Source organism: Botryllus schlosseri, unplaced genomic scaffold (assembly GCF_051294905.1).
Source record: "Botryllus schlosseri isolate E-star unplaced genomic scaffold, Bs_hap1 Bs17a, whole genome shotgun sequence".
NCBI classification, from domain to species: Eukaryota; Metazoa; Chordata; class Ascidiacea; order Stolidobranchia; family Styelidae; genus Botryllus; species Botryllus schlosseri.
The window spans coordinates 2,030,392-2,174,570 of record NW_027648626.1 but is presented as its reverse complement, the minus strand read 5'-3'; the positions used below and the strand labels follow the sequence as shown (position 1 = coordinate 2,174,570).

General features: G+C 40.8%; 2 protein-coding genes and 10 long non-coding RNA genes across 22 annotated transcripts in view; 7 read left to right on the top strand and 5 right to left on the bottom strand.

Annotated features, from left to right (window-relative positions):
• The window catches only part of LOC145459604 (uncharacterized), a 3,269-nt gene extending 2,264 nt beyond the window's left edge, over nt 1-1,005 (bottom strand). Inside the window, exon 1 of the long non-coding RNA XR_013921477.1 lies at nt 356-1,005. This is a non-coding gene — a long non-coding RNA (uncharacterized LOC145459604). The remainder of the gene's footprint in view (nt 1-355) is intronic.
• Nucleotides 1,006-1,893: 888 nt separating this feature from the next.
• Nucleotides 1,894-2,470, bottom strand: LOC145459606 (uncharacterized). The gene is made up of 2 exons (XR_013921478.1): nt 2,188-2,470; nt 1,894-1,925 (listed from the first exon to the last, which is right to left on the bottom strand). It is a non-coding gene; the product is annotated as an uncharacterized LOC145459606 (long non-coding RNA).
• Nucleotides 2,471-32,635: 30,165 nt separating this feature from the next.
• LOC145459751 (uncharacterized) lies at nt 32,636-36,962 on the top strand. The gene is made up of 4 exons (XM_080338301.1): nt 32,636-32,664; nt 32,986-33,161; nt 33,577-33,742; nt 36,837-36,962. Exons 1-3 carry the CDS (start codon nt 32,636-32,638, stop codon nt 33,729-33,731), a joined length of 360 nt encoding a protein of 119 aa, XP_080194427.1. The 3' UTR covers nt 33,732-33,742; nt 36,837-36,962.
• A 438-nt stretch (nt 36,963-37,400) lies between these two features.
• On the top strand, nt 37,401-40,071 carry LOC145459750 (dynein axonemal heavy chain gamma-like). Its single transcript, XM_080338299.1, has 4 exons — nt 37,401-37,494; nt 38,052-38,212; nt 38,781-38,965; nt 39,927-40,071. Exons 1-4 carry the CDS (start codon nt 37,401-37,403, stop codon nt 40,069-40,071), a joined length of 585 nt encoding a protein of 194 aa, XP_080194425.1.
• Nucleotides 40,072-50,889: 10,818 nt separating this feature from the next.
• Nucleotides 50,890-55,158, top strand: LOC145459596 (uncharacterized). The gene is made up of 3 exons (XR_013921473.1): nt 50,890-52,108; nt 52,322-52,428; nt 54,843-55,158. It is a non-coding gene; the product is annotated as an uncharacterized LOC145459596 (long non-coding RNA).
• A 78-nt stretch (nt 55,159-55,236) lies between these two features.
• On the top strand, nt 55,237-55,720 carry LOC145459652 (uncharacterized). 4 transcript variants are annotated; one of them, XR_013921510.1, is made up of 3 exons: nt 55,237-55,392; nt 55,446-55,545; nt 55,614-55,720. It is a non-coding gene; the product is annotated as an uncharacterized LOC145459652 (long non-coding RNA). The 4 variants fall into 4 exon arrangements; XR_013921508.1 differs by having other exon boundaries at nt 55,446-55,554; XR_013921509.1 differs by having other exon boundaries at nt 55,237-55,545.
• Nucleotides 55,721-59,056: 3,336 nt separating this feature from the next.
• Nucleotides 59,057-66,033, bottom strand: LOC145459651 (uncharacterized). Of its 4 annotated transcripts, XR_013921505.1 has the most exons (6): nt 65,229-65,344; nt 63,862-63,959; nt 63,053-63,169; nt 62,873-62,985; nt 61,418-61,577; nt 59,057-59,241 (listed from the first exon to the last, which is right to left on the bottom strand). It is a non-coding gene; the product is annotated as an uncharacterized LOC145459651 (long non-coding RNA). The 4 variants fall into 4 exon arrangements; XR_013921504.1 differs by lacking the exon at nt 63,862-63,959 and having other exon boundaries at nt 65,229-65,369; XR_013921506.1 differs by lacking the exons at nt 62,873-62,985; nt 63,862-63,959 and having other exon boundaries at nt 65,229-65,369.
• A 7,474-nt stretch (nt 66,034-73,507) lies between these two features.
• Nucleotides 73,508-77,781, top strand: LOC145459597 (uncharacterized). Its single transcript, XR_013921474.1, has 3 exons — nt 73,508-74,727; nt 74,941-75,047; nt 77,462-77,781. It is a non-coding gene; the product is annotated as an uncharacterized LOC145459597 (long non-coding RNA).
• Nucleotides 77,782-77,857: 76 nt separating this feature from the next.
• On the top strand, nt 77,858-78,341 carry LOC145459775 (uncharacterized). Of its 2 annotated transcripts, none has more exons than XR_013921555.1 (3): nt 77,858-78,013; nt 78,067-78,166; nt 78,235-78,341. It is a non-coding gene; the product is annotated as an uncharacterized LOC145459775 (long non-coding RNA). The 2 variants fall into 2 exon arrangements; XR_013921554.1 differs by having other exon boundaries at nt 78,067-78,175.
• A 3,336-nt stretch (nt 78,342-81,677) lies between these two features.
• On the bottom strand, nt 81,678-92,791 carry LOC145459653 (uncharacterized). 4 transcript variants are annotated; one of them, XR_013921513.1, is made up of 6 exons: nt 91,987-92,102; nt 86,483-86,580; nt 85,674-85,790; nt 85,494-85,606; nt 84,039-84,198; nt 81,678-81,862 (listed from the first exon to the last, which is right to left on the bottom strand). It is a non-coding gene; the product is annotated as an uncharacterized LOC145459653 (long non-coding RNA). The 4 variants fall into 4 exon arrangements; XR_013921512.1 differs by lacking the exon at nt 86,483-86,580 and having other exon boundaries at nt 91,987-92,127; XR_013921514.1 differs by lacking the exons at nt 85,494-85,606; nt 86,483-86,580 and having other exon boundaries at nt 91,987-92,127.
• LOC145459654 (uncharacterized) lies at nt 86,634-87,550 on the top strand. The gene is made up of 2 exons (XR_013921515.1): nt 86,634-87,066; nt 87,460-87,550. It is a non-coding gene; the product is annotated as an uncharacterized LOC145459654 (long non-coding RNA).
• A 25,039-nt stretch (nt 92,792-117,830) lies between the features above and the next one.
• On the bottom strand, nt 117,831-118,620 carry LOC145459677 (uncharacterized). The gene is made up of 3 exons (XR_013921531.1): nt 118,394-118,620; nt 118,058-118,163; nt 117,831-117,996 (listed from the first exon to the last, which is right to left on the bottom strand). It is a non-coding gene; the product is annotated as an uncharacterized LOC145459677 (long non-coding RNA).
• Between the last annotated feature and the right edge of the window lie 25,559 nt (nt 118,621-144,179).

Here is a 144,179-nt window from a genome sequence, read left to right as displayed (position 1 = left end):
TGACGACTCCCATTCCGGCACAGATTGAGAAGGGCGCTGCTGCATTAAAATCGAAAATTAAGTCTTGTTGAATTGCCCAGAGAGCGAAGAAAATTTCAAGATCATAATTGAAATCTCTCGAAAATTCGGAAGTGAATTCGTAATTCCAATTTGCATGTCAACGGCAGCCAACACATACTAATCAAATTAGGCGTCGATGGCCGCACAAATTCCCTTCTACGTCCGCATGAGGCCGTACTGACGCAGGTTGCCCACCTCTGATCTAATAGTATACATAAGGTATTTCTTACGCCCCAAAGGTTGAGAACCCTTGGTTTAATAGATATCCCAATTAGTTATGTATCGTTCAACTCACAGTAAATCATTTTATACATGGACCGCTCGATCCATGCCTTCTTTTTACGGTTGAATCCCTTGCCACACAGTGTCGATACCCACTCGGTAATATATTCTTACAACTGTTTGATTCAAGTTTCTCCATCGAATTGAAGTCATTGCCGATACCTAGAAAATTGAAGTAATCAGCATGTTTGAAGCGAAGTCACACTGTCAACAGTCGAGGTTAGGAAGCTACAACAGTTTGCAAAACAAAATTAAGGGACTAGAAGCTCATCAACTAGAGAGTCGGTCAAGAAGCTCAGAGTGGAATAAATTTGGCAACGTTCATAAATGGACCAAAGCTTGATAGCACCAACTTCTGCACGGATTTGCGAGTAGAGTTTCAAGGTGTTCCCTGTTCAGCTCCGGTCATATTGGCTCATTTTGTTTCATGAGCTGTTGCAGCTTCAACGCTAACACCAGTATGAGGTTAACCAAGTTTGAAATATAGTAAGAATTTAGTCATTGTGACGTAGTAATGACAAGTACAAGGAGTCGCAAGCGGCAGTAAACAACGCATGGTTACGGTACACACATACAAAATCAGCTGTAAAACAACCGAATGATAGAACACTAATGAAAGATTCCCGGCCTGAAGAAATGTTCCTTCATGCACGTATTGTTCTCTGCAATATATAAGTTCTGCAATCCGAAAAGCCCATTTGCAAAAGGTATCATATATGCCGTGTTGTCAATAATGCGTACTTGGATTAAGAGAAATAATGCGTCATAGTGTTGCAATTCCAATCCTTTCAAGTACGTAGGGATTGTTAAATATTATCCTAGTGTGTCCCAAGCTGTAAAACTTCTTGAGAACTACTGGTATACATTCCCTTACCATTTCAGACCTCATTTTCTCCGTGTTCAATCGCTCATTCATGAATGATTCCAGATCCTTGCTATCTTGAAAGGGTTCGGAAAGAATCTCATTGATCCTTATTCGAGTTTGGTTATACGAACCAGGACTTCTGCGATCGTAATTTTCTACTTTCTGCATGCATTGTAGCAGAAGTGTTTCATCACTCTTTATTTGTCGACGTAGACTATCGACGTCTCCACGTAAGCCATCAATGTTTCGAGAAACACCATGGATGTCTTCACGAATGAAATCCTGTTGCTCGAATCGATTTTCTGTCTTGGTGGCATCACGACTCAAGCTTAGACCCATATCGTAATCTGGAAAAAATCAAATTGTGTCATACGCTATACAATCAGTCTTATGCATATCAACTTGGTGAATCAAAACAACTTACCACTTAACCTACTCTACTACTTTCAGATACATCACTTAGACACACATGTGACTGGTTTGCTCTATTGGGATAGCCAAGAAGACATATCACTTGCGTTCATTTGGAACATAAAATCAATATGAACAACTGCAATAATCAGAAAAGACGGATCCCAACCTCCACCAGAGCTTTTCTCTTCGTGTCTAGCTTGACATGAAGTTTTCTGCGCTCTAATCTTTTTCACACGAGGAGATGGCACAAAGTTCCGCAAATTTTCACCAGCTGAGCGTTTCGGTACTTTGTTCGCATCTTATTCTGCAATGAATTGAAATACCTCAATTGCGTTGAATCATAATGAAATCCTTAAAATACAATTTGGAAGTAGTAGGAATATGATCATGGTCATTGTTTTGCAGCAGTGTAGTAATTACAGCTAATGTCCACGCCAATTTGTGATTATACTCTTCCCCGCATAGAGTTGCGAAGGTACGATTTGACAAGTGATTGAACTAATAGAAGATTGACATCTACTTCAACAACATCCAAACAACTGTAATAGTTAGAGAAAGATGCCAACCTTCACCAGAACTTATTGGTTTTCAAACTGTGACCCCACGATTAGGCTTCTCTCTGCTGGTCTGTTTCCGACGAGGTGCAACAAGGTGATCTAAATCTTTACCAGCATAGCATTTTCGTACTGTGTTGGTATCTACATCTGTAATAACACCAGAGAGTTAGTTGAACAGTTGTACGAAATTTCAGATCACAAATTTTCATAATACTTAAATGAAGTCTGACTAGTAACACTAATTGACACGAATTCGGATCATTTTGTTCTATTCACCAGAATCAGAACTCTGTTCCACAAATCGTGCAGGCGCTCCAACTCTTTGTTTTGTGCCGATATCCGAGTCTGTGTCCACATTACTTGAATACAGAGCTTCTTGCACTTTTGAATCGGCCTTTTCCACGAGTCTGGAAAATACTGCGACTACCAATCCATTCCTAGCACTTTAATAGTAGAACATACCTGTTCTATATAGTAGCCTATTCTTATATAATGTTTTGTCCAATTTTCTGGTGGCTGATTAGGCTGAACTCCATTTCGAGCTTTTGATCGGGAATGGCTTGGCGGCTAAAAACATTGCTGTTCTCCCTTAATTGTCATTAAGAGATGCAATGACTAATGACATAATTCATCACAGCAACTTACATGATCTGACAGTATTATCCACGAATGATGAACGATGGCCGCAGCTCTCTCGGAAGTGAAAACTACTACAAAATATTTTTTTTTGTACTATCCATATTTAGACTCCTAAAAAAAAACATAATTTACACAGGTATGGCCCTCCCCTGTTCACGGAAAATAGGCAGTCAAATAGTGATATAAATATTCACAACCGAATTGCAACCAATCTTTAGGCACAGATTGAACACAAATTCAATAGAAAAATTCATGCGCAATGCTTAAAAACACAATCTTACTATTTCCAAGTTCGAGCAAAATAGCCCTGGACGCTAAAAGACTCCGAACTGACGACAGCGGCCTCGCACAATCTACGACGCAAACGTTTCCTTCTAATCCATTCCCTCTGATATTCCAGTCGATCCGCCATTACCATTACCGTAAACACTTTTGTTCAAGATCAACCATGAACCGCGTGCGATCGATTACGTCACCGGACAGAAGAAAGATTGTGTTGCAATACGGCCGGTAAGGTGAGGAGCCATTGATGCATGACGCCCTTGGAAACTGAGGAGATTGCTTGCCTAGTAACCGCTGCGCACATCGTTTTGCACTTGCCCATTGCAGTACAGCGCATCCCTCATGCGTCAAAGGTACCAAGAGAAAGCTTATTCCTGTCCAAAAAGCTCCTAAGGAAAATATTCCAGTTTCTAATTCTACCGAGCCATCGCCCACATCCCAGAAACTAGCTCTGTTATTCAAGATCTCGTTGATTCAATTCTCATTTAGTTCTCTTGCTGCTGGTTTAAACTCCAGTAATAAATACCATGTTTCAAGTTGTTTGCGTTGCTAAACTTTATTACAGACATACATAATAAGAAGTACTCCAACAACAAATCGACTATTTGAAAAAAGTATATGATGCTATGCGAAGACAACATGCACTACGTGAGGACAGCTGCGGTTCGGTCATCCGGTTACGATGACCGTGATCACACTGCTATGTCGATCTGCCGAGTCGTATCAATATCAATCAGATTATATTATACCTGAACAAAACACACAATGTACAATGCGATATGTAATGAACAGATAGGAGGATGCCGAACGACCAGTTGCGGTTGCATTTGCGGTCTCTTGAGGTGACATCCGCTTTAACCATGTCGCCCGATGTCACAATTCTTTCTCCGATCGTCGTACACAAATAATAATTATAATAAGACATTGATGTAAAAACCCTTCAACTTTAGGAATGTTTGATCTTGCGCAGCTGGCGTCTTTCTCCACTGGAATCATTCGGAAACTCTTGCATGTCTAGAACACAAAATAAGCAACGCGTGTAGTACAGTGCCTGCATCTGATGCCAGTACTCAGCAGTGATCTGTTTTACTGATATTCTGATGTCAGATCCCTTTTTGCTGTGCTTTCCTGAAAGTTATTTTCTGCCCATTTCCTCAATTGTGAAATTCTCATAACTCCATCGACGCGTTACTTCCACGACAACGTCAACACGGCCATTTTCGGCCAGACCCACTCCGTCAGTAGGACTACCGGTACTTCATCCGATTTTCCAGCGGCCATGTTTCAACAGTACTCGAACTTTTTAATTACATGTTAGATATATCCTGGCGATAAAAAATGTTCCTGTTCGGTTATATAGATATCGTTGAATTCATCGCAAATAGAAAATAAGCTATAGCATACTTGAACGTGGACAGTGGACATTGGACAAGCACAAAATGATGGCAATAGCGAAGCCGTTTCCTCAATCTCCAAGGGCGTCATGCATCAATGGCTCGTCACCTTACCGGCCGTATAGCGTTTTGGTTGATTGAATTTCTCTATAGATAACTAACCTACGGATGGATACATAACGCCCGTCGTCACGCTTGCTTGCCCGGAGGAAATTACTGCTCTGCAATCTGAACGCAGCGTAATTGCTAATCCCATAGCTGATGACCTGAGCGCTCAAATTAAATAAAGTTCATCTTATTTGAAAGCTACTGTCGCACTGATTTCGAAAATATACAGTAAAATCTGATCAGGGCAGCGGAACCCACTCAAAATACACCTCAAAGTCTGAAAATCTGCATCGTTGTAAACAATCGCAACTATGCAAGGGCCATTGTTATGGTCATTGTGCTGCGTCGCTGCCATTGTTAGCAACAATGCCGATTTTCAGACTTTGAAGGCTGATTCGAGCTGGTTTCATTCCCTTAATGAACTTTTAACGTATATTTTCAGAATCAACGCGACAGTAGCTTTCAAATAAGATGGACTCTATTTAATTTGAGCGCTCAGGTCGTCAGCTATGGGATTAGCAATTATGCTGCGTTCAGATTGCTGAGCAGTAATTTCCTCCGGGCAAGAGAGCGTGACGACCGGTGTTGCGTATCTATCCGTAGGTTAGTTATCTATAATTTCTCAAGATCGTACCGATCGCACAGAAGATTCGCATCATCATTAAATTATAGAGGAAGAGATACTCTATAATAAAGACATCGTACATTATTATATCAGACCGCTTTAACAGATGGCGGCCACGAAGATCGATAACCGGGCTTGTGAAGTTCTGTGCTATGGAAAAAGTCATTTCCATATTGACATTGCTATCACGGTTCCATTCCAGGGGATTTCACATGTATCATGAGCTAGTGCATTCAGAAAACTTTAATTTCGCATTGATTCCACATTAGAAAAAAATCAATCAAACGATATCCTAATAGGGATGTCCTGAGCAACTCCTATGTGCATGGCATCCAGATACCCCATCATCATGACATCCGCTGGAGTGGTCATTGGTGACAGGCGTAGGAACATTCTTAAAGTTACTTCCTCTGGTAGTCACCTGGAGTTACATAATTTGACGTCAATTTGCGACTTACTGAGCAAGTCCTCAGTCACTAAAAATAGGACGTGGGACGATTTGGAATAAATATGGACGTACCCGTGAGTCCGTGGGAGATCGGGTGTTTGCTGGGTGATTAATAACAACTCACAGATTCATCACCATTACATATGTGCCCAAAACCGTCGATGAGAACCCCTGTTGGTGCAGGGCGGACCAACAAATTCTCTGGTCCGACATCGATCACACGGTTACTTGGTCATATACTCGAAGCTGGCGAGGTAGCGTAGTGGTATGATCCCCAGCTGCAACCACAATGGGCTGCGGTTGCGAGTGCGACCGAGGTCGACTCTAGAATTCCTACCTATATAAGTTTTGAAGGTGTATCTAGACTCTTCCTCGCCATCTGATCCGGTCAGGTCATGTTGTGCGGACGTGATGTGATTTTAGATTTTGCCAGAACGTTAAGAAAAGCATTTTGAAACAGTGAAATTGATTTCAGTTGCAAAAAAATCGCGAAAATTGCGCTAATCACAGCACGGGTTTTGTGGCCTCAAGAGCTTGTCTACGAGTAGGCTACATATTGGACGATATAAGCATCATTATGATATGTAATAATGGCGGTGTGTGACAATTTCTGAGTGCAGTTAAGTTGTATTTTCCTGTTTTTAGAGAAACCGATAGAAAGCAAAATAGTAGCTACTACAGTTGAACTTGAAGGGGTTTCGACAGTTACCACCGCAGGCGACAATACTACAAGTGAGTGCGGTCATATACCTATCGCCGTAGCCTGTGCGTAATAACGGGAATCAGATATCATCTATCGACCACACCAGGTTCAATACCATACTATTGTTTATCAATCCTTTGGACCAGTAATTATTAACCTTTTTAGCGGTGGTGTCCCTTGAACTTCCATGAAATTTTTCTCGTATCCCCTATCCACGATTGAAAAGCAGTTTTTGAAGCAGTCCCAAAAACGTGGGTTTTTGGCCTCAGTATAGGGTTTCAACACGACTTCTGTGGATTTTTGGAACAGAAAGAGTAGCAGCGACTGAAGATATTAATGTCGAAGGTTTCGCCTACGTGCAGTGTTTTAGGGTCCTAAAGTTTATCACAGCCGATCTCTTTGGCAATGCGGTCTACGTGGTCGCAGGTGCACCGAAACGTCATGGGTCTTGGTCTTTCTGGTGCGTAAGTTACGGCCAGAGCCGAAATGCCGGAATGTGATACTCCCGCACCAGTAGGTTTCCCACCCCTGGACTAAAGCACCCCAACGGCTTGAAGTTCCCATTCTCTTGTAATTTCGAAAAAAGCTAGACTCGTTTCCCTAACCTAAGTTTTATTTTTATTAGTAGTCTACTCTTATCTTGTTGTAGGGGATGGCATGCCCAAGGCCCTCGATGAAAATCTTCGAGTTGAAGAAATTCAGTGAATAATATTCCACTGATATTTTGATTTGCAAAATAATTGATATCATTAAATAGCATAGGATTTCACATTGCATCCCGTACCCCTACCTTGGTGCCTCGTCCCCCCATGTGGTCCATGGACCCCTGGTTGAGATCCGCTGCGTTATGCCGTGTGTCAATGGGGCAGGTATAGGTAAGTTTAGGTTCCTCCCACAATGGAAAGTTTGGGAATTTGAATTGAGTGCTATAATAATCTATTAAAGTACTCACAGATGGCATACTGGACCTGCGGAATAAATCGAAAGAATTGGTTAAGTATATATTATCCGTATTGAACGAGTTTTGGGTTGAATGCAATAATCGATGGTAACCATATTCTTCACCAAGTGTTGATAAAGACGCTTCCTTCGACTGGCTTATACGAAATACGTGTTCGTCATTCAAATGTAATGATTATATAATAATATACAAAACACTTACTGAAAGACCGTTTTAAATTTGAGCAAACATCATCATAAAACATGGCATCTCCATTTCAGCTTGCAACGAATCAGTCTTCACATTTTCCGAGGAGAACCACCTTGATTACGTGTTGTACAATGGTACTTTACCTGAGATGTCATCGTTCACAGTTTGTGCCTGGGTTAAGCCTGACAAGGACAAGGAGTTTGTGAAAGGATCGCTCATCAGTTACTGCGAACGGCACGGAAGCGATTGCAACACATTTTTTGTGCTGCTGCACTCAAATGGATCACGCCTCTTGCTCGTTTATGTCAACTCACAATCCTATCGGTTCTCGGGGGCTCCGTTCATAACGACTCCTTCGCATTTGTGCGTGGTGGTGCACCCATACGAAGTGGGCTACTACATTAACGGTACTGAGCCAATGGATAGAATTGACCGTGAAAACTATACGAATATACCGGCTGGCGGAGTGCTGATCTTAGGACAGGATCAGGACGGCAAATAAACGGAGGATCGCCAGGACAACCTAAAACTTCCCATCAGGGATTCCGAGGCGAAATTAAAGGATTGCGTCTGTGGAGAAGAGCTTTAAGTACAGCTGAGATTGTGGATTTGCACCGAGCGGGATGTAACTGCGCTACCTTTAACGAGTCCAATTCGATCTTGCATGGACACGTGACTTCTCACTACGATATTTGCAAAGGTTGAGACGATGGCTTCTATTTTGCGATTTGAATTCATCTTTGTTATTGACAGACAAAAGAGTATTGAAAATTTTAAATTTTGATAGCGTCCAAGCTTCAATATAGCTTTTGATGCGTCAAATAATTCACTGTAAATAATTTCCAATGAGTATGGGTACCACCATACCAAGATATTTGGGAACATTACACATAGAAAGGATTTCGATGTCTTTCTTATCCAATAATTATACTTCCAATCGTTTTGATCTGCCTCATAAATCGCTATAAGTCCCTTCGAGTCGTGAAATTAGTTTATCTTTATTTACTTTAACCTGAAACTCTGAGTCGGTATTAAGTCTGTAACAAAGCTGAGCAATGTGTGGCCCGCGACGAGATTTTGAGAGGCCTGCGAAAAGTTACCTGAAATTTGCAACCTATAACCTACTTTTGAATTTTATTCCGTGGATTAATATCATATGCTGTGTAAGCTAAACAGAATACTCGCTCATTATGAAGACTGTTTATTCATGTGCTGGAATAGCGTAGCCTGCGTTCGTCATACGAGAAATTAAGATTCAAAATGAGCCAATGTGCTGTAACAATTAAAGTCTCAAAAAACACTGTTTCTATTTAGTTTAGTTCAAACCTTATTTGTTGGCATTGTCACATTTACAATACTCTCTGTGGTTCCAAATCTCTTATTCGAAAAACAGGTCAATCAGTGCTCGTGATTAAACGATTAACGGCCGGGCATGCATGCCAACAAGAATGGTGAAAATTCCAAGAACATTCGAAGCACAAATATTTGTTTACTTGAGTCAGGGGTGAACCAGTCCTTTCATTTGTGGCGAGCAGGTTGTCGCGGAGTAGAATTTGAGTCGGTAGAATGACAATAAATATGAAGACAGACACTCAGCTAAGGGAAGGTGAATTCCGGAAACACTGCTAGTTTCCATCGACAACAAAGCGATTTCAGCAAGCTGCACACTGCTCGGGAGGCAGCGACCACGGCAAGCTTTGTAGTATCCTGAATACATTTTTGTGTCTTGATAAAGAAAAACGTGTTTGGAGGTTCAAGTAGAGTTTCAAATGTATCATGTGTACCATCGTTTTGAATTATGACGCCGAAGTTTTTTTTTGTAAATTAATCGTGATTTTCTCATTACCTAATATCAGTGCATCCATGAGCGGCATGTATAAACAATGTATTTCCCTGCTCTAAATGTAGAAATACAATTATTAAGCCGCAGAATATAGTCAAAACTTTTGACTTGGCCTACAATCTAATATCTGCTTTTAATATGGCCCCATGATTGAAGATAATTGCCCACCCTTGGTCTCTAAGGAAGTTTCGAATAAGTGGCTGTCTTCGACGGGATTAAGCTATGGCTACGCGACGTTGCTCCATCTCGTTGCCTCTGGTAGTGTGAATCACAGTAATTCTATCATTCCAATAAAAGCGTAAGTAATCGATACAGTAGCTAAACTACTACGCAAGTGATCGTGCCTGAACCGTTCTTATAATAGCTTTCATCATGGATAATATCATGGATAATGGACATGCGCTATCAGAGGCGCTCAGTAACATAGTACTTCTACTTTTTCAGAGTAGACAGGTAGTTTCTCACTACTTGCAGTAATTCATAATGTAAATGTAATTTTCCGCTATTTCTAATTCGTAATAATTTGTTATTTACTTAATTTCCTCGAGTTAAAGTGCTATATTCCTCGAATTAGAGATAAAGACTGAGGAATTATAGAGATGGTTTCATGTTGTACCAAGAATTTAATTCACACAACAGCAACTAAGCCCAGATTTTTTTCGCACCTCGCGCAAAGTTGATATGCAGTAACGATCATGTTTTCACGTGATATTTGGTAAATATTAATTTACGTAGCGGGTTGCGTGGTTCCGTTCACAGCCCATTGTCACCCATATGACATGATTCAACGCATCAAATATGGCTCATCACAACGTTTGAAACTGCCGTTTCGCAATCTAGCATCTACTTATCGTAACATATTCTAGCAGCACTAAGCGCTTCCTGATCTGGAATAGTGGTATCTGACTTTTTTAAGCGCTAAGTCCCAACATTGGGCTGTTTTAGCTTTGAAACTTTCTGGAAAAAAAGACATGAAATATGGTGGTGATCCGCAATTAGGCAATAATTTCTTCAATCTGATTAGTTCCGTTGTACAGTATATTGTCTCGTTATCGCTACCTTGTCATTCCATTCTCTTCTGCTCTGCTGCCAGATATCTTGCTTAAAGTCACATTGGTTACCTCAAGCCATGTTACGACAACGCAGTAGTCAGTTTTCGACACTAACTGTGGTGCCTGTTTCAAGTTGGAACATTCAACACAATACATCAGTTACGTAGGCCTATCTATGAAATGCGCAATGCAACTATCTCGAATATGCACTGTAGAAAAACAGTAGCTGGTTGTGTGTCAGCAGAAATCCGCAATTTACAATCTTCTTGTAATACTGCGATACATGATTAATAATGATTAATGACTTACCCTCAACATTGCTTTGTCAATTTGGTTTATATGCAGACGACTGTGTTATCTGGGAGACGTCGCTAAAGATACAGGATCTCAAGAACCGAATACAGGATGACCTCAACAAGATTCAAAGATGGTGCGAAAAATGGGGATTTATCATATCTGCCCAGCAAACACCCGATCTCCCACGGACTTACGGGTACGTCCACAATTGTGCCCAATCGTCCCACGTCCCACGTTTAGTGACTGAGGACTTGCACAGCAAGTCACAAATTGACGTCCTATTATATAACTCCAAGTGACCCCCAAAGGAAGTAACTTTTGGAGTGCTCCTATGCCAGTCACCAACAGACATGGGGTGATTACTTCATGAATGTAATCGATTGCGATTACGATTACTTCTGAATCACGCGATTACGATTACGATTACGATTACAGCAAAATCAGGAAGTAGTCGATTACGATTACGATTACATTGGAAAAGTAATCACGATTACTCACGATTACATTTATTTTGCATCGTAGTAGTTAATTGGAAGACTATACATGGATAGCGCTATAAAGGCCTAATGATATAGCAAATGTATTTACAAAAGATGGGACATTTCCTTGTTACGTCATAATGTACCATTGCCCATTTTATAGAGGAAGGTTTATCGCACACAACGTTTTGCATCCTTGCGCCAAGTCCATAACAGCCGCACCCCAAATTCCCCAGTAGGGTGGGGAGCGTGGTTGGAGGGTACTTAAAAGTATTTCGTCAATCAAAATAACTAATAGAGTATTTTCGAGAGATTTCATTAACTTGGATATTCTCTTTAAGCTTTGCGATTTAAATGTTTTCATATAGCTTGATTTCGAAATGCATACGTCTCCCCTCAACTAATAAAGCATGTATCATTCATAGTAATGGGCATTTAGGTGCCAGTCAATACCGCTCCTCGACAAATCAAAATACATATGCAGTTTTGGCGAACATGAGACTCTACGAAGTGTGCTACTAAAGAAAGACATTGGCCGAAACTTAGGGTATGTGTCCATTGTCAATAGCCGCGCCGGGTGGGCGTGACTAACAGTCGATTCCTTTCAATCTGAGCCCACGATGCAAATGCCACCCGGGCACTCACAGAGCATTAGACATGACAATTTGTGTGTGAGTCTCACGCAAGTTTTTCTTTTAGTCTGCTATGTTTGGGCCACTACAATCAATATCTTTTGGCTATATAACAGACCGGAGGTCACAAATTAACAACACACACTCAAGTAATTATTGCAAGATACCAGATGTTATAATTATGAACTACGCGCCCTGCTCTTCAGGTGAATCTGGCCATCGGGCGCTGAATTATAATGCAATTACCAATATTATTGATTAAATTAAATCTTCAACTTCACAATTGACTACTCTATGGGGGCCCAAGACCAATGTTTGTGTGGAGGAAACTTTTGCTGTTTTGATCCTGATTCTAGCTACAACCCACGCTAACATGGTATATATAATCCGATGGCTATGGCGGCAGGTCCAAATGTTCAGTAAAGAATTGTGAAATAGCGATTGGCGCCCGTCTTGAGTAGTATAATATGATATGAGAATAAGAGAAAGTGAACATAAAATTTAGCCTTCGACTTAATGCAGATAATTTAATGCAAGCTGCCATTGCGAAAACGGCAAAACAACGGCTCAGTTATGATATATATCAGCAGCTGTTGATTTGAATGCTTCGTTGTGGAAACCGTAATGTTTTATTTGACGAGTACAAGATTTCAAACCTTTGTGTGGTGTACGTTAGTACCATATAGGCCTACTGCTCGCCAAGCAGCAACGGTGAAACTGCATTCAACTATAGAATTAGAACTATTACATTCTATAGTTTAACTAAGCAGAACCAAACATCAATACAAAAGTTGCCATTTTAACTCAGGCAGAGATGTGATTAATTATCCTGTTGCCAGGTAGTGGTGTCTGAAATGTATTATTAACCCGATAAACAGCACGGTGGGTTTTCTTGCAATCACACTAATGTACATAAAATATCTATTTACTATGCGTGGACACTTCTTACGCAAAGACGAGAAAAGCTAATAGGCTACCTCTGACGTAATAATGAGCAGTGACATTTGAAAATCAGACGTTTGTGCTCTCAATAACTGGTTTTAATACCTCTTCCTAGTTCACGAGTGATCAGTTTATGTCATAGTCCCTGTACAAATAAAAAGTAATCGTTCTTTCACAAAGAAATCGATTAAATATGGGAAATAGTCGATTACGATTACGATTACTTCGGGATTTTTTCGAATGTAATCGATTGCGATTACGATTACTTGAAAATGCTGTAATCGTCGTAATCGATTACGATTACTAATCGCGATTACCCCATGTCTGGTCACCAATGACCATTCCAGTGGATGTCATAATAGTTTGATGCCTGGATGCCACCTACACAGGAGTTGATTTGGATGTCCCTACTGGGATATCGTTTCTATGAAATCACATCTGCATTATTCTGCAGTCAATGTTGAATAAGTTGTCTGAATACACTCATGATACATGTGAAATCTAGTGGAGTGAAGCCGTGAATGTTGATATGGTGATGACTTTCTCATCTCGTGGAACTTCACATGCCCGGCTATCAATCATTGCGGTCGCACAGTGCTAAAGAGGCTCGATATAATGTGCGATACAGAGACACAGCAGCCTATTTTATTGTGACATTACTGGGTCGAAAATGCCCACACCAGGGGCAAATACTCGTAATGCATGTGAAATCTTCCAACATCATAACTTGATAATCGTCATAATGGGATTGTGATGACCAGCACCGTAACTGCCGCACCCCAAACCCCCCAATTGGGGGGGGCCCGAGCTCGAAGGGGGCCCAAAATTATTTCGTGAATTAGCATAAATCAGAGAGTATTTTTTGAAAATTTGTGCAATTTTTTCAAAATTTTTTCGCGCTGCGCGCGAATTCAAGCAGCCGTTCATCTATATTATTGGGTATTGGCCCATTACCGCGCCACGACACACCAAGACATACAATCAAGCTTTAGGCCATATAACATGCGACTCCAAGAAGTGTGCCAGAACGATCGGCAGCGAGAAAAGCTTGGCCGAAAAGGTCTATATGCTCTTATGCAGACCGAAGACTTCGTTATATAGGCTATACAAAATAGATATAGGTTTAATTGTCCATATAGGCGCCTAAATTACTGGCGCCGAATGTTCCTGTCGTTGCAATCTGAACCTCACATGATAATTACCATCCTGCTGGGAAAAATTTTATGCCAGTGAAGAAATACCAATTTGAAATCGTTTGAGCGATTCTATATTATTTGATATAGCAGACCGGAAGTCACGAAATAACATCATAACGAAGTCATATCAACGAGTCCGCCCGCCCGAAGATATTTAATCATTATTTACGGGCCCTCCCATTTTCAAGACATTTCACTCAGCTCTACCGGTAAATCTCATTACGTGAGTAGATAGGTCAATAAATTGATAGCATAATATATATATGCAATCGCCGGTCTGATTGACCAATTCTATCATAAATTATCGAAAATTTTCGCGCTTCGCGCTGGCTCACAATACAGTACAGAACGCGAACAACGTGATGGAGGGGTCGTTTTATCATTCTATGGGAGCCCAAGATCCACGTTCTTGGAGGCCTGACGAGATGCTGTTTCGTTCCTGCCAACGGGTATACGCCCGAAGATGTTTAATTATTATTGAGTGGTCCTACCTTTTCAAACACACCTCACTTAGCTCTACCGGCAAATTTGATTATGTGAGCAGAGAGGAGATAAAAATTGATAACAATATACATGCAATTCCTGATCATACTGACCGAAGAAATCATGAATTCTAGAAATTTTTCGCGCTTCGCGCGCTTAGGCGACAACAGTTGACTCGCTAAATAAAGTCCCAATAAATATGATGAACAGCGGTAAACAGCGTATCGGCGGAGGGTGGTCTGGAGGGCGAAGCCCCCCAGAAGTTCGGTCTATAACCCTATGGGGGGCCCAAGACCAAAGTTTTGGGGGGGGGGGGCTGACGAAGTGCTGTTACGGCCCTGGTGATGACTATTCCGATCACTAAACAACGAAGTACGGAATCCTACCGGCTATTCCGTTAATGGAGTCGAACACGCCTGTTGCTTCAATTCATTCAACCATAAAACCAGACGCTTGCCTTCTTCTATTTGGCGAGAATCGCGCATGCGCGTGTAATTTGATCCGGGTAGTAATGGCGGAAGGACGAATTTATCACAGTAATCAGTTTAGTTCATAATTGGAAACGTTAAACAGCGTGGATTGTGAGATGTCTCTATCATTAGTACCGGAAGGGCAGGAAGCTTGGTATTTGAGTGCTATATTTATTAAACAGCAACAGTCTCGATCATCATGAATTGCTGATGCGATGTAATGAATTTGACTATAGGATTAGTATCGCTGCTGCAGAGTTGAACATTCACGCTATGGTACATCAGACGGCCACACAACATAATGACAGTGTCGCACGTCAAAAACTTCCCAGCATAGAACGCCCTGTAGTCTCTCGAGATACGACTGCTGAGGATTGGCATGTATTCCTTCGCAAATGGGAATTATTTAAAGGGGGCACGAATATGCCGGCAGATCAAATCACTAATCAGCTCTGGCAATGCTGCGAATCTGCGTTACAAACAGACCTTTTCAAACAAGTTGATGATGTGTCTCGGATAAGTGAGGACGAACTTCTGGCTACCATCAAGGCCTTGGCTGTTATGAATATAGCAGCAAGTGTTCGCAAGGCCAATCTATTCTGTTGTCGCCAGGATCGTGATCAACCTATTCGGTCGTTTGCTGCTCAGGTCCACGGAATAGCTCGTACCTGCACATTTGCTATGAAGTGCACGCGACAAGACTGTGATCAGATAGTCAACTATTCTGATGACATCGTCAAACATGTTGTGATATCAGGCATAGCAGATGAAGATATTAGGCGAGATATCCTCAGTTTACCTGACCTGGACGACAGGACTCTGCCAGAGACTATTAAAGTGATTGAAACGAAAGAAATGGCGTCTCGTGCTATCTCTGTTAGTAGCCAGAGTTTCGGATCATTTGATAACACCGGAACTGTCGCGTCTAATGTGCAAAAAGCCCAAGATGCACCGCCATCGGCCAACCTTGATGTCATGATACCATGCCGTTCTTGTGGCAAGAAAATTAAGAAATTCAAGTACATTAAGGGACGTTTCGGGAAGAAATTTTTGAAAGAATTCGTACAATGCTCAGAATGCTGGAAAACAGAGAGAAAAGTATCATCTGCATCTAGCCCGTCTGGACATATGGCATCTCTTTCAACACTTGACCGCCATAATGACCATACATCGACAACGCGTAATGTTACTCCGCGTGGACATCAGTCGTCGTTCAAGCACTACATCTTCGATGGAACAAAGGGGTGGTTAGCAAAGGAATCGAAACCGCAACCGACTGTGGAATTGCAGGTATGGACTGATACTCGAGATTATGATCAATTCAATATCCCATGTCCACAAATGTCGTCTAGCGCAGTAAAAGGTGTTGCGGACAGTGGTGCCCAATCGTCTTTGATGGGCCTAACAATGTTATTAGCTTGTGGGCTTACTGAGAACTGTCTATTACCCGTAACTAAACGTATGCTTGCTGCTAACGAAGAGGGCATAAATATTCTGGGTGCAGTATTCCTTCGAATGTCTGGTAAAATGCGCAACGGACATCGCATGGCAACAGCCGAGATGGTTTATGTAACAGACTCGACTGATTTGTTCTACATGAGCAGAGGTGCGATGGAGCAATTGCATATTATTGGCCCGGATTTTCCTACAGTTGGCGCTGCCGCAATAACTGCTCCGGCCTCCACAAAGGAATATTCAAACACCAATAGTAATCAACGCTCGTGTGAATGCCTAAAACGCTCGTTGCCTCCTAGTTCGCCCACTGAGCTCCCATTCACGCCATGTGTGGAAAATAACGAAAAGATGAAACAATGGCTTCTACTGCGATTTAGTTCGTCAACATTCAACAAGTGCAAACATCAAACGTTGCCTTCTATGTCTGGAACACCCATATCCATTCATGTTGATCCAGATGCAAAGCCAGCAGCAGTCCACACACCTTCTCAAGTGCCAATTCACTGGCGTGATGCAGTTAAGAAACAATTGGATGATGACGTGCGTCTTGGTGTCATTGAAAAAGTTGAACCTAATACGCCGACAAAGTGGTGTCATCGAGCAATATGGGTTCGTAAAAGCGATGGAAGTCCTCGCAGAGTAATCGACTTCCAATCCCTCAACCGTCATTGCTCCCGGGACACGCACCACATCGTTCCACCATTTCATCAGGCCCGTTCCATCCCACCCGATACTTTCAGATCGGTTACTGACGCCTGGAATGGCTACCATTCGGTACCTGTCAGAGAAGATGATCGCCACTTACTCACGTTCATCACTGAATTTGGCAGATATAGATATCGAGTGGCCCCACAAGGTTTCATAGCAAGCGGGGATGGATACACTCATCGATATGATCGGATAATCGCTGATGTGCCTAGAAAGACAAAGTGCGTCGACGACACAGTGTTATGGGATGACAGTCTGTCTGAACATTGGTGGAGAATGATTCATTATCTCGAACTGATGGGACGCAATGGCATCATTCTTAACCCTTCAAAATTTCAATTTGCATGTAAGCATATTGAATTTGCAGGATTCGAGATTACGGCAGACGACGTACGTCCACTTCCAAAATATTTGGAATCCATCGCCTGTTTCCCAAGGCAACAGAAGCTGTCAGACATACGGTCGTGGTTTGGACTTGTGAACCAAGTCTCCCATTATGGCAAACTTACCGACATGATGGCACCTTTCAAGAGCTTACTTAGCCCGAAATCTTCTTTCATGTGGGCCAATGAACTCGATAAGGCGTTTGCAGAATCAAAAGCTGAGATTATTCGAGCAATCCAAAATGGGGTGCGCATTTTTGACCCGAAGCGAAAAACTTGCTTGAATCCCGACTGGTCGAAAACAGGCATTGGGTACTGGCTGCGTCAAAAATACTGCGAGTGCGAATCTACGACGCCTGATTGCTGTCCCAATGGCTGGAAAATTACTCTGGCAGGTTCCCGATTCTTACGTGATTCAGAAAGACGATACGCTCCGATTGAAGGTGAAGCCCTTGCTGTGGCATGGTCACTGGAGGATACCAAGTTTTTTACCCTTGGATGTGATGACCTTGTTATCGATACCGATCACAAACCGCTGATCAAAATCTTCGGGGACAAATCGTTGGACGATATTACAAACACTAGAATATTCCGCCTGAAGCAGCGTACAATGTCCTGGCGCTTTCGTATTTTTCATGTTCCAGGTAAATCCATACCGGCATCGGATGCGTTCTCGAGGCACCCCGCATCACTGGACACGACTCACTGGTCCTCCCTGGACCCAGTCGATTGTGTGGCGGCAGGTTACGATGAAAACAACCAACTAGAGACGTCTATTATTGCAGCTACAAGGGCATCCCTGAACGCCATTAAAGTCATTTCATGGGAGGATGTGCGAAAAGCTACCCTATGCGATGATACTCTCAGTAAGCTGAAGGAATACATTGTCTCAGGATTCTCACGTGGATCGGAACAGTTACCGTTTCAGGTCCAAGCATATTGGCGCTATCGTGGTAAGCTTTCTATTGTTGATGATGTCGTCAGGTATGATGATCGAGTTGTTATACCTTCAATTCTGAGGAAACCAATATGTGACACCCTTCATTCTGCTCACCAAGGTATCAGTGCCATGTCGCAGAGAGCTCAAGCTATTGTTTTCTGGCCCGGTATGTCGGCTTGCATTGCAAGAACGCGGGCACAATGTGATGCGTGTAGCAGGTCCGCACCGAGCCAGCCGCATTTGCCCCCTTGTGATCCTTACGTACCGACATACCCCTTTCAGGCTATTGCCGCAGATTACTGCACTGTTGCAGGTCACCAGTATCTCGTAGCCATCGATCGTTTCAGCAATTGGCCTGAAATCTTTCATATCAAGCCTGGCACTCAAATGTCTGGTGCACTTGGACTGCAAGATGCTTTACGGAACTACTTCATGACATTCGGCGTTGCAGAAGAACTGAGCAGCGATGGCGGACCTGAATTCACCGCTCATAGTACGCAAGATTTCCTACGTCGATGGGGTGTTCGTCACAGACTGTCTTCTGCGTACAATGCTCGGTCAAATGGCCGGGCTGAAATTGCGGTCAAGTCAATTAAACGACTTATCACTGGAAATATATCACAGGATGGTGAGCTCCGAACCGACTCATTTGTACGAGCCGTGTTACAGTTCAGAAACTGTCCTGATCCAGACAATGGCCTGTCTCCAGCTCAAATCGTTTTTGGAAGACCTTTGAAAGACGCTCTGCCATTCAAGAAAGTTGGTTCAGTCTTCAACGAACATATCGTAAGACCGATGTGGACAAAGCTATGGCAAACAAGAGAACGTACGTTACGTACCAGGTTCGCCAAGCAGCTCGAATCTTTGCGGCCGCGCACTCATAATCTGGCACCCCTTGAAGTGGGGGACATATGTCGTGTACAAAATCAACATGGGCGTTTCCCTCTTCGATGGGACAAGACCGGTATGATTGTTCAGTGTAACGGCAATGACCAGTATCTTGTTAAGATTGATGGGTCCGGGAGATTGACTTTGCGAAACAGAAAGTACCTTCGTAAAGTACAGCCATTCTGTCGATATACTGAAAAGCAGCATGGTACGGAAACTTTATTACCCGTGCCGACACCTGAGTCACCGCGTGTTGATGGTGCGAATCCCGCGCAGAGGATTCTCAATGACGCACACGAGGAAAAAGATTGCAACGACCAGCCTGTGGATGATGTTGACGATGCGTACGTGGATGATGACTCTCCTGGTACTTCTCCATCAACCAGCGCTGATGGTGGCCGCATGTCAAACCGTGTCAAAAATCCTCCATTTTGGCACAAAGACTATGTCCTTGGCGCGGTCTATTCATATTGATGCATGTTTATTGTTGCGCCTTTTATTTTCAACTCCTCAAGTTGTGCCTTTCTCGGAGTTGTGGGGGGATGTATGGTTATGGCTCATACCGTCACGCATGACTTTAGTTCATGCTGACAAAGACTTTTGTGTCAACTCACTGGAGTTGAAGGTAGTGACAAGTGCAAGTTTCGGTTAAGTCTTTCGTTGCTTTATTTACACCTTAATCAATTATTGGAGTATAAAACTCACTAATAAATGCATAATTGTACAACGCTAGGCTTTCTCTCTCTCCAACTTCTCCACCCTCCTTTTCAGATCCCTGGAGATAGCGAGCCTACGCCGGTTCGTCGCCTCGTCATCCGTTCGGGAGGCTTCCGTCACGCCCGTCATTGCCGACTCGAAGGCTTCTTCCGTTTCCAGGATGCTGCACGCAGAAAAAACTTGTCATACCTCTGGCACAACAAAACCACACACCCTAAATACTGCAAATGAACCTTTAAATCGCAAATGTTTAATTGAGTATAATTAGAAGTAGCAATAAACAATGTTCTTTCCAATCCTCTACTAGTTGCCAACGATTACCCTTGACCAGCCTTGGACAACTAGGTAATTCTAGTTGTATAATCAGGCTAATTAGAGCGTACGTGATAAACGCCCCAATCTTGGTATGTATAGACATTTCCCAATCTCGTGCTTCTCAGAATGAACTCTGATATTACACGAGCCGAACTTTTTTTTAATAAAAAAAAGCTGAGAATTTTCGAGTCGTCCAATTCACACGTGAATTGAAAACTGTATAAGTGTAATTGTAATTCTAAGCTAATTTGAAAATGCTGAGAATTTTCTAGCTGTCCAATTTGCACGAGAATTCTAATTCTAATCTAATTTAGAAAAAAAACTATGTAGCTGTAATTCTAAGCTTAACTTAAAAAGCTGAAAATCTTCTGTTTATCAATTCACACAACATTTAAAATTCTAATCTAATTTAGAAAAAAAGTGTGTTGCTATAATTCTAATTCTAAGCTGATCTGAAAAGCCGAGAATTTTCTAGTCAGTATTCAGACGAGAATTCTAATTATAATCTGATTAAGAAAAAAAGTGTGTTGCTATAATTTTAATTCTAAGCTCATTTGAAAAAGCTCTATATAATCATGTTGTCCAAATCTGCACTAAAGACACAAAAACTTCCGTCCCACTCCAAACATGCACCCTACTTTTTCGCGGTACGGCTCAAAGCGTCGTCCATATCCATGAGATGTGCGGAGTCCAGTTCCCGCATGTTTTTTGCGCACATCTCAAGCCCCGCCCGAATCTTTGCTATGCCCAACACCATGGCTTTGGTCCTGAAACACGCGTGAAAGGTCACCCGTCAGTAATCATGCCCGCCTGCTTATCTTACAACAGTATATAGCAGCTGTATAAGTAAAATCGAATGAGCGAAAAAAATTTGTTTTTAGTGACACATGTAAGGTGCCGTTATTAACCGTGTGGTTGACAAATAATTTTGAGAGACCGTGTCTTTTTTAAACCGTTATTATTAAGTACTGTTTCAATCGTTAGAGTGACAAATGATTCAAAAGAAGTTTTCTAAATGACGAATCCTTTATAAAATAATTCAATAAAAATGTCAAATTTGATGCGATTCCAACCCGTAGAAGCGAAGTTGTTCGAGTTTTTCCTTAATAATTCAGCTATTAATTTTACGAATCCAAAATTTTAGACAACTCAACTATCTCATGAAGGTTGACAGTAAAATTTGAAATTATTATCATTTTCATAATGAATTCAAAATTTTCAAACTCCTGTGCATTCACATCTACCAGTTGGAATCGACCAAAATTTGGTGCACAGCGTTTTTTATGCAACCTAACAATTTACCGAGTTTGTCCCATGAATTCAGAAAAAAAGTGAATTTTGAACAACCCTAGTGTGACAGCGTTCATGAATCAGTGGTTAGAACACGCGTGGTTTCACCCTAAAAATAGGAAAATGGGCAAAATCACCCATCGGACAACCTGCGAGAATTGCCCTCCCCGTAAAGCGTGTCTATCTGACGCAGGCAGCTCTTTAGCAGCTTTATCGGTTTCCGGTTTCCTCGTGTATGTTCATCGCTGCCAGAAGAGCTGGTACAAATATCAGACGGGCTACTGCGTGCGTTGGTATCCGGAACTCTAAACAGAAACGACAGCTGTGCGTCAATTTGTGGAATCTCCTCATCAAAATACTTGACCCGTGAACGAATATATTACTATTCTCGACGAGTTGAGAGTTGCGGTCAGAGCCAGGCTTGTGCAAACTACCCGTCAAGTTGGTCGACGGCCAACTAACTAACGGTTTTTGGATTCGTTCTAGTCAAATTTTTCGTTGGCCTTGCAAATTCACAATCTGTGCAATCCATTTTTGATAATATTACTAATTTCGGAAATTACTTCGCAGGCCACTCAAAATCGTCTCGCGGGCCACGGGCCACGGGTTGGCTGGCCCTGCACTAAACTATAGTAATCAAATTGAAATCCAGTTCCTAACAGCTGGAACAAGTAAATTCGAAATTGCTAGTAAAAATTCATTATCAAGTAATTTTAAAATTCTACTACACCAGAAAAACCACTCACCTCATCTCTAGCTTTTTTGCCTCCGACATGGAATCACACAATCGCCCGTTGGCAGAACGACGCTCTGTAATAGAAATTGTCTGATCGCACATTCTACATGTAGTATTTGAAAAGAACAGAATGCACAAAATAATCACAAATTAATGACCTCCAAATTGTCACAATGATTCAGACGCGCAAATTTAGTCGATACATACATTGACTCATGTCGAGTCGAGTCATTTTCCGTATTTGAGAAAATGTCTCGAGTCAAGTCGAGTCACTAAAAAATCCTGAGACGAGTCCCGTTCAAACTGAGTCATGACTCGAGTCATTAAAACCACGACGACCAGACTAAATCGACAGCAAATCTGGCACTCCTGCAACAGCTATACTCACTCGACGTCGTGGGGTTTTGACTGCCGGTATTCGCAGCTGGATCAAAAGATCCCCCCGCCTTTTTCTTTTCACCGTCCTAAAAACAAACGCCATAAACCTTCCAATTTGCATAGAATCTGTACGCACTTCGAGCTTAAGTAACATAGAACATGACCATTTAAGTAGCATAAGTAGGCAAAGTTTACTCGAGAACTTCAATAAACATTCGAATAAAATATTCATAGTTATTCCCGAAGCTTTTCGGCTGACACTCGTCAGGGGTTACCGTCAGCAATAATGAAAGCATTTAAAAAACTATACCTAACAACAATAAGTATTGCTAATTATGACGTCACAGCGCAGGCACGAAGGAAACAAAACATGTCATTGTGCGATTTTTAAATGATACAAAAATTCTTTCTGTTGGCGTGGACTAGGTCGACTCAAGAACAGACAAATGAATTAAATTACGACCCTTTGCCATATACAGAACATGTCCTCGTGAGACTGGGCAGCACACATTATTTTTCCTGCAAGTGTTTGCCGATGGAAGACTTTTGCATTCGTAAACCCCAGGGTTGTAACCAAGTCACAAGGCTCCGAGTCACAAGCCAATCTCACTTTTATGGTTTCAACTCGAGTCAAGTCGAGTCATTTTCAATTCACCACCGAGTCAAGTCCGAGTCCAAGTCGGCGAGCAGAGGGTCGAGTCCGAGTCATTGTGTTGACTGCTCAGTTTTCAGTTAAATTTTTGTTAAACCCACAATTTATTGTTCTGTTTGGTGATATCGAATATTTCGCATTCATAATACACTAATTTTACTCACTTTTAGCAGTTTCTGGTCGAATTCTCAAGTATCTGTACCAATAGACGAAATCCCAATAGTTCGGTTACTTTACTATTCTTCGAAACTACAACGAAATGACGGACTTGGCCGTCTGAGTCCGAGTCATTTCCATATTTTGAGAAAATCACTCGAGTCAAGTCAAATCATCAGAAAATCAAGACTCGAGTCGAGTTATGACACGAGTCATTACAACCCTGTTTAAGCTGTTTGAAGGAATCTTATAGTGCCACTTTTTGATGAGGATGATGACGGCATAACAAAATCTTTAGTCATTTGAAATAACACTGAACGATATGGACTCACCCTGGGATTGGCTTCCACGATTTCGTCTTGGTGGGCGGTCAGTTTGGTGCTCGCAAACAAGTTCGCGTAATCTACATCATCCTGCGTTCAATTTACAACATGGTCAGATAATACGCTTATACTATTCTACAGCATTTAACCCGAATCATAATGATCTGGTGTCCTAAGCCAATTTTTCTGATTGAAACACCTTTGTTTGTACGAGACTAGCAAATGATATCACGAGGAACCGCGAATGGTGCTCAAATAATCGACTCAAAGCCTCCTAACCGGATTCGCAGTAGAATCACTCAGGTGCTGGATTCTGCAAAGACTAACACACCGTAAAATTATAGTTATAGCTGGTTTTTTCCAAATTAGGTTAAAATTAGAATTACTGAATTCGCAAAAACATGGACATCAAATCAAGTTACGTTAATATCAAAATATAGTTCATTCTTACGAGGACGACGGTGGGACTCGTGTCGATCACGGGCACCTCCTCAGAAGCCTCGTAGGGAAGAGGTGAGACTGCCTTGCGTTTTAGACTCCGTGTTGTTTCCCGTACGACCTCTTCAGTACGGTCTGAAAAGCGCCGTCAATTTTACTCGTTATTCAAATTGGAATCCGGGATCCGATGTGCCAATGTACCAGCCTGGTGCCACACGCTGCTACTCCAGACTTGCACGATAAAAAAACTAGCTAGTTGATGTTTAACTAACTACTGGTTATAATAGTAGTTCTAGTTCTAGTTGCACATCAAAATAAATTCAGCAGCCGTACATCTAGAAAACATATGTCATCATCTGGCAGGAATTATGATACCGGGTGTTCTGTTTTGTGATGTTCTTACGATCATTGCAAGCTCAGAGTCATCACTGGTAATAGGGGTGGGAATTGGGGTCGACACCCTTCCCATATTAAACTTGCGCCAATGTTCATTAGGGGTCTCCAAAAATGACTTTTTTTTCTCAAATCGTACTGGCCAATTGATAAAATTGTTAGGATACCTAATTCAAGCCTACACACCAAATTTGGTTCAATTCCAACCAGTAGCCGCATTCCTACAGGAGAAGAAAGTTTCTGTTTATTATATAAAAATAAATAACTAAAAATTTGAAAATTATCTGTTCACCCCATGAAAATGTTGGGCTGTCTATAGAAACAATGTTCACCAAATTTGGTTCAATTCCAACCAGTGGAAGCGGCGTTATTGCCGTCGAAAAATTTGGATTGTGAATAGAATAGCATTTACGGTTTATGTTACAATTCTTTGTTTCAAGTTCTGGGTTGAATTTCACTTTTTAAAGTTCAACGGCCCCAAAAATTGGTTGTAAAATATCACCGCTCCGCAAGCTAAAACAGCTAAGAACGACTGCTCAAACAGACATGCATACCTTTTACCAAAAGATCTTGTCTCGTTTCAACGTTAAGAGCTTGCAACGCATTCTTTCTATCACTCTGAAACGAAATAATATCGAAACGTGGGAACTACCTAGACAAATTCCTAATTTCACTCGAAATAGTAATCTGATTAATTATAAATTTGGCCTAATCCAGCTCAAAAATTTGATCACATAGCTACGTGATGACATTGGGAATGAATAGTGTCTTAGTTATGATTTGAGACTTTTCAACTCGGAGCAATGCTAGAAACTGCAGAAATCCAGGTTGATTCCGTGATTCAGCCATGCATCTCGTTACCAGATTCTGCAAATCTGCATTACCGAATTTTTTCCACTCAAGACCCTACCCTGTCTTCGTTTACCAACTCTTCCGCTATGGACTACAAGAAAATATCACACGAACCTTCACGAATTTTTCGGCGATAGGGCGGTTCCGAACAGGTTTCATCGCTGCATCGTCAACCTCAGACTCTTCAGACGCAGTTACATCGAACATCTGAAGATTAGAACAATAATGACGTCTTTTTCATGTTATGAGCATCGAAAGAATGCAATGGGTGGTTTCCGACTAGCCAACGGAATGGTGTCGATAAACCTTAAAAATATGGGAGTCACATGAATACAAACTTCGGTCCAATCTTTGTGCACTGTAACAACCTTATGCTCAGGATAAGCCAAAACACTATCTCCCTTTCTCTGCCAAATCCATGCACACAGCCGCCCTAACATCAAAACCGGATATCTGCTTACTTGACAAACTTTACGTTTATCAGTGATCTCTTCTTTTTTGTACTGCGGACTAACTTTTACCCTTCCGATTTACCTGTCTCTGTCTGAAAACAGTTTCGGTTCAAAAGCATTTTCAAGTAAGACACGTCGCACGAGAGTAATCAAAATTTCACGAAGCTTCTGCGAGATTCACCGCACGTTTCAGTTTACGTCAAATTTAGATCGGGGATGTCGCCAATAATTATTCTTCAGAAATAAATTGATACCCGCTAGCCGAATTACCAATTCCTTCATTTGTTAAAATGCATTCATTCCAACTCTGAAATCCATACGCTGAGACTGAATAGCAACCCTGCTATCTTGTAAATCAATATATAAGTCTGCTTCTAAGACTCGAACGTAAGACGAGCTTCCCCCAATCTTTCAATATAGTTACCTGTCTTGGGCCATCGTCTATCATTTTCTTGTCTTGAAACTGTCTACGCAATTGCTGAAAAATATTAAGCATATCAACTTGTAATTACACGCACAATCAGCAGACTTCGTGTGGCCGCCAACATCCAAAAGTACATTTAAAGATACTCAAACTTGCAAACCTTGAACCAAAAATTTGATTACTGCAAGTTCCATGAAATGACAAACCTAACTCTATCAGCACGTAAAGTCTAGACCAGTGCTCTTCAACCGGGGTGGTCGTACACCCTAGGGTGTACCAGAATACGCAAAGGGTGTACCACTCGGATGGGGTGTACAGGGGTGTACCAGATCCGAGTAACAATGAGCCGATGGCTAGCTATCACAAATGCCGGTTTATAGGTCAGTACAGACAGGTTGACGCACAGGTTAACGAGCAATATGGTACAATGTTATCTCAAGTGTAAAGAACTTTGGGTGGGCGTCACGATGATGCAGTGTTGCATGAACCCGTTTAAAAGTAGGTTGGAATGCCTTTCGAACAAGTAACATATGGAAGCTACGAATAGTTTCGGACAAACTTTGTTAAATTACAGCAGGGCAATTAAGCGACACTTCAAAGCATAATGGAGGCAAAACAGGAAGGTCGCGTCTCTCTCAAAGGATACCGAACACAATCAAGGTAGCAGTCTTGCAGTAAATTCAATAGTGCCATGTATCATTATCAGGACGATTTTTTTTACCTAATAAACGGAAGATTTTGACCTAAAACATCAAAATTTTGACATTTTTTTACCTTAATAAACGTAATTTTGACCAAATTTTGACCTAATGTAGGCAAATTAGGTGTTTTCCCATATAATGTTAAAATTGTACCACTGATCTTAATTTCTGGTTGAAACTGTCTGTCCTTACGAAGTAGTTTGGCGCGAAAAAGACTTTTTTGCCTCAAACATTTTTACATGAAAAAACATTATTTCAACGAAATCTGGCCCTATGAAGAATTCCAGTAGTTACATTACGCATTATGGTAGAAATAATTGAAAAAAATTGTCCTTACTAAGTAACTTGCCAAGAATGAAGAGAGAGAACGATCAACAGCAGCCGTTGTTGACTGCCAACACTGAAGTTGTGCGTACGCTGCTGGTGAAAAACCGTGTTTCTACATCACAACATCATCATGCGCCTCTTTATTAGTGTAAACCAGTTACTTTACACTTTAAAGGAAAACGTAAAGCCTACACAGGAATCGGTAGCCTATTTTGTACACAAATAATATTCTACTCACTGCACAACACGGTGTGATACTGGGTCAACCAAATATATTGCGTTAAATATACAGGAATTTCAACCCCGGCCTACCGACTGTAGTGTGTCAATGGGACCACGCAAAAAAACTGAAATACCAAATATATTGCCCACAACATATATATACTGGGATTCATACCTGGGTTTTAAATACACTACCGGTACTCTACAAGATCACTCTTCATCACTGAAAGTGATTGCAATAAATGTAATTGGATACCGGTATAACGGTATGCCAGCAGAATTAATAATCGTGACATTCAATAATAATCTAACTCAGCAGATCATCGTGGATAAATCATCTCAAAAGGAACTTCAAGTAAAAAATCATACTTACCAATAAGTCGGCCTCTGCCATCTGTCCTTTATTTCATTTAGATTGGAATGCGAGATAAATATAATATTCTATTTCATATCTGAGAATTACAATTATATAGTTAGGATGGTATGCTTCTTTCTTGAGCTATCTTTCCTTCTTGCTTCATTTTCTTGACCTTTCACAGCACATCCAGTCATATTTGCGCCGCAAACTCCAAATAATCCAACCTACAACGGCGTTCGCCGCAACGCGCCCTACTACATACCACTGTGATTCTATAGAATGTAAACATTTACGTTTACATTCTATAGTGATTCTGCCAGAAAATGATTACGTCATATTTCCGAAATTGCCGAGTCATTGTTGTCGCAATGATTCACTTGTGCTAAAATCAAATATTATTACCGGAAAAACAATTTCGCGACAGATTTGGAGTGCAAACGAACTGAAACACACGAGTTTTATCAATAAATGGCGCAAACGGTATGATCAATACAATATGTTATCGAAACTTGAAGGAGTGCTTCATTTTACAACCGCCAAGTAGTAGTTATGGCATCTAAATTTTCGACCATTACGTAATCTACGCAGGCGAACCTATTCGATTCTCGCCTGTTGCCGAGGCATCGGAGGTTTATTTGTGCTACTCCCCCCCCCCCCATGTTTGACTATTTCTTACGGCGTCAAAACGCCCGAAGAAAGACTCCACAAAAGATTATATGTGATATTGAGCAGAAAAAACAAACAAATATTAACGTTTAACGAAGACAGCCTATCCCACACTGTTGCCTCGACCAATTGGCTCAAGTCGTTGAAAAGCTCCTCTCACAGCTCGCAATTGAAACACCAATGGTCAGGCAAAGTTTCAGACACTAGCATAAATATGGTGTCTTATCAAGTAGGCCTATATAGGTGATGTGATTTACCTATAACCACTGTAAAACATCAAACGCTGTTGCATCACCATCAAACGTGGTTTGACTGCTCCGCACCAACCTCTTATCAATATCAATAATGAATAATATTAGATTATATTTTCATCTGAACAAGACACATACAATGTACAATGAGATAAGACACAATGCGATGTATAATGATCAGATAGGAGGTTGCCGAACGACCGGTTGCGTTTGCTGTAGCGGTCTCGCGGCACTTTCCCGATTTCACAGTTCTTTTTTCGATGTTAGTCTCTATTCCGCGGTCTTTTGGTCTTTCTCCAATCCTTGTGAGTGTGCTCTTTCATCGGGACATTTTCTGGGCTTTTTTGTCGCCGTAAGAACGACGACGCGGGGAAGAGGATCCCAGAATAACCTCCGACTCAGAATCGGGCGGTGGGCGCTCATCGTCACAACTACGCTATCTCCCCGCTAACTCAGATTTAACAATAGTATACTGAACTTAATCGAAAGCTATTGTTGCCTTGATTCAGGAAATAGGCTACAATTTAAAAGCTGGTCCGGGCAACGGAAGTTACGGAACGGAACTACCCCGAAATAGCCATCAAAGTCTGAAAATAGGCATTCTTACGAATAATCGCTCGATATAATTACCATGGCCATTGGCCAAGGTTATTGTGGCGCGGTTCGGTATAATCGCTCGATATAATTTCCATTGCCATGGTGAATTGCTGGTCATGGTCATTGTGGTGTGACGCTCCGATTGTTCGGAAATATCGTCCTTGACAGCTATTTCGGAGTGGTTCAATTGCCATGCTCATTTCTCACATTATAATTGTGTTTTCGGAATCAGTGCGACACACCAGCTTTCGATCGAGACCGGTTTGATTAAATTTTAGCTCTCTGGTCGCCAGCGTAAGGACTACCAATTACGCTGCTTTTAGCTGACTGTGTACATTGTGCACTGTGTAGCCTCATTTTGCCGCCCCCTCGGAGCCTGGCGCAGAGCCATAACCGCCAAGTGGCTGCTACGCCTCTGCATGTAATATAACGGAGCACTTTATTGGTTTTAAGTTTGCTCTTGATAGATGGTATCAAAGAGTAAATGTTCTCTGATACCAATGTAGTGAATGTTATGAGTAATATGGATGCAAACCAGATATTATTCTCATACGGAGCTGGGCAGAATCAGGATATTTATTTCACACCATTTCTACGGAAGCGCGGAAATTTTCAATGTTTTCAAATGTCCAATTTTCAATGCCGAATGCAACCTCGTGGCCTGTGATATATATAATTGTATTTTTTCGATTCATAGCACATTTCATCACACAAACTTGAACTATTGATTACTAGGTTATAGTAATCTATACTTGAACCATAGCCTTTATAAGACCATAGCCTTATAAAGGCTATGCTTGAACAGCTTCATTATAGAAATTCAACATGGAACGGCAACGACCGATTTTGCAGCTTCGTTCCGCTTCGCAGAGGCTGGAGAGGAGAATTGTTTTGCGTAAGCGACCGTAGGATTTCTGGCAATCCAAAAGCTATCTTCCCGAGCGCAGAAATTATTGAATCTGGTCTTGATCGAAAGCTATTGTTGCACTGATTCCGAAAATATAAATTTAAATAATGATCAGGCACTGATCCACCTAGAATCTGTCCTCCAAGTCTGAAATATCGGCATTGTTCAGAACAATCGGGTAACCACAACACAATGACCATAACAATGACCCGTTGCGACTCTCCGATTGTTCGAACAATGCCGATATTTCGACTAGAAGGACGGATTCTAGGTGGATCAGTGCCTGATCATTATATTACTTTATATTTTCGGAATCGGTACAGCAGTGGCTTTCGATCAAGACCATATTCAATAATTTCTGTGCTCGGGAAGATAGCTTTTGGATTGCCAGAAATCCTACAGTCGCTTACGCAAAACCACTCTCCACTCCAGCCTCGGCGGAGCGGAACGAAGCTGCAAAATCGGTCGTTGCCGTTCCATGTTTAATTTCTATAGCTTCATCGTTGTTGAGTTCGATAATCAATTTGATTCCACGGGCGATGGCGCTAGCGGTCAGATTAATTTTGCACCCTTTTGTTACTGCTGCCTCGATCATTTCATCTCACTCGCATCGAGCATGTCGGATTGTCGGACAGTTCTCAAACTAACATGAGCTTAAATCATATCAGAGCTGGCTCGGTAGATGAAATATCAGGATCAGCAAATCAGAATGAAAATTAACACACATAGCGGACAGGATTCAGCTTCAACTTTTGTACTGCGATTCGTATGGTTATCACAGTGACCTCTACTACCGAAGACACTGCTCCTGGGTTAGGGATAAGCATAATATTATGAATATAAAGATATGTAAATTATCAACAATCTCGAAATCTAAACAAAACCTGCTTGAAGCCCCAGGTCCAATAGCTCAGTGGTCTGGTCACTGGTTGTCCATAATTTGGAAAATCTTTAAAATGCTCGGTTGTAATGTCTTATTCTATAGATTATTGATAAAAAACAACAATGGGCCAAAAAGAAGCTCACAGGAAAGCCGTTAAGATTTCGTGCAAAGCGTTTGAAAGTTGCTGCCGAAGAATGGGCGTGCCACCGACCATAGAACGGCGAGAAAGCTAGTAATCACGAAACTACGGCTCTTGATTGGATAATAGGGTATGCTTCAATGATCACGACCGCAGCAGCTTGCTGATTAGGGGATCAAGGAGTCTGGTACCGGCAGCGATTGTGAAAGCGCACTGTCGGTAGGTTGGCAGATAATGATTTAGGAATACTTGAGCATCTTGAGGTACGAAATACATGATGAACAAACAACAGCTGATTCACAAAAACGTCTAAAGCATGACCGCTTTATTGTGAAGGAAACCGGTGTAGCCTGCATGCCTTGTTTTCATCGAGGGAAAGCAGAGGCGCTTCTGCAAGTGGCGAACGATTTCATTATTTCAGAGGGGATCTATTATCAATAAATACAAAGACAGAGCTTAACAATGACAGTACACTTTGTGTGATCTGCAGTGGGCTTGAACTGTAGTATATAGGTGACGTTTTGAAAGCTCTAGGGATCGACTGAATCAGCCGGTTATGCTTGACACTTCTCCGATGCTTACAGCAAATTCAATTCACTTGTAAGTGTTGTCTAAGTCCTTAATGATGCTGCAGAAACGAGGTGTGAATGTAAGCACATACTATGCTGGATATGATATGTCAAAGTCCTTAGTGATCGCGCACCAAAGAGGAGTAAAGGTTTAAGCACAGACTATGCTGCATAATATCCAGCATAGTTTGGATATCATATTCAGCATAGTCTGTGCTTACATTCACACCTCGTTTCTGCAGCGTCATTAAGGACTTTGACAACACTTACAAGTGAATTGAATTTGCTGCAAGCATCGGAGAAGTGTCAAGCATAACCGGCTGATTCAGTCGATCCCTAGAGCCTTCAAAACGTCACCTATATACTACAGTTCAAGCCCACTGCAGATCACACAAAGTGTAGTGTCATTGTAAAGCTCTATATTTGTATTCATTGATAATAGATCCCCTCTGAAATAATGAAATCGTTCGCCATTTGCATAAGCGCCTCTGCTTTCCCTCGATGAAAACAAGGCATGTAGGCTACAGCGCTTTCCTTCACAACAAAGCGGTCATGCTTTAGACGTTTTTGTGAATCAGCTGTTGTTTGTTCATCATGTATTTCGTACCTCAAGATGTTCTGAAGTAATCCTAAATCATTATCTGCCAACCTACCGACAGTGCGCTTTCACAATCGCCGCCGGTACCAGACTCCTTGATCCCGTAATCAGCAAGTCGCTGCTGTCGTGATCATTGAAGCATAGCCTATGAGCCAATCAAGAGCCGTAGTTTCGTGATTACTAGTCTTCTCGCGTTCTATGGTCGGTGGCACGCCCATTCTTCGGCAGCAACTTTCAAACGCTTTGCACGAAATCTTAACGGCTTTCCTGTGAGCTTCTTTTTGGTCCATTGTTGTTTTTTATCAATAATCTATAGAATAAGACATTACAACCGAGCATTTTTAAGATTTTCCAAATTATGGACAACCCTAATATATATACATACATTCTTCAGATATCACATCGCTGAACTGACGTACGGAAATCTCATCACAAATCCTTCCGATCAACTCAGCTTGAAGGCTCTGGTCGACTATTGGCTATCGGCGAATTCTGTGAAGAAGGAATTTGAATTGCCGAGAGGTAATTTCGTGTTCATATGCTTTTAAACACTTGGTTTGCTTTATATCAAAGTGAGAGCTCTTTAAATGTTCAAATTTTATTGCTAATGATAGGATTTCTAAGATGGACCCTAGCATTCAATAGTATATTCATGTTGAAATGAGCCCGAATATTGTCGACTGACACTCGTCAGGAATAATTGTCAGTAACAAGATGAGAATTGGAAAGAAAATCATATATCAATAATCCTATCACAAAATATCACGTCACTGGCATGAAATTTTGAATAATCCAGGCAAACATATCGTATAGGCATGATGGTATTATGACGTTCCCGCTAAGGAGTGATTCTGACGTCACAAGACTCCGCCACCTCGGACCAAAATAAAAGTCTGCGCCTATATATGCAATTTCAACCCTGCCCTACCCTTTACAGTGAAATATCGCCTACCCAGCATTTTCTTCTCATCGAACGCAAAGCAATCCTCCATAGTACAAGCTCTGGAAGCCCCACCCCATCATTCACTGGATTGCCCGGAAGGTTGCAATCTGCACCCTACTAATGAAGGTATCGTCGGAAATGACCAGTAAATTTTCACCAGGTCAGTGTCCCTGTAGGCTATGTGCCGTGCTGTGGTAAGATGTGGAAAACTAGGCAATACTAATCATAGGCGCCGACTTTTATTTTTTTACGAGGTGGCGAAGTCTTGTGACGTCATAATTGTTCCATAACAATGATGTCATCGTCGCACGAAAACGCACTTTCCTGCATGCCGCTGGTGTACGTGCAGAGTTAAACCATTCGCGTAACGTTTTAATATCGGCCCTGCACTCATGAATATCAAACCATGCTGTCAAGTTATTAAATGGAATCTTAAAACGGTGCGATAATTTTAAGTGCAACTCGGCCTGCGCTACCAGTCCGTCCGACGGAATCTGCAGTTGCATCAATGTTATTCACACGCAATACCCCGTGTGAGTGACGAAATACACTACGCACTGGCCTTGCAAGTAACACACAACTCTCGAATACTTCAAGCAGACAATAATGATGATTACAGACGCAAAATCGCGCAACCAATCGGTAATTTTCAATCGCGGTTTCTTACTTCGCGTTGACCAACTCACATGCAGCAATTGTTTGACGATTAAAACATCGGTGTATTTCCCGATTTACGTTCGCGAAGCATTTCGGGAGTACTACATCGGTCAATTCGTAAATACAATCTGTATGTCGACGGCCGCCAACGCATACTAATTGAATTACGTGTTGACGGCCGCACAAATTTCCTTCTACGGTCGCGGGTTGGCCACCTCTGTGCTAGAATTACTTCCACTTCCGGACGCATGCCGCGATCTTACCAATAGAAATCCACTGTCTATCTAAAATGCCTCATAGTTTAATATTCGGTAGGCTAGTGTTCTTCTCGATACGAGTACATCCAGCAATCAAGTCTATCGGAATGTAGAAGGTTCCCTGTTCAAACGAATCGAATAAAATCAGAATTTGTGCCATCTATAATATTGTGATGCATCAATATTTGACAATGGCATGGCATGGATGGCCTACTGCACGTTAATAATGAAAGGAACACTGAAAAATGACTTTCTGCGACAATTTCGGAGTACGAATGTATCAAGTAGATAACAAGAAATATGTATGATGGCAAATGAGAAAGCGTGTATTCTAATCAGTATCGCCACGAATCGGTTTTGAATGTGACACCATATTGAGTAGCTTTCGTCTCGACAATTGTTTTTTCATTATGCTGGTGTTTTCTCATAATATCGGTGTTTAAGCTGTATGCTGCATTTCCCGATTAATGTCACTCTGGCAAAGCCGTGTTAGAGAAACGAATCTGCGCAGAAATTAATTCCAATTTGCAGGCACACACCAACACACCCTCCAATTTCGCGCTCCGATTACCTATCACGAAACTAGCTAGCTCATGAATGGTTTTGTAAACGAATATGGGCGCATATAATTTAGATTTAAGAAAAGCAGAACGTATATTTCGGCTCCTGGTAGGGAGAGGAGATCTAGGATGGTGCTTCTCAGCACACGCTAGGCGCGTGGGCAGCCGAAAAATTACGGGGGATTTGTATTTTTTTCAAATTTACCAATATAGCATCAATTGAATTCGGGTCAAGTACATGTGTGAATGGCGATCATATAATCTCTTCGTATAGGCGTATGATATTCTTACCAAAGAGTCCCGGAGTGTTGTCAATTAGCGAGTCCCTGATCTCTGGCGAACAATTAAATACGTGCGCGTATTACGCAGTCTCGGCGACAGTTTTCGCAAATCAAAATATTTGAACTTGATGGCACCGGTTTCAAACCTATGTCTTCTTTCAGAACTCAAGCCATGATACACATCTTCTGATCGTTACGTTCAAGTCTTAGGGGGAATCAGTTACGCACGTTAAAAGTCTGTTTGCAGCGATTCGATGTTATTCAGTTTCGCGATGTTGCGTTTTAATCAATGACATAAAAGACTCACTAATTAGCATAAACTCGACCGTATTGCCTCCACACACACTAGCGAGAGATAGAGCCAAAGCATGCTAGGCCCGAGACGCGATAGTTAGCCAGCAATGACATCTTTCGCACCAGGCCTATTACAGAGGCTATAGTATAGGCCAACGATGATATCGTGCACACCAGGCCGAAGCCGCCAATGCAGATACGATTGCGCAGTTGTCTGATGATACAGTGTGAACTGGGCCTATTGCAGATGCGATTGTTGAAGCCTGCGGAACCAGGCTTGATCGAGACGCGATAAATCAGGTTAGCAACGATTGCCACGCGCACGGGAATGAATGACCTAATTTCGCGACCATCTCAGCGGGAGATCATCACAGATTCTTCTCGCTAATTGACAACACGTTTGTCGCAAATCCGCCGCGCGAACACTGATTACACAATTATTGAATTGCAACTGAATATTAGAGTTAGAATGATCATTTCAAGATGACGGGGTTTCGCGTTTCGAATAGGGATGTTCGACACCCGAAGCCCCCGTGGCTACGCGCCTGACACACGCGCGTATAGAAATCGAAGATGTCTATAACGAGGTCGCATCGATTCGCCTGATTACTAATTACAGGTCACAAATCACTTGGGCGTTTGAACATTTTGTACGAGGTGGCCGCCACCTCGTAAATATGGTCACGAGGTGGTTGCGCCACCTCGTAACCTCGTAAGTCGGCGCCTATGATTCTAATTGTCTCATTAGACTAATGACAGTGATATGCCAGGTAATCTTATTCCTATCTAAATGTGAATGTTTCTAAGCTATAATTTTGATTCTAATGTAATTTCTGGTTTTCCTGAAAATAATATAGGGATGTGTGAAGCAATCCAAGGTTGTTGTACAGACATTTTTCGTTCTTTATTTTATATCAACTGATCTTGATTTTTGTTGCATTTTTTCTTATGACGTTATAATTCAATTTTCAACTTTTGCGAATTCTATTTCTAAGTCTAATATAATTTGAAAAATACTGAGTTCGTATAATTATAATTTCACTTCTGGTTTTTCTGAATATACTACATCAGAACTGTAAGTGCGAAATGAGCAAAGAATTCAGTCCAAAACTGATTTCCCCTAATAATAGTATGGTTTTTATACACATCTTTGCCTGCTATTTCGTAAGATAATTCACAATTGTTTTATGATCTTGATATTCCAGATTGAATCGGATTTACGACTCTCAACCAGAATAGAAAACGTTATCTCACAAACTCTACCCTCAACCCCCATCACCGCTGTGTGCCCCACACCATACCACCATCAGCTCCATCAGTAGACACCCATGGGCCATGGGTTATTCAAAGGTATGTAGGCACTATGTATTGTAACTAGTGGCCTACTGATGTATGTTTTTTTGAGCCAATAACGATAAAACCGTCACTAGTACGTCCAAAGACAACCTTGATATGTTGAGCAGATGTTTAAAAGATATGGCATGTAGCTTACGGCGCATATTTCGAAAACTTTACAACATTTATTAGAACGTCTTTACGTCCATCTATATGCCTGAACATGATACAAACTAGAAAGGCTGCATCGGGACACTTGCAAGTTGTAAGAAATAGATGAATATTCCTAGTGTAGCGGTCCAAGATTATAGTTCTATGATTTCCCACTACCATGCTGTTGCAACACGAAAATTGCTGATGTATTTATCTGTCATGGCTGATGCCAATGTGTTAATATATTTTCAAAAACAAACAAGTCTGGTAATTTCCGAACAATGATTCTAGACGAGTGCTTCTCAAATGCCGGACCGTGGCAAGTTTCCAGACGGTCCGCCAAACATTTTAGAATTTCAAAACTCAATTGTAAATGTAAGAAGCTGGATGCTTAGAGAACCGAAACATCAGATTTTAAGTTGGTTTAGAAGTTCGGTGTGTGTTTTTCGCCAACTTGCCATAATAGAGAGTTCACGATCTAATTTGAATGAACGTCGCAGCGGTGTAGTTTTGCACAAACCTGTTTAAAGTAACCTAAAACCCGTTTTGGACAATTATTTTTGAAAGTTGCCGAGACTCTCAAACACACTTAAATTCATAGAAATAAATATAATCAAAAGGGCAGAATTAAATGCAGTTTCCAATATTACATTTGAGTTGCGTACATTTGTTGTAGTTAAATTTGGGAGTCGCGGCCGCAAAATAAACGTCTGCGGGCCGCGGGTTGAGAACCCCTGATGTAAATAGACTCTTGGAGGCACAAAACTTCAACATACAATTCAATAATCTATCTATATTGAAATAAACCTGAATATTTTCGACTAACAATAGTAGGTGATAGTCCTGCAACTAGTAGAGAATTGCAAAGAAGATTTAATTACAATTTAATACTAGTGTGCTAATATGACGTCTCATTCTGTCTTACGTTTCAGGGAAGAGACAAGATGCGGCGTATTGGCTCGGGGCATTTTTCAATCCACACGCTCTGATCGCAATATTCAAGCAAGAAGCCGTCAGGAATCATCTGGAGAAAACCGGCAGTGTGGACAACATCGTATTGCAAACGGAGATAACCCAAAGAGACAAAGACCATGTATGTTTATTAAAGTTTAAAACCGTATGTCAAGTCTGAGAGTCAGTAATTTTACATATACTGTGCATAAAATTAGGCTCGATTCCAACCGGTAGAAGCAAAGCTATCAGAGATGGACTAATCTGTATTTATCTTTTAGTAATACTATGTAAATTTTGCTGGTTACCCCATGAAATTGTGAAGTTGTGTAACAATGTATAACAAATTTTTAAACTAGCTTTGTATCTACCGGTTGGTATCGAGCCAACTTTATGCGCAGCGTTTTTCATCCAACATAACAGTCTTATCAACTAGCTCCAGTAATATTTGAAAAAAAAAGTTATTTCGAACAACCCCAGTGGACATTGTTTCTTTTTTATGACTCATAGATTGACTCTATATGGCCACATTGATGTGGTACTGTAACATAATTTGTACATGGATATGAATGAAATCAAATTGTGATATTGTTTTCCACAGTATTTCTGTATAATGTAGAAAAGTGATGCGCTTTGCAGGACCAATTCTGTCACTTACTTTGGAATATAGGTTGCGCGAATGACCGTAATATCATCATTCTTTTGTGCAGTTGCGTGACCCGCCGTCCGAAGGTGTGTTTTCGCACGGGGTCTACTTGTGGGGCGGTTCTTGGGAGAAGACAACGGGAGAAATGCAGGATACGCCACCAAAACGCGGACCCACTAACCTACCTTTGCTGCACGTTACGTTCGTACTGGAATCCAAAAAGCTAGGTGCTGCGAGCGATCTTGTCAGGTGCGTGTTGCAACAGAATTATTATTATAACCGGAATGATATCGGATTTTTGAGCCAATACCAGTAAAATCATGACTAGCGTCTAGGTTTGGGCAAACTCTAAATCAATTATTATGCTGCGATTTGAATGCTTGATATATCACAGCAATATGAAGGTTGGGGAAGTTCTGGTATTTACCTTTTATGCGACCACAACGGATATGATACCAGTTCTACATCACATTAAAGATAGTTTGATATTATTTTCGACCTTGCCAATTTCATTACACTTTGTGACAATGCTGTGAGTTAATCACAACTTCACAGATATGTCATTTCCAGTAACGTTCGTCGCTTTGTACTACATGTTTCGAATGCTGCGATACAAACAGCCGAGGTTTACAGCCTCCCACAATGGAAGATAGTATCGAAACTCAGTGTTATAACCAAGTCGCAAGGTCCCGAGTCACAAGTCACTCTCACTTTTATAATTTTGACTCGAATCAAGTCGAGTCATTTTCAATTCGCCACCGACTCAAGTCCGAGTCCAAGTCATTATGCTAACTGTTCAATTTTTCAGTTCAACGAACTTTTTACAACTCTGCCCGAGTGATAATATGACTCGCATTTATAATATGGTAATTTTCCTCAGTCTTAACAGTTTCTGACCCGATTTTCCAAGTAATAGGACTGATTGATCGAAATACCAAGCATGTGGTGACTTTACTATTCTTCGAAGTTAGAATGAAATGTCTGTCTTTGCCGTCCCAGTCTCGAGTCATATCTTTCAAATATCAGCTTGCAGGTTGTAAACCACTGGTCTAGGCGGAGATGGGTTTCTGATTTCATAGACTACTCCACGTCGTTGTTTTGACAACTTGGCGTCTTTCCATTGTATCTTGAACCTTGTGGTGTTTTTGAAACGATGAAAATAATAATGAAATATTTAACCTTTACTGCAAAGCCACTTTTTTGCATTTAGACCTGTGGACTATTACGGCTGTCCGGTATATGTGTCCACTACCAGTGAGAGGAAGCCAGTTTTTGAGTTGGACGTAGTCAGAGAATCGATACCATCTTCAAGATGGGCATTGCGAGGACTCACAGCTGCTGTTCGACCGTTTTAAATAGTGTTGTAATCACTGTTCCAGTTTGGTTACATTTAACACTGAACAACGATCGATTTCTGTTTGGATGTGTATAATAACAGGGTCGGTTTTGTTTCAAGTATGACCATAGATTTTTTTAAATTTATACATATTTTGTTGTATATAGCAATAGTATTTTAGCGATTATGGATAGCAGTAGGATAGGCTCTTTTGAAGCAAAATAAACGGAATATCTTTACCTGATGACATTTTAGATCCCTCTTATTTGTAGTGTTCATGCCACCACCAAAAAGTGTGCATTTTAATTGTCAAATTTACCTATTGTGTTTCTCACTGAGAATGTCGCATTATATCGTGTAGCCTACTGTGTTTTTTTTTAGTATTTTCGGGTCGTATCGCTGTAAAATGTGTTGCTTTTTCAGTAGCGATTATTGTGTATTAGAGTCATTTTCGATTTTATTTGTTACCTCTGGAAATGGAATAGATTGCGTCTTTGCCGTACCTATGGTGCGAGCACTACTCTTGTGGTCCTGATTTGGACAGTTCGACAGATTTTACGCCGCTACCATCGTCAGGTATCAAAATTTGCCTAGTTGGCAATGCTAGGAATAGTTGATGTGTAGATGAATTGCTGGATTCCTATTTTCAGGCACATGGCCACGAAATTCCAAAAACTTATATGTTACAGCATACTGTGCCTGCATGAAGAAATGGTCATATAACATAACCACAGAGCATTTCAGTGTTGGGATCAAGTCACTACCTTCGAGTCACGAGTCATCTCGAGTCATTGCACATTTTGACTCGAGTCAAGTCAATCGATTTTCGAAGGTGACTCGAGTCAAGTCAAGTCACTCGTTTTTGGATGCGACTCGAGTCAAGTCAAGTCAAGTCGAGTCACGAGTCAAGTCAAATTGAATTTTTGAAGTATCAGGGACGATTCAAAGTCATTACATTTTGCTAGCTGTGAGAAAGGCAGAATAATTTGCTATTTATCTTGCATCAAATAACGAATATAAAGTTTTATATGCTTGCAAAAAGGCGCTGTGAGAGAGTCTTTATTTTCATCGAACCAAAATACATAACAAACGGCAGTGATGGTGGTACAGAAAATATGCGTGCACAGTATTCGGTATTAGATAGGAATGATCGATAAGACCGTGAGGGTCATCTAGTCTGATCACACCAGCAGATCTGTGTCTAGCACGCACACGTAGAACCGCAAATAAACTATGTGACTAACTGTATAGCAATGCTACAGCCTGTTAATATCAGCCAATAGGATCGAATACGAAGCCTCGAGATGTTGTAAGAAATTGATAGGGTAGGCTTACCATACGTCCTCTTTTAAGAGGGTTTGTCCTCTTTTTTGAGATTTTGTCCTCATTTTTGATAATTTAGGTGAGATTTGGAGAAAATTGCGAGCGATATGCCACAGAAGTGACGCTCCGGTGGGTATTTCGGAATGAAAAACGGTGATTTTAGCTCTGAGCGAAAAGATGATTTTTTTTTTAGTCAACCGATCACAAAGTGGGAAAAATTCACCGGTGTCCTCTTTTTAGATTTCCAAAATATGGTAAGCCTATGATATGGTGCAAACGCATCAACTATATTCGCCAGATGTAAATCATAAAAGAGGGTTGGTAAAGGTGATCACTGGGCAATGTTAGCACACGTTGCTATTATATTCTTATTCTTCTACTACTGCTACTACTACGACAACGAAACCTGTGATAATTTCGCTTGTGATCAATGTATTTGTGATGCAATAATGGAGGATCATTCAAACGTACATTCAGTGAATACCTGGTTACTTTCACAAGTGACCCAAGCGTATCGCGAACAATACGAACATACACGAAATACTGTGATTTATTTGATAACGTTTATACTTGATGACTTGAAATTGACTCGTAAATTTTGCTCCGAGTCAGAGTCAATCCGCATTTTTGGAGCGCCGAGTCAAGTCAAGTCATTTCTGCAAAGTGACTCGAGTCAAGTCAAGTCATACAATCGTAATCGCGTGATTCATAAGTAATCGCAATCGATTACATTCATGAAGTAATCACCCCATGTCTGGTCAGAACTGCGGAAATGTGTTATTCCCAGTAACATTATTAGCTTTGTACTATATGTTTCGTATGCTGTGATACAGCCAGTTAGGGTGCCAAGGCTCTCATAGTGAAAAAGAGTACCAAAACTACAAATCTCGTCGATAAATAACTTTCAATGGCGAGGAGCGTATAATTTCAGTACTCGAAAAACTCGTCTTTTACTACTCGACTCGAATCATTAAAATTATTACTCAATTCAGATTCGAGTACTCGAATCATTATGCCCAGCCCTAATCATAACCATGTTAGCTTCAAACACCGTTCAACTATATATCATCATCATTGGTTTATTAGCAATTTTATCAGTTCAATACACCACAAAAAATGCGATACAATGAATAGACAGGAAGATGTCGAAGCGACTTGGATTTGTCAATGGAATCGGACACCCACCTTGGCCTAGGCGAAGTAAAGAGGAGGCATGCACACTGAATGAAAGTAAAGAATACAGTATAGAAAAAGAAAGCGACAAGAAATAGGGCGGCATGTCATGGGAAGCGAGATCGATAGGTCAGTCGTGGTCCGGTAATCTTGAGGATGGACTGTATTTATTTAGTAGTAATTGCTTGTATTTCGTCTTGAATGTGGACATGCTCGTCGACTGTCGGATGGCCGGCGGGATACTGTTCCACACATCAGGTCCGGCATATTTGATGGAGCGATGACTTCTAGTAATGATAGCGCATTTTAGGTTTTATCAGCAGTCGAGTTGCTTGTTTGGTGTCGTTCGTATCTTAGGTATCTGATTGAAGCACAATGGGCGCTCTCGGCCTCTCGCCATTATTTTGATGTAGGCTAATCTGATTCGTAGAAGCTCTAAATTGGCGTTATTGATCGGATATCTGATTTCCCTTATTACATTCCAGGACTCTCCGATTCGAAATCTCCTCCCACATTGCTGGTAATGGAGAAGTCGAAAAACGTCTGTGACGATGGTAGCGGAGAATATTACTTGTGCCCTCTCCCCAATCCTCAATAGCCAAGTTGGAAAGTTTTGAAAGTTTTATTACAAATGCCTTGGCATTGTGATCATTTTCACCATGATATCCCATTGAATAATGCATATTGAAATAAATCCGAATATCTTCGGTAATCCTTAGCAGCTAGTTGAAGTGTTAACCAAAAATATTTGGATTTATTTTGATAGAATAATATTATTCAATTGTGTTTTGAAGTCATGTACCTGCAACAGTCTCTTCAGACTGATAGTTGCAAAGCTTTTGTGAAGGTTTAGTGATAATTTTTCTACGCATATCGTCACAGCGAGTGATGTAACGCACACTCTTGAAAATCTTGGTTGGTTTGGCTTTGTTTTTTCAAGCTTGGATGCGCCTTTTACTGACATTGCAATTCAAAAGTGTTTGGCGTCTGTATCTGTGCAGGCCTATTATGGACTGATTACAATCATGATTTTGAAAAAATACCTAATTTGCGTTTCGTTACTGATCAATTTCTTTTTTGGGATATGAAAACTGTGTGGAGGGATTTTACCTTTTATTTATTCTGTTTGCTCTCTTTTTTTGCGAGAGTTTCGTTAATGGCGCTTTTCTGTGATCGATACCTTAAATTATGTTGGCATTGGTGCACGAGATGGCGCAGTAAAGGCTGTTGTACTCGTTGCATTGTGTTCTTGTGTTGCCAGTTTCTGTAATGCTGCAGATACCTGTTGTTACCGCCTACCCTACAAGCTCTTGTTATTTTCATTCACCCTTTGCCTTCACGTTCCGAACAGCGATTTATAGTATTGCTGGCGAAGTTTCAAGCTCCTGCTTTCCTTTCGTTATTCTATGCGGAATAAATTGCCTTATTCTTGGTACATTGCCACACATGAAAAAAAAGGTTACGTCTCGCATAGCAAAATAGAGTAGCATTTGCACCGATTGCGTAGGGTCCCTAGAGAGAGATATGGTATTTTTTTCGCCTGCATCATCGAGATGCTTTGACGACGGAGATGGTACGGGCCTTTATAGTAATGTCATCTAGTCTGCATCGCCTTTTTTTCCCTTGTCCATGATATCCGTGATCGCTGAGCGCCTAGCAGGACAGCCGCGGATACCAGTTTTCGAGTCGGGGATCGAACCCGCGACCTACCGTCCAAGAAGCCGTACGCATCAGCATTACACTATCTCTCTCGGTATGTATTCATCATGTGGGTTGCAGTCAGTGTCAGGGTTATGAAGCAGGGTTGCAAACAAGTTCACAATCACAGTTAATCTATAATTTCGACTTGATTCGTTCTTGTTCCATCAAGTCCAAGATTAGGTTTTCATTCTCGAGTCCTCTTCGGGTGACTTTCCATGATATTACTCTGTTAATATGTGAAGTATCGCATTCAGCATGATGCCTTTTCACAACCAGAATGAGATGGAGACAGATCAGAACGATATACACGTTGCCTTTTTATGTCGACCTTGACATTCGTAAGCGGCTGCAACAGTCTACTGAATAAACAGGCGCATTTGCAGCACACATATAATTCAAACCTCGCAGTGCTATGGTAGGCTCTAAATTTAGCATTGAGTATACAAAATTCGCTTTTGTGAATCTCTTGTCTTAAATGCATTGAAGGCACGTTGATGCTCGTCACTGTAGCTTTGAAAATAAAATCACGTTATGGAAGACAAGATCGAGGTGGTCAAACTAGTCAAGAAAGCTACTCAAGTAGAAGTAGCGACGAAAAAATCGACTCAAGTACGAGTAGAAGTACTTCTTCCATAAGCAACCTAAAAATACTTGAAGTTGAAGTAGAATTGACTGACTTTAAATCTACTCAGGTAAGTAAGTAGTTGTGAAAACAATCCTAGCTCGTTCACATGGATTGTCAAAAGGTGCAAATTGAGCTAAGCGAAAGGTGCCGAGCTTGATTCATATTGATGTATACCAGGGTCCAGGAGGTATTCAATTTTCGACTGTATAAGCATTCGTCCGCATTATGGGATGAAAATAATAGTATGGAAATGCTATACTAATCCTCCGTTTTCTCGAACAGCACGTTTTAGAAAAGATCATGGTATAACGCCCTTCCCCATATTATATTGCCCGTATAGTTTAGTTAAGTTTAGTTGAAGAGCTATACGGAGAAGTTGTATAGGATACGGTGTAAACACTTTTCGCGATGATTATACGTTAATAAAAAATATGGTGGACCGTAAAAATACCATATTGTGTAGCTTTATTTCCGGAAATTAAAGGCATAACTTGATGCACTTGCTTTTATACTTCAACATACTGGGAATTGAAAGTGAAATATAAATACTACTTCTAAAAGCGGAACATGTATTTCATGTCTTTAGTCACCAGAAGTAGACGAAAACTACTTGATTACTTCGAACAAGTAGAAGTGCTTCGTTACTGACCACCTCTGTGGATTACTATCACATCACGAGACTTATATTCGCCTTTGGTATAGAACCAAGCACAATATATCCTGGAGCTCGTAGCTGAAAATTATGAAGCGCCCGCGACTCCCTGAAAAAACATAAACGCATTTCCCCGTCCATTCGTAGCAAAGATGGCCATGGTCAGTAACGAAGTACTTTACCTTTTTTGAATTACTCAAGTAGTTTTCAACTACTTGGGTACTTACTCAATTAGATCTAATTTGCCGCTACTTCTGCTTCGTAATATTTTGTGATCTACCTGCTTATTTTTAGCTATTTCAGTAGAAATAGTTTAATCCTCCAATCAGGAAGATAGCCTGAGGAATTTCGGGGCTGTTTTCACGGAATATCAAAATTTATTATTCATAAAAGTTGAGTAAAGGCAAGAATTTTCGTCGCGCGCAGTGGATATGGAGTGACCAATATGATTTCACGAAAGTATCGGTGAGTATAATTAAGGCAGCGCGTTGCGTGGTTCCGTTCACACCGCATTTTCGACTATATGAAATACTTCATCACGGTATATATAGCCATCATGACGTTTGAAACTGATGTTTCGCAATATAGCATTTTCTCATCATATAGTAATCTAGCAGTACATGGCGTGTCCTAATTTGGAAAAGTGAACTCTGACTTTTTTAGCTTTATACCTGTTTTAGCATACCGCCTTTGAAACTTTCTGGACCAAACACATGTAATACATTATCCGATTTTAGAAGTAGTATTTATAATTTTCTTTCAATTCCCAGTATCATACTTCGGGTTCTAATTAGTTTCAGTTCTTTTGTCTGGAGAACATAAAGGTTGAAATATAAAAGCAAGTGTAGAAATATCTTTAATTTCCGGATATAAAGCTGCACAAAAAGGCATTTTAAGATCCATCACATTTTTTATTAACGTTTCCGTATCGCGCACAGTGTTTACACCATATCCTATACAACTTCTCCGTATTCCTTTTCGACTAAACTACGGTCCTTATAATATGGTGGAGGGCACCATACAATACTATTTTCTGAAATGGGATCTTCGAGTAAACAGAGGATTAGTATCGCCTTTCCATAGCAATGCTATCATTTTCATCCCATGGATGCGGACGAATGCGAATGCTGTCGAAAATTGGATACCTCCTGATATGCATAAAAATGAATCAAGCTCTGCACCTTTCGCATTGCTTAATTTGCTGCTTTTGACAGTCAATGCGAACGAATTACGATTGTTTTCGCAACTACTTGAGTACATTTAAAGTAAGTCAATTTTACTTCTACTTCAAGTAGTTTTCAGATGCTTAGGGAAGAAGTACTTCTACTCGTACATTAATAGATTTTTTCTTCGCCACTTCTACTTCTACTTGAATAGCTTTCTTGACTACTTTGACCACCTTTGATTCCTAGTTATTGTCCCTCTCATTTACAGAATTTCATTTCAGTCGATGCAGATGGCTATATAATTGTGATTGGTTTGCACCAATTATGGGATAGGATTTAGAAGCAAATAGTCAAAACTCATTCAATGTTTTCGTACTAGCTTTACGAAAATACTTCTCCATAATATTATCTTGATATTCAGGTTTCGAGATCTTCATGAATAAAACCCATTAAAATAGTCGCACACTCTGTATAGGCTATACCAACAGGTCAGCAGATATCCCTCATAGGCAGATATAGGGGAGATGTGGTACCGTTGGATCAAAAATTGCAAAATGATCTCTGGCCCTCAAATCTTCAGCCTAGAATAGCTGATCTTTTGCTATCTCAACACTTTGATACAAGCTCTAACTATCGCTGGCATTTAGATGGATATCCTATTTTTCAAAAAATATTTACAAACGTTTAAAATTTGTTGCTCGAACGTATCATCGGTCTCCACCCAATGGGTTCAATGCCACACGACCTTGGACCCAATAAGACATATACGCTTAAAACTCAAATTTTACAACTTGTTTTGTTGTGTTCTATAATCTAAGCTATAGCATGCCAATGAAGAATGTTTCGTCGCCACCTGCAAGAATAAAATATATTATATCAACTCAAATGTTGGGATAAAATCACGTTTTGATTTCCGCCGAAACTTACAAACTTAATGCCACATATTACCGGAAAATCGACATTCTGACTTCCAAATACATCGTATGAGCGATAAAACACTGAGGTAACTATGATTTACAGCCTCTATATTAGGGTTACCATATTTTCATTGCACGAATTCCGGACGCTCTTTAGCGCCCCCTAGTGGATTTCAAAATGAGGCATGAACACGTTGTCGATCAATATGACGTCACACCAGCAAAGCTTTGTCTATCGACTAGAGGTGGTCACTATACGATTCAGGAGTATGTGTTGTGTCTGGTAAGTTGTAACCATGGTTGAAGCCTCATTTTTTCAGTCCCCTTCCGCCCATATAAACACTGATCTTGGGCCCACAGTAGGGTAATCGATGCAACTTCTGGGGGTTTACTTTATGCATCTCGTCGTTAAATGATTTGAATGAGTTATGTCAATAATGTTGGTTCTTTCATAGGTTGCCGGAGAACCCGGCACTTGGAGAACCCGTCCCTACCAACTCGGCCCTCGGAGAACCCGGCCCTTGGAGAACCCGGCCCTCGGTGAATTCCTCGGGAAATTTTGAAATTAAGTGTATTCACAAGTATTAATATGAATTAATAAAGTAATAATGTTATTATCAACTGATTTGTCGGTCTTGTAAGGAGGTCAGGGCATGCGTAGGTCACACAGTCACGGCGTGATCAGATCACGTGATCACGGATTGCGCAAGCGCGGGAAAGAACGCGACTTTCACATATCGACCACGCGTGATTTTGTCGTTTTTATTTATATTAGATGTGATTTTGTCGTTTTTATTCCATTATATTAGATGTGACATTTACCTGATTCAATTGATTGTGTGAAGTTGGTCAGAGCAGGCTGTTAAGGGCAATGCAACTGTAGGGTTAGGTGGGGTAGGGAGACATTAGGGGTCGGGGAGTGGAATATTGGGTTCAGGTAGGATACTAGGGTTGGGGGAGGGGGATATTAGGGTTAGGGTTAGGATATTAGGGTTGCCGGGGGTGGGATATTAGGGTTGCCGGGGGTGGGATATTAGGGGTAGGGTTAGGGTTGCCGGAGGTGGGATATTAGGGTTGCCGGAGGTGGAATATTAGGGGTAGGGTTAGGATATTAGGGTTGCCGGAGGTGGGATATTAGGATTGCCGGTGAATACAAAATTTCCCGAGGGCCGGGTACACATTTAATGCATTTTTAATTCAAAATTGTTCGAGGGCCGCATTCACCGAGGTCCAGAGTAGTCGTAAAACACCGTGAATACCACAACAAGTAGACCACGCGTGCTTGATATACAAAATTTCCCGAGGGCCGGGTTCTCCAAGAGCCGGGTTCTCCGAGGGCCGAGTTGGTAGGGACGGGTTCTCCAAGTGCCGGGTTCTCTGGTAATCGTTTCATATATTACTATATAATTTTGATCCTCTCTTCGCCCACATGATCAGAGTTAGCGCAGAGTTATAGTTATTTATTTATTTATTGGAAGAAGAAAAAGAGTGGCGCCTATCGCCGTTGAGACGGACTCTCAGCATTCCCGTGGCCACTTACTGGCCACGGAAAATTTCGTGGCCGGCCACAGATATTCCGTGGCCGGCCATGAACAGTGCTATTCTATGGCCGGCCATGGTGATTTTCATGGCCGGCCATGAAATTTCGGTATGGCCGGCCATGAAATATCCATGGCCGGCCATGTCAAACTCATTCTTATGGCCGGCCATGACTGAATTTCATGGCCGGCCATAGCCAAATTTCATGGCCGGCTACAATCTATCAAGTTAGTATTGATGATCAGCACTGTACGTGACCGTGATCGTGCTCAAATGTATGATCAATTATGTTCTATTATGGGCGTTTAGTAAATAGAACTAGGTGAGAGCGAGAGTTTAGCTCAGTCTATAAGCATTTTTACCCGAAATACCGGAAGAATAGCGATACAAAAAACGATAGGAAGAAGCAGTGGCGTAGCAGCCACCTGGCGGTTCTGGCTCTGCGCCAGGGGCGGCAGGCTCCAAGGGGGCGGCAAAATGAGGCAGTACAGTAGGGCTCTTCAAAAATGACTTTTTTCTCAAATCGCACTGGCTACTTGATAAAATTGTTAGGTTACCTAATTTAAGCCTACAGCTACACACCAAATTTGGTTCAATTTCAACCAGTGGCCGCATTGCTACAGGAGAAGAAAGTTTCTATTTATTATGTAAAAATAAATAACAATTTTCTGTTCACCCCATGAAAGTGTTAGGTTGTCTATAGAAACGATGTTCACCAAATTTGGTTGAATTCCAACCAGTGGAAGCAGAGTTATCGCCGTCGAAAAATTTGGATTATGAATAAAATAGTATTTACGGTGACCAATTCTTTAATTATTTATTATAGTGGGCACCGTAAATACTATTTTATTCAAATCCAAATTTTTCGACGGCAATGACTCCGCTTGTACTGGTTGGAATTCAACCAAATTTGGTGAACATCGTTTCTATAGACAACCTAACACTTTCATGGGGTAAACAGAAAATTTTCAAATTTTTTGTTATTTATTTTTATATAATAAATAGAAACTTTCTTCTCCTGTAGCAATGCGGCCACTGGTTGAAATTGAACCAAATTTGGTGTGTAGGCTTAAATTAGGTAACCTAACAATTTTATCAAGTAGCCAGTGCGATTTGAGAAAAAAAGTCATTTTTGAAGAGCGCTACTGTACAGTGCACAGGGCCGGCTAAAACAGCGTAATTGGTAGTCCAATAACTGGCGTCCCGTGAGCTAAATTTACATTCTACCATGAAGGATGATCGGCTATCACCTCTATCCATTCTGTCTATTGAAACAGACAATGTTCAGAGACTTGCATTTGAGGATATTATCGCTGATTTTGCTTCGGCGAAAGCCCGAAAAGTTAAGTTTTGAGGCGGCTATGGATTTCCTATTTGCACAATACATTCGTTCGCTATTTCTTGTCTTTATTATTTTTTGCCTTATTAACGTTGAGGCTGAGACGCGGCATATTATTTGTAATTATTTTTATTGACAAGATTGCTTGAACATGAATCTATGTCGAAATTTGCTGCGGTCTACTTAGGGGGGCGGCATTTTAAGCGAGAGCCAGGGGCGGCAGTACAGGCTGCTACGCCAGTGGGAAGAAGTCGAAACGATCCGGCCTAGTCTCTATATATCAATTAAAAACACACAAAATGATGTAAGTAAAGAATGCAATAAAAAGGAGATACCGCTAAATGAAACAGGAAATAATGGTATAGAAAGCTTGAAGCAACGAAGACATGTAGGCCTAACTGATAGGTGAGTGTTGATTTGGATGTTTTTTTGTCGTTGTTGTAGAAATAGACCCAAATATTCAGCTGACACTCGTCACAGCTAATCGTAAGAAACTGTATAGAATTTGAAAAAACAATGTATACCAAATATATGTCAGAAAAGCTCTAAAAGTACCCCAAAAGCTGTGAAATTCACATGCCATTCTGTGGCCGGCCACAGAACAGATCGGAGCTCGCTGTGGCCGGTGCTTCCCCCGTTCTGATATTGATTTTCTGCGGTAAGATGTGCATTGTGCAGACGCTGCAATCCATTGTATAGTTGGTTATATTTTGTAAATATGCAAATCTACGATTAAACAATATGATGCTGATACTGTCCTTCATTTTTCAACAATGTTTATCGTTTGTGATAAATCTGCGATGCAAAGTTATACGTATATATTTGATCATATATAGTTTCAGGATGTAGGGGAAGTTTAAAATCTTTCGTGAATTGCCCTGATGAATTTATGTATAATACAATACTGTACTGGAAATTTGTCTTAATTCACTGCAGATTTGTTCGATTTACGCTTAAGTAGACGACTATATATACCTCCTTGAATACATAATCTCTGTTCCATCGAGATACTTGATCGGTCAATATGCGGTCATTTTACCTGTTTTCTCGATCTCAGTCCTAAATACCGTAATCACAGGGCCCGAACGAAACAGTTAGGGAATCAAAGAACCAAGAATATGTGGATAATACTCTTTCAAGTTCCAGAAAAGCTGTGAAATCCACATAACATTCTGTGGCCGGCCACAGAGCAGCTCGCAGCTCGCTGTGGCCGGTGCTTTCCCCGATCTGATATCTCTTTCCAACGGTATAGAGGAGATGTTGTTGCAATGCAAGCAATTCCATAGTTTTTTATCTTTCGTATAGCTGAATAGCTGTGATTTGGATAATGCCGGGCTGATACAATTCTTACTTTCTGTACCAGGTCTATGATAAGTCTGCGATATGAGGTTATATAAGGTTATATATTGGATCATCATCATCCTGCTGTACATACCATGTTCGCCACCATCAACCTCGACGGAGCTGGCGTTAAAATTGTTGGACGATACAGGGGGTAATTTAAAATGCCCTGTGAATTGCGCTGACGAATTCACCAGCAGTAAATTACTGTACCGACACCTGGACTTAATTCATTGCAGATTTGCTGTATATGTAAGAAAGGACAATGATTGTGATGCAGGTACGTACTACGTACCGGTAATAATGGCAGGGTTCAAGCGCATCTTCTGTTGTTTCCAGAAATTTGCTTTTGGTCTTTTTGTCCGATACAATTGGATTTCATTATATTTTCAACTTCTAAGTTTAATATGGAAATCCAAATTTCTGTTGGACATAATGTTGATTTATAAGCAGGGTAATTTGAATATTTCCCTCTTTAAATCCTTCTTTTCAGGTGCCGGCCTTCCATGTCGTAATGAATTTTGTACGAATGAAAGGGGTAAAAGTAAATGCCGCAGTCATTATCACTGTCCCGGATGCCAAAAGATACTTGGACGCAATGTTCCCTCTAATTTTTCAAGAGTCTGCGCAGACACGCCAACTCACTGCGCAGGCCCTCGGACAACAGTGCGCAACCACCCTCCAATAGGATGATTAACTAACTACTGGGGGGCTTCGCCCCCCAGATCCCCCTACGGGTCCAGGCTTCTTCCGGTACTTATCATGTGCATTGGGTGCCCATTAGTAGTAGCGTCCCTAAACGCGCGACGCGCGAAAAAAATTCTATAATTCATGATTGCATCGGCCAATATTATCGGGCATTGCATATATATAGATTGCTATCAATTTTTCTCCTCTCCCTGCTCACATATTCAGATTTACCGGTAGAGCTGATCCAGCGAGGTGTGGTAAATAGATAGCAGTGTTAGGATCAAGTCACTACCTTCGAGTCACGAGTCAACTCGAGTCATTGCACATTTTGACCCGAATCAAGTCAAGTCCATCCATTTTCAAAGGTGACTCGAGTCAACTCAAGTCACTCGATTTTTGGAGGTGACTCGAGTCAAGTCGAGTCAAGTCAAGTCAAGTCACGAGTCAAGTCACGATTCAAGTCAAATTGAATTTTCGAAGTATGAGTGATGATGCAAAGTCATTAAATTTTGCTAACTGGGTGAAGGACAGAATATTTGGTCATTTATCTTGAATCAAATAACGATTATAAAGTTAAATATACATGCAAAAAGGTGTTGTGTCGCTCGCACACACGCGCAACTGCTAATAACATACATGAGTAACTATAGCTACATGCTACAGTCTGATTTTATCAGCCAACGTGGAGGATGGAATACGAAGCCTCGAGACGTTGAATAAATTGATGTGGTGCAATAGATACTCCCGATCCACACATCCGCGAGAATATAAAGGCATAAACTATATTCGTTCGATTTTAATCATACAAGAGTGTTGTTAAAAGTGAGAACTGCGCAATAAGCACTGAGCCGTCTATGATGCAAAGATACGTTGCTATTAGATTAATAAACTGCTACTACAACTACAACAACGTAAACTGTGATCGTTTCGTTAACGGTCAATTTATTTGTAATGTGACAGAGGGGATCAGTGAAACGTACAATCAGTGAATGACTGGTTGCTCTCACAAGTGACACCGGCGTATCAAGAACAACCGGAACGTACATAAGATAAGGTGATTTCATCGACGCCGTTTACTTATAATGACTCGAAATTGACTCGTGAATTTTGCTCCGAGTCACGAGTCAATCCACGTTTCTGAAGCACCGAGTCAAGTCAAGTCATTTTTGCAAAGTGACTCGAGTCAAGTCAAGTCATACGGAAAAGGTGACTCGAGTCATCCCAACACTGATAGATAGGCCCTCTAAATAATAATAAAACATCTTCGAGCGACCCGTTGATATAATGACTTCGTTACATGATGCTATTTCGTGACCCCCTATCTGCTATGTCAAAAGATATTGAAATCGCCAAAACGTACTAAAGTAAAAGACGTACACGATTTCAAATTGCTATTTCTTAACTGGAAAATAATGTTCTCTCGATGTGGCATTTGTCTTGTTGCGGGACTCGGATCGCCAGGACAGGAACATTCGGCGCCAGCCATTTAGGCGCCGATGGACATGGACAATTACACATATATTTGTATATATCGAAGTTTTCTGTCAGCACCGGGGCAGTCTTTTTCGCCCAAGGTTTTCTTACGTCTTGGCGCGTCATGGTGTGGTAATGGCCGACGCCCAACTGCCCATTTCTATAAACAATGCCTATTTTTTGTTGGGAAAGGGTACTCAATAATTAGATATCTTGAAATAATAAAACGCGCGTAGCGCGAAAAAAAAATCCTGAAAAATTTTAAAAAATACACCATGATTTATGTTAATTCTCGAAATAATTTTGGACCCCTTCGAGCTCGGCCCCTCCAATTGGAAAGGGGTGCTGAAGTTACGGTCCTGAGTAAATCTTACGCAATGTTCATGCCACGCAAAGAAGACTATCATTCGTTAGTTTCTCGCAGATTAACTTCGAGCTAGCCCATTGTTATTTATAACTTTGTTAAACCATGTTATTTCGCCATTCCCAGAAATAATGCGTTATTGAAATGATATCAGTATCGCTCACGTGTGCGGGGCCATACTAAAAAAATATCTTCCGAGGGGCGCAGGTGATTGTGAACTCTAATTTCGTCACGGAGCGCTATAGTTACCTTTACGGGGCTCACTTGTACCTCGGTTTCAGACTTCAGTGATAGCACTATTTGGCCCTGGCAATGTTCCATCTTAATTTTCACGAATATGCGCGCCTGTGTGGTCCACTGGACAACAGTGCGCAACACCATTTCTGGTTTTTTGTGCGCAGCGTAGATTTTCTGTGCGCGGAGACCGTTTCAGCACTGCGCATTTGCGCACGTGCGCAGCTTAGAGGGAACATTGCTTGGACGCAAGGACCGTGGTTGTAATATAGACTTATCTTATCATTTTGAATCTAGATCAGTGGTTCCCAACCTTTTTTTAGACACGCCCCTTTATGATAGTGAAAAATTTCGCGCCCACTTATCGTCATATCACAAAATCCAACCGGGATGTTAGCAACCCCAACAGATTTTTTGATGGCATGGAAGGTTATAACTGTTGATGAGAGAATTAAAAAATAAGAAATTCGGTCTATATATATAGAAACACGAGTGAATTGGAGGTGAATTTTTTTCAGTTGACCGCTTCTTCGCCCCCCCCCCCCCCTTCAGAGCTTGCACGCCCCCCATGTTGGGAACCACTGATCTAGATAATATGGAGAAACCAACATGTGATCAGTGTAACAAACGTCTTTTCAACTGAGATATTACTTATTGTCGACACTCCGCAATCTGCATATCTCTGTGCTCCCAGGGGATTATGGAAGTACCATACAAATAGTTCTGCCACGGGGTGGGAAATCGTATCCAGGACTCATAGTCAACAGAATGACTCTTACAACTGCGGGGTCTTGGTATTGAAGGTATCTCAAAATTTCAAAAGACATTTTTTCGGTAATCGCAATTGCTGTTTCAGTTTGCCGAACACTTTCTGAATGGTGATGACGAATTCGACTTTTCTGCGAGCACTGAGTGTTGCCGTCAATATCGTCAGGCATTCGGGAACATGCTTTTAGGTTGTACTGGTATATTTGGATATTATTAAGTTTGAAATTCCACTTATTCATAGTTTCTCTTACCACAGAAAAGGACGTATTGCAGAGGAGACGCGTCCGGTAATGCCTCGCAATACATTCTACTGGTTTATAACCTGTGTATCAGACTAATAAAAACAATTCGTTGGTATAATAATTGATTCCTTGTGTAGTCAGTGCGGTGATAATCCGAGAGACTTCCACCAAAAGCCGTTTTAGCGATGGGGTGGGCGTGGCTGGAAGTTCGTAATTATGATTTCATTTACTCTCCATTATATGAAACTGCTTTAGGAACGAACTTTCTGAAGCAGAGCAGGATGATTTCAAGACAAGTGGACATGGACAAGTAGGCTATACAGGACGGTTTAAAGAGCTTCTGTTTGGGTGATAGCACTAGTAGAGTTTAGGCTACATCGCACCTCCCCGTAAATTTGTGATAGTCAGAGAGGATAAAATACATTTCGCATGCAGAAAAAGGGAAATATGTGCCGAGCCGTTTAAATTTAAGACTCTTCCCGAATACATTACGTAGTAGGCATACTAATATAATTTGATAACTGGCGATATAAGTGTAATTATAGTTCACAAACAAAACCGATGCAGTGCACATAGGGATGGTCTGCTTCAGATAGTCACAGTGATTGAAAGAGGACAGTTTCAATCAATGTAGATGAGCAAAAATCATTAAAGAGCTTCTTGGATGTTCAGAACTTCAATATGATATTCAAAAATCATTAACTGGCCACGAACTTGTGGCCGGCCACGATGAATCAGTATGGCGGGCCATGAAATTCGCTGTGGCCGGCCACGAAATAACGCTTTTCCATGGCCGGCCACTGCAGTAGGGGTCTCAGCTTTCCCGTGGCCACTTACTGGCCACAGATTTTTCTGTGGCCGGCCACGAATATCTCGTGGCCGGCCATGAAAAAGCGTTGTCTTGTGGCCGGCCACAGCGAATTTCATGGCCGGCCATACGAATTCATCGTGGCCGGCCACGAGTTCATGGCCAGTTCGTGATTTTGGCACATCTAGTTGGATCAAAATTCGCCCCTTGCATCCACTTTGACTATACTCCAATAGATCTTTTTCTTTTGCACTACGAACTTGCTGGCGGTTAGGTTTGTAGACGACTTCCACTATTATTGCAGGTAGGCCTACTTAAGTTACGTTACTGCTTTATTGAGTAGTTCGTGGATGGGTTTACCATGACTTCACACATGTTTATCGTCTGTGTTCGCCGTAGAAATGAATTTAATTCCCTCTGACGATTGTAAAATTGCTCTGGGGCGGTGCGATGTAAAGTAACACCGAAACATATATGCATTCCTTGAACTTCCTAGATAGTTGATATAGTAATGTGAGAGCGTGCATCGTATTGCTCGGTCATACAAACGACTTACATTAAAACTGGTGTACACAGCTTCCACACCAAGCGCTCAACGGACTGGGATTGCGTGGAGAGATGAAACCGTGGTGTAGACTCGATAGCCTTGCAGTTTCTTCGCATCACCATCGACCAGGCCCATAGTGCTACAAACGTAGAAAATCTAACTCCCTGCCTCTCCTTCATTTTTTACATAAGGAAACCGTCATATTTTGCTTCAAAAAGTTCGTTTATTCCGTTACCAATTTCAAAAAATCGAAAGCAACTGAAGATATGATCGCAATCATTCATATACAAGTATAGTTAAATGCAATGTGTCGAATATATGCTTTTCACAGAACACGTCAAGGGGCCCTCCATATTTTGATAACCGAACTCCCCAACCCATTGTTTGCGAAAATCTTCGATAATTCATGATAAAATCGGTCAATAAGATCGAGAATTGCATATATATTGCTATCAATTTCTTGTCCTCTCTACTCACGTAATCAATTTACCGGAAGAGCTGAGTGAGGTGTTTTGGAAACTGTAGGGCCCGTTGGTATGACTCCGTGACACGGTGTTATTTTGTGACCTCCAGTCTGCTATATCAAAAAATAAAGAATCGCCCAAACGAAGGCTACTAAACTAAAAGACTGGCATATAACTTTTTTTCTGCGGGATGCTATTTGTCTTGTGAGGTTCAGATTGCCAATACAGTATTTTATATATATAACGAAGTTTTGGGTCAGCATAAGGGCAGTCCTTTTCGGCCAAGGTTTTCTCGCTGCCGCTCGTTCTGGCACACTTCTTGGAGTAGCATGTTACATGGCCTAAAACTCTATATGTCTTGGTCCGTCGTGTCGCGGTAATGGCCAACGCCGATCTGCCCATTTCTATAAATCGTGCGTATTTTTTCTTGGGGAAGAGTACCCCGAAATTAAGATATTTGGCAGCTCGAAATTTTCAAAAAATACTCTGTGTTTTATCTTAATTCACGAAATAATTTTGGGTCCCTTCGACCTCGCCCCTCCCCCCAATTGGGGGGTTTGGGGAGCGGCAGTTACGATCCTGGATGCACTTTACACGACGATAAGTGTTTGCACTGCATTCAGATGTTGAACTATCATTAACGATTGTAACTTGTCCGTGTCATTAAGATTGTTCCCTGAACATTGACTGGGGGAAACATTCCATTGTTCTTCGCATCGACGACAAATACACCATGACTATTATTCAATAGGAAGGCTTGGCATGGGCATTTTTTATCGATCGATGCACCTATATGGATATATATATATATATGAACAAATTATACGGGATCGGAAACGTGATCAAACTCGAATTTCTATATGCATGGAAATATTCATAGATTCATCGACACAATTCTTATTGTCCAGCAATATGAGTGCTATAGCTCCATTGATGTTGAGGATAGCGAATGTCGTATGTATCGCAGTATGAAAATCAAATATGTATATTACTGTATATCACGGACTTCTCATAGACCCGATACAGAAAGGAAGGGTTGTATCAGCCCAGCATTATTCAATTCACAGCTATTCAGCTATACGAAAGATAACAAAGTATTGACTTGTTTGCAACTATACATATCATGTCTATACCGTTGAAAAGAGATATCAGTTCGGGGGAAGCACCGGCCACAGCGAGCTGCTCTGTGGCCGGCCACAGAATGTTATGCGAGTTCCATAGCTTTTCTGGAACTTAGAGAGTATTTTCTACATATTATTGGCTCTTTGATTCCATAATTGTTTCGTTCGGGTACTATGGTTACGGGATTTAGTACTGCGAACGAGAAAACAGGTAAAATAACCGCATATACCCAGCAAACACGAAACAGCCCATTGAGGTTAAAAAAACGTTTTTATTTGGTTCATATTAAAGACTAGCATGATAGTTTTAAGTCGGTTTTTGTGTCGACGCGTTTTAACGCGTTCTTCACGCAAATCGGGATCGTTAAAAAAACGTAGATAAAACTGTGTATCTACAATGCTTTAGAACGTACAATCGATGGTCAGAAAAACATCCTGAGATACTAACATCCCTGTATTCCCATATTTAGGCATACCTGAGGGTGGCTGCGGACACATACACGTATCACAGTACACATTGCCTTTGATGAACTTATAATTCATACAGAAAACAGTGTCAACGAAACTCAAAGAAAATAATTCAGAACGAAACGATGTCAAAGAAGCGAATGAAAAAATAATCAAGCCAACTGATTATGTGTCTTCTTCATCTTCTGATGACGAGGATAAGACGCTGCTTTCTGCCTTTTTCCCCATAGAACCCTACAGAGAAACAACAACATTGAATGTTAAAGACATGCTCGGTCCTGTTTAGATAGCTCTTAGTACTACACAGTGTTGGGATGACTCGAGTCACTTTGCAAAAATGACTTGACTCGACTCGGCGCTCGAGATATATGGATTGACTCGTGACTCGGAGTAAAATTCACGAGTCAATTTCAAGTAATCAAGTAAACGGTGTCAATTAAATCACCCTATATCTTATGTACGTTCGGATTTTTTGCGATATGCCGGTATCACTTGTGAGAGCAAACAGCCATTCACTGATCCTGTTGTTACATCATAATTTAATTGACCGCAAACGAAACGGTCACAGCTTATGCTTGCGTTGTCGTCGTAGTAGTAGTTTATTCTGTTAGCAAGGTATCTTTGTTTCTCAGACAGCACAGTGGTTAAATTGCGCGGTGCTATCTTTTACCAACTCTCCTGTATAATTTAAATCGAACGAATATTGTCTATGCGTCCCTATTCTCACGGAAGGGTAGTATATTGTCCCTCATCAAATTATTGCAACTTCTCGAGGCTTCGTATTCGGTCCTCTATTTCGACTGATAATAGAACGTAGCGTGTAGCTATAAAGTTACTCACATATGCTATTAGCAGTTCTACGTGTGAGTGATAAAACGCCTTTTGCATTTATATTTAACTTTATATTATTTGATTGAAGATAAATGACCGATTAATCCGTATTTTACCCAGCAAAATGGAATGCGAGAACGTGTCGTCCGACATCCGACTTCGCGCCTGCACTCGCGAAGAGATCGTCGGCGATGAAACCTTTGCACAAAGTGATAGACGCGCTTTCACTGAACTCTTCGATATTGATATGTCCAAGCGTTGATTAATCATGTCCTGGTCAAATAAGCCCAGCGGTATACAGCGACGGCCCACAATATATGCAACTAACATTATTTCATTGACCTAATTGTTTCGTGAACTTTGAAAAAATTTGAAAAGGTTGGCCACCCCCTGCACAAACCATAATAGACTTTTGAAAACGATTGGCCAAACCTGCACTAACCATAATAGACTTGCAATGTTAAATTACAAAACATTCTGTTGAGTAACATTACATCGTATTACATTTGAATAACTGAACCATGACACTGAATTGGTTATCGATTGAATAATGATTGACAAAAATTTATTGATACCGTACATCAGGGGTGGCCAACCTTTTCGGCCAACGGGCCACATGAGATTTCCAAACCATTGCGTGGGCCACTTGAATGTTGATGTGCTTTTTTAGTCGTTCGATAGGAACGGACCGGATTATAGGTAACGGTAAAAAAGGACTCATATTACCACACATCAAAATCGTTAACAATTATGTCATGAAAACATGTCCTAGTCGCGCAAAGCGCGAAAATATTATTAAAGTTAATGAAAGAATTAGGTCAATAAAACATTGTTAGTTGCATATATTGTGGGTCGACGCTGTAAACTGCTGGGCTCATTTGGCCAGGACATGATTAATCAACGCTTGGACGTATCAATATCGAAGAGTTCAGTGAAATTGCGTCTATCACTTTGTGCAAAGGTTTCATCGCCGACGATCTTTTCGCGAGTGCAGACGCGAAGTCGTATGTCGGACGACACGTTCTCGCATAATTGCCAATATAGCTAATATCAATTCCGTAAATAAGACGTTTCAGGAGGAGACACCAATACTAAAAGCAAGAAATCGATTGGCAATACATCGAGCGCAGCGCTAAAAAAATATCAAGACAAATAAATCCTTTACGAGATATTCTACTTTATGGTCATATACAAAGATGGCTCCTGGCTACGCCAACATGTCGGAACTGATATTTTAGTCATCAACAGCCTAAAGTCCGCGGTCAGGCTAACATTCGCACACGCTGCGCACACACGACAGTCCTGCTGGAGACGCGATAGTTCAGGCTGGTACCATAGTGTAGCCAGAATACCCTGCATGCCGCCAAACAATGTGTTGGGGTCGCTAATATTCTGGCTGCTCGTTTTAATATTTTTGATATGACGATAAAGGGGTGGTGGCGAAAATTTTAGCTATTGTCAAGGTAGCTTGTCAAAAAAGTTCGAGAACCACTGAGCTAGCTCAACATTTACATGGGGTGTAAGGTAGGCTACTGAACACATATAGATAGGTTCGAAGGTAAACATAAATGTTGCTCACTATATATGATCTTGTACAACGCGAGCTCGTTAAAAGCCTCCTTCCCAGATTTTCCAACACGGCTGTAACTGCTCCACACACGGGTAGTAGCGACCTTTTTCATGATGGATCTGACAGATTGGCCAATTGTGTCGCCTCCAACTGAGCTGAATCCAGCTATCTGAAATCATAATATACAAACAGAATTATTCAAGTGCAACGATCATACCCGACAAGGACTTTTTTTAGCTTTTCCTGATTAGATTGGAATTACAGTTAGATATATTTCCGAATCAGAGTAGAATAAGGATTATAGCTACACAGCAGTTGTCTGCAAATTAGATTTAAATTAGAATTATAGCTACAGTTTGTATACAAATTAGATTAAAATGACTAAATTCGAGAAAACTTGGACATCGCATCAAGTTCCAAATCATGGTCCATTCTTATTTAGGACATGAGAATAGCAAATGTCTACACCATACAGCAAGCTTGGCTTGTTTCACACAATAGGCCTACAGTCACCTTTACAGGAAAACCAGGAATTAGATTAGAAGTAAAACAAAAATGCATAATCATGCATCCAAGCCTCTTGCTTTGAGTCTGGAGTTTTAACTAGGATTGCAGAAAAGTTGTGAGAAGACTGCTAACGTTACGTCACTGCTATTTCAATGCAATGTGCTGTGTAACTTTCCAGTTGACCGAACAGTAGCTATAGATATTGGTATTGATAACTAATCTACGGATAGATGTGCAACACGTGGCTGACGGTTGAATGCTGAAATTGATGTCAGTTTCAAATTATTGTTTTCTTTCAAAATAAGCTATTCGCTTGTGTGCAACAACACTATTCCGCACAAGCAGAAACGGCTTCGTCGTTGTACTAAGGCATGGTGTATCATATCTGTTTGTAAAAGGGTAATGTATTGCATCTTATCAATTTATTTCTCTATTCTCTATTTTGGCTGGTAAAGTTACCAGTTCTAGAAGTTCTATAAACTGAGGCTGTGCAATTACTTACGCAGTTTAACAGTTCTGCGTATATGTGAGCAATCTCAATGGCTCTCAACTCGAGTCACATACAAAAATCGAGTGATTTGACTCGAGTCACCTTCGAAAATCGATTAACCTGACTTGACGCGAGTCAAAATATACAATATGGCGGTATCGTATCTACAGGGGTTCTTAAATACTTTTGGTCATGAAACTAAAATGCGGATATTCGACCCCCACATTGTTTTCAGAATATTAAAATGAATCCAGTGCACATAACTATCCCCGCAAAGCATGAAAATATAGTCTCAAGTTACTGAAGATACCTCATTACTCTAAAGAACCCTATTGAGGGATTCTGGGTACAGCAGTTGCAGTTATTGCTTCACATCCACGAATCAAACATTGATACTTGGTTTGAGATTGAGTTTTTGATATCATTATAATTATCAAAGTCAGTCCGGTTAAAAATTCTATACAAACCGACGGAATACTACGAAAGTATGTAAATCCACTTTTGCGATCGTCTCAGTGTGATATTGTGACAGTCCGGTCTGCCAAGTGGGAAGTTGCTTCTGCGTTGGATGAACTTTAAACTGCAATTGTATATCATGTTTTGCTAGCCATAAGTCTCAGAAGTATTAGAAATATTCAGCCTCATACCTGCGGTACAATCTTTTTGTAGAACAGTTTAATTCACTTTCCGGTCAAGAAGTTTACCAATTTTGCCAGCTCTTACGCATCTGCTTACTCTTCCGAAAAAAATCAGTGCTGCTGTTTCTGAAATCGAAAGCAGTAGGTGGTAATCTTAGCGCTGGCAACTCAAGCTCAAAATTTTGTTTAACCGGTCTCAATCGAAAGCTACTGTCACATTGATTTCGAAAATATAAATTAAAATTTGGCCTGGCCACTGGAACCCCCCGAAAATAACCCTCAATGTCCGAATCTACATTGTTTCTAACAATTGTATCGCCCGTAGACAATAGTCGAATAAAGTCTCTTTTCGACTGTGACGCCAACAAGCGTCTCGGCAAAGTCGAGCTGTGTTCCCCATGATTGTTAGAGTATTTTGCGACATATAATTCAATGTGACCCGAATACGTCGAGTAGTTTATGCATTTCGCATCATCGCGAATAGTCGAATAAAGTCTCTTTTCGACTGTGACGCCAACAAGCGTCTCGGCAAAGTCGAGCTGTGTTCCCCATGATTGTTAGAGTATTTTGCGACATATAATTCAATGTGACCCAAATACGTCGAGTAGTTTATGCATTTCGCATCATCGCGAATAGTCGAATAAAGTCTCTTTTCGACTGTGACGCCAACAAGCGTCTCGGCAAAGTCGAGCTGTGTTCCCCATGATTGTCAGAGTATTTTGCGACATATAATTCAATGTGACCCGAATACGTCGAGTAGTTTTTGCATTTCGCATCATCGCGCATCCACGAATTTTGATTATATAAATGCAGCCTACCTACGCATATCACTGCGGAATTCGATATAGATGCGTACTTCCTTGCACGTATCAGATGAATCCATTCGGCTCTTTGTGGGTCATAAATTTCATCGGAACTGACAATATTATAACATAGTTCTAATGTGAATGAGACACCTGGTGCGATAACACACTAGGTGTTCTCTGCGCATAACAGGCTAATTAACGAAACAGTGTTTATAGTGCATCATAGATAGATAAATTGTACCTATAATTGGGATGTTCGGCAGTTTGAAATCATACATTTGCGATATCTGCGACGCCGATCAAAACATGGCGGCCAAAAACCACTTAGATCACACACCACTGTTTATGCCATTTTTGGTTTGGTTGGGATGCCGTTTAGGACTTAGCTGAATGAATTATGAGAATGAGCCGTTTTGTTAATCAGTCGGTTAATCGCGGAGAATAACTGGTGTGTTCTCATTTCTAATTGTCCAAATTTTTATATGCGCGACAAAAAATATGGAAGTAGGCTACTTACATTTTAGAACGTATTCGCGTTTACAGCGATTGATGCGATGCAACCAACTCAAAGTAGCTGCAACCAATGTTCCCTCCAATTTTTCAAGAGTCTGCACGCACCCAACTTGGACAACAGTGCGTAGCGACTAAAAAAAGGTCATCACTTTGATGTTTTGTGCGCAGCTTAAATTTTCTGTGCCCAGATACGGTGTCAGCATGTCGCAATTGCACACTTGAGCAGCTTACAGGGAACATTGGTTGCAACACCTAAAACTACGTTCCAATATTGCCAATTCAAATAAAATTTAGGAACCATCAAGACCCGAATGGAACTATATAATTGTTTTGTAAATTGGCCAGCTAGCTTCAAATAAGTACACGTTGATGTTGATAGTAAATTCTACAATATGCGTTGGCTTCAGTGCTATCATTTGTATTCACAAATTTGTAAATGCGCTACGACGCGAAATACTAAAACTACTCGAATAGGACGTATATTGGCATCACATCAATCTCTAGCAACATACTCAGAGGGTCACGGCCTCACCGGGAGCACGGCTTGACTTCGCCGAGACGCTCAATGGCATGGCGTCACAATCGGTACCGTGCGTACCAAATGTTAATCGGCATTCAGCTCGGGCGCCCTTATTGTTCAGTAAAATGAAAATTTCCAACTTTGTGGGAGATTTTAGGGGGTTTCAGTGCCCGGACGAGATTTTAATTAGTATTTTAGGAATCAGTGAAAAAGTAGTTGGTACAGCTGGTCGCCAGCGGTAAGATTATACCCAGTAGGCCGTGTCATATAATCTCCTACATGTTACGGTATGTTATCATAATATGATACGAAAATGACTCATATAAGCATAAGTTTAGAAACTTACGTGGATAACTGCAGACGACCAAGCCATTGAGCAACCCATATAGTATGCAGTCCGGTACGGTGATTGTCCCTGATAACATGCTACATTATAATGTTATAAATAGCTGAAAATGCTTGTATTATTATCATTACAGCCACCGAAATAGACGTAATTTTCGAACTGTTTGCAGCAAGTCAAACAGCTCTCGGAGTCATAAACTACAGGGTATTCCTTCAAAATAGCATATTACTCGCTCAACTATGTACCGTACACCTAGTTTTTACCCACATCCGGTACCAGTCGCAATTCCAGCTTCCAGAATTTAACATACACAACTACAACTACATTCCGAAACAGTCATTCCGCGAACGAAGCGCGAAGCGCGGTTCAAATTTCCAGAATAATCTAGAAGTCACGCTCGGATAACCACGTACAGTTAAGTGCACCCATTCGACTTATTTAGTTATATTTACTCGGAATAAAACTGGAATTCATGCTCAGCTAGCGAAACAGACGAGACTCACGAGACAATGAATATAGGCTGTATATAATGATGACGGTAAATCAGAAAATAAGGTTTTCGACCAAGTAACACGAATTTATACTGATGGCAGCACTCTATCAAAACGCAACGGTATCTACAGGTTCCAAATAGCTTCCCACATCAGAATACTTACCACCAAATTGGAATTCATACAGAATAATTTGATCCTCAAGATCATTTTTCCTACGTATTTTAAACATACCTCTGAAACATAAAAATCGAAACCCTAAAATAACCATTCGAAACCATCCCGAAAGGTTTTTTTACGGTTCTGTGTTTGCTGGGTATTGACAGATCAAGTATCTCGATGAAACATACGCCTACATATGCATTCTAGGACGTATAGTTGAGTCTACTTGAGCGTAAATCGAAAAAAATCTGCAGTGAATTAAGACAAATTTCCTGTAGATCATTGTTTTATTGATAAATTCATCAGGGCAATTCACGAAAGATTGTAAACTGCCCCTGAATCCTTAAACTACATGATCAAATATGTATGAATAACTTCGCATCGCAGACTTATCATAAACGATTAACATGGTTGAAAATGAAGGATATTATCAGTCTCATATTATTTAATCGCAGGTAGGCATATTTACACAATATAACCAACCATACAATCGATTGCAACTGCACAATGCACATCTTACCGTAGAAAATCAATATCAGAACGGGGGAAGCACCGGCCACAGCGAGCTCCGAGCTGTTCTGTGGCCGGCCACAGAATGTCATGTGAATTTCACAGCTTTTGGGAACTTAAAGAGATTTTCTGACATGTATTTGGTATAAACTTTGCTTTCCAATCCTACACAGTTGCTGACGATTAACCGTGGCGAGTGTCAACCAAATATTCGGGTCTATTTCTACATAAAAAAAAACATCCAAATCAACACTTACAAGTTACCAGTTCTGATACTGTCTTCATTGCTTCTAGCTTTCTATACCATTATTTCCTGTTTCATTTAGCGCGTATCCCCCTTTTTTTTATATGCTATTCACATCATTTTGTGTGGTACGGGCCTTTATAGTAATGTCATCTAGTCTGCATCGCCTTTTTTTCCCTTGTCCATGATATCCGTGATTGCTGAGCGCCTAGCAGGACAGCCGCGGATACCAGTTTTCGAGTCGGGGATCGAACCCGCGACCTACCGTCCAAGAAGCCGTACGCATCAGCATTACACTATCTCTCTCGGTATGTATTCATCATGTGGGTTGCAGTCAGTGTCAGGGTTATGAAGCAGGGTTGCAAACAAGTTCACAATCACAGTTAATCTATAATTTCGACTTGATTCGTTCTTGTTCCATCAAGTCCAAGATTAGGTTTTCATTCTCGAGTCCTCTTCGGGTGACTTTCCATGATATTACTCTGTTAATATGTGAAGTATCGCATTCAGCATGATGCCTTTTCACAACCAGAATGAGATGGAGACAGATCAGAACGATATACACGTTGCCTTTTTATGTCGACCTTGACATTCGTAAGCGGCTGCAACAGTCTACTGAATAAACAGGCGCATTTGCAGCACACATATAATTCAAACCTCGCAGTGCTATGGTAGGCTCTAAATTTAGCATTGAGTATACAAAATTCGCTTTTGTGAATCTCTTGTCTTAAATGCATTGAAGGCACGTTGATGCTCGTCACTGTAGCTTTGAAAATAAAATCACGTTATGGAAGACAAGATCGAGGTGGTCAAACTAGTCAAGAAAGCTACTCAAGTAGAAGTAGCGACGAAAAAATCGACTCAAGTACGAGTAGAAGTACTTCTTCCATAAGCAACCTAAAAATACTTGAAGTTGAAGTAGAATTGACTGACTTTAAATCTACTCAGGTAAGTAAGTAGTTGTGAAAACAATCCTAGCTCGTTCACATGGATTGTCAAAAGGTGCAAATTGAGCTAAGCGAAAGGTGCCGAGCTTGATTCATATTGATGTATACCAGGGTCCAGGAGGTATTCAATTTTCGACTGTATAAGCATTCGTCCGCATTATGGGATGAAAATAATAGTATGGAAATGCTATACTAATCCTCCGTTTTCTCGAACAGCACGTTTTAGAAAAGATCATGGTATAACGCCCTTCCCCATATTATATTGCCCGTATAGTTTAGTTAAGTTTAGTTGAAGAGCTATACGGAGAAGTTGTATAGGATACGGTGTAAACACTTTTCGCGATGATTATACGTTAATAAAAAATATGGTGGACCGTAAAAATACCATATTGTGTAGCTTTATTTCCGGAAATTAAAGGCATAACTTGATGCACTTGCTTTTATACTTCAACATACTGGGAATTGAAAGTGAAATATAAATACTACTTCTAAAAGCGGAACATGTATTTCATGTCTTTAGTCACCAGAAGTAGACGAAAACTACTTGATTACTTCGAACAAGTAGAAGTGCTTCGTTACTGACCACCTCTGTGGATTACTATCACATCACGAGACTTATATTCGCCTTTGGTATAGAACCAAGCACAATATATCCTGGAGCTCGTAGCTGAAAATTATGAAGCGCCCGCGACTCCCTGAAAAAACATAAACGCATTTCCCCGTCCATTCGTAGCAAAGATGGCCATGGTCAGTAACGAAGTACTTTACCTTTTTTGAATTACTCAAGTAGTTTTCAACTACTTGGGTACTTACTCAATTAGATCTAATTTGCCGCTACTTCTGCTTCGTAATATTTTGTGATCTACCTGCTTATTTTTAGCTATTTCAGTAGAAATAGTTTAATCCTCCAATCAGGAAGATAGCCTGAGGAATTTCGGGGCTGTTTTCACGGAATATCAAAATTTATTATTCATAAAAGTTGAGTAAAGGCAAGAATTTTCGTCGCGCGCAGTGGATATGGAGTGACCAATATGATTTCACGAAAGTATCGGTGAGTATAATTAAGGCAGCGCGTTGCGTGGTTCCGTTCACACCGCATTTTCGACTATATGAAATACTTCATCACGGTATATATAGCCATCATGACGTTTGAAACTGATGTTTCGCAATATAGCATTTTCTCATCATATAGTAATCTAGCAGTACATGGCGTGTCCTAATTTGGAAAAGTGAACTCTGACTTTTTTAGCTTTATACCTGTTTTAGCATACCGCCTTTGAAACTTTCTGGACCAAACACATGTAATACATTATCCGATTTTAGAAGTAGTATTTATAATTTTCTTTCAATTCCCAGTATCATACTTCGGGTTCTAATTAGTTTCAGTTCTTTTGTCTGGAGAACATAAAGGTTGAAATATAAAAGCAAGTGTAGAAATATCTTTAATTTCCGGATATAAAGCTGCACAAAAAGGCATTTTAAGATCCATCACATTTTTTATTAACGTTTCCGTATCGCGCACAGTGTTTACACCATATCCTATACAACTTCTCCGTATTCCTTTTCGACTAAACTACGGTCCTTATAATATGGTGGAGGGCACCATACAATACTATTTTCTGAAATGGGATCTTCGAGTAAACAGAGGATTAGTATCGCCTTTCCATAGCAATGCTATCATTTTCATCCCATGGATGCGGACGAATGCGAATGCTGTCGAAAATTGGATACCTCCTGATATGCATAAAAATGAATCAAGCTCTGCACCTTTCGCATTGCTTAATTTGCTGCTTTTGACAGTCAATGCGAACGAATTACGATTGTTTTCGCAACTACTTGAGTACATTTAAAGTAAGTCAATTTTACTTCTACTTCAAGTAGTTTTCAGATGCTTAGGGAAGAAGTACTTCTACTCGTACATTAATAGATTTTTTCTTCGCCACTTCTACTTCTACTTGAATAGCTTTCTTGACTACTTTGACCACCTTTGATTCCTAGTTATTGTCCCTCTCATTTACAGAATTTCATTTCAGTCGATGCAGATGGCTATATAATTGTGATTGGTTTGCACCAATTATGGGATAGGATTTAGAAGCAAATAGTCAAAACTCACTCAATGTTTTCGTACTAGCTTTACGAAAATACTTCTCCATAATATTATCTTGATATTCAGGTTTCGAGATCTTCATGAATAAAACCCATTAAAATAGTCGCACACTCTGTATAGGCTATACCAACAGGTCAGCAGATATCCCTCATAGGCAGATATAGGGGAGATGTGGTACCGTTGGATCAAAAATTGCAAAATGATCTCTGGCCCTCAAATCTTCAGCCTAGAATAGCTGATCTTTTGCTATCTCAACACTTTGATACAAGCTCTAACTATCGCTGGCATTTAGATGGATATCCTATTTTTCAAAAAATATTTACAAACGTTTAAAATTTGTTGCTCGAACGTATCATCGGTCTCCACCCAATGGGTTCAATGCCACACGACCTTGGACCCAATAAGACATATACGCTTAAAACTCAAATTTTACAACTTGTTTTGTTGTGTTCTATAATCTAAGCTATAGCATGCCAATGAAGAATGTTTCGTCGCCACCTGCAAGAATAAAATATATTATATCAACTCAAATGTTGGGATAAAATCACGTTTTGATTTCCGCCGAAACTTACAAAATTAATGCCACATATTACCGGAAAATCGACATTCTGACTTCCAAATACATCGTATGAGCGATAAAACACTGAGGTAACTATGATTTACAGCCTCTATATTAGGGTTACCATATTTTCATTGCACGAATTCCGGACGCTCTTTAGCGCCCCCTAGTGGATTTCAAAATGAGGCATGAACACGTTGTCGATCAATATGACGTCACACCAGCAAAGCTTTGTCTATCGACTAGAGGTGGTCACTATACGATTCAGGAGTATGTGTTGTGTCTGGTAAGTTGTAACCATGGTTGAAGCCTCATTTTTTCAGTCCCCTTCCGCCCATATAAACACTGATCTTGGGCCCACAGTAGGGTAATCGATGCAACTTCTGGGGGTTTACTTTATGCATCTCGTCGTTAAATGATTTGAATGAGTTATGTCAATAATGTTGGTTCTTTCATAGGTTGCCGGAGAACCCGGCACTTGGAGAACCCGTCCCTACCAACTCGGCCCTCGGAGAACCCGGCCCTTGGAGAACCCGGCCCTCGGTGAATTCCTCGGGAAATTTTGAAATTAAGTGTATTCACAAGTATTAATATGAATTAATAAAGTAATAATGTTATTATCAACTGATTTGTCGGTCTTGTAAGGAGGTCAGGGCATGCGTAGGTCACACAGTCACGGCGTGATCAGATCACGTGATCACGGATTGCGCAAGCGCGGGAAAGAACGCGACTTTCACATATCGACCACGCGTGATTTTGTCGTTTTTATTTATATTAGATGTGATTTTGTCGTTTTTATTCCATTATATTAGATGTGACATTTACCTGATTCAATTGATTGTGTGAAGTTGGTCAGAGCAGGCTGTTAAGGGCAATGCAACTGTAGGGTTAGGTGGGGTAGGGAGACATTAGGGGTCGGGGAGTGGAATATTGGGTTCAGGTAGGATACTAGGGTTGGGGGAGGGGGATATTAGGGTTAGGGTTAGGATATTAGGGTTGCCGGGGGTGGGATATTAGGGTTGCCGGGGGTGGGATATTAGGGGTAGGGTTAGGGTTGCCGGAGGTGGAATATTAGGGGTAGGGTTAGGATATTAGGGTTGCCGGAGGTGGGATATTAGGATTGCCGGTGAATACAAAATTTCCCGAGGGCCGGGTACACATTTAATGCATTTTTAATTCAAAATTGTTCGAGGGCCGCATTCACCGAGGTCCAGAGTAGTCGTAAAACACCGTGAATACCACAACAAGTAGACCACGCGTGCTTGATATACAAAATTTCCCGAGGGCCGGGTTCTCCAAGAGCCGGGTTCTCCGAGGGCCGAGTTGGTAGGGACGGGTTCTCCAAGTGCCGGGTTCTCTGGTAATCGTTTCATATATTACTATATAATTTTGATCCTCTCTTCGCCCACATGATCAGAGTTAGCGCAGAGTTATAGTTATTTATTTATTTATTGGAAGAAGAAAAAGAGTGGCGCCTATCGCCGTTGAGACGGACTCTCAGCATTCCCGTGGCCACTTACTGGCCACGGAAAATTTCGTGGCCGGCCACAGATATTCCGTGGCCGGCCATGAACAGTGCTATTCTATGGCCGGCCATGGTGATTTTCATGGCCGGCCATGAAATTTCGGTATGGCCGGCCATGAAATATCCATGGCCGGCCATGTCAAACTCATTCTTATGGCCGGCCATGACTGAATTTCATGGCCGGCCATAGCCAAATTTCATGGCCGGCTACAATCTATCAAGTTAGTATTGATGATCAGCACTGTACGTGACCGTGATCGTGCTCAAATGTATGATCAATTATGTTCTATTATGGGCGTTTAGTAAATAGAACTAGGTGAGAGCGAGAGTTTAGCTCAGTCTATAAGCATTTTTACCCGAAATACCGGAAGAATAGCGATACAAAAAACGATAGGAAGAAGCAGTGGCGTAGCAGCCACCTGGCGGTTCTGGCTCTGCGCCAGGGGCGGCAGGCTCCAAGGGGGCGGCAAAATGAGGCAGTACAGTAGGGCTCTTCAAAAATGACTTTTTTCTCAAATCGCACTGGCTACTTGATAAAATTGTTAGGTTACCTAATTTAAGCCTACAGCTACACACCAAATTTGGTTCAATTTCAACCAGTGGCCGCATTGCTACAGGAGAAGAAAGTTTCTATTTATTATGTAAAAATAAATAACAATTTTCTGTTCACCCCATGAAAGTGTTAGGTTGTCTATAGAAACGATGTTCACCAAATTTGGTTGAATTCCAACCAGTGGAAGCAGAGTTATCGCCGTCGAAAAATTTGGATTATGAATAAAATAGTATTTACGGTGACCAATTCTTTAATTATTTATTATAGTGGGCACCGTAAATACTATTTTATTCAAATCCAAATTTTTCGACGGCAATGACTCCGCTTGTACTGGTTGGAATTCAACCAAATTTGGTGAACATCGTTTCTATAGACAACCTAACACTTTCATGGGGTAAACAGAAAATTTTCAAATTTTTTGTTATTTATTTTTATATAATAAATAGAAACTTTCTTCTCCTGTAGCAATGCGGCCACTGGTTGAAATTGAACCAAATTTGGTGTGTAGGCTTAAATTAGGTAACCTAACAATTTTATCAAGTAGCCAGTGCGATTTGAGAAAAAAAGTCATTTTTGAAGAGCGCTACTGTACAGTGCACAGGGCCGGCTAAAACAGCGTAATTGGTAGTCCAATAACTGGCGTCCCGTGAGCTAAATTTACATTCTACCATGAAGGATGATCGGCTATCACCTCTATCCATTCTGTCTATTGAAACAGACAATGTTCAGAGACTTGCATTTGAGGATATTATCGCTGATTTTGCTTCGGCGAAAGCCCGAAAAGTTAAGTTTTGAGGCGGCTATGGATTTCCTATTTGCACAATACATTCGTTCGCTATTTCTTGTCTTTATTATTTTTTGCCTTATTAACGTTGAGGCTGAGACGCGGCATATTATTTGTAATTATTTTTATTGACAAGATTGCTTGAACATGAATCTATGTCGAAATTTGCTGCGGTCTACTTAGGGGGGCGGCATTTTAAGCGAGAGCCAGGGGCGGCAGTACAGGCTGCTACGCCAGTGGGAAGAAGTCGAAACGATCCGGCCTAGTCTCTATATATCAATTAAAAACACACAAAATGATGTAAGTAAAGAATGCAATAAAAAGGAGATACCGCTAAATGAAACAGGAAATAATGGTATAGAAAGCTTGAAGCAACGAAGACATGTAGGCCTAACTGATAGGTGAGTGTTGATTTGGATGTTTTTTTGTCGTTGTTGTAGAAATAGACCCAAATATTCAGCTGACACTCGTCACAGCTAATCGTAAGAAACTGTATAGAATTTGAAAAAACAATGTATACCAAATATATGTCAGAAAAGCTCTAAAAGTACCCCAAAAGCTGTGAAATTCACATGCCATTCTGTGGCCGGCCACAGAACAGATCGGAGCTCGCTGTGGCCGGTGCTTCCCCCGTTCTGATATTGATTTTCTGCGGTAAGATGTGCATTGTGCAGACGCTGCAATCCATTGTATAGTTGGTTATATTTTGTAAATATGCAAATCTACGATTAAACAATATGATGCTGATACTGTCCTTCATTTTTCAACAATGTTTATCGTTTGTGATAAATCTGCGATGCAAAGTTATACGTATATATTTGATCATATATAGTTTCAGGATGTAGGGGAAGTTTAAAATCTTTCGTGAATTGCCCTGATGAATTTATGTATAATACAATACTGTACTGGAAATTTGTCTTAATTCACTGCAGATTTGTTCGATTTACGCTTAAGTAGACGACTATATATACCTCCTTGAATACATAATCTCTGTTCCATCGAGATACTTGATCGGTCAATATGCGGTCATTTTACCTGTTTTCTCGATCTCAGTCCTAAATACCGTAATCACAGGGCCCGAACGAAACAGTTAGGGAATCAAAGAACCAAGAATATGTGGATAATACTCTTTCAAGTTCCAGAAAAGCTGTGAAATCCACATAACATTCTGTGGCCGGCCACAGAGCAGCTCGCAGCTCGCTGTGGCCGGTGCTTTCCCCGATCTGATATCTCTTTCCAACGGTATAGAGGAGATGTTGTTGCAATGCAAGCAATTCCATAGTTTTTTATCTTTCGTATAGCTGAATAGCTGTGATTTGGATAATGCCGGGCTGATACAATTCTTACTTTCTGTACCAGGTCTATGATAAGTCTGCGATATGAGGTTATATAAGGTTATATATTGGATCATCATCATCCTGCTGTACATACCATGTTCGCCACCATCAACCTCGACGGAGCTGGCGTTAAAATTGTTGGACGATACAGGGGGTAATTTAAAATGCCCTGTGAATTGCGCTGACGAATTCACCAGCAGTAAATTACTGTACCGACACCTGGACTTAATTCATTGCAGATTTGCTGTATATGTAAGAAAGGACAATGATTGTGATGCAGGTACGTACTACGTACCGGTAATAATGGCAGGGTTCAAGCGCATCTTCTGTTGTTTCCAGAAATTTGCTTTTGGTCTTTTTGTCCGATACAATTGGATTTCATTATATTTTCAACTTCTAAGTTTAATATGGAAATCCAAATTTCTGTTGGACATAATGTTGATTTATAAGCAGGGTAATTTGAATATTTCCCTCTTTAAATCCTTCTTTTCAGGTGCCGGCCTTCCATGTCGTAATGAATTTTGTACGAATGAAAGGGGTAAAAGTAAATGCCGCAGTCATTATCACTGTCCCGGATGCCAAAAGATACTTGGACGCAATGTTCCCTCTAATTTTTCAAGAGTCTGCGCAGACACGCCAACTCACTGCGCAGGCCCTCGGACAACAGTGCGCAACCACCCTCCAATAGGATGATTAACTAACTACTGGGGGGCTTCGCCCCCCAGATCCCCCTACGGGTCCAGGCTTCTTCCGGTACTTATCATGTGCATTGGGTGCCCATTAGTAGTAGCGTCCCTAAACGCGCGACGCGCGAAAAAAATTCTATAATTCATGATTGCATCGGCCAATATTATCGGGCATTGCATATATATAGATTGCTATCAATTTTTCTCCTCTCCCTGCTCACATATTCAGATTTACCGGTAGAGCTGATCCAGCGAGGTGTGGTAAATAGATAGCAGTGTTAGGATCAAGTCACTACCTTCGAGTCACGAGTCAACTCGAGTCATTGCACATTTTGACCCGAATCAAGTCAAGTCCATCCATTTTCAAAGGTGACTCGAGTCAACTCAAGTCACTCGATTTTTGGAGGTGACTCGAGTCAAGTCGAGTCAAGTCAAGTCAAGTCACGAGTCAAGTCACGATTCAAGTCAAATTGAATTTTCGAAGTATGAGTGATGATGCAAAGTCATTAAATTTTGCTAACTGGGTGAAGGACAGAATATTTGGTCATTTATCTTGAATCAAATAACGATTATAAAGTTAAATATACATGCAAAAAGGTGTTGTGTCGCTCGCACACACGCGCAACTGCTAATAACATACATGAGTAACTATAGCTACATGCTACAGTCTGATTTTATCAGCCAACGTGGAGGATGGAATACGAAGCCTCGAGACGTTGAATAAATTGATGTGGTGCAATAGATACTCCCGATCCACACATCCGCGAGAATATAAAGGCATAAACTATATTCGTTCGATTTTAATCATACAAGAGTGTTGTTAAAAGTGAGAACTGCGCAATAAGCACTGAGCCGTCTATGATGCAAAGATACGTTGCTATTAGATTAATAAACTGCTACTACAACTACAACAACGTAAACTGTGATCGTTTCGTTAACGGTCAATTTATTTGTAATGTGACAGAGGGGATCAGTGAAACGTACAATCAGTGAATGACTGGTTGCTCTCACAAGTGACACCGGCGTATCAAGAACAACCGGAACGTACATAAGATAAGGTGATTTCATCGACGCCGTTTACTTATAATGACTCGAAATTGACTCGTGAATTTTGCTCCGAGTCACGAGTCAATCCACGTTTCTGAAGCACCGAGTCAAGTCAAGTCATTTTTGCAAAGTGACTCGAGTCAAGTCAAGTCATACGGAAAAGGTGACTCGAGTCATCCCAACACTGATAGATAGGCCCTCTAAATAATAATAAAACATCTTCGAGCGACCCGTTGATATAATGACTTCGTTACATGATGCTATTTCGTGACCCCCTATCTGCTATGTCAAAAGATATTGAAATCGCCAAAACGTACTAAAGTAAAAGACGTACACGATTTCAAATTGCTATTTCTTAACTGGAAAATAATGTTCTCTCGATGTGGCATTTGTCTTGTTGCGGGACTCGGATCGCCAGGACAGGAACATTCGGCGCCAGCCATTTAGGCGCCGATGGACATGGACAATTACACATATATTTGTATATATCGAAGTTTTCTGTCAGCACCGGGGCAGTCTTTTTCGCCCAAGGTTTTCTTACGTCTTGGCGCGTCATGGTGTGGTAATGGCCGACGCCCAACTGCCCATTTCTATAAACAATGCCTATTTTTTGTTGGGAAAGGGTACTCAATAATTAGATATCTTGAAATAATAAAACGCGCGTAGCGCGAAAAAAAAATCCTGAAAAATTTCAAAAAATACACCATGATTTATGTTAATTCTCGAAATAATTTTGGACCCCTTCGAGCTCGGCCCCTCCAATTGGAAAGGGGTGCTGAAGTTACGGTCCTGAGTAAATCTTACGCAATGTTCATGCCACGCAAAGAAGACTATCATTCGTTAGTTTCTCGCAGATTAACTTCGAGCTAGCCCATTGTTATTTATAACTTTGTTAAACCATGTTATTTCGCCATTCCCAGAAATAATGCGTTATTGAAATGATATCAGTATCGCTCACGTGTGCGGGGCCATACTAAAAAAATATCTTCCGAGGGGCGCAGGTGATTGTGAACTCTAATTTCGTCACGGAGCGCTATAGTTACCTTTACGGGGCTCACTTGTACCTCGGTTTCAGACTTCAGTGATAGCACTATTTGGCCCTGGCAATGTTCCATCTTAATTTTCACGAATATGCGCGCCTGTGTGGTCCACTGGACAACAGTGCGCAACACCATTTCTGGTTTTTTGTGCGCAGCGTAGATTTTCTGTGCGCGGAGACCGTTTCAGCACTGCGCATTTGCGCACGTGCGCAGCTTAGAGGGAACATTGCTTGGACGCAAGGACCGTGGTTGTAATATAGACTTATCTTATCATTTTGAATCTAGATCAGTGGTTCCCAACCTTTTTTTAGACACGCCCCTTTATGATAGTGAAAAATTTCGCGCCCACTTATCGTCATATCACAAAATCCAACCGGGATGTTAGCAACCCCAACAGATTTTTTGATGGCATGGAAGGTTATAACTGTTGATGAGAGAATTAAAAAATAAGAAATTCGGTCTATATATATAGAAACACGAGTGAATTGGAGGTGAATTTTTTTCAGTTGACCGCTTCTTCGCCCCCCCCCCCCCCCCTTCAGAGCTTTCACGCCCCCCATGTTGGGAACCACTGATCTAGATAATATGGAGAAACCAACATGTGATCAGTGTAACAAACGTCTTTTCAACTGAGATATTACTTATTGTCGACACTCCGCAATCTGCATATCTCTGTGCTCCCAGGGGATTATGGAAGTACCATACAAATAGTTCTGCCACGGGGTGGGAAATCGTATCCAGGACTCATAGTCAACAGAATGACTCTTACAACTGCGGGGTCTTGGTATTGAAGGTATCTCAAAATTTCAAAAGACATTTTTTCGGTAATCGCAATTGCTGTTTCAGTTTGCCGAACACTTTCTGAATGGTGATGACGAATTCGACTTTTCTGCGAGCACTGAGTGTTGCCGTCAATATCGTCAGGCATTCGGGAACATGCTTTTAGGTTGTACTGGTATATTTGGATATTATTAAGTTTGAAATTCCACTTATTCATAGTTTCTCTTACCACAGAAAAGGACGTATTGCAGAGGAGACGCGTCCGGTAATGCCTCGCAATACATTCTACTGGTTTATAACCTGTGTATCAGACTAATAAAAACAATTCGTTGGTATAATAATTGATTCCTTGTGTAGTCAGTGCGGTGATAATCCGAGAGACTTCCACCAAAAGCCGTTTTAGCGATGGGGTGGGCGTGGCTGGAAGTTCGTAATTATGATTTCATTTACTCTCCATTATATGAAACTGCTTTAGGAACGAACTTTCTGAAGCAGAGCAGGATGATTTCAAGACAAGTGGACATGGACAAGTAGGCTATACAGGACGGTTTAAAGAGCTTCTGTTTGGGTGATAGCACTAGTAGAGTTTAGGCTACATCGCACCTCCCCGTAAATTTGTGATAGTCAGAGAGGATAAAATACATTTCGCATGCAGAAAAAGGGAAATATGTGCCGAGCCGTTTAAATTTAAGACTCTTCCCGAATACATTACGTAGTAGGCATACTAATATAATTTGATAACTGGCGATATAAGTGTAATTATAGTTCACAAACAAAACCGATGCAGTGCACATAGGGATGGTCTGCTTCAGATAGTCACAGTGATTGAAAGAGGACAGTTTCAATCAATGTAGATGAGCAAAAATCATTAAAGAGCTTCTTGGATGTTCAGAACTTCAATATGATATTCAAAAATCATTAACTGGCCACGAACTTGTGGCCGGCCACGATGAATCAGTATGGCGGGCCATGAAATTCGCTGTGGCCGGCCACGAAATAACGCTTTTCCATGGCCGGCCACTGCAGTAGGGGTCTCAGCTTTCCCGTGGCCACTTACTGGCCACAGATTTTTCTGTGGCCGGCCACGAATATCTCGTGGCCGGCCATGAAAAAGCGTTGTCTTGTGGCCGGCCACAGCGAATTTCATGGCCGGCCATACGAATTCATCGTGGCCGGCCACGAGTTCATGGCCAGTTCGTGATTTTGGCACATCTAGTTGGATCAAAATTCGCCCCTTGCATCCACTTTGACTATACTCCAATAGATCTTTTTCTTTTGCACTACGAACTTGCTGGCGGTTAGGTTTGTAGACGACTTCCACTATTATTGCAGGTAGGCCTACTTAAGTTACGTTACTGCTTTATTGAGTAGTTCGTGGATGGGTTTACCATGACTTCACACATGTTTATCGTCTGTGTTCGCCGTAGAAATGAATTTAATTCCCTCTGACGATTGTAAAATTGCTCTGGGGCGGTGCGATGTAAAGTAACACCGAAACATATATGCATTCCTTGAACTTCCTAGATAGTTGATATAGTAATGTGAGAGCGTGCATCGTATTGCTCGGTCATACAAACGACTTACATTAAAACTGGTGTACACAGCTTCCACACCAAGCGCTCAACGGACTGGGATTGCGTGGAGAGATGAAACCGTGGTGTAGACTCGATAGCCTTGCAGTTTCTTCGCATCACCATCGACCAGGCCCATAGTGCTACAAACGTAGAAAATCTAACTCCCTGCCTCTCCTTCATTTTTTACATAAGGAAACCGTCATATTTTGCTTCAAAAAGTTCGTTTATTCCGTTACCAATTTCAAAAAATCGAAAGCAACTGAAGATATGATCGCAATCATTCATATACAAGTATAGTTAAATGCAATGTGTCGAATATATGCTTTTCACAGAACACGTCAAGGGGCCCTCCATATTTTGATAACCGAACTCCCCAACCCATTGTTTGCGAAAATCTTCGATAATTCATGATAAAATCGGTCAATAAGATCGAGAATTGCATATATATTGCTATCAATTTCTTGTCCTCTCTACTCACGTAATCAATTTACCGGAAGAGCTGAGTGAGGTGTTTTGGAAACTGTAGGGCCCGTTGGTATGACTCCGTGACACGGTGTTATTTTGTGACCTCCAGTCTGCTATATCAAAAAATAAAGAATCGCCCAAACGAAGGCTACTAAACTAAAAGACTGGCATATAACTTTTTTTCTGCGGGATGCTATTTGTCTTGTGAGGTTCAGATTGCCAATACAGTATTTTATATATATAACGAAGTTTTGGGTCAGCATAAGGGCAGTCCTTTTCGGCCAAGGTTTTCTCGCTGCCGCTCGTTCTGGCACACTTCTTGGAGTAGCATGTTACATGGCCTAAAACTCTATATGTCTTGGTCCGTCGTGTCGCGGTAATGGCCAACGCCGATCTGCCCATTTCTATAAATCGTGCGTATTTTTTCTTGGGGAAGAGTACCCCGAAATTAAGATATTTGGCAGCTCGAAATTTTCAAAAAATACTCTGTGTTTTATCTTAATTCACGAAATAATTTTGGGTCCCTTCGACCTCGCCCCTCCCCCCAATTGGGGGGTTTGGGGAGCGGCAGTTACGATCCTGGATGCACTTTACACGACGATAAGTGTTGGCACTGCATTCAGATGTTGAACTATCATTAACGATTGTAACTTGTCCGTGTCATTAAGATTGTTCCCTGAACATTGACTGGGGGAAACATTCCATTGTTCTTCGCATCGACGACAAATACACCATGACTATTATTCAATAGGAAGGCTTGGCATGGGCATTTTTTATCGATCGATGCACCTATATGGATATATATATATATATGAACAAATTATACGGGATCGGAAACGTGATCAAACTCGAATTTCTATATGCATGGAAATATTCATAGATTCATCGACACAATTCTTATTGTCCAGCAATATGAGTGCTATAGCTCCATTGATGTTGAGGATAGCGAATGTCGTATGTATCGCAGTATGAAAATCAAATATGTATATTACTGTATATCACGGACTTCTCATAGACCCGATACAGAAAGGAAGGGTTGTATCAGCCCAGCATTATTCAATTCACAGCTATTCAGCTATACGAAAGATAACAAAGTATTGACTTGTTTGCAACTATACATATCATGTCTATACCGTTGAAAAGAGATATCAGTTCGGGGGAAGCACCGGCCACAGCGAGCTGCTCTGTGGCCGGCCACAGAATGTTATGCGAGTTCCATAGCTTTTCTGGAACTTAGAGAGTATTTTCTACATATTATTGGCTCTTTGATTCCATAATTGTTTCGTTCGGGTACTATGGTTACGGGATTTAGTACTGCGAACGAGAAAACAGGTAAAATAACCGCATATACCCAGCAAACACGAAACAGCCCATTGAGGTTAAAAAAACGTTTTTATTTGGTTCATATTAAAGACTAGCATGATAGTTTTAAGTCGGTTTTTGTGTCGACGCGTTTTAACGCGTTCTTCACGCAAATCGGGATCGTTAAAAAAACGTAGATAAAACTGTGTATCTACAATGCTTTAGAACGTACAATCGATGGTCAGAAAAACATCCTGAGATACTAACATCCCTGTATTCCCATATTTAGGCATACCTGAGGGTGGCTGCGGACACATACACGTATCACAGTACACATTGCCTTTGATGAACTTATAATTCATACAGAAAACAGTGTCAACGAAACTCAAAGAAAATAATTCAGAACGAAACGATGTCAAAGAAGCGAATGAAAAAATAATCAAGCCAACTGATTATGTGTCTTCTTCATCTTCTGATGACGAGGATAAGACGCTGCTTTCTGCCTTTTTCCCCATAGAACCCTACAGAGAAACAACAACATTGAATGTTAAAGACATGCTCGGTCCTGTTTAGATAGCTCTTAGTACTACACAGTGTTGGGATGACTCGAGTCACTTTGCAAAAATGACTTGACTCGACTCGGCGCTCGAGATATATGGATTGACTCGTGACTCGGAGTAAAATTCACGAGTCAATTTCAAGTAATCAAGTAAACGGTGTCAATTAAATCACCCTATATCTTATGTACGTTCGGATTTTTTGCGATATGCCGGTATCACTTGTGAGAGCAAACAGCCATTCACTGATCCTGTTGTTACATCATAATTTAATTGACCGCAAACGAAACGGTCACAGCTTATGCTTGCGTTGTCGTCGTAGTAGTAGTTTATTCTGTTAGCAAGGTATCTTTGTTTCTCAGACAGCACAGTGGTTAAATTGCGCGGTGCTATCTTTTACCAACTCTCCTGTATAATTTAAATCGAACGAATATTGTCTATGCGTCCCTATTCTCACGGAAGGGTAGTATATTGTCCCTCATCAAATTATTGCAACTTCTCGAGGCTTCGTATTCGGTCCTCTATTTCGACTGATAATAGAACGTAGCGTGTAGCTATAAAGTTACTCACATATGCTATTAGCAGTTCTACGTGTGAGTGATAAAACGCCTTTTGCATTTATATTTAACTTTATATTATTTGATTGAAGATAAATGACCGATTAATCCGTATTTTACCCAGCAAAATGGAATGCGAGAACGTGTCGTCCGACATCCGACTTCGCGCCTGCACTCGCGAAGAGATCGTCGGCGATGAAACCTTTGCACAAAGTGATAGACGCGCTTTCACTGAACTCTTCGATATTGATATGTCCAAGCGTTGATTAATCATGTCCTGGTCAAATAAGCCCAGCGGTATACAGCGACGGCCCACAATATATGCAACTAACATTATTTCATTGACCTAATTGTTTCGTGAACTTTGAAAAAATTTGAAAAGGTTGGCCACCCCCTGCACAAACCATAATAGACTTTTGAAAACGATTGGCCAAACCTGCACTAACCATAATAGACTTGCAATGTTAAATTACAAAACATTCTGTTGAGTAACATTACATCGTATTACATTTGAATAACTGAACCATGACACTGAATTGGTTATCGATTGAATAATGATTGACAAAAATTTATTGATACCGTACATCAGGGGTGGCCAACCTTTTCGGCCAACGGGCCACATGAGATTTCCAAACCATTGCGTGGGCCACTTGAATGTTGATGTGCTTTTTTAGTCGTTCGATAGGAACGGACCGGATTATAGGTAACGGTAAAAAAGGACTCATATTACCACACATCAAAATCGTTAACAATTATGTCATGAAAACATGTCCTAGTCGCGCAAAGCGCGAAAATATTATTAAAGTTAATGAAAGAATTAGGTCAATAAAACATTGTTAGTTGCATATATTGTGGGTCGACGCTGTAAACTGCTGGGCTCATTTGGCCAGGACATGATTAATCAACGCTTGGACGTATCAATATCGAAGAGTTCAGTGAAATTGCGTCTATCACTTTGTGCAAAGGTTTCATCGCCGACGATCTTTTCGCGAGTGCAGACGCGAAGTCGTATGTCGGACGACACGTTCTCGCATAATTGCCAATATAGCTAATATCAATTCCGTAAATAAGACGTTTCAGGAGGAGACACCAATACTAAAAGCAAGAAATCGATTGGCAATACATCGAGCGCAGCGCTAAAAAAATATCAAGACAAATAAATCCTTTACGAGATATTCTACTTTATGGTCATATACAAAGATGGCTCCTGGCTACGCCAACATGTCGGAACTGATATTTTAGTCATCAACAGCCTAAAGTCCGCGGTCAGGCTAACATTCGCACACGCTGCGCACACACGACAGTCCTGCTGGAGACGCGATAGTTCAGGCTGGTACCATAGTGTAGCCAGAATACCCTGCATGCCGCCAAACAATGTGTTGGGGTCGCTAATATTCTGGCTGCTCGTTTTAATATTTTTGATATGACGATAAAGGGGTGGTGGCGAAAATTTTAGCTATTGTCAAGGTAGCTTGTCAAAAAAGTTCGAGAACCACTGAGCTAGCTCAACATTTACATGGGGTGTAAGGTAGGCTACTGAACACATATAGATAGGTTCGAAGGTAAACATAAATGTTGCTCACTATATATGATCTTGTACAACGCGAGCTCGTTAAAAGCCTCCTTCCCAGATTTTCCAACACGGCTGTAACTGCTCCACACACGGGTAGTAGCGACCTTTTTCATGATGGATCTGACAGATTGGCCAATTGTGTCGCCTCCAACTGAGCTGAATCCAGCTATCTGAAATCATAATATACAAACAGAATTATTCAAGTGCAACGATCATACCCGACAAGGACTTTTTTTAGCTTTTCCTGATTAGATTGGAATTACAGTTAGATATATTTCCGAATCAGAGTAGAATAAGGATTATAGCTACACAGCAGTTGTCTGCAAATTAGATTTAAATTAGAATTATAGCTACAGTTTGTATACAAATTAGATTAAAATGACTAAATTCGAGAAAACTTGGACATCGCATCAAGTTCCAAATCATGGTCCATTCTTATTTAGGACATGAGAATAGCAAATGTCTACACCATACAGCAAGCTTGGCTTGTTTCACACAATAGGCCTACAGTCACCTTTACAGGAAAACCAGGAATTAGATTAGAAGTAAAACAAAAATGCATAATCATGCATCCAAGCCTCTTGCTTTGAGTCTGGAGTTTTAACTAGGATTGCAGAAAAGTTGTGAGAAGACTGCTAACGTTACGTCACTGCTATTTCAATGCAATGTGCTGTGTAACTTTCCAGTTGACCGAACAGTAGCTATAGATATTGGTATTGATAACTAATCTACGGATAGATGTGCAACACGTGGCTGACGGTTGAATGCTGAAATTGATGTCAGTTTCAAATTATTGTTTTCTTTCAAAATAAGCTATTCGCTTGTGTGCAACAACACTATTCCGCACAAGCAGAAACGGCTTCGTCGTTGTACTAAGGCATGGTGTATCATATCTGTTTGTAAAAGGGTAATGTATTGCATCTTATCAATTTATTTCTCTATTCTCTATTTTGGCTGGTAAAGTTACCAGTTCTAGAAGTTCTATAAACTGAGGCTGTGCAATTACTTACGCAGTTTAACAGTTCTGCGTATATGTGAGCAATCTCAATGGCTCTCAACTCGAGTCACATACAAAAATCGAGTGATTTGACTCGAGTCACCTTCGAAAATCGATTAACCTGACTTGACGCGAGTCAAAATATACAATATGGCGGTATCGTATCTACAGGGGTTCTTAAATACTTTTGGTCATGAAACTAAAATGCGGATATTCGACCCCCACATTGTTTTCAGAATATTAAAATGAATCCAGTGCACATAACTATCCCCGCAAAGCATGAAAATATAGTCTCAAGTTACTGAAGATACCTCATTACTCTAAAGAACCCTATTGAGGGATTCTGGGTACAGCAGTTGCAGTTATTGCTTCACATCCACGAATCAAACATTGATACTTGGTTTGAGATTGAGTTTTTGATATCATTATAATTATCAAAGTCAGTCCGGTTAAAAATTCTATACAAACCGACGGAATACTACGAAAGTATGTAAATCCACTTTTGCGATCGTCTCAGTGTGATATTGTGACAGTCCGGTCTGCCAAGTGGGAAGTTGCTTCTGCGTTGGATGAACTTTAAACTGCAATTGTATATCATGTTTTGCTAGCCATAAGTCTCAGAAGTATTAGAAATATTCAGCCTCATACCTGCGGTACAATCTTTTTGTAGAACAGTTTAATTCACTTTCCGGTCAAGAAGTTTACCAATTTTGCCAGCTCTTACGCATCTGCTTACTCTTCCGAAAAAAATCAGTGCTGCTGTTTCTGAAATCGAAAGCAGTAGGTGGTAATCTTAGCGCTGGCAACTCAAGCTCAAAATTTTGTTTAACCGGTCTCAATCGAAAGCTACTGTCACATTGATTTCGAAAATATAAATTAAAATTTGGTCTGGCCACTGGAGCCCCCCGAAAATAACCCTCAATGTCCGAATCTACATTGTTTCTAACAATTGTATCGCCCGTAGACAATAGTCGAATAAAGTCTCTTTTCGACTGTGACGCCAACAAGCGTCTCGGCAAAGTCGAGCTGTGTTCCCCATGATTGTTAGAGTATTTTGCGACATATAATTCAATGTGACCCGAATACGTCGAGTAGTTTATGCATTTCGCATCATCGCGAATAGTCGAATAAAGTCTCTTTTCGACTGTGACGCCAACAAGCGTCTCGGCAAAGTCGAGCTGTGTTCCCCATGATTGTTAGAGTATTTTGCGACATATAATTCAATGTGACCCAAATACGTCGAGTAGTTTATGCATTTCGCATCATCGCGAATAGTCGAATAAAGTCTCTTTTCGACTGTGACGCCAACAAGCGTCTCGGCAAAGTCGAGCTGTGTTCCCCATGATTGTCAGAGTATTTTGCGACATATAATTCAATGTGACCCGAATACGTCGAGTAGTTTTTGCATTTCGCATCATCGCGCATCCACGAATTTTGATTATACAAATGCAGCCTACCTACGCATATCACTGCGGAATTCGATATAGATGCGTACTTCCTTGCACGTATCAGATGAATCCATTCGGCTCTTTGTGGGTCATAAATTTCATCGGAACTGACAATATTATAACATAGTTCTAATGTGAATGAGACACCTGGTGCGATAACACACTAGGGCCCTTTTCATACCGGGGTTCCGGGAATAACATTTCTCGAAAATGTTTACCGGAACCCCTCTATGTGAACATAACACTGGTTTTCCGGGGCGGTATGAACGCGCTTATTTTCGGAGATTTTTACGGGACCGACCGAGTATGAACGCGAATGGCGCAGCTGGGTTCCCGGAACGCTGTCAATCAAACTTTTAGTTACGGTAACGCGCTGTTCATTCAGGCTGCTTGTATTTCGAGGTCAGCTACCTGCTTCATTTTGATCTTCTTGTGTAATGGTGTTGGAAATGCATTATTCTTGGATTTATATTCTGTATGCTCACAATACGTAGTCACTGACTACTAGTCAGCTTCTTTTTTCTGTGGTTTTGTAAACAGAGCACGGCTAAAAAGGTAGAACACCATCTCCAAATGAATTGATGCAGCATTGGGTGAGTTGCCTGAAAACTTTAGGACTTCAACACTAATTTGGTAGGTGATCTTAACCCTTACCAAATTTGTTACATCAAAGGCAAGTTTCTAACCATGGATATGCTGTGCGTAGGTTAGTCACCGTCATGAAAAGGGGATTTAGTAACATCTGCTTTGATAGTGGCAGCACAGCAGAGAATGGTGTCCTTAGCTCTGAATCACTAACCAAAATCGAAATTGTACCTCTGAATCACTAACCAAAATCGAAATTGTACCAACGGGCTGGTAAACCATCATACATCATCCAAGCCATAATTTGGTTTTCACCTATGCCTTCATTTTCTTGTTGCAACCTAGTCATTCCTTTGCTATGCAATGTTAGGTAAGTGTAACTTAATCTGATCTTTCTGCAGGTCTAGATGGAGGATACTGATGAAAAAGGTGGAACTGTGCAAGTGTGCATCAAGTTATAATTTCTCTCATGAATAAAATGAAACAGCACAAACACATCTGGTTAAGCAAGAGCACTGTTTATTGAGGAAGTCACACAGTGACACAGGGCATTTCCGACGTCTGGGCGAGCGATACTTGGATCACCACCAGGTCTTGTCTTCATTGCGTATACCATCCTCAGTATCATTCTGGCCTTAGCGGATTGCAGTTTCTGAGCAAAGCCGAACACCGCGCCTTCAGTCGACCAAAATCTTTCAACCTTCATGTGTGTTTCTGAAAAAGCAATTGTGAATTCTAAGGACAGCAGAAAGGAAATTTATATTACATATTTGAAATTAGCTTTAGCAGAGGGAAAAGGCTTCATGAGCCGGGGCTGAAAGGGATAGGCTGCGTCATCAGTTATGTAGGCTAGTACGGAACCCTCTGGCTCCCAATCATGAATTTTTGTCCACCCACAACACTCATACAAAGTACTGGAATTTCAAAATGCGCAACTTTAACTACTCAATTTTTCAAACTAGCAACTAGAACGGGGGTGGCCAACCTTTTCAGCCAAATCGCCACATTCGATTGACGAACTATTCTGCGGGCCACTAGCCGCGCCAAGCGCGAAAATTTTTGGAAGTTGACAAATTAATAATATTGTCACTTGACTATATTGCAAGCCTGCTGTCATATCGCTGGACTCAGTTTGCAAGGACAGGACTATTCGGCACCTGGACATATCGATATCGAAAGCTTTGTCCAACATGCAGCAATCATTTTGTGCCTAGGTTTCATAGTCGACGGTCTTTCTGCGAGTGCAAACGGGAGGTCGCGAATATATATATAGTTAGACTCAAATCTGATACATTATGCGTTCTTTCATTTTCACAAAGGGGTAACAATATTAAAAGCAAGAAATCGAGTGACAAGATGTTGCGCTAGGCGTTTTTACTTTTGATAAATATATCGCAAGGTATTCTGCTTCATTGTAGTGTACGAAGATCTACCAAAATGTCACTGGCTCATAGATATACAATGCGCCGGAACTGATATTTCAGTCATCAGATATCAAGTGTTGCGGCCAGACTAATCAAATTTTTGATTTTCCTTGCAAGTTCACAATCTGTGCATTCCATTTTTGATAATACTACCAATTTCGGAATTTAACTCGCGGGCCACGGGTTGGCAGGCCCTGAACTAGAACTATCAACTTTTCAAAATCTGCAATTAGAACTAGAACTACTCACTTTCAAATATCCGCAACTAGAACCATAAACTATTCACTTTTTCAAATCCACAACTAGAACTACTCAGTTTTAGTAACTAAATGAGTAGGTTGATGTACATTGTACATGTCTGACTACACTACAAAAATATACAAATTTAGTCTCATTTTCAGCAATTTCAGTCTTAATAAGTGAGCAGGGTTGTAAACAAGTCACAAGTCGATCCCACTTCAATAGTTTTGACTAGATTCAAGTCGGGTCATTTTCAATTTACCACCGAGTCAAATCTGAGTCCAACTCATCGAGCAGAGCGTCGAGTTCGAGTCATGGTTTTATGACTCGAGTCCGAGTCCAAGTCATTGTGTTGACTGCTCAGTTTCCAGTTTAAGTCTATTGTCCATCAATTTGGGTCTTACTTTTGAGACAGAAAGTAGCCTACTTGGCAAGAACAATTGGTCTTTCAGACTTCTTTTCTGACATAATGATTCAAGACCAAATTTGTCTGACCTTTTTGTAGTGGTATGCTACGCAAAAACTGGCTGACATTCCGCCATGACAAATATAGAAATATTACTATGCACAAGGGCTGGGCAAAATCGAGAACCTGAGTGATTCGATTCTGAATCACTTATAACGCTTCGAGTCGAGTCGAGTATCATCATGATGACATCACAGCACAATGTACTATGCCAAAATTCAAATGTGTAGGCTACCTTTTATGCCACCACAAAGAAAATAACGCCTATTGTCCGTCACATTAAAGATACTTTGGTGTTTTGTCGACCATGCCGTTTTCATTGCACTGCTTGACAGTGTTATGGCCTTATGGGATGGTCATGACTTTGGAAATGTGTTATTTCCAGCACCGTTCGTAGCTTTGTACTATATCTCGTATGTTGCGACACAGCCAATCAAGGTTTCAAGGCTTACTCAGTGGAAAATAGTATCAAAACTACGGTATAATTCTCGTTACTAAATCAACTTTCAGTATAATTTCAGTACTCGAAAAATAGTATTTTAGTACTCGACTCGAATCATTAAAGTTAATACTCGATTCAGATTCGAGTACTCGAATCATTGTGGCTAGCCCGACAAGGCACCATCAATTATTTTTATTAAAATCAACTTGTTTGTTTTGAGGTATTCATGGTGTTTGTCGACTACTATGGTCATTTACACCAGGCCGATATTCTTCTTATTTTCCGTAACTGCCGACTTACCGTATAGCACGGCCCACCTCTAGGCTTTTGTAAGACACCAACTTGTGACAGTTGCCTTCTTAAATAAAATACATCTGATGTTTACCTGGATCTATAAACGATTGGCTTCATCCTTCATTGGCTAGCCTCCAAAGAGCGACAGCTACTCATCAAGCAAGAGAAATTGAGTTCGTATAATTTGCTGGCTGCTTTTCGTTATGGTCTCGAAGCTCGTCGCAGAGTATACCAAATGTTTCTCTGACGGATTTCTTGAATTCCCTGTACAGTGTACATAAGACTAGATTTACCCAAACCATTATACAGCAATCACAAAGATAAACTGACTTTGTCGAACGCAGATGTGATCGGTGGTTCTTTTCATTCCAGGACTCTATCCTCTTTGCTGGCTTTCAGTTTCTGCTCTCAGCTTCGGTTGATAATATACAAGCCAGGAACATGCTCGGGCTCTATTACTGATACAGGTATATTGAGTATATAGAGCCCCATACACATTGAGAAGGCACATCCGCAACATCCCATAGCTAAAAGTTGGAGCCAACTTCTCCACATCTCACGAATATGCCTCTCCCACGTCGTTTTCCACAAGCATATTACAACTGGAACACCCCACAGACATGGTTTCGTAACTATCAACACTTACGGAGAATCGCGTTCATACTGGCCACTATTTCCCGCGAATTTACCGAAAAAACGACCTGTATGAACAGAAGTTCGCGGTAACTCTAAATAGGTATGAACGCGCTCTTTTCCCGGAACTGTTTCGGTAATTTTTTCTCTATGTCAACATCGCCTGTTTCGGAACTTGTTACCGAAAGAGTTTCGTAAATCCGGTATGAAAAGGGCCTAGGTGTTCTCTGCGCATAACAGGCTAATTAACGAAACAGTGTTTATAGTGCATCATAGATAGATAAATTGTACCTATAATTGGGATGTTCGGCAGTTTGAAATCATACATTTGCGATATCTGCGACGCCGATCAAAACATGGCGGCCAAAAACCACTTAGATCACACACCACTGTTTATGCCATTTTTGGTTTGGTTGGGATGCCGTTTAGGACTTAGCTGAATGAATTATGAGAATGAGCCGTTTTGTTAATCAGTCGGTTAATCGCGGAGAATAACTGGTGTGTTCTCATTTCTAATTGTCCAAATTTTTATATGCGCGACAAAAAATATGGAAGTAGGCTACTTACATTTTAGAACGTATTCGCGTTTACAGCGATTGATGCGATGCAACCAACTCAAAGTAGCTGCAACCAATGTTCCCTCCAATTTTTCAAGAGTCTGCACGCACCCAACTTGGACAACAGTGCGTAGCGACTAAAAAAAGGTCATCACTTTGATGTTTTGTGCGCAGCTTAAATTTTCTGTGCCCAGATACGGTGTCAGCATGTCGCAATTGCACACTTGAGCAGCTTACAGGGAACATTGGTTGCAACACCTAAAACTACGTTCCAATATTGCCAATTCAAATAAAATTTAGGAACCATCAAGACCCGAATGGAACTATATAATTGTTTTGTAAATTGGCCAGCTAGCTTCAAATAAGTACACGTTGATGTTGATAGTAAATTCTACAATATGCGTTGGCTTCTGTGCTATCATTTGTATTCACAAATTTGTAAATGCGCTACGACGCGAAATACTAAAACTACTCGAATAGGACGTATATTGGCATCACATCAATCTCTAGCAACATACTCAGAGGGTCACGGCCTCACCGGGAGCACGGCTTGACCTCGCCGAGACGCTCAATGGCATGGCGTCACAATCGGTACCGTGCGTACCAAATGTTAATCGGCATTCAGCTCGGGCGCCCTTATTGTTCAGTAAAATGAAAATTTCCAACTTTGTGGGAGATTTTAGGGGGTTTCAGTGCCCGGACGAGATTTTAATTAGTATTTTAGGAATCAGTGAAAAAGTAGTTGGTACAGCTGGTCGCCAGCGGTAAGATTATACCCAGTAGGCCGTGTCATATAATCTCCTACATGTTACGGTATGTTATCATAATATGATACGAAAATGACTCATATAAGCATAAGTTTAGAAACTTACGTGGATAACTGCAGACGACCAAGCCATTGAGCAACCCATATAGTATGCAGTCCGGTACGGTGATTGTCCCTGATAACATGCTACATTATAATGTTATAAATAGCTGAAAATGCTTGTATTATTATCATTACAGCCACCGAAATAGACGTAATTTTCGAACTGTTTGCAGCAAGTCAAACAGCTCTCGGAGTCATAAACTACAGGGTATTCCTTCAAAATAGCATATTACTCGCTCAACTATGTACCGTACACCTAGTTTTTACCCACATCCGGTACCAGTCGCAATTCCAGCTTCCAGAATTTAACATACACAACTACAACTACATTCCGAAACAGTCATTCCGCGAACGAAGCGCGAAGCGCGGTTCAAATTTCCAGAATAATCTAGAAGTCACGCTCGGATAACCACGTACAGTTAAGTGCACCCATTCGACTTATTTAGTTATATTTACTCGGAATAAAACTGGAATTCATGCTCAGCTAGCGAAACAGACGAGACTCACGAGACAATGAATATAGGCTGTATATAATGATGACGGTAAATCAGAAAATAAGGTTTTCGACCAAGTAACACGAATTTATACTGATGGCAGCACTCTATCAAAACGCAACGGTATCTACAGGTTCCAAATAGCTTCCCACATCAGAATACTTACCACCAAATTGGAATTCATACAGAATAATTTGATCCTCAAGATCATTTTTCCTACGTATTTTAAACATACCTCTGAAACATAAAAATCGAAACCCTAAAATAACCATTCGAAACCATCCCGAAAGGTTTTTTTACGGTTCTGTGTTTGCTGGGTATTGACAGATCAAGTATCTCGATGAAACATACGCCTACATATGCATTCTAGGACGTATAGTTGAGTCTACTTGAGCGTAAATCGAAAAAAATCTGCAGTGAATTAAGACAAATTTCCTGTAGATCATTGTTTTATTGATAAATTCATCAGGGCAATTCACGAAAGATTGTAAACTGCCCCTGAATCCTTAAACTACATGATCAAATATGTATGAATAACTTCGCATCGCAGACTTATCATAAACGATTAACATGGTTGAAAATGAAGGATATTATCAGTCTCATATTATTTAATCGCAGGTAGGCATATTTACACAATATAACCAACCATACAATCGATTGCAACTGCACAATGCACATCTTACCGTAGAAAATCAATATCAGAACGGGGGAAGCACCGGCCACAGCGAGCTCCGAGCTGTTCTGTGGCCGGCCACAGAATGTCATGTGAATTTCACAGCTTTTGGGAACTTAAAGAGATTTTCTGACATGTATTTGGTATAAACTTTGCTTTCCAATCCTACACAGTTGCTGACGATTAACCGTGGCGAGTGTCAACCAAATATTCGGGTCTATTTCTACATAAAAAAAAACATCCAAATCAACACTTACAAGTTACCAGTTCTGATACTGTCTTCATTGCTTCTAGCTTTCTATACCATTATTTCCTGTTTCATTTAGCGCGTATCCCCCTTTTTTTATATGCTATTCACATCATTTTGTGTGGTTTTATATGATATAGAGACGCTGCCAGATCGTTTCGACCTCTTCCTATCGTTTCATTGTATCGTTGTTCTTCTAGTATTTCGGATGAAAATGCTTATAAACTGAGCTAAACTCTCGCTCCCATCTAGTTCTATTGATGGTATGCTCATAATAAAACAAATAATTGATCTCACATTTGACCACGATTGGATCACAGACAGTACTGATATTCAATATTAAGCTGGTATATTACAGCCGGCCATGAAATTTTGTTGTGGCCGGCCATGAATACGAGTTTTCCGTGGCCGGCCAAAGAAGTTTCGTGGCCGGCCACATCGAAATTTCATGGCCGGCCATGAAATTCTCTGTGGCCGGCCATGGGATGGCACTTTTCATGGCCGGCCGTGGCCAGTGAGTGGCCACGGGAATGCTGAAAGTCCGTCTCACTTCTTCTGGTCATATCTTGTCTCGTATACGCCCTAAACGCCTGGTATTGGTCTTTACGGAAAGGTATCGATTTTCTGATTCTTATGATACCAGTTTTATACGTATACCTTGAATATTTATTGAATAACAAAACTTTTACGCGAGACGGTCGGCCGAAAATTCATGCGCCAGCCGCTACTGAAAACTTCAGTCAACTTTATGTGTATTTTTTTCATCTATATACGGCTATATCGCAGTTTTTCTGCGTAAAACACGTGTACTATGGGACTATATGGAAAGACATCGTTCCAATTATTTACTTGAAAGCAAAATTACAAATATACGTTGCAGAATTTATGAATTCTATGGATTTTCCGACTGGTGGTCGCTGAAGTGAGTTTTTAGACAGCTCCGGTATTTTGTTGGCAATTTATACCTTCAAAACGAACAAGATTTGGCATAAAAGTCTGGGCCTTGGCAGAATCAAACACTTCATATCTGGCGAATTTCCAAATATACGTTGGGAGCGAGCCGACTGCACCGAACGAGGAATGCGCGTACGGTCTGTCAACTGCAATTGTCCTACGATTGATGGAACCGTATACCAACAGTGGCCATCACTTGTACATGGACAATTTTTATACAAGTGTTGAATTGCTCAAACTATTACAGAGTGAAGGGACATACGCGTGTGGGACCGCTCGTACTACGAGAATAGGTTTTCCTAAGAAACTTATTCTGAAAAAAAACTGGGCCCGGAAAAGCCAAACGAGGCGATATGGACTGGCTGATGTGCGATGACGTGTTGTGCTATAGCTGGTACGATAACAAACCAGTATACTTGATGTCGACAATTCATCGACCAGATGTGACCTCGACAACCACTGTGAAACGGAGAAAGTCTGCCACGAATCCTGATGGAGTCTTATCATGTCCACCACTGATAAAAGACTATAACCAAAACATGGGTTGTTGTTGTTGTTGTTTATTAAAAAGAAAGATTTGGCGCGTATCACCTGTTGGTCTTTTGCACCACGACCAAGAATTGCGTAATAAATGAAAATCAGTTCACGATGGAGTACGTATTGGATAGACATTTAAAAAAAAACAGCATTTCATTGATACATATACGAAAGAATATCCAGGCGAGAAAAGAGAATTCACAGAGCAGTTAAAAAGGACACATCCACGGCTATTCACAAATTACGGTTGCAGGATAACACAAATTCAATTGTAAAAGGGATGATTCGAACCTCCATGAGGATAATTTCAAGGCGGAAATCAACATTAAATTCATTAAAACATGGGTGGTGTTGATAGTAATGATCAAAAGAGGAAGTACTACAGTCTTCCTCGCAAATCCAAGATTTGGTATAGGAAAATCTTCTGCTACATGCTGGAAATTTCGATTCACAATGCACGTGTGCTGCACGAAAGCTCTGTGGGCAGTAAACAAAATGCGTGTAGATTTCGCGAGGAATTGATCACGGCCTTAGTAGGCGAAAAAACGATGGAGTCGCCGACAATTACCATACGGCCAGATGAAGAGCTCCGGTTCAACAATATGTTATGGCATCAACCCACCAAGGCCCCGGACAAATCGCGCCAATTTTGCGTTTATTGCTTGGGGCTGAAAGCGGCTGCAAAACCGGACGATGCTAATTTGAAGGTGTTCCGATCCTACACTATATGTAATACTTGTAAGGTTCATCTTTGCCAGAACAGAGATCGTGAATGCTTTCTGCTATATCACAAAAAAGTCTGATTTGATCGTTGAACTAAGCACGGATCATGTTATGGCAAAGATGAACATTCCATTTCATCATCATGATGCATGTACATAGTTTTGGAGCAATACATTGAATTTACTTTCAATATGCCGGACCTGATGTGTGGAACAGTATCCCGCCGGCCATCCGACAGTCGACGAACATGTCCACATTCAAGTCGAAATACAAGCGATTACTACTAAATAAATACAGTCCATCCTCAAGATTACCGGACCACGACTGACCTATCGATCCCGCTTTCCATGACATGCCGCTCTATTTCTTTTTCAATACTATCTTCTTTACTTTCATTCAGTGTGCATGCCTCTTTACATCGCCTAGGCCAAGGTGGGTGTCCGATTCCGTTGACAAATCCAAGTCGCTTCGACATCTTCCTGTCTATTCATTGTATCGCATTTTTTGTGGTGTATTGAACTGATAAAATTGCTAATAAACCAATGATGATGAAGCTATCACAGTTTACTCGAGGTTAGAAAAACAGAACTGATAATCAAAACAAATTTTTCTCGCATTCAAGGGACCGTGGCGCTATGATACATCTTGCGAATAGCTGTTTTAAATGCTTTGTTGCGTAATACGCTAGAGGGCGATCTTCTTGTTCCTACGATACCATACAAGCCTTGATTGAACGTACGGAAGTGAATTTATCGCAATTATAGTGAACCGATTCAAATTCGGGGGAAAAGTGGAGATTTCAAAAGGGTTAAATGTATGAACGTACTTGATAACGGTGGCTGATGCCAATGATATTATGAAATTGTAGTCTATCGACTTGATGACTGATGTATAACTCCATTTGCATGTGCTGTGGCATGGCTAGTAACATCCAAGTTTCCATTTAGGATGAAGTTAGCTTTATCATTAGCAATTTTATCATTAGTCACGTGCAGCACATGTCTGGATCCATTGTCAGCAACGGTAGCTGTCGGAGCCGCGGCCATTTCTAAGGCAGGGCAGTTATTTTGTGCCTCTGGACTGCGAGAATGTTGTGATAGCAAATGGGTGAAGAATGATCTTGATGGTATGGACATGAAAACAGTGATCACTAAATAGACGCTATTTGTTACCAATAAATTCAGACTTGGGTACTGGGTAGTCTCATGTCATGTAATTAGTCATGCAACCCATCACTCTTTCAACTCGTAATTTTCCAAATCCTAAGCTCAAGCGATTCAAAGAGGTATGCCTACCAGACTCAACTAGATAATCCTAGTTGTCTAATTTAACCAAAATGCCTACAATCTAATTCCAATCTGAAATACAGAATATGACTCGACTCACCTTGAGTCAATCTGTGTATTGACTTGACTTGCAGACACGGACTGTCTTTACCGACATTTCATTGTAATTTTGAATAATAACAAAGTTACCACACTACTGGTATTTTGTGTGTTATTAGCCTACTGATACTTGAAAATATGACCAGAAACTGTTGAAAGTTAGGAAAATTGAGATAATATGAATGCAAATTGCAAAGCATTCGATATCACCAAGCAGAGTTCTAAAACGTGGGTTAAACAGGACTATAACTCGAAGCTGAACAGTCAACACAATGACTTAGACCCGAACCTCCGCTTGCCGAGTTGGACTCTAACTTGACTCGATGGTAAATTGAAAACGATTCAACTTCCCTCGAGTCAAAACTATAAAAGTGAGATTGGCTTATGACTTGTATGTATACAACCCTAGAAAGAACCACCATTGTATACTTTGATGTTTGATATAGTGGCCAAGCGTGTGGACATCATTTTCCAGGCCTAAAGAGGGACTTGCAGAAAAGACTTCACGGGCAGCATCTCGTTACCCAGATTCTAACAAAAGCTATAACTGCTCACGTTCTTGACGATAATCCGCAGAAACCATTAGTCATGTCCTTCCACGGTATGTTTTGAAGGTAAATGTATATGTTTTGCTGTATAGAATGCTATGTGCAGTAATCTGCAGTATTATTGAGCCTCCCGGCTATAGCTTGCTTATCTGTGGCATCATATTTTTGCCCTTAGCAGTTTTGCTATGCAAGCCTGCCGTATGCATTTGATTTACACATTGTATCGCAACCTTATAGTGTAATAGAGGATATTTTATTAATAAACTGAGTTGAACTGGTGTTAAAGTCGTGTCTAAGTCACCTGTCAATAATGTGTGGAGTGTGTAGGCATATATTGAATATCATTATTGATATATTGATTACTTCATTATGTCGGCTATCACACTTGCGTATTGATATATGCATCAGTAAGCATATATGCATATATACTTTATGAAGTTTTTGTGCCCTTGAAAATTTTGCACAAAATGAAACCCAGGTGGGTGTCTCATTTCAATGACTACTCCAAGACCAAGTCGTTTTGACTCTTTCCTATCTTTTCATTATATCGTAGTCTGTTAGTGTTTTGAAAAGATGAACTTATTATTGAATTGATATTTCAGTTAGCCAATATTTTAAACATATTGGAGTTTCGTTTTTAGGATGGACAGGGGGAGGAAAGAGCTTTGTCGCACAAATGCTTGTGGAAAATCTCTATGAACTCGGCGAAAAGAGCAGATTTGTGCATTTGTTTTATTTGGAACTTCACTTTAAACATGATTCACAAATCGGTACTTACAAAGTAAGTAGATCAGTAATTGTTGATCTGTGTTCGATGAGCCCTGTTCATCCCTGTATCCAACAAGCTTTGTAGATCTGCAGTTTTCTTTGAGATCATAGAAACATTTGTGGCGCGATTGTGTCTAACGTTAAGTCGGTATCAGACAAATACTGATCAACCCAATTTTCATGGAAGTGAAGGACTTGGTTTTCTACCAGTGTCAGAGCAGACAAATAGGCGATGGCCAGGTCACATGATCAACCAAGTCAATGACTTATTCCTTGAATTTTATCAACAATTTCAAAATGTTTCGGGCTAGACCCTTGCTACGACAATTCTTCATCATGGTATATTGACAACAATTGGGGCCCGAAGACAATCATTTTCGAGAGCTATCATATTCCTGTTACGGCTCTACTTATAGAACAGAGGCTTACCGTGATAAGTGTTGGCCACCAATCAATATATACGCAGTTAGTGAAAATGTTGTTTGGGGTCATGGAGCGCAAGCTTGATAATATGTTTTGAGAGAATGAATTTGGGTTGCAAAAAGTAATAGAAAATAGATTTGGGATCAGTCTGCATCACTTGTGAAATAGCCAACATAGAAACTGCTGAATACATTTTCGAAGATAGCGTCTTTTTGTAGCTTCATTATTCATATTGCGTTAGTTGCACAGATGCATCTTGCAATTTTGTGAGTAGTCACGTAGATTTTCCGAAGTTACGATTATTCATTTTAATTATAAGGCAATAATAATCTCTCGGTAAGCGATGTTGCTTTGATGTATATTTACCTGCATCATTATCTATGTCCTGTTATTATCGATACCGGTATGCATATCGTATTGTTAATTCGGCGTCGTAAACTACAACAAAATATTAGCAATATTTCGTTGTTTCCAGCCATATATTTACTTTATTATTATTGACACATTCTCAAATACAATGCATTTTATGTTCATTTTGATTTATCGGCATGCGATAATTTTACGACTGTTGAATCAATTTGCTACGCACAAATATATGTGTTTCGGGTCGCCAGTGTGTTACTCTCACACTTTGTCCATTCCTAATGGACATTGAATTAATTCGTTTTTACATTTTTATTCCTTTGAAATACAGGTCTTAATCGCGATACACAGAGTATTGCTACATCTAGTATTAGCTTGCAATAAACAAAATTTCATTACTCTCCTGTAAAACATGGATTCGACAACACCTAGCCACCTGGATTCTGCAAAAAATGAACACACAAAGCTTATCTCGGCTATAAGCAAAAATATACGTCGTATCACACCGCTGGAAATTCAAAGGTCACCACACACTAGCCTCAATAATCGCGACTCGTTGTCGCGCATATCACATGAAGTGAAGAAGCGCAGACGTTTTTTTACGTCATCATGGATAGACGATGAAGAGAACGAATATTCAGCGGTGACATGGGATTCAGAAATTAGCACGTCGCACTCTACACATCGGAAAAATGCAACATCCTCATGCAACGCTACTTTATCCAGTCAAAAAGATTGCAGCACTTCCGCACAAGCAAAATCATTGGATATTAAATATGAACCGACTTCATTTGGAAATAGTGCTCCTGCTATGCAAAATTTCAGCAAACGTTCAGTCAGATTGCCAAGTCCTAGCGACCCACATTTCGAAAAAAAGTGGGCAAAGGCAATTCGCACGGTTTGCCCTAAAGAATTGCGGGTAAACCTTACAAATGATGGAACAAAACGTTGTAATGAATTGTCAATATATAGTTGATTCATTATTTCTGCAATTTACATATTAGTGATGTCATTTATGGAAAATTTCAGTCTCCGCTTCGCTGATCATTGCAGCTATTTGGTTGTTCACTTCTTTGCAGTATTCCCTTTCATGTTACGCAATGGATTCTCAATAATTCACTATATACCGTATCTTTCTCGTCCTGGAAAATCGCTTCTAACGATACGTAAAATTCTTAATGATCAATCATACATATGTAATGTTCTACGACCATAATATCGTTTGTCTGCCGTAATTCACTGTAGAGATACATACAGATACGTCTTTCGCTATCGCGTTTCATAACATTCCTTTACAATTTTGTCGCCTAATTTAACCAATGGTTATGATCTGCGGACTGGAAAATCCTGATGATACTTTATATAACATATCTTCGTATTCTGCTAACCCGTACAATTTATGTACCTGTTATGAAATATCTCGCTTAGTTACAAATATTGGATATGACAATTATTCTTCACGTCATCAACAGATCCGTTATTTACTTATGTTCCATAGGAATAGTGATTAAACAGCCTTGTTTATTCATGAAAGATATCGAAATCAATGGAACATTCAGGAACAGTTCTTGTTGATCCAAACGTAAGATATACCGCAATTATATTTTGAATAACGTAACGACAAACGTTCTTGCACCATTTTCAGGTAGATTCAGCAAGACAGACTACATTGCAACGAGCAGAGGAACAACAAAATCGAAGGAGAGACAGCGCCCAGTCATTCTTTGGTGATGCTGTGATACCATCGCGGATCGACGAAAGCGTTCCCCTTCAAATGGGAATAAAGTTGAGTGAGTGGATAAACAGTGGCTCGTGGTCGGAATGCGAGAATTGCGGTTCGGCATCGGCGGGAAACATTTCCGAAACGGCTCTATTACGAGGAAGATATCATCCTCCTGCAAAGTGTCCCTGTTTGTCGTCGAATTATTGTGTGCCGCTTTTGAGCGATTGGCCAAATTGCATTCGAGTTCTAACTCAACAAGATCAAAGTATTTTATCCATATACAATTTGAAGTACGGAGCTGCATTACGTACAAGCGACGGTTACAGATGCAAGGACGGTTCTGTTTACGCTTCGTTACGTTCTCACTCTGTTGCACATAGCATTTCAGAAATAAGTAGTTACGAACATCGCGAACGTCTCCTGCGTGCATATCATTTTTTATGCAATTGTCCCGAGAGTGCCTACGGAGAATTCGTCAGACGTCACGAATTAGGGGAGCTTCCAGCAAGGCTTCACTGCGACAAGCTTTTCTCGGTGAAGTTCATTGAAACAGCAATGTGGCCTCTCTTGTATCCGTTTCGAGCCCAATGCGAAACAAACATCCATGACAAGGGAAGTCACAAAAGTACCAGACGGTCATATATCATCAAATTGTTGTCGGGAGTATATGATTACTCTTCTTCATTTGAACTTTTGCGATTTCAATTCGACCGATGGCTATACACGACAGTATCGGGCGCAATAACAACTGCCCGTAAATTGGAGTGTTCGCTGGGGAGAGCTCTAGACACGCAAACTTTCTCATTTAATTACTGGGAATGGCAAAAGAGTTATATTGTCGACGCCGTGCGCCAGTTCGGTCTGCCTGATGTTTTTATTACTCTTTATCCGGACGAATGGACATTTCCAAGTTCCAAAGTTCTTTTGCACAAAATGCACACTCTAGGCAAGGGTCCATCTGAATTGTCAACGTTAGAAACTCTTCACATTGTGCACGTTTTAACAGAATTGATGAAACATTTCGTTAGTGGCCATGGCAAAAAAGAATGGCGCACAAACTTGTTACGCGATTGTACTTCTCGTATTCCAAATGTCAAGACTTATTTTTATCGGATTAACTTTAAACAAGATGGAAAAATGGAGTTATACTACCTTGCATGGCTGAATGATCCCGGTAAAATAGACGTCACTCAATTGAGTGCTGACTTTCCTGATTTCGACGAGGAATTTGTCCACCTCGTGTATAACACGCAAAAGAGCGGTCATACGATAAAAGGTTTGGTCGTTTCTGATGCTCCAAGCAAATTAGATACTAGTTCTGGTAAAACCATAATGTCATTGCAGCGATCGCAACTTGCACATTCCGTCAACCTCCGCGTTTACGCTCGTCCACTAATGGAGGCACTCAGATGCTCGATGAATGTTCAGATGACTGACGGAAATGATATGTTGCTGAAATTCCTTGCCTCATACCCATCAATGTTTTCTGAACATTTTGTATATTGCGACTGTATGTCCCCAGATTTGTCCACTCAAAGCATGGCATATCGGTACTTGCACACTTTGTGTCCGACCGAACCGGAGATGGTAATTTTGCTTGCCGACACCAAAATGGCTTACACGTGTTCCGACACGAAACGGTATTTAATTCCGTCTATGGAAAAATCGGATTCAGATGATGTCATAAAAGCTTACAGCACAAGAGTGTTAGCGGAAGAGGATTTAACCGTCTTCCAATATCTTCGCAAGTATACTGTTTCGCGTGGACAGGGACACGTTCGAAGATCCAATAAGTGTTTACTTCTCGGTGTCAAGTTCGTTGACATGTTCGACGATATGTATTTTTTTCAGGATGCTCTTCTGAATACGCCTTTTCGTTATGTTTCAGAATTGTACCACCCAAATTTCGAATCATTCCCGGCTGACTTGCAGACGTTCTCATTTGCAATGCAAAACAGATTCAGGTACTGGCAAGATAAAAACGAAGTGGAGAATACGTGTAAGCAGAACGGTTATGACAGAAACTACATTTGCACTTTCTGGGCATACCTTGTAAGCTTGTTTCAGGTGTGGAATTCATATTCATCTGCGCGTATAACGTATGACGAATTGAATTTCATAACCAACCAAGATATCGCACCCCCCATCACGTTGTCCCCTGTTCAATCCTCCTTCGTTACTCGCGTAATTGCTCTTATTCGGGAACGTTTTAATCCTGCATCAATGGACGGTCTAACTGATTACGAATATGATCGCTATCACTTGCTATGCGGCTCTCAGGGTACGGGCAAATCCATTTGTGTGGCAGAAATCATAAAACAGGCTTTGGAAATGTCGTGCAAGGTCTTGGTCCTTGGCCCAACCAGACTATCAACCACAACTTACGACGCTTCGTTCGGACAGCAACTCGACACAAATTCGATACACGCAGCCTTCGGGTTAACTGTCGACGAGGAAACACGTTCTAATCACAAATGGGAATTAAGACGTTACGATTTGATCGTAATCGACGACGTGTCAATGATATCCATTATGCATGGCGATTACATCGCAGAAACACTCGATTTCGTAGCGAATCGGTCGGTCGTACTACTATGTGGCGATAGATGTCAATTACAACCCGTTTCTGTCCGAGGTGTAATGGGTAGTTTGTTCTCTCACAGCCATATCATGAGTAAATGCGATCGGCTTACTCTGAATAGACAATATCGAACCACAGACAGCGTTCTGACGGATTTTCTGGAAATATGTCGCTTCGGAATACCCACCGTCGATGTGATGCGTGCATTTTCTGAAGAATTAGTATTGCTGAAAAATTCCTTTCCCACAAAGGCAGATCTCGTGACCGTGTACAAGGAACATTGTGATTTCAATATTTTGGCTTACACGAGTGAAGCGAGACGTAGCTTTAACGACGCCGTATGTGATTATCTTTTTGAAACATCAAGACCTCTTTTGCTGGCTCGTTATCCAGCCCCGCAATCTGACTTGAAACCCGTGTATCGAGGAATGCGAGTCATGGTTACAGAATCTCGTCAATTGACAAGACGTTACATCAATGGTCAGATAGGGATAATTGCTTACGTTATCGGTAAGACCATCATTGTTAGAATAAGCGATAATAAGTTGCTCAGGCTGTATCCGGTAACATCTCCGGACGGTGTATACTATCCGATATCCCGAGCTTACGCATTTACGATTCATCAGGTTCGAGGACAGACGCTAAACAAAGCTATCGTTTGGTTTGACACAAACAGAATGCCACCCGGATGCGCCTACGTTGCTATATCCCGTGTACGAAAACGAGAGGATTTGCGTTTTCTTACAACTCCGAAACGGGTTCACTTCGTACCTGCTGAAAGCCAATGGCTCTGATATAGGTTATTGTGAACATGTCGACTTATTGTTTTCTAATGCCATTATTTTACGATTTCATAAGAGACGACAATGTGCAGAGAGAAACGAGCTATCGCACGGACATGTCTTGTGCACGAATGAGTTTGCAACTAATGTAAAACTCGGCTGTTCAAAGTACTTTTGCCTCGTAATGGTGTTTGAGTTCTAACTAACCTTTCGTTGTCATTACTGCACATGCCACTAATGTCTGACGTATTCTACTCACGTGGCCGATATGTTTTTGCCTAATCGCCGACCATTCATGTCATTTATATTTCTTGACGTATTACTTGCGCAAAGGGAAACTAAATCCTAAAATAGACCGGTAAAGCTCTGGTGCATGTGCGATTCTCGCATTGTCATATCTCTCAGTCGTTCATTATTTTCGACATATTCGGTTTCATTCTAATTCTATTGTATTCAGATGTAGTTCAGTTCGTAGATGTTGTTAGTAAAAGAACTATCAACTTATTGTTGCAAGAAACTACCTTTCTTTTAAATATTCCGGATATTATCATAAATGCTCATGTAATGATACTTCCCATTTATTGGTCGCACTTCTTGCAATTTCATGATACATGATCCTTGTTCTACATTAACATCGGTAATATAAAAACCAAGTGTGAAAAGTGAATGAATTTGCTTTTGAAATAAAAATCGTAAACCAATGTCAGACGACGATCATGCCGCTGTTGATCAACACTCTCATAAATTACATGTTCGTGAATATTGGTAAAAATGATATTGGTAACACTGAACGATATGGACCATCGGTTTTTATTTCATAACGATGGAATTATTTCTTTTCAATTTTCCTTCTGTCCTTAACAGCTTACTTGCTAACTTACGTTATAATCTTTTTGTTTCAACTTCCGTGGCTTGCTGCTAAATGACATCGAAATGGAACCTTCAGGAACGGTCATTGTTGACCCACACGTGAGTTTTAACGATATCGCGATTTTATCGGAAACATTACCACAATCGCACGTACGTTTAGATAAACGCGGCAAGAGAGGCTGCTGATAAACGGACAGAAGCAAGAAGACAACGGATGATAGATAGTGGCCGCTCATTTTTTGGAAACATTGACATCCCCTCACGGATTGACGACGACGCAGCTCTTCAACACGGTAAAAGACTAAATGAGTGGATTTATCATGGTTCGTGGTCGAATTGTACGCGTTGTGGATCTGTTCTATCGAGAGGAATTTCCGAAACGGCTTTGTTACAAGGCAGATATGTTCCGTCTTCAAAGTGTCCGTGTGTGTCATCGGCTTATTATGTACCGCTTTTGAACAATTGGCCTGATTGCCTTCGTAATTTAACTCGTGCGGACCAAAACATCTTATCGGTTTACAGATTGCATTACGGATCTGCTATACGTAGACGTCACGGATACAGGTGTAAAGACGGTCCAGTTTACGCTTCGCTACATACCCAGTCTATTGCCGATAGAATTTCGGCAATATCTAGTCAGGAACGGCAAAATCGTCTCTTGCGTGCCTACCATTTTCTATTAAATTGTCCAGACAGTGCCTACTATGACTTCGTTCAACGCCACAATCTGGGGGTGCTTCCGGATAGGCTCAACTGTGACAAGCTTTTTTCACTTGATTTCGTAGAAACATCGATATGGCCTCTTTTGTATCCATTCCGAGCACAATGCGAAACAGCAATTAGAGATACAGGCAATCACAAAAGTGCCAAGCGATCATATGTCATCAAATTGTTGTCAGGTGTCTACGATTTTTCCTCTTCATTTGAACTTTTGCGTTTTCAATTTGATCGTTGGCTGTACAAGACAGTTTCCGGAGCGATTTCTTCTGCCCGCATAATGGAATGTTACCAAGCGAGAGCACTAGACTCAAAAACATTTTCTCCGACCTACTGGGAATGGCAATTGGCTTATATCATAGACGCCGTGCGTCAGTTCGGTTTCCCATATGTTTTCATAACTCTTAGTCCCTACGAATGGACTTTTCCAGGCTCCGAAGATATGTTACATAGATTCCACACTCTGGGCAAAGGTCCTACAGAATTGGCAACGGTAGAAACTCTTCACATTGCCCACGTATTAACGGAAGTGATGAGACAATTCGTTAGTGGTCACGGCAAAAGGAATTGGCGTTCAAACTTGTTACATGACCGTGAATCTCGTGACTGCAACGTCAATACTTATTTCTATCGATTTGAATTCCAGCAGCGCGGAACAATGCACGTTCACTACCTTGCGTGGCTTAGAGATGCCAGTAAAATAGACGTCAATCAGTTTAGCGCTGATTTTCCTGATTCTGACGAAAACTTTGCGCATATCGTATATAACACCCAAAAAAGTAGACAGCAGGTTAAAGGATTGATTGTTTCCGATGCGCCTAGCCAAGTAGATACTAGTTCTGGTAGACCGGTTTTGTCGTTACGTAGATCGCAACTTGCACATTCCGTTAACCTACGAATTTACGCTCGCTCTCTGATGGAGACACTCAGATGCTCAATGGATGTTCAGATGACCGACGGACATGGGATGTTGCTGAAATACGTTGCTTCTTACGTGTCAAAGTTCCGTGAACATTCTGTTCCTCGTGATCTCCTCGTTTCAGACTTGTCCGCACAAAGCGTAGCATACAGATACTTGCGTGATTTATGTCCAGCTGAACCAGAAATGGTAACTTTACTTGCAGACACCAAAATGGCCTACACGTGTTCTGATACAAAGCGGTATCTAGTTTCGTCTCTGGAAAGAGTTGAATCGGATGATGTCATAAAAGCTTATTGCAACAGAATTCCAGCGGACGAGAACCTTACCGTGTTCCAGTATCTTCGAAAATATACCGTTGCGCGAGGAAAGGGACATATTCGTCGTTCAAAAAAGTCTTTGCTGCTCGGTGTCAAGTTTGTAGACATGTTCAATGAAATGTATTTCTTCCAGGACGCCCTTATGAACACACCGTTCCGTCGTGTTTCCGAATTGTTCCACCCAAACTTCGAATCCCTTCCTGCTGACATCAAGATCTTTTCTTTCGCAGTGCATAACAGGTCCAGCTATTGGCAGGACAGAAAAGCCGTAGAGGCTACGTGTCAGCAAAAAGCTTGTCGTAGGAATTACATTTCCACCTTGTGGGCATACCTGGTAAGTATGTTCCAGGTTTGGAATGCCTATTTCTCTGCACGTATAACGTACGACGAGTTAGACGTTACAGAACGACATATCGGCCCGATCACCACGCTGTCATCTGTTCAAGCCGCTTTCGTTAACCGTGTAATTACTCGTCTTCGCGAACGTTTAGATCCTGCATTATTGAACAACCAATTAGATGACGAACAAGATCGATATCACCTATTATGCGGTTCTCAGGGTACGGGAAAATCCGTCTGTATTAAAGAGATAATCAGACAAGCGTTGGAAATGTCTTGCAGAGTGCTACTACTAGGCCCAACAGGACTATTGGCGGCATCTTACAAGTAGGGCTGGGCAAAATCGAGTACCCGAGTGATTCGATTCTGAATCACGTTTTATGCTTCGAGTCGAGTCGAGTATTCGAGTATCACTCATTATGACGTCACAACAGAATGAACTATGTCAAATTTCAAATATGTACCTTTTATGCCACCCCAAAGAAGATAATCCCTGTTATCCATCACATTAAAGATACTTTGGTATTTTTTCTACCCTACCATTTCATTGCACTTCGTGACAATGTTGTGGGATGATCATGACTTCGGAAATATGTTATTTGAAGTAACGTTCGTAGCTTTGTACTACATGTTTCGTATGTTGCTACACGGCCAATCAAGATTTCAAGGCTTTGTCAGTGGAAAATAGTATGAAAACTATAATTCCCGTTAGTAAATTAACTTTCAGTTGCGAGGAGCATATATCTTCAGTACTCGAAAAAACGTATTTTGCTACTCGACTCGAATCATGGAAATTAATGCTCGATTCAGATTCGAGTACTCGAATCATTGTGCCCAGCCCTACTTACAAGGCTTCGTTCGGTCGCGAATTAGATACGGACACGGTACACGCAGCCTTCAGGATAGCTGTAGACGAAAAAACGCGCTCCATCCACAACTGGGAATTGCGAAAATTCGATTTGATCGTGATAGACGAAATATCAATGGTGTCCGTCGTGCACGGTGATCATATTGCCGAAACACTACACTTCGCATCAAACAGATCGGTTATTCTACTCTGTGGCGATAAATGGCAGTTGCAACCTGTTGCGGTCCGGGGTATCCATGGTAGTTTGTTTTCTCACATGCGTATCATGGGCAAATGCGACCGGCTAACTCTCACAAGACAATATCGAACCACCGACAGCGCTCTGTCGACTTTTCTGGATAAATGCCGCTACGGAAAACCATCCACTGACGTGTTAGCCAAATTTTCCGACCAATTGGTATTACTGGACGAATATTTTCCTACCAAAGAAGACCTCGTTACCGTCTACAAAGAACACGATGATTTCAAAGTTTTAACTTACACGCGTGCGGCCACACGCCGATTTAACGACGCTGTGTGTGAGTACCTTTTCAAAGATGCGAAACCTCTTTTACAAGTACGCTATCCAACGCCAAATTCAGAAGTGCAACCTGTTTACCAAGGAATGCAAGTCATGATAACGGAGAATCGCCAGAAAAAACGGGGTTACGTCAATGGTCAGACAGGACATATCGACTCTGTAATAGGAAAGACCATCATGCTCCGAATTGGCCGCAATAAGTTGCTTCGTTTGTATCCGATTACATCACCGGACGGAATATATTATCCGTTATCGCTAGCTTACGCATCAACCATTCATAAGGTTCAAGGGCAGACGCTGAATAAAGCAATCGTATGGTTCGACAAACAGGTAATACCACCGGGATGTGCATATGTTGCTATATCCCGTGTTCGACGTCGCGAAGATTTGCGCTTCCTCACGACTCCACAACGAAGCCACTTCGTACCCGCAGAAGGCAGATAACTTTGTGCAGGTCTTTTCCTCATCGATATTCGGTATTCTTCGACTAAACGCAGTTTTGTAACTTCATTTATGGAATTTTTGGCTTTTGTCAGTTTGCATCCGATGCCTGCTACATAATGACATGTATGGTTTGGAATATGACTACCTAGAGCAACTTCTCAAGATTTTTGTTGAAGTATTTTCAACCATATATGAAAAGCAGTCTTTCGTTTATAACGTGCACAGCTTAATCCATCTTGTTGCAGATGCTAAGCGCTATGGCTCATTGATAAAATCTCATGTTTTCCTTTTGAATCCATGCTTGGAAAGTTGAAGCGCTTAGTTCGAAGTTCTATTGATCTAATTGCTCAGGTTATCCGTAGGATCAATGAGAAAGAAAACTGTCTAAGGGACTGTGGACATCGGCATTTTAAATTTATCGTTTATTCAGGCAGCATTATTAGCGATGACAGTGTAAACATCTCGCATGCAGCAGTGCCTACTCCAGTTGTGAAGGCGCGAAAAAGACCGTGTCCGGATAATCCTAAACTTGAAGGTTTGTTGCTAATTTTACCTGCACACAAGCAAATGCTTATGGTGCTTTCAATGGTGTTGCCACTTGCCAGTCATTGCATTACTCACAAAACAAACAACTCGTAACATTCGCAGTTACTTGTGTTGGGGCCTTCGGCACGTGAAAATATCTCAGTGACACCATTCGAGTCCTAGCATTTAGGTCACGTCAGTGTTCAAGTTTCAACTCTTTGCTTCGTCTATATTTGCATTGAATGCCACAGTAAACAAGGATTTTCCCATTGCATATCAATTGTCATGCATGATCTTTGATGGGCCTATTTCAATACAGGTTTGTCCAGTCAGATCCATGCAATGAATGCAAAGGAGCATTCAAATGGAAAATGCTGTACTGCAACGTCGTAATGAAGAGAAGATGAAAATGGCGGAGGAACTCTACCTTCCGAAAAGAAATGGCGGAGGAACTCCACCTCTTGAAAAGAAATAGATATGCTAGGCTTACCATACGTCCTCTTTTAAGAGGATTTGTCCTCTTTTTTGACTTTTTTGAAAGTGTCCTCGGAGGACGCTACTTTTGTCCTCTTTTTTGAGATTTTGTCCTCTTTTTTGAAAATTTAGGTCAGATATAGAGGAAATTGCGAGTGATATGCCGCAAATTAGCGCAGAAGTGAAGCTCCGGCGGGTATTTCGGAGGAAAAAGCGGTGATTCCAGCTCTGAGCGAAATGAAGACCTTTTTTTCCGATCATGAAGCGGGTGAAATTTACCTGTTTTTGACAAATCTTCTCCAGTTTTGCATGTCTGAAATTTCTGAAAAGTGTCCTCTTTTTTCATTTCCGAAATATGGTAAGCCTAAGATATGCCAATGTGTGACTGGTTGAATTTCAAATAGGCCTACCATCCCAAACCTTGCGGCTGCAATTCTCAGTTTAATAACATTCAATATTCATATTGAAATGAACCCAAATATTTTTCGGTTGACGCTCGTCGGGGGTAATTGGCAGCAAGTAGTTTGCAGAATTGAGAGCATTATTGTATATTTACAATCGTATCATGAAATATGACGTAACCAGCATGGAATCTTAGGGTACACAAACTCCTTCTGTTGACAAAGCTTATCACGTTCCAGTTGGGTAGAATGACTGGACACTATTTCGCTGCGTTTGGCTCTACCGGAAATAGTACTATCTGGCGTATGACTCGAGTCATTCAAGCCTGGTTTCCGATTTCAGTAAGGGAATCGTCAAAGCAATCGGAAGGTGCCTCCTTCGCAATCGAGACGGATGTGGCTGAACAAGACATTGGGAAATCACTGGGGGATTCGAAGCGTTCCTGCCATCCAGGCAGTCAGCCTGAATGTATGCCCCCTGAAGCGGTGAGTGTATTGAATGCGGTGTACCGACTATGACGCATTGACCATTATTGATTCCTGGGAAGTTCACTCAACGCCAACTATCCGGAGTGGGTGGAAGCAGTTTGCACTCTATGGGGATGTCTTGCTGATATACTTTTGCTGGCCATCTCATGACGTGATATTGCTGTTTAGGGCCTCAGAGATTGTACCATCGTGCCTTGTGAACCAGAAGACGATTCGGGGGTCGAGCTTGTGACGTTGCCAACATTCTTCTACCAGCGAGCCTCAAATCCAACGGTTTCAGCAACAAAATTCAGAAAATGCTATCGGTGAGTCGTGAACCAACGCAACCACCAGTTGTGCTACTCTGCACGACTGCGAGCGCAGAGAGGAGATGGTTTAAGAACACCAAATGTTCTCTATTTCCCCAAAAAGACCTTGACTCGAATCATTAGAATTTATATTACTCAATTCAGATTCATTACCTGAATCATTGCGCCCAACATGTGTAGCCCTAGTACAAAAACGTTTAGCCGTTGTCATTTTCTTCAGAAAGCCACCTTGTGCGCATATACATTATTCTTATGAGGGCAATCGACCTTTCACCTCCATATATGAAAACAGCTTTATATATGTCACTTAAACGATAAAAATGGCTCTTTTGAATGACTTGCTAAAAGCATTATATCTACAACAATTTTGTCACTCCAAGAAGGGTGAGCCAGTATCAATCGTAAAAGTGACGTCCCGTAAATATCGACTAAATTGATATCAATATTTATTTCAGCGTGGACGCAAAGAAATTTGCCATGGGCCTGGCTCGTCAGCATCAGGACGAGGCCCAACTGGATGTGCACGATGCCGCTGTAAGTTGACATTATGCCTAAATTCCAATCTGTGGTTGTGAAAGTTAAAGTGGAAGACCATAAATTAGTATTGAAGATAATGTAGACGCAGAACGATAGTTGCTAAACTTTTTTTATCTTGCGGTACACTAGGAAAATTCTAAAACGCTCGCGGCACACTTGCAGAAAAATATTTTCACATACTTAATGGGCTTGTTTACACGAACATATACTGATAAGATGTTGTATTGTTGCCAAACACGCAAGCATTTCGTCGTCAACTTCAAAAGGTCTCTCTCTTGTTACAACTATTTTCAAGTTCACGCCATGTCGGCATACAGGACCGAAACAGTATTATATGTTGTCCGCGACCCCCATGAAGTGCTCAAGCTAACTTACCCCTTTCTACACGTATTTTCGTCGCTATCCTTTATACATGCGATTCACAAACACGCCCACACTCATGCCGTATCAAAGGACGGTGTCATTCATGAACGGCTCGTATTTATTGGCAGAGTTGATGGTGGTGATGGTTTCGAAAATTTATGGCATACAATTGTACATCACCATGTTCCATTGGTAATGCCATATGGTTAAAACTATTGATGACCCGAAATGCCGGTGCCTTATTTTCCCGAACTATAGCAGATTGCGCAGAATAAATCATCCCAACTGCCTCAACGATAGCCTATAATAATGATGTGTTGGTGCACCAGTCAAAACCATAGAAGTCAAATTGACTTGGAATTTGACTCCGAACCTTGTGACTTGGTTACAATCCTGTGTATACAGTATATGCCGATGTTATGAATGGCCCATTAATTTTATGGTGCGTAATATGCATACCGTATCACAACTATGCGTCTCCGATGACAGTAACTGTGTGTAGCTAATATTTTTTCATTTCCAAAAGTTCCCTGACGAGAACTCAGCTGAAGCTCAAGATGAAAAGGATGCCGATGACAAGGAAAACAATTGGGTATGTTATGACCAAATAATCAGCTAAAGCAACGATGACACCTGTGCCAAAGCTGACCGTCACTGGCTGGCCAGAACTTTCAATATTAATATCTGTAATTGTATATATTGTCGGCACTGAATAGTCCCGTCCTTGCAATTAGTACAAATGCACCATAAGTTCTTCTACAAAGCCCAACACTTATTTGTCTGTAAAGGGCTTCAGTGCACTATCTGAACCAGGCCAGCGGAAATCTACATTGGGAGGTCAGTCAAACTGTAGATAACGGCGGTCAACGTCATGTGTGACATGACGTCATGTTGCCCGGATTTGCGAACAATGTTCAGGAACTCTCGCTGGCCTGGTTATGAACTCTCGCTGGCCTGGTTATAAGTGGCAGGTCTCACTTCAGCTCCGAGCGAACTCAACCCGAGGGAGCAAGAACTCACCGATCGATGAAAAGGAAAGTTAACCGCAAGGTAAGATATGCATGAAAAGTAGAGACGGAGTTCAAACGAGAAGTAGCAAATATCTATTGCGGACCCTAGGTCTGGCCGGAGATTCCAACTATAAGTGAAGCAGTGTCGATAAGGCGAGCAATCGTCTCAGTTACCTGGTACTAACTGAAATTATCTCCTGAAAGAGGAAAACGACATTGACTATATGGGCAAGAGATATCTAATATCACTGCCGGGTAATTTGCCAACTACAATAAACATTCGTGCTGTGCCGGCAGAGGCAAGGAACGAAGCTGTAGCAAGAGCTATCGAAGGATGGAAAGCAGGGCGGTGTTGTGGGTGTGCGGAAGCAATTCCACAGAGGACTTAACCTCCACAATGGATACCGTACGGTATCCGTGGCGGATTATGAAAAAGGAAGACTGCCACCCTTTATAAGAATTGAAGGGGCTTCTTGTAAAGTGTTCACACCTACTATCGAGAAACCGGCAGTAACAGAAAGAAACGGTTACAAATGTAGCAAGCCAGGACATATGGCGGCGAAATGTAAAATACCCTATTGCAGCGACTGCAACGAAAGCGGGCATGCGTATGCTTGCCGTTTCATGTTCTTTGTTCCATTGCTTGTAATCGTATGGTATATGCTTTTTCGGTGGTTCGGTGACTGATAAAATGTTTTTTGATTATTCAAGATCGATTTTCGGCCGGTGTGCAAATACTGGCTGGCGCTTGCCAATTTGAATTTATGGATTTGCAAAGAAAAAAAAAAGAAATAAAATATGCAGGCCACGAGAACAACTACGTGGCCGACCATATTAGTCCTCTCATACAACTCAGAAACAAAATGGCAAAAGAAAAAATGGAAATGCAACTATAAACTACTAGATGATAACGTGTACAAGGACATTATAGATAACCTCGTCAAAGCGGAAGAGGCCGAAATCGCCAAGAGTTGTCACACCCTACAAGAATGGTGGGACAGGCTAAAATCAAAAATCGCAAACGTTAGCAAAAGGTATGGCATAAATAAGAACAAAAACGTAGACAATAACATACGATATCAGAAATCCAACGGAATACTGAAAATGCTTGCAATCAACCATGCATAGACGAGCGAACAAAAGATATGTATCGAATCTGCCAGTGCGTTCTACTTGATCTGATGCGTGTCGGCTTGCTAGCCGTCATCGTTTACAACCCGGCCGAATGTGCCATGAAAATGCGTCCAGATCCCGTGTAGAACAGTGTGCGTCAGCGACTGCGTAAATATGATCCTGCGTTGTGCTACAATGCACACCACAAAAATACTAGATTTACAATTGAACATATTGTGAGAAAAACCGCGTCGGTAGGAGTTCTCTAATGAAGATGGTCTACCAATGTTCTAAATAATAAATTAGTTACGGAACTGCAGTACGTCAATTTACAACGGAGCACCTGTGCACTAACGCAGATGAGCGTATTGTGCAGGACGTGTTCGAATCTGTTCCAAGAGCGAGCCAGGATCGTACGCCCGCAGCACCCGAGAATCACATTCCTAATAAATCTCAGCATCTGTTTTCATAATTAACTATACACAATATTGTTTTTGTCAAGCACATATTTATGCAATTTTTATAAAACGTTATTATTTATGTTAAACTGCTTTAGGACGGCGAAATGTTTTCCTTTTATTCAATCATCAAGCCTTCAGCACAACCCCGAAAAAATGCGTATCTCTTAAGAAGCAGTCATTCTTGTACAAATGTGTGTATCACTAGATTTGCGATTTGTCACATTCTTGTGGTACTTTGAAATTTGCTAAAGATGGCGCAGTGTCCGCATTAAAATGTGCTAAACATGGCACAGTGTCCGCATGAATCAAATTGCAATTATCTGATGGTAACATTGTATTTGAGAGCTTCGGTGTACTCTAACAAGATCAACTTCAGGGGTAGTGGATATGTTGGCAAGTGTAAACATTGGGCATCGTCAAACGTGGTGTTGCGGATTAATATATATGCATCAGTGAAGTGCTGTTACGATAGGAAAGCGAGGGACGAGTAACGAAAATTGCGAACCTTTCCGTGATTACACTGGTCACCGCATACTGGCCAACGAAATGACGAATGCGATAGTTGCTGGAAAGCGTTACATCAAATAATTGGCCTTAGAAACCACATCGTTACGCATACTGGCCAACGAAATCATCGATATGATATTTGCGGGAAGGAGTTCAGTCTGAAGCACCACTCGAACGTCAGGTACACATACATCATCTGCGTAATTGCTAGAACGATTTGAGCGGAAACACGCACATTATGATTAGCTATGTTGGCTGAAGTATTTCTGGAAGTGATGCCTCCTGTCTGGCCAAGTCATTTACTCAGTATATTATTGAAGCGTATTTTGGAAATCTGGTCTGCGCTAAATGGACAGCTTGCGGCATAATTTGAACGCTAATGCATTCTCGCCTACCAGAGAATGCAAGGATATCGATTACGGCATCCTCACTGGACTTGGTTAGTGCAGGCCATCACCGCTTTCCGCCTCAAAACACTGCAATGTTACCGAAGCTGGAGTTGAAGCCGGTCTCACAATCATTGTTGACTCTTTGCAATTAGATGCAATGTAGAGTTTCAAAGAAGCGAGTAAAGTCCGTGAAATTGTCACGCACGTATTTGCTTTTTTTTCAACATTCATGTTGCTGTTTGATACGTGCAGGTTCTTTCCACAGTTTCATGTTTTGTTGGGTCAATTTATTCCTTTCAACTTTTTATCACACGATTCAACCTTTCGGAGTTTATTCACTGTTTGTATATATTCTCGCCACCGTATTGATTTACTTGTATATATTCTCGCCACCGTATTGATTTACTTAACACGACACAACGCACATTTTCATTTACCCTTGTATCTGCACATCTTTTTCAATTTCGCATTCGCATTTTTTTTTATCTTTAATTACGCGACGACAACGGACAGTTAAAGTGTATTCTCATTATGATTGCTTTGGTAAACTTGCACTGACTAAATCTGTTGGCACTTTATCTGATTCAGAAAAATCTGCAGAAATTATGCTACTATGTTGAATGTTGCTGTTTCGTTTTCGTAAGTGCGGTATGCAAAACACTATATACATATGGGTTAAAATTCACTTTGCAACAGGCACTATCTCAAACGTACCACGGCGTCAGACGTTACCGCCAATACAACTAGCCCGTGTCCCAGCGTGTCCCTGCCTCATATCTGCAATTGTGCTTAAAATCGCGAAGGTTGTCAAGGTACTCACTCGACGTGGCAACTCAAGTAGCAGTACTGCCGTAAATTTCCACTCGATATCAAGTATCTCTAGCTACTTCAGCAACATCAAGCTGAAGTGCTTGAGTAAGCTGCTCAAGTGAGAGTTATCTCAAAAGACACATTGCTATGCATGTTGGTCTTGAAGCCCATGAACGTGAAGTCTGTGGAACAAAATTCACAGAAAAGAGCACCCTCAACAGAGACATGGCCAGGTATGCGGGTGTCAAAGGCCACAAATTGAAAGTTTGTGGGAAACAATTCACACTAAATAGCTCCCTCAACGGACACATGGCTGTGCATACTGGTGTCAAAGCCCATTGATATTTTTTTTAAAAAAGAATTCACACTAAAGAGCACTATTAACAGGCACATGCCTATGCATACTACTCTTGGATCATACCTATACAAATATTGCTGATCAATCAATATCCCCTTTTGTTGTGGAATGTAACTTGAGCGATCACTATCCAATATTATGTCAATTTGGATCTCGTCTTAAATGCTTGAGAACAAAGTACATGCGCAGAAATCTGCACAAAATTGACCTGACCTAGTTCTACTATGACCTTGACTGCCTGGCAGATAAAACCGATGCTGTGATCCTCCGTGAAAACAACTTTAATGAAACATTTGATTACTTCATGAAAGAAATCTCTTGTATTGTAAACAAACATGCACCTTTAAAAACTCTATCAAAGCGTCAACAAAGATTATCAAATAAACCTTGGTTATCTCTTGGCATACTGGTATCCATTAAGCACAGAAACAGACTCTACAGATCACTGAAAAATAAATGGTCAGAATTTAGACAATTGCAATTCAAAAAATATGCCAACTTACTCTCTCATTATTATCAAGTCTCTTCATTTGTTAGAAAAGTCCAGTATCCCAATAATCATCAAGTCTCTGCATGCGGTGGAGGTACCTAGTTTTGATGTATGCTATCCTTGCAACCATTCAATAAGAGATAGAGCCTAATCCAACGCCTGGCTCAAACCTTGACGTGGTGTGCTGGCTTAACACTAATGTCAGCCGATAGCTTTCCAGATTGCTGTGGTCTATTCATCTGATAGCAGTTGTATCACTATTCTATTATTTCACGCTATGCCTTACATCTTCAACAGGAAATGCGATTACATTACTTATATAGGGGCCACCCTGGAAGTCTTGCCCAGCCCTCACCCGCAATCGTAGGGACAGCGCTACAGATAAGTACATGCAATACCTGGTCCACTTGATGTGGATGCCATACCTTCTCGTTGGATGCGTAAAAATAAAACCGACACTCCGTTCGCATCGACAGATTTGCGAACTGTATCGCATGGTAATGCAATTTAAAGTTCCCCGATGCGGACGTGTTTTCGAATTTGGTAACAATGGGATTCCAAATTTTATGGTAAGAATAAACCTGAAAATTGCGTATAAATATTTAGTGAATGTTCACAATGCACGCAATATCGAAAGTGCACCTGAATTCGGAAATATTTGGAGCGCTGAAGATCATTTACAATAACATTCAGGTACACATACGGCGTCGTTACCTCATTGAACCAGTGAAATTGTAAATGATCATCTCTGAAAATAGCGGTGTTGAAGAAGAGTACCGCAAATGAATCGATAAAATCTATGCATACCTATGATTTATCCGCAATTGCAGTTATATATGTATAAAATCGATATTAGTAATAGTCATAAAACACGCTTTCTGCTTATAAAGTTGCAGTTACAATGTTTAATAAGCCGAAGTCCAATAGGTATAATAAACCATAGAAGAAAAGTATTAATATGAAAATAATATAAATTACCGATGGTCGATGCCGTATTCTGCATAATCGATTCCGATCTCGCTTTCAAAATGAACCTGAATGTATTTGCAATAAACAACCTCATGAATCGTATGCTGGTTCGCAGTAGAAATGGTCTGAACGTGAAGAAGCGAAATACTCTAATTGTAGGTAGTCAGCGAATGATGCTTATTCAACCAATCAATTAAGTTGATATCGTTGTCTGATGCAAAGAATCTAGACGCGTACGGGGTCAATCTTGATTAAGTTGACTGTAAATAATTACATTTTTTCATATCATCAAAATTGTAATGGTAATTGAAGCATTTCTATTTTGTGTAATTGCAATTGTAATTGTAATTTGATTAAATTTTTGGCTAATTACAATTACATTGTTATTGATACCTGACAATCACAACATAAAAAATTAGCCTATTTATATGGGCGTTCTATCCGTGCCTCGTTAACTAATTCAGCCATGCTAAACTGTTTCCAATACTTTAGTAACAACAGACAACTTTGTGAATTACAATATAGGCTAAACCAGTGGTTCTCAAACTAGGGGACGCGCCCCCTTCGGAGGCGTGGAAGCATCTGACGGGCGGCGTGAAGCTCCGACAAACTAGGGTTGCCATACGTCCGGAATTTTCCGGACATGAATTTCACTGTAAAGTCTGCGTTCGGGAGGGAATTTTAAAGTTCTAGTTCAGGGTCGGCCAACCCGTGGCCCGCGAGTTAATTTCCGAAATTAGTAGTATTATCAAAAATGGAATTTCCGAAATTAGTAGTATTATCAAAAATGGAATTTCCGAAATTAGTAGTATTATCAAAAATGGATTGCACAGACTGTGAACTTGCAAGGCCAATCAAAAATTTGATTGGTTCGGACATCGAAAACTAATGCATTGGTTCCTAACTTTCACCAACCTGCGGAACACTTATGCCAATCCACAAGCGTTCGCGGAAACCAAAATTTAGCTTAGTTACGAAAACAAAAACTACCACAGTAGACATGTTCAGTTTTCATTCACTATATATTCCTGGTGCAATAAATGAACTGCGCATAAATTAGTCTGGCCGCAACACTTGAGATGTGATGACTGAAATATCAGTTGCGACGCATTGGTAGATCTATGAGCCAGTCACATTTTGGTAGATCTTCATACACTACAATAGCCTAAAGCAGAATACTTTGCGATAGATTTATCAAAAATGAAAATTTTCTACACGCGTAGCGCAACATCTTGTCACTCGATTTCTTGCTTTTAATATTTCTACCCCTGTGTGAAAATGAAAGAACTCAGCTTCTATCAGATTGAGTCGAGTCTAACTATAATATATATATTCGCGACCTCCCGTTTGCGCTCGCAGAAAGACCGTCGACTACGAAACCTAGGCACAAAGTGATTGCCGCATGTTGGACGAAGCTTTCGATATCGATATGTCCAGGTGCCGAATAGTCCAGTCCTTGCAAACTGAGCTCAGCGATATACAGCAGGCTTGCAATATAGTCAAGTGACAATATTATTAACTTATCAACTTCAAAAAACTAGTGGCCCGCAGAATTGTTCGTCAATCGAATGTGGCGTTTTGGCTGAAAAGGTTGGCCACCCCTGTTCTAGTTGCTAGTTTGAAAAATTGAGTAGTTCTAGTTAAAGTTGTACAAAAGTACTGGAATTTCAAAATGCGCAAGTCTTTGAGTGTTGTGGGTGGATAAAATATTACCACAGTAACATTTGTACCAAACATGCATTTGCTGCAAGTTTTTCAGGATGACTTCATGATTAAGAGTCAGAGGTTTCCATACTAGCCTACATAACTGATGACGCAGCCTGTCCCTTCAGCCCCGGCTCATGAAGCCTTTTCCCTGAAACACAAACAGAGCATAAGCTAAAGCTAATTTCAAATATGTAATAGAAATTTCCTTTCTGCTGCCCTTAAAATTCACAATTGCTTTTTCAGAAACTTAGCAAAGCACACATGAAGGTTGAAAGATTTTGGTCAACTGAAGGCTTTGCTCAGAAACTGCAATCCGCTAAGGCCAGAATGATACAGAAGATGGTATACGCAATGAAGACGAGACCTCGTGGTGATCCAAGTATCGCTGGCCCAGATGTCGAAAATGCCATGTGTGACTTTCTCAATAAACAATGCTCTTGCTTAACCAGATGTGTGTGTTCTGTTTCATTTTATTAATGAGAAAAACTATAACTTAATGCACACTTGCATAGTTCCACCTTTTTCATCAGTATCCTCCATCTAGACCTGCGAAAAGATCAGATTAAGTTACACTTGTCTAACATTGCATTGCATAACAAAGGAATGACTTGATTGTAGCAAGATAATGAAGGCATAGGGGAAAACAAAATGATGGCTTGGATGATGCACGATGGTTTACCAGCCCATTGGTACAATATCAATTTTGGTTAGTGATTTAGAGCGAAGGACATCATTCTCTGCTGTGCTGCCACTATCAAAGCAGATGTTACTAAATCCCCCTCAAAGTAGGCGTATATGACGGTGTAACAAATTTGGTAATGGTTAAGATCGCCTACCTAAAGTTGCATCATTTGGAGATGGTGTTCTACCTTTTTAGCCGTGCTCTGTTTACAAAACCACAGAAAAAACAGTAGTTGTCAGTGACTACGTATTGTGAGCATATATAATATAAATCCAAGAATAATGCATTCCCAGCACCATTACACATGTAGCCGACCTCGAAATACAAGCAGCCTGAATGAACAGCGCGTTACCGTAAATAAAAGTTTGATTGACAGCGTTCCGGGAACCCAGCTGCGCCATTCGTGTTCATACTAAGTTGGTCCCGTAAAAATCTCCGAAAATAAGCGCGTTCATACCGCCCCGAAAAACCAGTGTTGTGTTCACATAGAGGGGTTCCGGTAAACATTTTCGAGAAATGTTGTTCCCGGAACCCTGGTATGAAAAGGGCCTCAGACGGTCAAGACCGACATTTCATTGTAATTTCGAAGAAGAATAAAGTATAATCACCCCATCGGGATTTCGGCTATTGGTCCTAGTACTAGAAAATTCGATCAGAAAGTGCTAAAAGTGAGGAAAATTGGTATACTGTAAATCCGATATGTACCATCCGATATCATAAATCAGAGTTGTAAATGTGGGTTTAACGCGACGTTGACTGCAAACTGAGCAGTCAACACAATGACTCGGACTCGAGTCACAATACCATGACTCGGACTCGATCCTCTGCTTGATGACTTGGCCCCGGACTTGACTCGGTGGTAAATTGAAAATGACTCGACTTGACTCGAGTCAAAACTAGAAAAGTGAGATTGACGTATGACTCGGAGCTTTGTGACTTGGTTCTCAACTTCCCTTGTGTGGGATATCTGTTATCTGAGCCTTTTCAGGAATGATATGTAGGTACTGTGATGATGAGTTAGAATAGTCATCATTCTGTGTAGTTGACTAATTTCAAGTGGAACACGTTGACCAGTTCTTTGTTGCATACGTTGAGATGTGCCACCCACATACTTTCTGGAAATTAATCTTTACACTATTTTTAAATATAACCCCAATACTTTCATGCTTGCTTTATCAATGGCACAGCAAGCATGTAAACAGGATGCCACAAACGGCAGCAAGATTTTTAATGCACATTCAACAAATTCATGGTGTTCCGCCAAGATTTTCATCAGGAATGTTTGTAGAGTCGTTGTACAAAAATGGCTTTCATGCTGTTGAAATTTAGTTGATTTCGTTGTACAAAAATGGCTTTCATGCTATTGAAATTTAGTTGGTTTCGTTGTACAAAAATGGCTTTCATGCTATTGAAATTTACTTGATTGGAGGATGTTGGTAGGCTAAATGCTTACTGATAGCTGATCTAGAACATCTCAATATTCAATCAGGTCAATTGTGTTCCCCGCTATTGGAACTGGAAACTTTAATATGCCACCGACTGAAGTTGCTGAGCAAGGCAATCGATCAATATTGATCAAAGAATATCTTCTGTAGAGATTTTACTCCATGTACAATATTGATCAAAGAATATCTCTTTACAGATTGTACTCCATGTATCCAATCCAAAAGCTATTTCCGTTAGTAAGAAAACAAGTGGAATACGACTGTTTGCTCAGAGATTTGACTTCATTGTGAGATTTTGTTGTACAATCAAGCAGTATGCCGTACAAAGAAATATATTGTGGCTATATTCTTTCTAAGCTCAATGGATTCATGTGTTTCAAAGACATTGCTATCCTCGTGTGCTTTAGAGCAGCGGAGTATATAGAGATAATTAGTCAGTAGTCATAGATTCAATCTCCAAATAAGTCAGTAGTCATAGATTCAATCTCCAAATTTGTCGTCTAGTGACAATGATTATAAAGGGAGTTGTATGTTTTATCAAGCCTTAGATGTTGTCCTATCTCAGTTGATAAATCGATGAGTACAAAAATTTAAGGCAACTTGAGGGTGAAAAAAGACAGAACACAACACCCAATATCTTCCCTTGAATATTAATTTTACCTCTCACCTATCTATTCTTATCAACAACCTGTCGCACTGCATTCTGAATTAGCAGTAAATATGTACGTCCAATTTTCTATTTTGTTTGTTTTCTCCGGCTTTTACAGCTGAATTCAATCAAGCAAGTATGGTAGCATCGTCTCATGTCAATTACGGGTCTTTGAATGTCTGTATTACCGGAGGAAAATCATTCAGCGTAAGGACGATGTCATTGTAAACAGTGCCCACCCTACCTCTGATTTGAAACGTGGAGGTGAGTTTAGGCGTACTGTTAGATGACTACAATGTTGAGTGTTGCCGACCATGCCATTGACTTCATAGTGGGGATACCATAGACCTGGTTTTCTCAATACACTGATTATGATCAGGTTGGCGAAGGATTTAGAATTCACTGAAACACTCACATTCAATATAACTTCCGATTTGGGACTTGACCCATTGCTTTTAAGCAGTGTAATGATCTCTGGATCACCAAGTCACTGCGCAGACCCTCTCTTGGGCTCCCCATAGGATGATAAACCGAGCTTCGAAGCCCCCCAGACCCCTCTCAGGCTAGATGCCTGTTTACCGCTATTTATCATCTAAATCGGGTGTGCGTTTTAGGCAGCTTCTCTCGACTAATCACAGGAAGCGCGAAAAATTTCCATAATTCATGATTGAATCGGTCACTATAATCGGGAATTGCGTATATATTGGTATCAATTTTTACCCTCTGTCTGCTCACGTAATCAGATCGACCGGTTGAGCCGAGTCAGTTGTGTCTGAAAAGGTAGGACCACTCAACAATAATTAAAACATATTCGGGCGTATTATACCCGTTGGCAGGAACGAAACAGCACTTCGTCAGGCCACCCAAAACACTTAGGTCGTGAGCTGCCACAGGGTGATAAACCGACGCCCCGTGCCGTTGTTCGCTTCTGCCACGAAATCAGTATCCCCGTTTAGTGAGCCAGCGTGGAGCGCGAAAATTTTCGATAATTGAAAAATAAAATAGGTCAATAAGATCGGGAATTGCATATATATTGCTATCAATTTTGTCCTCTCTGCTCACGTAATCAGATTTACCGGTAGAGCTGAGTGAGGTGTCTTGGAAACTGTATGGCCCGTAAATAATAATTAAACATATTCGGACGGGCGGACCCGTTGGTTACATGATGTTATTTCGTGACCTCCAGTCTGCTATATCAAAAAATATAGAATCGCCCAAACGTACTAAACTAAAAGACGCACTGGCAAATAATTCTTCCCTGCGGGATGGTAGCCTATTTGTCTCGTGAGGTTCAGATTGCCAGGACAGGAACATTCGGCGCCAGTCATTTAAACGCCTATGATCATTATACCTATATGTATTTTGTCTATACAACGAAGTTTTAGGTCAGCGTGTAACGGCAGTCCTTTTCGGCCAACGTTTCCTCGCTGACGATTGTTCTGGTACACTTCTTGGAGTCGCATGTTACATGACCTAAAACTTTATGTCTTCATGCATCGAGGCGCGGTAATGGCCAACGCCGATATGCCCACTTCTATAGATCTTGCGTATATATTGGTAAAAGAGAACCCAATAATTGGAAACTTGTAATCGCGAATTGTGCGAAAATTTTTTGAAAAAGTTGCATAAAATTTGATAAATTACTATAATTTATGCTAATTTACTCTATAATTTATGCTAATTCACTAAATAATTTGCCGCCGAAAAAGCCACAGTCACCAAAAAGCTGGAAAGGAAGAATATCCAAATTGAGCAGGAGCTTTTCCATGGCACCGACAAAGCGGACGAAATTGTCGAACGTGGATTCAACAGAAGTTTTTTCGGAGCAAATGGTGAGTGGGAATCGTCGTGGGGCCTTTTCTTCGACATTTCTGTAGATTGAAAGTTCAATAACAAAGCTTATGGTAATAAAAAAACATTGTAATAAAAAAAAAAACATTTCAAAAACGGTAATAAAAAACATTTCAAAAACAGCTTTGCACACTAGGCTGTTCAAAAATAATACTATTCAAATTTTATGGCGACTTGATAAAATTGTTGGTTACCTAAGAAAACGCCGCACACCAAATTTAGCTCAAATTCAAGTTCCTCGACCGAGAGTTGGTGATTCAGGAATCATGATTATTATCAGACTGATGTAAAATGACCATGTCGAAACACCGCGACTACTAAAAATATAGGGCTAATAATAATCGGTAGTATTATGTATCAAGTATTGGCTTGATAATGAAGCGTTCCACCAGTAATCTTAGGTATTGATTTGGAATGAACACATTGGCATCCCTTGACTAGTTCGTAATCCCTCACACAACCCAAATTGAGTTTGACAAGCCTGCCATAGAAGAACGAAGTGTGATGCCACGTTTTTGTAAAATAAAAACTAATGTTCAATACGTTGTGTATTTCAGCTAGTACAGTGGTCACAACCTTTTGCCTTCGCAGACCCCTTGCCGTCAGGGACCCTGGCGGACCCATTAAGTTTTCGTTCAAATTCAGCTCAATTATCGTGCGACGGTGATATAACTTGTGATAAACAGCAACAAAAATGACTTCTCTTACAAATAATATCATACATTACGTATAAATTGTATCGATTTTTATTCTTTCAAAGCGAATTTTGCAGGTGCATTCATTGAAATAAGTGGTCGTGTTTTGATATGAACGAATGCTACAAATCCATTTCCACAAAGATATGTGGTAGTGGATTCAATATATAACTCATATGCTGCCGACGACACCGGAAACAGATTTTTTAATGAACGACCAGCCTAGTTATTTCTATCCAGCAGCTCATCTCTAAGTTATTCTGACTGCTCACTTATTTGCTGATACTGACTGCAACATTTCGAAATCAACCTGAGTGACCTTACTACTCTGACTTGGTATACTTTCACAAATCCAGACAAAACATCTTCAACTAGCAATATATGTGCTGGTGTGACATTTGCTGGTGTGACGTCATGTTGATCGACAATGTGATAATACCTCATTTTGAAATTCACTAGTCGGCGCTGAAGAGCGTCCGGAATTTTTGTTGGAAGAATATGGTGACCCTATATCATGCATTGTTGCGATCACTCCAGTCATGATTTGGCTCGAGTGAGTTCCCTAAAATGACTGCATTTGGTTCGGATTTGATAGTATGAAATGATTCGTGCTTCAGAGACGAATTCTCTGCCTATCTCCAGATCATCAGTTATCCCGATTCATTGACGGAATTATCCAAAATTTTGGATCAGCAGCGCCGTTACCGACAAAATAGCTTCTGCATATCCTTACGGGGACACTACGCTTTGAATATAACGTGATCGCCCCTTGATGTATTTCATGCCCCCAGCAATGCCAATACCCGTCTGTAGCTCCATCAGGCATGTACTTTGGACAGTGATGTAGTTGCACTGGTAGGCGGTGGTTAGGACGTAGGGTATCGTACGATAGGTAGGCTATAATTAAGCTACATAACACCAAACGACGACCTGGTAGTTAGCACCAAGACGTTGAATATAATAGCAAATAGGAATGCAGTAGTAAGTAGATATAGGCCGTAGCAAAAACACAGATGAAAATTTACTTTTCCAAACTAACATGGTGTAGCAGCCCCCCCCCTTTTATTTTACTCAAAAGTCGCGCACGCATTGAAAGCCATATGCCATTGAAACTCGTTCGATATCATAGTGGTATATCATTTATATTCACAATCCAATCGATAGCCTCTGAAATATTTTTTTTCTGTGGACTCCGTGCACCGTTTCGGTTTCGGTTTTACAGGAAATGACTTCTACCACGTAGGCCTGCTGAACATCCTTCATCAAAATTCACATCAGTCACTACTCGACAAATGCCAAATTTTCATGTATATGATAGACCAGTTATGTAAAACTAGGCTTACCATATTTTGGAATCTGGAAAGGAGGACACTCTTTCAAAATTTCCAAACTTATAACACCGGAGGGAAATCCTGAGAAAATGGTAAATTTTTCCCACTTCGAGGTTGGTTGACTAAAAAAAAGATCCACTAACTTGCTCGGCGCCCAAAATACAGTTTTTTTCACATTATCAGTTGGCTGACTAAAAAGATTGTCAACTTTCCGGCTCAGCTCCCGAAAAGTCCGCCGAAGCGTTACTTCAGTGCTAATTTACTGTATCTCAGTCGAACTTTGCCCTGTGTATAACCAAAATTCTAAAAAAGAGGATAAAATCTCAAAAAATGGGACATTTAGGCGTCCTAGGATGACATTTTCAAAAACCTGAAAAAGAAGGACAAATCCTCGCATGGTAACCTTATGTAAATCTAAATTTATGCCGGATTCAGACGGCCGGACTTAGTTTTTCAGTGGGATTCCTAGTTATCCAGGTTTCTCATGTGGTTGCTGTACCTGTTTCAGGCCCCATCCGCACATCACAAAACTAACGCTTCCAACTCAAACTCAAGTCGCGCGCAACAGCCCGAGTCCGACTCAACTCGATACAGAAGAGCAGCTACTCAGTGAGCGGTTATGTCAAGTGTTGTTGGGGTTAATATACTTCGCAAATTTCATCGCGGAATAAAATGAATATAGAAACCAGTTGGATATCTGTTTGATCAGGATCGGACATTTAGCTTCTAGGACTTGTGTGTTTGTAGTATTCATGGTGTTGGTCGACTACAATTGTCATTTAAACCAGGCCGTTATTTTGTTATTTTTTGATTTCGTAGCTGTCGACCTGCACGGCTCACTTATATGCTTTATGGAACACCGCTTGAGATGGCGAAGAGGATCTTGATAGCCCTCAAACACTTAGGTAAGATTTCTGGAGTCGACCTTGGTCGGACTCGATTCCACGACCAATTTGCCATCAGCAGGACTTGTTTAAAATTAGTAGCTTTGCAGAGATGAAGCGACGACTGACTGATAAGACATAGGGGTTTACTCCCATTATTAATGATTGCAAACTTTTCTTTTTTGTAGCCTACCATTCTTTTGTTCGTGTGTTCTTTTTCTCTATTGTTCCCAACGTTATATTTAGGATAACTAAAAACAATTTAGTGATTTTGCGCATCATTACCCGCCCAGAGCAGTTGAACGCATATTGAGGTATATTGGGCTATATCAGAGGTCTCAAACACGCGGCCCGCGGGCCGCATGCGGCCCGCGAGAGCATTTTGTGCGGCCCGCCACGGCATTTTGGATTTTCAAGTGTTCAACAATATATTCAAGTGCCATATATCTTTTTCAGATATAGGAACCTAAAGTCCACGCTAAAACTACTATAAAAATCGCTGAAATCTTCTTCAGCTATTACGTCACATTTGGAGTTCATGATGGTGAAACTTGACCCGTTGATGATTCGTGACGGGAAATTGTGATTTGGTTCGGTGTGAACTTCTCGTAAAATGACTCGATTTCGGATTGACTGGGTGATTAAATAAAAATGACTCGAGTTGAGTCGGGTCAAACGTTAAAATCAGAGAAGGTCTTGCGACTCGGAACCGTGACTTGGTAATCCTACGGACGCAACAATCCATGAAACTGTCATGGGCAACAGTAATATACCAAAAAAAGGTCGTAGCTTGCGTTGCGTAGGGTATATAGCTATCTAATCAGGTAAGTATGGCAATCATTGGTATTCTCCGACCCCCCGCGTGACGTATAGTTGGTTACATGCTGGGTGTCGTTTGCTCTCTTCATCCGTGTTATTATCGGTGGCGAGTATGGTAGTAGTACGCTCTACAGCTGTAACACCAATGAATTCTTCGCCGATTGGATATTTCTATTCCAGGGGTTCTTAACCAGGGTCCCCAGACCCCGTCGGGGTACAAAGCACCACATCAGGGTGTACGAGATTCATTGTTGAATTGGGCTTATATTCTGTGGAATATTTTCTTGGCCAATTTATTCAACTGGAATATAATCTTTGCTCTAGGCGTGATTTTATGTGAATGAGTTTTCTGATTTCAATATAGGTAGCATCAGTAATTGTGTTGAAAATGGACAGGGGCTACAAGAAATCTCATTGAAAGCACAATGGTACGATCGCTAAGGTTAAGAAGCAATGCTATTACTATAGCTCAATAATTATTATATTCGAGTTGTTATTGATATGTTTCAATAATAATTGAAGGCAAAATCTAACGATGATTTAATTTGACTGTGGCAATGACAGTAACAACAGCCTATACTTATCACGACTATATCAAAACCAGGAGTAGGCTACACCGCTCAAATGCTCTGATATCAGATCAATCTTCGGTATATTTTAAAATATTCTGCGTAAAATTGTGGCTCGTCAAAGGTCCACTATAGCTGCAAATTATACCCCGACAGTTTTACGATGCCATGATGCATCCTCTCGCATGATATCTATAACTAATTAATTAAAAAAATTATGCCCGAAACAAAAACAATGTTATTCAAATATTTGAAAATGTGATTTTTTTTCGTGTCAAGCGTGAATAGTACAATCGTAAATTACATTTACTCAATGTTTGTGGAATGCCTGTCTGCAAGGTCCCGTCAAATAAGGATATTATACACTGAATATCCCTATTATTGATGCTGCGGCCCGCGGCGTCATCAAAACTAGGAAATTGGCCCGCGAGCGCATTTGAGTTTGAGACCTCTGGGCTATATTATCAAGTTCATTTTTATTCACCCCATGCACAAACGCTTACGTTGATGTTTCGCAACCTGATCGCCAGAGGCAACGACGCAGTCTGGCTCATTCTTTTTAGCTTCACTCTTGTTTTGCAAGACAGAATTGTAGCATCACAATGCTTAACTCTATCACAATGCAAAATTCGAGGCTGTATATTGGAGATTCCAGGGCGATGAGCAGAATAAAATTTATAATTTCGTAATCAGTACAGCAGCAGCTTTCCATTGATATCCATTTTATCAAATTTAGCGCTCGTAAAGTCGGTCAAAAATTACCGAAAAGTCGTCTTCGGTCAAATGGAAAGTATGGCGTAACTCAAATGCAGTGATCCGTTCAATCTCGCTGCGTCCACACCATAAAGGACAGTATGATACCACATTTGAGGATGAGATCCCTTTGTGCATTAAAGATGAGCATAAGCTTTTCGAATGGTCGATCTCATTGCAATTGCCTCGCTCCAGCCTAGTATCATAATAGAGTGTGGAAGCAGTAACACAGTACCGCTGCAATGCAATGCAAATCCGTATTGACGACTTGACACGTAGCACTGCGGATGCAGTGATAGATAGGAAGATGGAAGCAAAAGATAGGAAGATGTCTTTGTGACGGAGTCCAAGTCGCAATGTTCCACCGACTATCATTGCGAAATACTAAATCCAAGTGTGCCTTACAACGGACGAAAAAATCCTGCTGTGGGAAAAATATAGCTATCGACGGGAAACTTGTGGGTCCAATGTGGGAACGGTGTGAGATATCGACACATCTTCATTGACGAAAATCACAGGCATAAATTATTTATTCACATATATTTATTGCGTAAAAGACTTCATGAGTTAAAATTAGTAGATATAAACGAGGTCATTTAGTGACGGGATCTATGTGGGCTTAGTGTGGTATTTCCGGGCCTATCATTGACTCTAAATTCCTCTTGGGCTCGATGTGGGTACCATGTTATGAAACCATTTAATTTTATCACCCCATCAAACCACCTAAATACCACGTGGGCACCAAGTGTGCGTGTTACCTGGGAAGTACATTTGGATCGACATATACATTTTCAATATTACCGTCCAGACTAACAAACCAGCAATAATGTTGATGTGAATTATAAGGATTGTATCAGGGTATATAATGGCACATATTTTTTGAATCAATACCATCTTCGAGTGGACTATTTCAATTACAATTCAATTACAGTGACAAGGTTACATACGTAGCAAAAGCGTACACTTTAAGACTTTTACATGGTGTCGTTTAATAATGAGCCGGCGATTTCAATATTATGAAAACGTACAAAACGCGTATCCGTCATCTCGATGAGCACAACGATGACCAGGGTCATTTGCCGTTCTGAATAGCAACGGCAGATTTAGAACATTCATGTTACGACGTCGCGATACGTCAGTCTGCTCTGAACATTACATCATCATCATCATTGGTTTATTAGCAATTTTATCAGTTCAATACACCACAAAAAGTGCGATACAATGACAAGACAGGAAGGTGTCGAAGCGACAAGGAGCAGTCTATGGAATCGGACACCCACCTTGGCCTCGGCGATGTAAAGAGGAGGCATGCACACTGAATGAAAGTAATCAGAATCGGGCCGTAAGCGGCCTTCCTCAACACAGTGACTCCTCCTCGCTTTACTGTCGTACTTGCACAGGATCGCAGACGCTCGCCATACCTGCAGTGTGCACGAAAACTGTTGCCGCTTCCTGTTGGTCGATCAGTTACGAAGTTCGGCAGTGTGATTGGCACGCGTATGAGCCGACCGTCACCTCCACCAGGTGAGCTATCCGGTTTGTTTCGCTTTTTTGGCTAAAATTATTCCCGCCTTGCGTAATTTGGTTGCTGCGTCCCCAAATAAAATATCACAGTTCGAATCTAATTTGGAAATAGCTGTGTAGACCTAATTATAATTATAATTCTAATCTCATTTGAAAAACTGGTGTAGCTTTAATCCTACTTCGGAAAAGCTGAACAGTTTCCAGTTGTCCAAGCCTGGTGCGATGGTATTTCCGATCACATGACACTCATGAATACTACTTCCAGGGTGAGTAACGACGCGCGGCGGGATATTAATGTGTGACACATTGCGGGATTATTAGTAAATCGGTGCGTTGACCTGAGTATCGTGCTAATCGGAGAGATTTGTGGGTGTCTTCATAAGCCAGCAAGGCGCTAACATGAGCGACTTAAGGTGACATAATGCCTACAAGTGTGTCGCGAAGATGGTGACACGGCGGCGCCGAGGAATTCGATGGCAACTTAAAAAAATGGAAGCGTATCAAAGGCGTGTTCGTAATCTCGATTGGCACAATCGAAAAAAAACCTTGCAAACGGCTGGGTTCGTGCTAGACCATGTGAGTGATCAATAATATCGTGAAGTCGGCTAGTCTACTCGCACCCGCAGCGAATAGGTACACTTTACTCTAAACCAGAGGTCTCAAACACGCGGCCCGCGACGACATTTTAGATTTGTATTACTTTGACAATATATAAGTGTCACAGATATCTTTTCAGGTTATAAAGGGAAACTGCCCTCTTAAATTACTCCGAAAGCCTCGAACTATTCATCAAACTTCTCTATCACATCAATTGCAAAAGCTACCATGCAGTGGAAGATTAACTATTTCGCCACATTTCCAATTCATGATGACATATCGTGACCTTTAGACGATTCGTGACTGGAATTTGTGAATTGGACTTAGACGCGACCTTTCCTAAATTACTCAGACTCGAACTCGATGGCAAAATGGAAATGACTCGAGTGAACTTGGGGTGACTCGGAATGCCGTGAATTTGTTAGAACCATGGACGCCACAAAATAATCGCGTATTAGGGGAGTAATATAGAAGGTTGCAGCTTGGTATTTCGCTAACTGATCAAGTTGTTATGGCGACCATAGGCAATGTGTTAGTTACATCTTTGGTCGCTAAACCATGACCACTTAATGGTATCGAGCACCGTAGTGGGACGCTCCAACGATGTAACAGCAATGGGCCGTTCGGCGTTCCGACATTTCAATCACTAGGACACATTCAATAATATATTTCTATTATATTTATCTTTTTTTCTGCTCCTATATTTGAAGATAACTGGCCATTAGATTAATAGCCTATTAGCAGAAGTATACCCGAATCATGGATTGGAATTACAATGCTGAACTTGAAAATGTTTTGATATCAGCTCAGTCTCTATTAATCAAGTTGTTAAATTCAAAATATTCATAGTAGCTGAAAAATAATAACCCGATAGCTTTCATGAGGGTCATACATTTGTCCGCCATATGGTGTCTATATCTTATAATTAATATATATCAAGTACAACAACAATTCTATTCAAATTGTTATAAATGTGATCATTCCATTCGTGCCATGCCTGAATCGATACAAGAGTAGGCTTACCATAGTTTGGAAATGTAAAAAGAGGACACTGTCTCCGAAATTTCATACATGCAAAACCGGAGAAGAATTCTCAAAACCCGGTAAATTTTTCCCACTTTGTGATCGGTTGACTAAAAAAAGGTCATCTTTTGCGCTCAAAGCTCAAAATACCGTTTTTCTCTCCACATTGTCAGGTGGATGACTAAAAAAATAAAAAAATAACAAAAAAATAAACTTTTCGCTCAGAGCTAAAAGCACCGTTTTTCACTCCGAAATACCCGCCGAAGCTTAACTTCTGGGCTAGCGGCATATCACTCGCAGTTTCTTCTAAATCTGACCTAAATGTTCGAAAAAGACGACAAAATCGCAAAGAAGTGGACAAAAGGGCGTCCTCCGAGGACACTTTCAAAAAAGTAAAAAAAGAGAACAAATCCTCTTAAAAGAGGACGTATGGTAAGCCTATACAAGAGTAAATCACGTTTTGATGATCTGTGTTCAATGTCAGTCTGTTGGGTCGGCTCACTTTCAATAGGACGATTCATTCCCGCAAAATGAGACCTACTTAGAAAGACATAGAATACCCCTATAAATGCTGCGGCCCGCGGCGTCAAAATAGGAAAACTGGCCCGCGAGCACATTTGAGTTTGAGACCTCTGCTCTAAAGCATTGGGTCCCAACGTGGGCGATATCGTCCCCCCACGGGGCGATGTGTCGGTCCAGGGGGGCGAAAATAGCCATTGGGGGCGATAGCGGGACGAAAACGGACGAAGGGGGCGATAGGGGGGGGGCGATGGCGCGTTGAAATGACTATATTGGCGTCCATGACCGTAACTGCCACACCCGAACCCCCTATTGGGATGGGGGGGGGGGCGGCGGGACCAAGCTCGAAGGAGGCCCACAATATTTTCGTGAATTAACATTATTTATTCTGGAAATGTAGGCAACTTTTTCAATAAATTTTCGCGCTACGCGCCATATTGTGGTCACGTATTTCTTGCTTATTGGATACCCTTCCTCCAAGACATAACACGAATGAGTTATAGAAATGGGCGTCTCGGCGTCAGCCATTAACACAGCATGACGCTCCAAGACATATGCAGTTTCAGGCCATGTAACATGCGACTCCGACAAGTGTGCCAGAACGAGAAAACCTCGGCGGAAAATAACCAGGGCATGGTATGGTCTGGTATGGAAGTATGGTATGGGATGGATCGATATTTTGGTATGGAATATGGAAGAATGCAAGTATGGTATGGAACGACATTTCCATACTTCCATACTTTGGTGTTTTATACATTTTATCGTGATCTGTGCAAGCTTCATGAAGCGTACGTTGATCGCTGCTCACGGAATACGATAACTTTTGTTATGTGTGAACGTGAACTATTGAATGCTGTGTAGGTACAAATACGCGCTTGTGCAACGGTTTTAGGAGCACTTGGAATGACATGATTTTGTGGTATTATAATGACAACAGTAATGTTGATATGATATTCTATTGAGTCTAGACACGACGTCTCCGAGCATAGTCTATCATGTGACGCAATAATTGCTAATGTAGGCAACTCCAGCTATACCTCATTCCTTGAGTGACGACAGCTCACAAGCAATAATGATGCAACGTACCTATTGCTCAATGCGATTGATGGTTACAGTTCTTCTGAAACATCGTCCGCTCCGCACATTTATACTATTTGCATACCGAGATATCTTTTTGGTCATATTTCAAACGCTCTCGCATTAGGATTATAAATTAGGGAGTATGGGATAGACATAGTTTGAAATTCGCGCCACGCTAACCCCAAACAAATGATGTACTAATAATCACGCAGATGGCTGCAGTATTGATCGCCTGTAGCTGGGGTATTTTATGGGCGCGCCTATATTATAAACTATTTTGCGAGTATTTACTTCAAACTTGCATGTGCATCATGTCAATGTACCGGAAATGCGATTATATTCTTATGGAGCAGGTTCGAGCCCGTGGGAACACAGAAAGCCAAAGCCTCACGGTAACTGTGACTGTTGTTTCCTTACACTGTAAGGTGCTACATTTTCATCACTGGCGTGAGTACCGGTATTTAAGCTGTAGAACACAGCTTGTAGCGCAAAACTGTGTACAAATGTTTCGCGTGAATCGTGTTTACTGATTTGTGTTGATTTACTACAGGATCCGAAGGCGAACGTCTTCTTCGTATCAGGTGCTTCTGCGAGGCTGAATCGGTGTGAAGATGGAAAGTCAAGGCTCTCCAGATAAGTATTAATGTTGTTTCCTTACTTTGCAAGGTACTGCAGTTTACTCAGTTTCGTGAGTACCGGTATTTAAGCTGAAAAACACAGCCTGTTACGCGTGGCGGTGTACAGATGTTTCGCGTGGTTCGTGTTTATTAATGTGTGTTATTACAGAATCCGAAGGCGAAAGACTCCCTCTTATCGTGTGCTGCTGCAAGACCGAATCGGTGTGAAGATGGAGAGCCAAGGCTGTCCAGCTAAGTATTACAGTTGTTTCCTTGCGTTACACGGTACTGCAGTTTAGCTCACGTACGTGAGTATCGGTAATTAAGTTGGCGAACATAGCCTGCAACCCTAACCCTAACCCTAACCCTAACCCTAACCCTAACCCTAACCCTAGCCCTAGCCCTAGCCCTAACCCTAACCCTAGCCCTAACCCTAACCCTAACCCTAACCCTACCCTAACCCTAACCCTAACCCTAACCCTAACCCTAGCCCTAACCCTAGCCCTAGCCCTAGCCCTAACCCTAGCCCTAGCCCTAACCCTAACCCTAACCCTAACCCTAACCCTAGCCCTAACCCTAGCCCTAGCCCTAGCCCTAGCCCTAACCCTAACCCTAACCCTAGCCCTAACCCTAGCCCTAGCCCTAGCCCTAACCCTAGCCCTAGCCCTAACCCTAACCCTAACCCTAACCCTAACCCTAGCCCTAGCCCTAGCCCTAGCCCTAGCCCTAGCCCTAACCCTAACCCTAACCCTAGCCCTAACCCTAGCCCTAGCCCTAGCCCTAACCCTAACCCTAACCCTAACCCTAACCCTAACCCTAACCCTAACCCCAACCCTAACCCTAAGCTGTCCCGAGCGAACCGTTACGTTTCTCTAGGTAAGTCTCACAGCCAAATAACGTTTCGGTCATTCTGTAACCGCCGACTTGTAGCACGGCACACTTCTAGGCTTTTGTAAGACGAAAACACTGCTTATACCAGGGGTCGCCAACTCAAAACGGCTCGCGGGCCACTTTTCAAATTTCGTAGATGTCGCGGACCGCACGAATTCATTATCGAGATTTCTCAGGCCACACAGTTGAACAACGATGCTATCTCGTCACCTACTCAACCCTAACGAATATATGTGTTGGTAAATTAGGGGTACCGGGGTTATCGAACTCCTTGAAATCTTAATTGAGGATTGTACCGTGTGTTGATTGATCAGATAGAAGCAGACATGGCGGCGCCTGTATGACAATGCTATTCTCAAATCCACATTGTCTTCGTCATTATCGGCGAGAAATGGTTTTGAAGTGACATTACTGTCGTTAAAATGTATTCATTAAATGCGATTTATTCCTTGTATATGTGGAATGTGGATAAATGGGCGAATATTGTATCGATTCAGCAATCCGGCCCGCCAAGTACTTAATTTTCCTATATCCGGCCCGCCGACTCGAGAAGTTGCCCGCCCCTGCTGTATAGTATTATTTACCGTGAATATCTACGACTGTGCACACCACCAGGATGACTTTGGTTTCATGATTTAAATATTTCAGGCCCCCCATTCTCTGTTCTATTTTGGGATATTAGTCGACTTGCATAATGACCTGCGACACTACATACTCTGCCGCGGAATAGTTGAAACTGTTATCTTGTTATTGACATTTATTGGGTCACAGCTTAGATGTGTTTTCATCCACTGCCCGATATGTTTGGGTCACATGCCGCATCAAATGAGGCACCTTTTCTTTCAATACATTGATCATTCAAGTCATGAATCTCTGCCATATCATGTCAAATGAGGAGTCGTCAACTCACAATGTACCAGTACCGGTACTTCGTAGCTTGTTTTGTTTTTGTTAGCCTATTTATCTTAGTGTTTATAAGTCATGTCTAGGTTAGCAACTTAGTTTAGTATACCGACTTACGCATGAATTATTTTTAGTGGAACTGCAAGATACTTGTCACACAGAAGGAATGAACACGAGAACAAGAAACAATTGGAAGTTTATCCGGCGATGTAATTTATTCACTTTTTCTTGGGACCACTCGTGCTTTATTTGCATGCCTCCTAAATAAGAATTGGACCTCCAGCAGCAATACTTTTTCATCGTGAATCATGAATGAATAATTGAATATACACTAAACAGTTGTCCCAATGTCGTCTTGAGAGCGTGAAGAAACTTTTGCAGTATTTTGGCATCGCGCTGCTTTGGGATAGGTATGGATGTAGGCTATGTGAATTTACAAGCTGGCATGTAATCTGATTTACAAGGACAGCATGAAGGGTTGTAGGTAGGTTGGTAGGTAGGTAGGTAGGTAGGTAGGTAGGTAGGTAAGGCGGTGATATTACAGTCTCGGTCGTCAGAAGAAAATGTAGATTGAATATACCAGAGGTGACTGTAACATTACAGTCTGGCGTGTAAAGTTAGATTAGCGGTGGGGGTGTGAGTTAAATTTACATTGAGTGACGGTAATGTTATATTACTGCCAAGTGGCTGGCCACCCTGCTTCCAGACATTTCGCGGTAAATCGAGGTAATTTTTTTAGTGTACTGTACAATATAAACGGCGGTAGGAAATAAAAATACATGGCAATAATAAGAATATAATGATGTTTCCAATCAAATGACAAATAATGATGGCTTGACTACCGATTACCACAAGCGTAGTAATATTACAGGATTTTCGACCTCGCAGAAGAAATATGCTTCATCTAACGCAGCATCGCTCTTCAGCTCTTCACAGCTCGGTAACGTGTTAAAATAGGTAGTACTACATGTAACCCATGATAGTTGATCAATGATTGCAAGTAGGCTATATAGGACGTGTATAGTCATTGACGTGGAGGCCGAAAGCCTGATCGAATCAGTTTGCCATTCTAGCTACTGGTTAATCATGAAATGATCGCCTCCCACCTGTTAGCATGTATTCCCAGTTTAGAATTGCCACTTCTACCACAAAATCTAATCAACATCTTTACGAAAACTCAGAATTCCAATTTTGTTAAGGAATCGCCATAATGAAGAGAGCAGACAACATGCTGATGCAGAGGTGAAAGAAAACGAGATATACGAAATGAATGGATCTTGAAAACAAGCATCCGGCTTACCGAGTCTAGATGGAAACAGTGTGACTTGCTCAGGAAAGGAATTTGAAACAATAAATGGGAATCAAACAGCGACGGATGCGCTACAGTTTTGTCGATAACAGTGTTCAATCACCTGACGGGATTGTCAAGAAAAACATCCTGTATGGGAACGTTTAACTGGTGCGGAATATCGAATACCAATTTAGGAAGCTCTTTGGCTTTCTCAGTCGGTGCAATGTGTTTGGTGACATGTGAGCATCGTAATTAGTGGGAAGGTCAAATTAGCCGATACGGCATTGCTTTGCGCCACTGATTGCACTGGTCAACAAAGTAAGAGTAAAAGTAGCAGTCTAGTTTAATTACTGCAAAAAATTTCATACTCACATTTTCTGTCTCCAACGACAACACAGAACGTTCCACTACAATGATCGATGATGTTTTTGCCATCTTACAAAGAACAAGAAACAACTCTAGTTTGTAATTTTAGTTGTTGCTGGCCTCCGCAGAAATGTGCCCTTCACCGTCAAGCAGACATTAAATTACAATTTCGACGGCTAAACTTATTTGAGGCGCCTATTTGTTCGTGAAATCTCCAAATTATGAATTTTGTATATTGAATTTCAATTGAATAACATGAGTTTCCTGTATACCCAAGTAATTCATATGAAAAGATTCATTATCGATAGGAAACAATCTTCATTAGATTTTGCCTTCCCACACAAAACTTAGCCATCGCAGTGATGTCTCACACGTTATTTTTGTGATAGACACCAAGTGGACCAGTACTACTACTATACTGCTCCAACCACCAGCACCACCAGCACCACCACTACAACCGAAACTACGCATATATCCACACCATTGGGCATGATGGCAACGGCGGACCAACTTGAATCTACAGCTACCATGAAAAGTGCGGGAATTGGTATGGAGTTGTTCATCTACTGATCAAATTGTACCCATGAATTGAATTCAGGTAGAAGAGCTATTGGAAGTACAGAAAATGACTATACAAATGAAATATTTATATTGAAATAAGCCCGTTTTAATAAACTCGTTTCAATTATATGCTAGTTGCTGACGATGATCGCTGACGGGTGTTAGTTGAAACATTCGAGTTCCTTTGAATAAGAATATACTATTTTTCGTATAGTTTACCAAAAATAGATCAAGTGAATTCCATTGAATACGTAAACTCTTTGAGAAACCAGCCTCATCGGTGATTCGCGACATTGTGTGTCAGAAATCCATCAGCCAACACTCATGGCAATTTAGGAAGAATCGTGAAGTACTAAAATATGTTGTTTTGAAAACTACATTTGGTTGTTGTGTTTGTTTCTGGTTTTCGTGGTGTTTGTCTACTATACAACTGATCATTTACACCAGACCGATATTCGTTATTTTTGCTTCCGTAACTGCCGACTTGTAGGACGGGTCACTTCTAGACTTTTTGTACGTTGGGGCTGTTCATAATTTTTTTTCTCTAAGCCGCCGCGGATACAATTACTTTTTTAAATTCATTAGAAAATCAAATTTTTCTTTCAACCCCCTGGAATTGTTGAGTTGTCTTCAAAGACGATGCAAAACAAATTTGACTCAAATCCAACAAGTTTAAGCGGAAGTATTTGACTATTTCATTGATAATTCTCAGATTATCTAGCAATAAGGATAATGACTTGAATAGTAACTTGAGTCGTGACTTAACTCGACTTGACTCGAATCATCTCTAAAAACCGAGTGAATCAACTTGACTCGAGTCAAAATGTGCAACGACTCGAAATGACTTGTGACTCGAATGTATAGTGACTTGATCCCAACACTGGCATTAGGACCGTTGCGTGATATTGTTTGAAAAGTTAGAGATTTATCTATGGGCGTTCTCGCCATCCGATACGGGATAGGAAGGTGGTATCTTGAAGAAAATCCTGAGACGAAGGATAAGTAGTCCTAAATTCCGACAGATAAGGATTCAGTATTAGAAATATCGATCAGGTGTAAAATGACAAAAGAATTCGAAACAGCATAACTATAAAAGCATGAACAACACCAGGAACAACAAGGTTTTGTGTGAATGCGAACTTGAACCTATGACGCCACGTGACGTCATATTGCTAATTCCAACCCTACATCTCCAAAAAGTTATATATTAATGTACATGATCACTAGCTGCGACTCGGGCCACAATATGCCACAGTGCTGAAGTACATGCTGACTTTTTAAACGTCACCTATTGTATCAACTGCTATAATATTTTAATATTAATTCCACAAAATTGCTTTGCCAACAATCTCGTCAAGGACTCGGCTTGACCGGACAGATGTATTCTTAAGAGTTAAACACAGTTTTCTATACTGGCGCCGGGGATATTATCTCGAAAACAAGTTATACAGTACAGTAACCAACTTCTCAATCGAACGGATTTGTTTTTATGGTACAATAAGGATATCAAATCAAGATAGATCCCGCACGCCTGATAGATTTTTTATAATCGACATCGATGCATTCTTCCTATAAATTTCGTTGATGTAAATAACTGATTGGTTGACTAAGCGCGATTCACTTACTTCTAACATGGATTGATTTTCGTTCTTGCTATTGTGTGATTGTGGGCAATGCTCAAGGAAGAAAGTCACTTAAGATTCACAGACGGAAAGCTGAATGTTCTAAGCAAACTTTCGAGCACATAATGTTTGTAATTAGCAAGGTACGTGCTCGTTTAGTGCTGAATTTCTTTTCGTGCTGCCAGCGCTATGCGGAGAGTGATCCGAGGTTGAAATTCATTGCATTTCAACAATGAATTGCAACGAAATGCGTTATAATGACGTTGAAAATTGTAACGCATAGGTAAGGTTCACAGTGCAGAACGTAAAAGGCTCGTTTGTGAACGAGAACTTCCAAATTACAGCGGCCTCTCCTGAGATCTTTCAATTTTGAATTTGACATATTGAACTTCAATTAAATAGCATCCGATCTACGGCTGCCATATGAAAAGGTTCATAATCGATAATCTTCATGGATTTTGCCTTCCGACACGAAACTTTACAATCGCAATTAATTCTTAGACGTTATTCTTGTGATAGGCAACACGGAGACCGCCACCGCCAACACTATCGATACTACGTATGCATCCACATCATTGTGCATGGTAACAACGGCGGGCCAACTTGAATCTGCAGGTGATATCGAAAGTACGGAAATTGGTATGGAGTTGTTTATCCACTGATCAAATTGTACCGATGAATTGAAGTCAAGTGGAAGAAGAAGTACTGCAATCGACTACACAAATAAAACTTGTATTGAAATAAGACCGTTTTCATAAAATCGTTTTAATTTTTAGCCATAGTTGCTGGTGATTACCACTGACGAGTGTCAGTTGAAAACATTCGGATATATTTGAATAAGACTATCCTTTTTTTCGTATAGATTAACTGAAATATATGAAGTGAGTTCCATTGAATACGTCAATTACTCGAGAAACCAGCCTCATCGGTAATTCAGGTCGGTGCGTGTAACGTATCCGTCAGTCAACACGCATGTTAATTTAAGAAATATCTTTAAGTACTGAAATAAGTAGTTTAGAGAACTACATTTGGTTATTGTAGTTGTTGTTTGTGGTATTCATGGCGGTTGTCGACTACAATAATCATTTACCCCAGGCCAACATTCGTTATTTTCGATTACGTAAGTGCCGACTGATAGCACTGGCTATTACTTCTAGGCTTTTTGTAGCTAATGCCTCAGATTGATACCATCAAAACCAAAGTGAGGGACCTTGAGTCATTTTGGTAATTGCATGGGGACCGTTGCGTGATTTTTTTTGGAAAAGTTGGAGAAACACGGTGTTAGAGATTTATCTGAGATATCTCGCCCGCGGATACGCCAAGGTGGTGTCTTGAAGAAAACCTGTGGCGAATGAAGGGTTGTCCTAAAATTCGGTAGATAAGGATTCGTTATAAAAATATCGGTTTGGTGTAAAATGACTAATAAATTCAAAACGGCATCAATACTAAAGCGTGAACAACAACAACATCTGCGCCAGACTGGATTCAACCGCGATGGTTGGTAATTTTAGAGCGAACGAAAAGTGTTTTCACTCATTTCAGAAATGGACTCTGAAAGTATCGAAACTATTATTGCGATCATTGCATCAGCGGCAAGCTTCCTGCTGCTGACTTTCATAGGAGTATTCATAATCAAATACCTTAGGTGAGTTTCAGTTGAAGTTGTGATGATAATTTTACAATCTGCTGTGACGCATTGATGAAGCCAGCCGCTTATGGCGCCATCTATACAAAAAAACGTTGCAACGCGTTCCAAAATTCACGGAAACTACTCATTTTTGCATATTATATGGATAATCGCAGCATACAATATAATCATAATATCAAATTTGATCCTCTCTAAGAACAGATTTCCACCGATCCTCATCAGTAGAGAATAATTGAAAATGCGTTTTCAACCATATCTGTGATACAGAAATAATTTCCTCGTTTTGAAGAAAATCCAGAGTTGATTCTGAGTAGGGTCCTCGTTTAAATCAGATTGATTTAAATCAGATTTTTTCCGTTGATTTTTTATTTTAATTTCACCATTTGGATTTTATTGATCACTTTGGTTGATTCAAATTTTCTGACGAGATGCGTGAATATGGTTCAATATCGGACAACCATGTGCATTTTGTATAAGCCGGAGATAGTATTTCGTCACCGGTGCCAGTATAGGCCAGCTAATTGACAGACGGACGGGAAAAGAGCAAAGAGCGGTAGTCAATCAATATGCGTTTTTGATGTGGATAGATAGTTGTCTGCGACATGCTGCTTCCATTTCCGAAGCACTGGTATGATGCCGAAAACGAAGCGCATTCCGGAGTCTCTATGGAAAGATTCCCTCATCGTTGATGCCTGCCTAAGCGTTGCAAAACTATTATGGATGGTCCCGATTTGACTGAACATGTTTCCTCGCTAGTAGAACAGATCAGTGATGATTCCAGTGACCCATCATTATCACATAGGTTAAACGTTTTCAGCTATGTGGATGATGATTCACTGCCCCACATTATTAAAGGTCAAGCGTTTTCCTTCATAACCTTGATTGACATGTTCTTCATTCATTACATTTTCTTTTGTTCGTGTTGTTGTTATTATTGGTGGGGAAAAAATCATGATTGGAATTATTTATTCGATTACAATCGACTTTAATCAAAGACAAAAGTATTTTAATCAGAACCCTAATTCGATTCGAGTGCAGTATCCGAGGACCACTCGTTACAAAGTTATCTTAGTAAACCAGGCCTAAAGTGTTGAAATACGTACCTTTTTTACTGGAACGCGAATAATGACATCCCCACATCATGAGTAAAATATTATTAATATGTATTATTATATTGAAATTAATATGTCATGGCGGATTGTTGCAATACTGCGGGCCGATCACTATAACAGGGGCATGTCGTCTGCATGAACGTGGGTAGCTTTTGTTTGATATTTTGAACGATATCGTGTTGTTACACCGTTCAACTAATTTTCAAAAGTATTTTTTGCATCTGATAAGAAAACGGTTGAATCTTATCTCCTTTTGGATGCTGAACACAGATATGTCAATTAAATTTGCTGATTAGCGCTAGTTTAAATATAAATCCTTTTTATATCCTTGTAAGATATCCACATAGCGCAAGCCGCGGTTCACATTATTTAATAAAAATCCACAATCAACAAACACCGTATCAATTGCATTCGTTTATAGTCCAGCATGGCATATGTATCGTGGCGAATATCGCTTCGGAAAACTACTAAACTCGATCGGATCGAGCTCGAACGGGTATAGGGTACATATATGATTATGTTAAACTATACGACGGAGAGACTCGTCAACAATTGGTGTAGGCTTAAACTCTGTTGTATGGATGGTGGATTGAATATTACGTCATTTTGATTTGTTTCGACTTTCTCAGGCTTCATTTTCTATCATCTATTTGACT

Coding starts and splice junctions, on each gene's coding strand:
- LOC145459751 (XM_080338301.1), top strand. CDS start 32,636: ATGTATTTCGTACCTCAAGATGTTCTGAA. Junction 32,665..32,985: donor GTACCTCAAGATGTTCTGAA/GTAATCCTAAAT, acceptor AGCATTTTTAAG/ATTTTCCAAATTATGGACAA. Junction 33,162..33,576: donor GGAATTTGAATTGCCGAGAG/GTAATTTCGTGT, acceptor TACCCTTTACAG/TGAAATATCGCCTACCCAGC.
- LOC145459750 (XM_080338299.1), top strand. CDS start 37,401: ATGATTCTAGACGAGTGCTTCTCAAATGCCGGACCGTGGCAAGTTTCC. Junction 37,495..38,051: donor TTCAAAACTCAATTGTAAAT/GTAAGAAGCTGG, acceptor CTTACGTTTCAG/GGAAGAGACAAGATGCGGCG. Junction 38,966..39,926: donor GCTGCGAGCGATCTTGTCAG/GTGCGTGTTGCA, acceptor TTTTGCATTTAG/ACCTGTGGACTATTACGGCT.